We start from the raw sequence: 144,179 nt of genomic DNA on the forward strand, positions 1-144,179 counted from the left end.
ATGTTCTACAGCAAGTGACATTTAAATATTATACATAAATACATCACACTGCTTTCCCTCTTTGAATATGTACAGTCATTAGAGATTCAGTCTGTTCATTATCCTCTTTAATGGATCAATCACAACAGCATATTTTTCCTCTGACGTTGTATTGTTTCTTTGACCTGTAGAACATGCAACTTCTTGGACCATTTCACAAGTGTTCTGTGACTCTTCAACAGAACTGGATGCAAAATGCGTTAACATTAGAAACAAATTAATCATTGTATGTCCCTTTGCAATCTTCAGGTACATCACTTAATGTGATCATCCAATCAATAGGGACTACTCCTACTTCTGATGTGCAATGAATATTTTTGAAACTGTGAATTTAGGTTACTTTGCCAAGATCCCATTGTTGAGTCTTGTACTTGCCATTGATCTGATGACTGACTCATCTAGTCAAAATTCATTTTTTCCCTCAAATCATTGCTTTTTTAATCTTTTTGCCTCATCAACTCTCCCGTGGAAAAGTTGCACCGTTTAATGACAATCAGGTGAATCATTATGAACACAAATATATTTGCAGAGGTAGATGGCTTTTCCAACAGGGTTGGTAGAAAACAGATAACATTTTAGTTTATTGATCAAAATTCAATCATATGATCATACTGTGGTACCACAACCTGCCTTCTTTGCACCCTGGCTATTTGCTGTTGCTAAAATTCATGTTTCAAGATTGCCAGTAGCAGTTTATAATCTGTTACAGGATCAAAAGGTTTTCCCAGCTCGAACTAATGGAATTTCTTCACATTGAAGTACCTTTTCTTTTCAGTTTGCAGTTACATTTGCTTTTGTTAAGGTAATGCCAAATAAATGCTACATTATGGATGGTAACTGCCTTTTGCTCCGAGGCATCATATGCTACCTCAGAGGTTCTTTACATTTCATAGTAAACCAATAGAGATTTACTACTTTAATCCACTATCAGTAAAAATGTGCAAGATGTAGTGTTGACGCTTAAAGGGATTTTATTGTCTGTTTAGTGTCTTCAGTGTCTGAGAGATGCAGCATGGAAACAGGCCCACAGTGTCCATGCGTACCATTGAGCACCCATTGTCACACTTGACCTACCCTCACCCATTTTTCTCACCTCCAGATTCTACCACTTATTTACTTATTAGATGCAATTTAGAATGACCAATTAACTTACCACACAAAATGCCGGAGAAACTCAGCAGGTCAGGCAGCATCCATGGAGAACATGGATATGTAACATTTGGATTTGGTACCCTTCTTCAGATTTGGCAAATTAACTTAATGGTAAACTAACTTACCATCCTGTTCATCTTTTAGGTCTTGGGAGGAACACTCAGAAAAAAACCCTCTGTAAACACAGGGAGAATGTGGAAACTGTTTATGGACAGCAATGAAGATAATGTTTGAACCCGGTTTGCTGGAACTGCAAGACAAAAGTTCTATTAGCCGAGTCACTTCTTGAATTCAATTGTTAGGAAATCTTACTGCAACTGGTGTACAGTTTTGGTCTATTTACCTAAAAATAGATGTGTTTGCCATAGAGAAAATAAAGTGAAGATTCACTAGGTCAGTTTCAAAGATGCCGGGTTTGCCATATTAACAGATTGAAGCAGACTAGCACTGCTCCTGTTTATAAGAATGAAAGAAACATATAATTCTTACAGCACTTGACAGACTTGATGCAGAGAGGATGATTTCCTGGCTCAGAAGTCTAGAACTAAGGCTTAGAGCCTCAAAAGACCCAGAGGATGTGAAGTGGGGAGACATTTCTTAATTTCTTAGTTAAGAAATAAATACAAAGTCATTAGAGATTCAGTCTGTTTATTATCCTCCTTAATGAGAAGTGTGAAAGTTAGATTTTCGGTTTTTGGAATGTTCACTGCAGCGTGTGCATGAGATGCCATTATGATGTCATTTTCGGTTTTCAGAATCTTCACGGCAGCTTGTGTGCATGAGATCCCATTGTGATTGGACGACTGTGAGATGCCATTGTGATGTCATCACTGGAAGCTGTCAGAAAATTCTCAAAGCAGAGTCACAGTTATTCTTCTCAAAGTTGTTTTTTTTTTAATTTAATCATCAATAACATGAGAAATATAGCATCAAATCTAAAGGGAACCTGATTATGGCGTGGACAGGAAAAATGCAAGAATGTGGAAAAATTTCAGACCTACCACATGGTGTTTTGACAAAGATACAAAAAAATCCACACACATACACACACACCTACATACATAGAAGATGGGAGTTTTATAAGTATACTAGACCAAGTGGGACCCGTTGGGCCCCGCAAGTAAAATCCTGGAATTTATGGAGGTAATCAATCAACCCCATGTTGGGAGGGGGGGTGATCACCCCCCCTTCACACACCCCCACGAGGGAAGTTCTGGAATTTTTTATTGTAAATGAAACCTCTCTCCTAAACCAGCTGACTGGCACAACGTGGAAAAGGGATTTATTAAAGATTAAAATGTAAATAACTTAAAATATAACAACAATTTAAATGTTAAAAATTAGATTTATTCAGTTCAGTTCTTTCTTGTTGTGTCTCTTGCTCCCCTCTGTTTTGTGTTCTTTCTCGTTATTCCTTGAAATATTTAGTAAATTCTTGTTACGTCTCTTGTTCCCATCTGTCTCTTTGCATCTTTCCTTGACCATGCTGCAACTCATTCGCTCCCTCCTCTTGGCATCATGTAAGAAAGAGGTAGATATTCATCAGGAAGTAAATATTTATAAACTTCTAAATACAATTTTATCTATTAATGAACTCTGAAGCATTAGATCAAAATGGCGATCTATTTGTTTGAAATATAATAAATCACAATATAATTGGTCCTTTTTTACCTGCCAGTTTCTGTTCTGGCTTTTTGTTGATCGTCGACGTTCAGTTCTTTCTTGTTGCGTTTCTTGCTCCCCTCTGTTTTGTGTTCTTTCTCATTGGTCCTTGACATGTTCAGTTATTTCTTGGTGTGTCTCTTGTTTCCTTGTGCTACTCACTGCTACCGTTGGCATCAATGACTGCAGCTTATGTAAATGATCCCATTGTGATTGGTGGACTGTGAGATGCTTTGTGACATCATCAGTGGAAGCTGCTGGAGGAGTGTCTCTGGGAAGCAGTTGGTTTTGTTCAAATTTTGCTTTTTTTAAAAACTTTAATCATCAATAAATTGTGAAATATAGTATAAAATCTGAAGAGAACCTGATTATGGCGATGACTGGAAAAATGTGAGTAAGATTCCGTAAAAATTTCAGCGCTACCACGTAACGTTTTCGCGAAGATACAAAAACACATACACACATACAGAGACACACACACACATATATACACATACAAGATGAGATTTTTATAAGTATACTAGACTATGTGCTCCCCCAACGCAATATTCCAGCACTCGCCCGTTCCCCCAACGCAACCCGTTCCCCCAACACAAGGGGGGGGGGGTGGTGGGGGGGGGGGGGGGGGGAAAGTGATAACTTCATGGCTTTGCAATTTTGGTTCCTCTCTTGCTCAGAGCAAATTTCAGAACTATGTGCGTTGAAGTCTCTATGGTTTCTGAGCTGTTGTCAAGAATATGAAGTCGGAGAATTACCTTGAATAACTTTATCAGCAGCTGGTCTGTAAGTGGGATTGAATTCCTTTACCACGGTGTTGAGAGTTGGCCGTATTACTTTCAAAGCATATTTGGTCCGCGATGGCAAGTGTGTGGGAGGAAGGGAGGGAGGGGCGGTGAGGAGGGCGCGCCGTGCTGTGGGATGGAGGAAGGAAGGGGTGTTGAGGATGGAGCGCCGTGTTGTTGGAGGGAGGAGGGGCGATGAGGAGGGGCGGTGAGGATGGAGCACCGACCCGAGCAAGGCCACATCTTCAGTGCGACTGGGCCAGGCAAAGGGTGGTGTGTTCCAGAACATTCCAGTGGGGTGCAGGGCGCCAACCCCCACCTACCCACCCCCCAACTCCTTGCAAGGAATCAGTGGTTTATGAAGTTAAAACCGTTGGGGAGGTGGAGAGGGCGGCGAACCCCTCCCCTTGCGGGGACATTGTGACGTCACTTGAAGAATCTGTGAGTGTTTAGAAAGGCCGTTTTAGTTTTTTTTTTAAACTTTCATGATTAATAACTTTTGAAATATAGCATGAAATGTGAAGGGAACTTGTTTATTGTGTCGACCAAGTTAATGTGAGTAATAATCTGTAAACATTTCAACTCTAGCGCGTAGCGTTTTGATGAAAGTAGAAAAACACCAACAAAAACACACATGCATACGTGCACGTATACATACATACAAGATGAGACTTTCATAGTTATATAGATAGATAGATATTGGGAGCAAAAGAGTAGTATGGAGTGTAAGTTAACGCAAGAACTAAGGAGATAATTTGAACATGACGAAAGATTAAATGAGCGCGGTCCAACATAACTATTTCACATCGCTCTTCACGAAGGAGCAGGCAGGGGTGTGATGATATTCTAGAGCATATCAATATTAAGAGAGATGTGTGTCTTTAAAAAACATGAAGATGGATAAGTCCCCATGGCCTTAGTAGAATCTCTCTCAGGAGACTGAAGGTGGCAATAGATTACTGGGATCTTGACATGGGATTTCTGTAGCCTCTTTAGCCACGGGCATGGTCCCAGAAGACTGGAGAATAGCCATTGTTGCTCCTCGGTTTGAGAAGTGTAACAGGGACAAACAAGGAATCAATTATGCAGAACAACTCCTTGATTACAGGGGCTGTTGTTGACTGTATTCCTTCATTTGTACTCTGAATCTCAAAGTAATTGTCAGTAGATAAAGGAATATTAAATTAATGAGTGTATACCAATCAACAAAATACTTAAATGAAAATTGAACATTCAATAAAAATTCTGTTTCTTGCTGAGCAACAATTAAGCTTGAAATTAATATTTCTCAGCTGTGCTGTTTATTGTTAATTAACCTCCATTAACTCTTTCAACCCTGCCTCCCTGTTGGTTAGAAGCAACAGCAAAAAAACGAAGGTTCCAGTTTTGAAAGCTCCTGAAGCTCACAAGAGCTCTTGTGGAGAAATTGGAAAAGCAACTAATTGGCTTTGATGTCAAAGAAACTTAACAACAAAAGGCAAGCAACCTCTATGGTGTGGATCTTTTCTGTCCTGGCTTTTGTTGTTCAAGGTGATCCCTAACATCTAGTGGTATTAATATCATCAAACAAGCTGAGCAATTTATAGCACTGAAGAATTCTCATAGATCTCTTAACTTTTAATATTCCTAAAGATTCGAACATAGATACAAAATTAAGGCAAATTGAGAAATTGCATGAACAAACCTCAGAGCACAATTAATTAGTTTAATCAGTGGTGCAGCTTGCAATTACAGCTGGCCCACTCCTACTCCTATTTGTGTTCTGGGATTGGTAGACTAACTAATGGGGTACAGCAATTATCGGTGCTTGAGCCCCTTCTATTCATGATCTATATCAATGACCTGGTTAAGGACACAAGATGCATATTTCCAAGTTTGCTGAAAATGCTCAATTATGTGGTACTGTCAACATGGCAGAGCGTGGAAAGAGGCTTCATGGGATATGTCAAGTCAACTTTATTTGTCACTTGTACATACAAGATGTACAGTGAAATGAAAGTGACAATGCCTGTGAGGTTGTGCATAACAACAGAACAGCACAACAGAACAGAATCAGTATTTTCATTTACAAAAAAGACACAACAGTAAAATTAGTACCTGGTGAGATTAGAGTTTATAGTCCTGATGGCCTGTGGGAAGAAACTCCGTCTCACCCTCTCTGTTTTCGTAGCGTGACAGCGGAGGCACTTGCCTGACCGTAGCAGCTGGAACAGTCCGTTGCTGGGGTGGTGGGCTGGAGTGGCTGTTGGGGTGGAGATGGGAAAGCTGACTGAATAGACAAGAACAAGGAAGATGGATTTATGAATACTAAGGGCATCAAAGGATAGTTTGAAAATGCTTGAAAGTTATGCTGCGATATAAAAATCAGCCACGATCATGGTTAATACTGGAGCAGCTTTGAGAGCTAGAAGGTTTACTCATACTCTTAATGTTTTTATATTCTTTGTTAAATGCACATTCTGACTTGGCTTTTGGTCACTTGTTCTTAACATTTCCCGAAGGAGATTCATCAAATATTGTTTGCTGACTCACCTATGATATACCTTGATGTTGTGTACTTACATTTCCAGTTCTGAAGAAGGATTATTTATCTCGAAAATAACTCTGTTTTTCTCACCACCTGCTGTATATATCATGTTTCCTCTTTTTATTTTGTAATTGTATGTGCCTTACCAAAAATATAAAACAATCTTCCAACACTTTAGTTGCAATATCAAGATAAGTTTACAAAGCCAATCTTCAAGTGCAGATTGGAAAATGGGGCACACATGAATAAACGGATCAAAAAGAATGTTAGAAACCATGGAGGCAAATATCAGGTAGGGACACCTTGGAGGGAGTGGGTGCATCATATATTTTCTGCCATGTTATAAAAACACACTTGAACGGGAAATAATTTATCTTCTCATACAGCACCACAATTTTAGAGAACCTAATGAAATGAATGACAGTAACTGTCTAGGTTTTCACTATAATAAGTGAGGCATGGCTTGGATTCATCCTGTTATAAGAACCAGCTGTTACTGTGCTGCAACCTTACAAAAAAAAACCTGAAACAGCCAGAATATAAAGGTGCTGAACCATTCACTGCTTTTGAGTGGTTTGGTTTCCAAGAACTTGCAGGCTGATTTGAAAGCAAAGTTTAAAAAAAGGAAAGGAAGCTTGCTGATAATTTAGCTGTTTTCCAGCTGACACCTGTCTGCAAAGCAGATGGCTTTTTAAAAAGAATAATCCATTTTAGTAAGTCACAGGATACTCAGGTAGGCCCTACTCCCGAAAGACTGGATTAGTGAGCTGCTGCAGCTTTCAGCTACCCTTTGTTTGACAGACTTCTGTTTGCTTTTGTTTGATTTTAGTACAGAAGTAAAGATGTCTTGCTATAGCTGTGCAGCGCCTTGGTGAGACGCCCATCTGGAGTTTGTAGTGCAGATTTAGCCTCCTTATCTGAGGAAGGATATTCATGCCATGGAGGGAGTGCAATTAGAGTTTTTTTGGACTGATTCCTGACATGGCACGACTTGCTATTAGAGACTGAATCAGTTAGGCTTGTATTTAGTGGAGTATAGAAGGATGAAAGGGTATCTCATAGAAACAAACAAAATGTTTACAGGACATGATCGATTATTTACAGGGATGGTGTTCCTGATGGCTAGAATGCCCAGTATAGGAGCCACAGCCTTGGGGTATTGGTCTTGCAAAAATCTTGCAGGAAGATAAACATATTTTTGGGATTTATCAATTTTAAGCTCATTACTTCTTAATTCCATGCATAATATTGATTTCAAATTTTTAGATTTTAAGTTTTTAATGCACTGTCTCAAGCTAATGGCATAATTGCAAAATAAATGTATATATATTGCTAATCTGGGGGTGAGCTATGCATACAATGATAGGACAAAAAAAAAGGGTTTGTCATGTTGGGGAGAAAAAACAGCAAAAGAACTTGACATCCGGTCGTTCAAATATGAAATAGTCTGTTATGAATAGGATCTGTTGTCTTATGTTCCAGCGCCTTCTATATAAAGTTATTGAAGCTTGTAAATTGTAATATGGCTCATCCAGTTCTATGAGTCAGCATAGTGTATCCACACATCCCCAAATGGACCCTACCACCATGCTGACCATAACCCCAGCCAATCTTCCATTACCACATATCAAAAACAATCTTTGACAATCCAATCACAACTCCAATCGGACGCCCAGAAACCAAATGCCCACCTTCATTAATAGCTACCTTTCTTCATTAGAGTGAATGGAGAGAAAGTCTTTGCGCATTGCAAACATGCAAGGCCTCTTTTCATAAAACTATCGTGGGCATCGAGTTTTGCATCAATGGACTCTCACTTTGGCACCTCCATACCTGTTCAACATGCCTTCTCATGAAAGGGTTTCAAGCAACGAGTCTATGGCCATTAATTTCAATTAATCTTTGCAACTTTTACTATCTCCACACCCATAGCATATTATTCTTTCTTTCTTACTTTGGTGAGTATCTCTCTTATTTATAGGTTTATCTAAGTTATTCACCTCAACTATTCCACTTGGTAGCAACTTCTAGATTCCTACCATTCCTGGATTCCCTTAATCATGCATTTGTACACTGTAGTGGCTCAATTGTAATCATGTATTACCTTTCCACTGACTGGTTTGCACTCAACAAAAGCTATTCACTGTACCTTGGTACACGTGACAATAAATTAAACTCAAACTCAAACCTGTATTTATGATCCTTTCTTCCAAACTTTCCATGATAAATGTCACTGTCCTTGGTGCTAACTGGAAATATTTCCACAATGCATAACTTGATACTCTACTGACCCCTGGAGGTTTGCAATAAAATGTCCAATCAAATTGAATAGTGTTCATAATGATCTGATTAAATCACAAAGTAGTGCTACTTTCATTCTTTTCATTATACTTTCCGATGAGCTCCAGTAAAGTATCAATTAAATCACTTGATCACAATTTTGTCTACCTTTAATTGATCACAAGGTATATTACAGAACCTTTTCTGGCAGGAGTGTGCCAAATAAAAAATATTCGCTCAGTCTGCCTGAACGTACCTGATCTCCCCGGTGCTAAACACTTTAATTCTCCTTCACATTCCCACAAAGACCTTTCTGTCCTAGGTCTCCTCCATTGTCAGAGTGAGGCTAAACACAAATTGGAGGAATATTACTGAACCTGAAACATTACTTTGTTTTTCCAACCACACTGTCCAATCTACTGATATTTTCTGTCAGGCTAACATCTGCCAATTCAGCAGTTAATTCAGGTATCTCTGTTCTCTGCAATTATTATTTTTTCTAATAATTTGTTATTCGACCCATTTAATATGGTACTGAATCTGTTATTGACACGTTGTGCAATTTTGTCAGTAACATCGAACTACAATTTGAAAGGTCTTGTGTACTTCCTGCATTGTCAAATCACGCTGGACACCTCCATATGCTACAAATCATCAGCCAATCCAAGAGACCTGTTAGTTGTTTAAACAATTTAAATATTACAATAATTATTACTTCACAATATTTACATACTTCCTCATTTGCATTTTATTTACTGTTGGAATTTTGCTTTTGACTCAATTCAACACAGTTTCGACCTTCTTTCAAATTTTAGTACATTAAACAAATGAATTGAATGGGAGCAATGAATTCCCTTGTATTATGGGGAAATTTTTCCCTTGGTGCTTCCAAGAGACCATCTACAATCAAGTGAACAATTTACAATACAGCCATTCCCCATAGATACTTTATGAAAGCTAACCAAAGTCAAATCAGAACGTTTCCCTCGCTCAGCATAACATAAGAATTACAGCTTGAGCAGAATCCACAAGCTTTAACTCTGCCCCCACAAGCTGGGTTTATCTTAAGCTCATTTCCATATTGGCCAGTGGTACCAGAACTGCACACAATACTCCAAATGTGGCCTAACCAAAGTTACTTTGCTGCATCTTGACTTCCCGACACTCATATCAATGCCCTGACCAATACAATACACCATTTATTGTCATTTGAACCTCAAATTAGCTTCAAACGAAATTTGGAGGCAAGCATACCAGATGACCTCCACTACTTGTGTTGCTACTTTCAGGACTTGGACTTGGACCCTAAGATCCCTTTGTATATTAATTCAGTGATGGGTCCTGTCATTAATTGTATACTTTCCCCTTGCGTTATCTGCTGAGATTTCAGAAAAGGGTTTGATCATGGTTTTTTGGGTTCTGTAGCCAGAACACTGCAGAAAGTAAATAGGCATTTCCTTCAGTGTTAACTTCAGCGTTTCTAAAACTAAAATCCTACATAATCCAAGTTCCAGGAACAAGTTTCTGGGAATTTAATGAAAATGGTTACAAACTTATGCTATGCCTGCCCTCTGGTGGCAATTACTAGCGTTGTTACAATACCTACCATCAGCGGTGCTACAGATCTGCCACTGCCTGTGCGTGCAATTCCGTAGACTTTGGAGTGGGGGGGCAGCATTAAAATGCAGGTTTGTATTAGTTGTCGGAGAGGGATTTCCTCGGGCTGCTAGCTGATGAAGAAAAATAGTTCGGGATTCCGTTCCTGGTTTTTTTTTTTTTTAAATGCTGGACGATTTAATCGCTGGATTTAAGTTAAACGCGACATCTAATGCCTTCAACCCCTTCAACATCACGGATCACAATATAAGGACAAAACAAAAGGTATGTCGTTTATTTAACATATTATCTTGCTTTTTGGTGTGGCTTCATTTTAATCTTATGATGTGAAAAATGTTATTTAGGCCCCATTTAGGCACTGTCTTGCCTGCCGATATGGGCTTAAAATTTATGGCAACAGCAACATTCCAATAGATCACATTCCAGAAACATCCACTCTCAAGATAATCAAATTCTTTTTTTTTTTTTTGCACAATCATGTCATATGAACATCTAATTCATCTATATTTTGTGTTATTGTCTATCCATGATCAACATTTTCATACTAAATATACACAGTACAGTTTTAGTCAGATATATTGTGCAAAAAACAATGATTTTGATTATCTTGAGAGTGGATGTTTCTGGATTAATTTATGGGAATTCATTATTCCATTTGGCATAGAAGTTCATGACAAAATGAGATTTAAAAATCATGTAATTTTGTGAATTCTGATGTGAATAGGATCAGTTTTTTTTTAATTATTTATTTGTATTTATTAGAAGCAGTGCACAAAAATATAAGCAGCGGCATATGACATAATACAGTTATTGTACAGCTTCAATTTTAATTTTTAGCAAAAGTTAAGAGAAAAGAAGAGAGAAAAAGTGGATGTGCAAAAATAGAACCCCTAGACTACCAAATTGATGTAGCCAAAGAGTGAGTAAATAAAAGAAATGACGTAGAGAGATAAAAAGACAAAAACAGAAAGAAAAAATTAGATTTCACTCCAAAATTGGTTTGCATCATACTATCCTTGTAATAAATCAATGAATGGTGTCCATGTCTTCGAAAAATGCTCTGGTTTTTCTGCTAAGACAAGTCTAATATTTTCTAAATGTAGCGTCTCAGACATGTTTGTAATCCACATTTTAAGAGTAGGGGCAGATGTATGTTTCCAAATTTTGAGTATTAGTTTTTTCGCCGTTTATCAGACCATAATTGAGGAAACATCTTTGAAATATTGATAGCTCAGAGCAGGCTTCTGACGTTCGTAGAATAATCAGTTCCGTGTCGGGGTCCAATTTTGTTTTTAATGTTTTTGAAAGAATTTCAAAAAAATTTCTCCAACTGTTATGTAATTTTATGCAAGAGGCGAAGGAATGGGTTATAGTTGCTTCTTGAAGGAAACATTTGTCACAAATAGGAGATACATTTGGAAAGATCTTATTCAGTTTCGACTTTGAATAGTAGAGTCTATGCAGTATTTTAAATTGAATTAACGTATGTCTACCGTTAATCGAACAATTGTGTATATATAAAAGGTTTTCTTCCCATCCGTCTTTTACAATTTTTAGGCCTAGTTCCTCTTTCCAGTCTCTTCTAATTGCTTCTGACAATGGGATTTCTATATTTAGAAGGTTATTATACATATATGATGTTAAGTTGTTTGACTCTGAATTTCTATTCATACGTTCGTCTATATATCTGGCAGCAAAGTTTGGTAGTCTTTTGTATATGTTTTCAGATAGTCTCGAATATGAAGATATCTGAACTATTGATTACCTTTCAGGTGATATTTCGACTGTAATTCCTGAAGTGAGAGAAGAGTTCCCATCTCGTAGAGATCTCCACGTTTTTTGATTCCTAGTCTTTCCCAATATGTAAACATTTTATCTATAATAGATGGCTTGAACAAAGGGTTATTGGCTATTGCTGAAAGAAGAGATACATTTGTTAGTTTAAAAGTTGATTTTACTTGTCTCCAGATTCGTAGAGTGTTTTGTAGTAAATACCTACTATGTTCTGTGTGCTGAAGCAAAGCAAGAATTTTATTGTCCTATCAGGGACACATGACAATAAACTCACTTGAACTCGAATAATCGGATTTTTATCATATAGTGTGTTCTTCAAATTTGTTGGGGAGAGAAGAATCGCGCCTATATTAAAAGGCGAGCAATCTTCTCTCTCCATTATTAACCAGTCTACCTGTTGGCATGAGTTGTCCAGCCAGTAAATTGCATTTTTACATTTGTTGCCCAGTAATAGTATAAGAAGTTGGGGAGAGCCAATTCGCCCGTTTCTTTGGGTTTACATAGATGCCATTTATGAATTCTATGCGTTTTATAATCCCAGATAAAGTTTGTAATCAGAGAATCAAGATTTTTGAAAAAAAATTTAGGAAGATATATCGGTATTGATTGAAATAAATGCAGAATTTGTGGGAGGAAGATCATCCTTATAGCATTTATTCTGCCTATTAAAGACAACGGGAATGTTTTCCAAAATTGAATAAGAGCGTTTAATTTAGTAACTAAAGGCGGGAAGTTTGCATTGAATAGTTATATTTTCTGGTTACCGGAACACCCAGATATTTGAATTATTCCGTAGCAATTCTGAAAGGGAATTTTAGAAGGTGTGTCGACTCATCAGGTTATATTGACATAATTTCACTTTTGTTCCAGTTTATTCTATACCCTGAAAAGGAGCCGAATTCCTCTATAAGATTTAATATATTTGGAATACTAACTTGAGAATTGGTGATATATAATAATACATCATCCTCACCCTTGGTCAGATACTCCGCCACTTCAACCTGGACTTCCACTGTTACGCCGATGACACCCAGATCTACCTTGGCACCAAATCCCCCCCCAACCCCCCCCTCTCCCCTACCAACTCCTGTTTGTCAGCTATAAAAACCTGGATCAACATAACTTCCTCAAACTCAACAGCAATAAGACAGAATTCCCCCTCATAGGCTCCAAAGCCACACTCAGCAAAATCAATAACCCCACTCTCACCATCGACGGCACCACTGTCTCCCCATCTCCCAAGGCCCGCAACCTTGGCGTGATCTTTGATTCCACCCTCTCCCTTGAGCCTCACATCCGCTATGTCATTAAAACCTCCTTCTTTCATCTCCGCAACATCGCCAAACTCAGACCCTCTCTCACACCGCCCGCTGCTGAAAGACTCATCCATGCCTTTATCTCCCCCCGACTGGACTATTGCAACTCACTTCTCCTTGGCATCAGCTCCACCTACATCAACCGACTCCAACTGGTCCAGAACGCAGCCGCCCGACTCATCACCCACACCAAATCCTGGCATCACATCACTCCAGTCTTCAAACAACTTCACTGGCTTCCCATCTCCCACCGGATCACCAACAAAATCCTGATCCTCACCTACAAAGCCCTCCACCATCTGCCCCCCCCCCATATCTCACTGACCTCCTCTCCCCCTACCAACCCTCACGGTCCCTCAGATCCACATCAGCCGGTCTCCTCTCCATCCACAAGTCCAACCTCCGCAGTTTTGGGGACAGATCCTTCTCCAGGGCAGCTCCCAGGCTCTGGAACTCCCTCCCCCAACTGATCCACAATTCCGTGTCCCTCACCATCTTCCAGTCCCGCCTCAAGACCCATCTCTTCACCTCTGCCTATCCTTAGCCCCACGTCCCCCTCCCTTTTCATCTGTGCATTAAGTGCCTCATATTGTGTTTTGAATTGTATTCTGTCTTTACTTTGTGTACTAGTCATGTGTCTACTATTTATGTTATTCCACTTACATGTTTTTCCTCTACCTGCTAAATTTTTGTAAGGTGTCCTTGAGACTCTTGAAAGGCGCCCATAAATAAAATGTATTATTATTATTATTATCATCTGCATATAATGATATTCTATTATTGGAGTATTTAGAATTATAGCCGTGAATGTTCGGATGTACTCCTATACTTTCCGCTAGAGGTTCAATCGCAAAGGCAAATAACAGGGGGGATAATGCACATCCCTGTCTATTGCCCCTGGATAACTGGAATTTAGGAGAGATTATATGGTTAGTCAGTATTCTGGCAGTCGGCTTATCATATAACAGTTTTATCCATGAGATAAAATTTTCTCCCATCTGAAATTTTTGTAGTACTGTGAAAAGATATTTCCATTCTACTTGATCAAATGCTTTTTCCGCATCTAATGAAATAATTGATGTCTTCTTCTTTAGTTCTGTGTGAGTACATTATGTTAAAAAGGTGTCTCAAATTATTAAACAAATGTCTCTTGGGTATGAACCCCGTTTGATCCGAGTGTATTAATTTATTAACGTATTTACTTAATCTTCTTGCCAAAGTTTTCGGTAATATTTTCTGATCTTTATTTAACAGGGCGATTGCTCTGTATGATCCCGGGTCTTCTAGATCTTTATCTTTTTTGGGTCTAAGTGGGATAGTTGATTCGGCTAGTGTTTGTGGTAATGTCTGTTCTTTAAATGCGTATGTATAAAGGTTGTATAAACGCGGGGAAATTACCTCATAAAATCTTTTATAAAATTTGTTACTAAACCCGTCTGGTCCTGGTGTTTTGCCGTTCTTCAGTGAATTGATTGTCTCTTCGATTTCTTTTATTGAAATGTGTGTTCCTAATTCCTCTTGTTCCAGTGGATTAAGTGCTGGAAGTTTACAGTTATCAAGAAAGTTTGTAATTTTTCTCCTTTCTGGTGATGTATATAAATTTTGATAGAATTGGGCAAATCTTTCATTAATGTCTTTTGGAAGCGTTAACAATTCATCTTTATCTGATTTGATTTTTAGAATAGTATGGGCCTTTTCAACTTTTCTCAACTAGCGTGCTAAAAGTTTGTGTGGTTTGTCGCCGAATTCAAATATTTCCTGTTTTGTTATTTGAAATAATCTGATAACTCTTGCTGATAGAATTTGATTTAGCTTAAATTTTAATATTGCTATTTTGTTGTGTTTATCTATAGTCGGATCTATCGTGTTTTCTAAGTCAAGTTGTCTGATCTGTTCTTCTAATTGCAATTGTTCCGTCCTATTCTTTTATATTTTGATATGCTTGATATGAAATGATAGAACCTCTAATAAAAGCCTTAAAAGATTTCCATAATAACGAGGGCGAAATACCTGGGGTATCATTAGTCTCAAAAAAAGAGTTCCATCTGTTGTTTTAAATATTTACAACAATCCGGATTATTTAGTATTTGAGGGTTAAACCTCCAGAACGATTTTTTATTAAACATTCCTTCTAGTTTTAAGGAGAAGGTTAGCGGAGAATGATCGGAAATAGTACTATTATGGTATTTGGGATTAATTGTGAAAGGTATTAATTTAGTTTCCACTAGAAAATAGTCAATACATGTATAGGTGTTATGTACTGATGAGTAAAAGGAGTATTCTCTTCCGGATGGGTTTGCAATCCTCCATACGTCTGTTATATTTGTATTTCTTATATACGTATTTTATTTAAGAGTTCACTGGATTTTGATTTTGTATTATATCTCTTTTGTTGAGCGGATTTATTGAGGTATTGATCCAAAACGCAATTGAAATCTCCCCCAATTATCAGGTTTTGCTGGGTGGAATCTTAAATCATATTCAAGATTTTTTTTTTTTAATTGTGGGTTGTCAAAGTTAGGAGCATAAATATTTACCATAGTAAGTGGGGTAGAATAAATCTCCCCAGAGACTATGACATACCTCCCATCTTTGTCTGCAATGGTGTTTTTTGTTTAAATGGTATGCCCTTACGGATTATAATTGCAGTGCAAGATTTGGTGAGATAGGAGTGATATATTTGACCGATCCAATTGGTCTTCAGCCTGGTCTGAGCTTGAGCTTTAAGATGCGTTTCCTGTAAAAAATATTGTCAGCATTAATTGATTTTAATTGGGCAAGAATCTTACCCCTTTTAATTGGCTCATTAGCGCCCCTAATATTCCAGCTACAAAAAGTAATTCCTCTAGTTTCCTTCAGAGGGTCGTCTTGCATTATAGCTTACATGGGTTCCCTTGTTTCAGATGGTGCAACACAATAACTCAACCTTCTGGTGTTGGGTGGGTGCTCCCAATTTCAGAACTCTGATGGTATAACCCAAAGAAAGGTGCCCTATAGAGAAAAAGCGAAAAAGGTGCTAATAACATAAAAGATACAAAAAAGCAGTATTTGAGTATACTGTGTGAAACCACCAACTGGTGGGAAAATTCGTGTGATCTTCCGTAGGTGTAAATCTCATTTAGCCTCGCCCCTTACAAACTAATCTTATAAAAAAAGAAAAAACAGGCCAGAACTGGATATTATATGCACAGAAAAAACAACAGAACATGTACTGTAAGTAGTTAATCTAATAGCTTGGACTAAGTAGGTATTTACTATTTAAATGCTGTAGTTAAATTAAAAGGAAAAGTTTTTTGCTTCTTAATAATCAGCGCTCTCGCTTAACTTTTTTTTTCCTGGTGCCAGTCGGGCAACCTTGGCAGCTTCTTAGGTTGCCAAATGACGGTTTAGGTGGTCATTTAACATGGCTTGCATGACGCGTGCTCGGACGAAGTGCGTAGTTACCAGTCGGAATTATGCTCAATGAAGCATTCACATATTATTTCTGCTTCAAATAAAGTCACAAACTAACATATTCACCAATCAAGACATGATATATACCACAATGACATGCAGCAAAATTATAATACAGTATCTCAACTCTTTTAACACATTGCAATTAATGCAATTTTTATTATTTCTTTCCATTTCCAAAAAATGTGGTTGGATTATTCAGCGTATGATCAACCTGTGTCAATAAATCCTGGACCTTGATAACATATAAGCTTAACCATGCACACTACAGATTGATGCAAGCATGTTTTCTGCGAAGGACCGAAAATTATCATGACATGGTCGTAGCATGGGTCGTTATTGCTATTGGTACAGAAACACTCTCGCTTCACACATAATTTATCCACAACAAAATATACAGGTTGCAAGGAATTTTCTAAAGGCATTTTATGATAATAGCTGTTAAAACTGACTATACCCATCTGACAGGTTAAACATTACACTAACTACCAAGACATGGCCAAAGGACATAAATGCAGCAAATGTTCTTTTGGTAATATATTTAAAGGTGTCAAGACGCCACATTACCGGACATTCAGATTAGATGTATGTGTTGTGAACAGCAATGAAGATACCCAGTTTGTAAGCAACAATTTTTTTTAAATTGTTGATAAACTCTTTTTCCATCATTCCCACTTCAGAATTAACATTAAAATTTAAACTGAAATATCTCCTGACCAAATTTGTGATGTATATGACTGACTGTAGAAGTAAAACCTGGATAAATCCAACATATAGTTGTGAATGTTGCTCATTAAATAACAACAGTACTGATACTCCATATTAAGAGCATTGATTTGCCATTAAAATGAATTCGGCAATAACTTGTCAACGGTAGCAGTGACAATCGAACACTGCGGTTGTAGTGTTTCACGTGTTCACAATTTAATTAACACATAATAACATTGGGAATTAAAACATATTTGATTGCATTCCGTTATCAAACTTAGTAAATTTTGGCTCTGGAGACATTTCCAACACAACGGCTATATTTAAGAGGGAGTTAGATAAGGGGATCAGGGGGTATGGAGAGAAGGCAGGTACGGGATACTGAGTTGGATGATCAGCCATGATCATATTGAATGGCGGTGCAGGCTCGAAGGGCCGAATGGCCTACTCCTGCACCTAATTTCTATGTTTCTACCTAATTTCTATGTTTTCTAATAGGGGGGGGGGGGGGGGGGGGGGGGTGGGGGGTGTGGGGGGGGGGGGGAGGGGGGAGGTTGTGTGTGGGGGGGGGGGGGCTTAAGAAGGCAATCGGTGCGGATTGGATGGATTAAGGCAGGGGAATTAGTGCGTGTTGGTTGGTGTAGGTAAAATTGTGAGGGGAGAGCGTGGGGATGACAATGGGAAGCCCTCTTCTGCTGTCTGAAGCACCTGCACCGCTCGGCCCCGCACCTTCGTGTTGGCTGGCGGAGGAGGGGAGATCACAACTGCCTCCCGCACCTGGCAGTGGACAGGGACGGCCAAAGCAGCAGGGCGATGATGCCGGTGTTGGCCAAGGTGTGCTGAACGTCCTTCCTTCCTCCCCACGTCCTCTACCCCTCCCCCTCCCCCCCCCCCTCTCTCTCTCTCCCTCTCCCTCTTTTACTTGTACTCCCCCCCCCCCCCCCCCCCCCCCCCCCCCCATCCTGGGACCCTTCCTCTCCATCCCGCACTGATCCCCATTCCCGCCTCCATTCAGTTCTCACTGACATCCCCTCCCATCAACACCCCTGTGCTCCCCTCCCCATCAACACCCCCCCCCCCCCCCCCCCCACCCCCCCCCCCCTATTCATCCTGCACTGATATCCCTATCCACCTCGCATTGGTTCTCCAGCCACTCCCCATCCATCCTACACTGGTCCCCCAATTCATCCTGTACTTACCCCGCTTCCCATCCATCCTGCACTGCACCCTCCATTCATCCTGTACTGATCCCCCCCCCCCCATCCATCCTGTACTGATCCCCACCCCTCATCCATCCTGTACTGATCCCCCCATCCATCTTGTAGTGATCCCCCCCATCCATCCTTGTAGTGATCCCCCCATCCATCATACCCCCCATTCATCCCGTACTGATCCCCCCCCCCCCCCCCCCATCAACCCCAACTGACACCCCCCACGCTCTCTCCTTACAATTTTGCCTACTCCAACCAACACGCTCTAATTCCCCTGCCTCAATCAATCCATCCCGCACCGATTGCCTTCTCAACACCCCCCCCCCCCCCCCCCCCCCCCCGCCATCAATCCATCCCGCACTGAATCACCGACCCCCCCGACCCTACTGTGCTGGAAATGTCTTCAGAGCGGACATTGACTATGTTTGATAACAGAATGCAATCAAATGTGTTTTAATTCCCAATGTTATTATTTGTTGTAATCCATAAAGATGGATTCATTAAATTGTGAACGCGTGAAACATTAAAACCGCAATGTTCGATTGTCACTGCTACCATTGACACGTGATTACAGAATTCATTTTAACAGCAAATCAACGCTCTTAATATGGAGTATCAATAATATGGAGTATCAATACTATATAACTCAACAGCAATAAGACAGAATTCCTCCTCATAGGCTCCAAAGCCACACTCAGCAAAATCAATAACCCCACTCTCACCATCGACGGCACCACTGTCTCCCCATCTCCCAAGGCCCGCAACTTTGGCGTGATCTTTGATTCCACCCTCTCTCTTGAGCCTCACATCCGCTATGTCATTAAAACCTCCTTCTTTCATCTCCGCAACATCGCCAAACTCAGACCCTCTCTCACGCCGCCCGCTGCTGAAAGACTCATCCATGCCTTCATCTCCTCCCGACTGGACTATTGCAACTCACTTCTTTTTGGCATCAGCTCCACCTACATCAACCGACTCCAACTGGTCCAGAACGCAGCCGCCCAACTCATCACCCACACCAAATCCTGGCATCACATCACTCCAGTCCTCAAACAACTTCACTGGCTTCCCATCTCCCACCGGATCACCTACAAAATCCTTATCCTCACCTACAAAGCCCTCCACTATCTGCCCCCCCCCATATCTCACTGACCTCCTCTCCCCCTACCAACCCTCACGGTCCCTCAGATCCACATCAGCCGGTCTCCTCTCCATCCACGTCCAACCTCCGCAGTTTTGGGGACAGAGCCTTCTCCAGGGCAGCTCCCAGGCTCTGGAACTCCTTCCCCCAACTGATCCGCAATTCCGTGTCCCTCACCATCTTCCAGTCCCGCCTCAAGACCCATCTCTTCACCTCTGCCTATCCTTAGCCCCACGTCCCCCTCCCTTTTCATCTGTGCATTAATTGCCTCATACTGTGTTTTGTATTGAATTCTGTACTTACTTTGTGTACTAGTCATGTCTCTACTATTTATTTCATTCCCCTTACATGTTTTTCCTCTACCTGCTAAATTTTTGTAAGGTGTCCTTGAGACTCTTGAAAGGCGCCCATAAATAAATTGTATTATTATTATTATTTAATGAGCACCATTCACAACTATACGTCGGATTTATCCAGGTTTTACTTTTACAGTTGGTCATATACATCACAAATTTGGTCAGGAGATATTTCAGTTGAAATTTTAACGGTAATTCTGAAGTGGGAATAATGGAAACAGCATTTATCAATAATTAAAAATCTGGTGCGTACAAGCTGGGTATCTTCATTGCTGTTTACAACACATACATCTAATCAGAATGTCCGGTAATATGGCGTTTTGACACCTTTGAACATATTGCCAAACAAACATTTGCTGCTGTTATGTCCTTTGGCCATCGCCTGTCAGTTAGTGTAATGTTTAACCTGTCAGATGGGTATAGGCGGTTTTAACAGCTATTATCATAAGATGCCTTTAGAAATTTCCTTGCAACCTGTACATTTTGTTGTGGATAAATTATGTGGGAAGCGAGAGTGTTTATGTGCCAATAGCAATAACGACCCCTGCTATGGCCATGTCATGATAATTTTCAACCCTTCACAGAAAACATGCTTGCATCATTCTGTAGTGTGCATGGTTAAGCATATATGTTACCATGGTCCAGGATTTATTGACACAGGTTGATCATATGCTGAATAATCCGACCACATTTTTGTTTGGAAGTTTAAAGAAATAATAGAAATTGCATTCAATGCAACGTGTAAAAAGAGTTGAGACACTGTATTATAACTTTCCTGCATGTCATTGTGGTATATAATACGTCTTGATTGGTGAATATGTTTAGTTTGTGACTTTATTTGAAGCAGAAATAATATGTGAATGTTTCATTGAGCATAATTTCAACTGGTAACTAGGCACTTCGACCGAGCACATTATCGCACGCTTCATGCAAGCCGTCTTAAATGACTACCTAAATTGTCATTTGGCAACCTAAAAAGCTGCCAAGGTTGCCCGACAGACAACAGAGAAAAAAAGTTAAGTGAGAGCCCTGGAAAAGATTAACATCCATGTCCAGGAAGTATTTGAAAGGACTAATGAAGTGTTGGCCTCTATTGCTGGAAGAATAGAGCATTGAAGTAGAGGGCTTATGATGCAGCTTTACAGGGCACTTGAGATACTGCCACATTGTAAAGATATTTGTTCTTCATATTTCTAGAAATACTTCCAATTGTATGAATAGCTTGGGCTTCTGATTACAGTATTGAAGTTAACATGAATGAGAGGTGATCTTATTGAAACATAAAACCTCTGAGGATGGAAAGTGAGAGGATGTGCCCTAGTGGCAGAGGTATATGGGACTAAGAGTATAAACTTCAGAAATAAAGCTTCCTTTATTTCAAATGGGAATGAGGAGGAATTTGTTCTCTTTTAATGGTTCAGAATCTTCAAAATTCCCTACACTGAAGAGCTGTGGAGGCAGTATTTGAATTATTTGAAGGTAAAAGTTGAGAGATATTTGAACCAAGCAGATTTTGTCTTTGAACGGATGAAGATGAATTTACAACACAATAAATAAAACTGATTAAAAATGCAAGAGTTAATAGCCAGCAGAAAATCTTAAATGTACTGTTAATCAAGAGCATCATTTTAAAAATAAACAACATTAACTGGGAACTCAATTATAAACTAAACCTCTGGAAGGAGAATGTTTCTGACATTCTGTACCAAATAAGTGTAATTCAACTATTTTGTGACTTGTCGTTTTTTGAAATATTTATCAAGAAATAAATCAATAACTTACTCTCCAGTTACTTTCACTACACATACAGTTGAACATTACCACCCAGATATCTAATATATCTAATTCCAAGCATACACTGTCTGATCGTCTTAAAGAAAGAATGCTGTCCAAGGATGTATCTCTGTTCCTTTCCCTCTCTTCCTGATCTACACAGGTCCTCTCTCACACACACACATCCTTCTTTCACAAAAATCCTCAAAATCTCAATCATGCAGTTTCTTTCCCCTCTCACACCCACTCCATCTATCGATCACCCACACTCCTCCCACTGCATCTCGCCTCCCAATATTCCCATCTGCCCACACTGCCATATTAGATTCTATGTTTCATCTTCCTTTCCCATCACAACCAATCACCGGCAGAACTTTGGCGCTTCCATCTATCGCCTCCCAGTTTGTCACTTTTTCCACTTCCCTCAGCCACTTAACTCCATCTGACAATCAATCCCTCACCTGGATCCAGCTACTGCCTCAGCTACTTTTCAGTTCTTGCCTCACCCCTTTCCGTCACCTCCTACATACCAACCATCTTCCCTCTAATCATTCAGGCGAGATGAAGGTTTCCAACCTGAAACATTGACTGTCCCATAAATGCTGTCTGAACTGCCTAGAACCTCCAGCAACTTGTTTTTTGATCCAGATTCCAGCACATGCAATCTCTCGTATCTTCAGGTTTGATCACATTCCGAAGTGACACAACAATTTAAAAATACAATATTGAATTTGTACTGGAGTATTACTTAAAATAAAACGTGTCTGGAACATAAAGAAATAAGATACAACCTGGATAGTCAATGGTTACGGGGGGGAATGGGAGTGAGAGGGTATAATAGATTAACCATATTAGAATGAAGTAGATTCGTTGGGCTGAATGGCCTAATTCTGCTCCCATGTTTTATGGATATATTAAAAAACACTAAAACAATCCAAACTGGCAATGGCCTCTGCTATCGTGATGAGAGATTGTTATCATTCACACCAGGCAGTGAATTTGCAACCTGTTTCCCAGGAGGGCTCTAATGATCCTATGACACTGATTTTAAGAAAGGCAAAGGAGTTTTCCCAAGTGGCCTAACAGGGCTCGAAATTAGCGGTTGCCTGGTTGCCAATGGCAACCCACAGTCCCGCCGGGCAACCTAAACGCCATGCCATTTTGCCCGGCTTCGCAAGCACCCGGGACACCTATGTCACTCTCTGTCTCTGCCCGCTATCTGTGTCCACGTCTCGTGTCCCCACCCGCTGTCCGTGTCACGGGTTTCTGCCCGCTCCTCGTCTGCCGGCACGGCCGGCCGCCTTACACATGTGCACAACCATGGCCAGCACCAAAGATCCTATAACGAAGATCTTTGGCCAGCACATCATCGGCCGTGGTTGTGCGCATGTGCCACCCTGCACATGCGCACTGCCACTGCAACTGGTCGGCGTCGGCCACTTTCTCCCTCCTTTTGCACGGTGGGAGATCTCGAGGCGGAGACCGTGGGCTGAGGGAGAGCTGGGAAGCAGAGGAGAAAGCAGGGACTACCTGAAATTGGAGGTCAATTTTCATACCGCTGGGGTGTAAACTGCCCAAGCAAAATATGAGGTGCTGCTCCTCCAATTTAGGGTGGGCCTCACTCTGGCCATGGAGGAGGCCCAGGACAGAAAAGTCGGATTCAGAATGGGAGGGGGAATTGAAGTGCTGGGCCACTGGGAGATCAGGTTGGTTATTGCAGATCGAGCAGAGGTATTGGGCAAAGCGATCGCCATGCCTATGCTTGGTCTCACTGATGTAGAGCAGCTGACACCTAGAGCAGCGGATGCAATAGATGATGTTGGAGGAGGTGCACGTGAACCTCTGCCGCACCAGGAAAGACGGCGTGGGTCCTTGAATGGAGTCAAGGGGGGAGGTAAAGCGACAAGTGTAGCATTTCCTGCGGTTGCAAGGAAAAGTGCCAGGAGAGGGAGTGGTTTGGATGGGAAGGGACAAAATGACCAGGGAGTTATGGAAGGAGCGGTCTATGCGGAAAGCCTACAGGGGAGGAGATGGGAAGATGTGGCCAGTGGTGGGATCCCGTTGGTAGACAAAGCTGGAGAAAATCAGTAGGTGAGGCAGCATCTATGGAGCGAAGGAATAGGTGACGTTTCGGGTCGAGACCCTTCTTCAGACTGATGTCGGGGGGGTCGGGAAAAAGAAAGGAAGAAGCGGAGACAGTAGGCTGTGGGAGCACTGGGAATGGGAGGGGAAGGAGGGAGAAAGCAAGGACTACCTGAAATTGGAGAAGCCAATGTTCATACCGCTGGGGGGTAAACTACCCAAGCAAAATATGAGGTGCTGTTCCTCCAATTTGCGGTGGGCCTCACTCTGGCCATGGAGGAGGCCCAGGACAGAAAGGTCGGTTTCGGAATGGGAGCGGGAGTTGAAGTGCTGAGCCACCGGGAGATCAGGTTGGTTACTGCGAACTGAGTGTAGGTACACAAATAAGCTGGAGAAACTCAGCGGGTGCAGCAGCATCTATGGAGCGAAGGAAATAGGCAACGTTTCGGCCCGAAACGTTGCCCATTTCCTTCGCTCCATAGATGCTACTGCACCCGCTGAGTTTCTCCAGCTTTTTTGTGTACCTTTGATTCTCCAGCATCTGCAGTTCCTTCTTAAAAACTGAGTGTAGGTGTTGTGCAAAGCGATCGGCAAGCCTGCACTTGGTCTCACTGAGGTTGATCATACGCTGAATAATCCAACCAGAATTTTGTTTGGAAGTTGAAATAAATAATAGAAATTGCATTCATTGCAACATGTAAAAGGAGATTTGATACTGTATAGTAATTTTGCTATAGAGTTGAGATACTGTATTATAACTTTCCTGCATGTCATTGTGGTATATATCACGTCTTGATTGGTGAATATGTTTAGTTTGTGACTTTATTTGAAGCAGAAATAATACATGAATGCTTCATTGACCATAATTCTGACTGGTAACTACGCACTTCGTCCAAGCACATTATCGCGCGTGTTATGCAAGCCATTTTAAATGACCACCTAAACTGTCATTTGGCAATCTAAAAAGCTGCCTAGGAGAGGCCTACCTAACTAAAATGTATTAATTGGTGTACTGAAACTGGTTATCACACTGCTTTTAGTGGAGAAAAAGCACCGAGTTGTCCTCTTACAATCCAAAAGAGAGAAAAGCTGCAACACCAAACCCGAAAATGTTATTGAGGAGTCGATTTTAGTGAAATAAAAGTGGCGCCAAAAAGTCTCCATCAAATCATTGCCAAACTGTTTTAAGTCATTTTTCATAATATCTTGTTTAAACTATTTTGCTTAAGTCCACCCTCCGCCACCTCCAGTTTAAATTTCATTTGGAATATTTTGGAGGGTCAAGAACCAAGAGAACCAAGAAGAAGAGTTTGTGCGCAAATTGGGTACAACAACCCACATTTAAGAAAGTGCTGAATCTTGGCGAGGCACTTTAGGTCAACCCAGGCGTCACGGCCAGCGTTATACAAAAACAAAAAATAGTTTTTCATTTGTTTCCTCAGCACAAAGCTCACAATCAATCATCTGCTGGTAAACCCAGAAGTCGTTCATAGAGTGATACAGTATGGAAACAGGCCCTTCGGCCCAACTTGTCTACACCGGCCAACATCAGTCCCAGCTACACTGGTCCCACCTGCCCGCGTTTGGTCCTCCAAACCCGTCCTCTGGCCATGTACCAACTGTCTAACTGTTTCTTAAATGTTGGGATAGTCCCTGCCTCAACTACCTCCTTCCTCTGGCAGCTTGTTCCAAGCAACTTCATCGCAAACTCGCTCCTCCCCATATTCCAGCAAAGGCGGCAGTGACCAAAAATCCGATCTTTGGCAAACGACAACGCCGCCGCCGCCGCCACTGTACTTTACGCCATTAGTGATGTCGTATCGGGCGTCGCAAGGGGGAAAATGTCTGACGTGACTGGTCGCCAATAGGACGCAGCCAAGGGCGGGCGGGATATCGGCGACATGGATAGCCGCTTGATCCAATCAACGAGTGGGGGTTGGGCTCAAACCCGCCGACGGTGCGCGCGTAGGCGGCTGAGCGCGGGGTTGACTTTGTTTGATTTTAACGGATTTTTTTTCGCCTCTCTTCCCTGCTGGGGGGAATTTTTTTTTTTCCTCTCTCGTCCTCTTCCTCAGCTCGGGTCCCCGGAGAGACGCAAGGAGCCGCTCGACACACTCACCCCGTACGATTACGGGGCTCGGAGAGAGTAAGTGTGCCTTTATCGAAATAGAAAATAAAACCGGCAAAGGGGGCCGGGAAACAGGCCGCGGCCATGCGGCATTGGGCCTGCGATGGCATAAGCCAGATAAGGCCCTGTTTGGAGTGGGCTGATGTACCTGATGTAGAAAAGTGGTACAGTCGAAGTCAGTAAGAAAAGGGCGGTGATAGAACAAAGGCCAGGATTTCAGCGGGGAAGCCAACAGTGACGCCTGGGCTCTGAATAGCTCAAGGGAAACGGTTCAATAAATCCAGGCCGAGGATGTACTCCGTCGGAAGAGGCCCTTTTCAAATACGATACAGGGGCTAGAGATTTTTTTTTAAAAAAGGTCTTTGGCTACGGGATGTTGAGGCATCGGTACCTTCATCCCATCTGTTTGTTTTCAGTAGGAAGATATGGCGGAACGAGGCATTGCACCCGACAGAACAATGCGCCCATACCCGGGTCAGCTGCCTTTATAACCGACACTCAGCCTTTTATTGCACAAAGGGCTTTAAATTTTGCGTAATCAAAAGAAGACCGTCTGGATTTAGGAAATAATATTTTAATAATGGGCCCAAAATATATGCAATATATCTTCCTTAGTTTAATTAAAATTAACTCGCAATTCCCACAAATCATTCATTGGGAATTTTAGACTTGTTCGAGGTCGTTCAAGTGTGCCTACCTTTTCCAGCCCATAATTTATTCTCTACACACTGTCACTAACTCGCCGCCTTAATTTGTTTATAGTTGGTTCGGTTCCATTCTCATCCCTCCTTTTAGTTACAATTAACTAGATACAGAGTAATTGCATGAATGAGTTCATCAAGAAGCCCGTCTTTTCCAAGTAAAAGTAAATGAACAAACTGTTTCTTGTGCCTTTTAGATTTTCTATTGTTGCGACCCACATAAACGCTTCTCGTCTTTAGAACGGTCTGACAACAGGAGGACTTTCTTAAAATGTTCTTTGATGTTCTCTGCCCCAGAAGCCAGTGGCTGATTGAAATGCATTCAACCTTGGTAGATATTTAAGAATGCAAGGAGATTGGAGATATCGGGATAGTGCAGGGAAGAGCAGTCGAATCAGATGAAATTAGATAAATAGTTTTTTTTAACATTTTATGGTAGTGGTTGAGGGTGAAATATTGACTGGGTCTTCCGAGTGAGCCTCTCCTATACATTTGAACAGAAGATGAACATTTTGGCTGTTAGCAAATACTGTATGATAAATCAGTCAAAAACATTAGCTTTAAGTAAATGTTAATATTTTTGCTTATTTCTTTCCTTGTAAAGTTAATTTGGTTTAGGGATGACTGCTCCTGTTGTCTATTGTGTTTTAATTCATTTATCCTGAAGGATATTTTGAACGTCTGTATTTCAACGATATCCACTGTGTGGATAGCTGGCTTCCCCTTGGTTTGAATTTCCTGGTCAGAAAATAGTTAGGATTGATCAATGGAAAGATTTTTGTCATTTCCACTAAGAAAATGTTTTTGAGGATGGTTGCATGTCAGTTTAGTCTGGGTATACTGATTCCTATTCCATGAATGAAATAGGCTGGATGTAGAATTATTTGAGGCACAAATCTTTCGTTTTTGGTGTCCAGTTTAAGAATTTAAATATTTAAGCACTGACCGTGACAGGTAACATTATGCCATAGGTGTTACACTTTATTGACAGAACCAGAAATGTTTTTTTTTGGATCTTTCAATCCATATAATACAAACAGTTGAAACGGTTAACAAGTCGAGAGAATGAAGCTTGATTGGAAAATTTGTCTTTACCTGTTTGCTGCCACCGTGTCTGTCAAGTAAAATGGAATTTCCACAGAACCATTTTGAACTGTAAAATGGGAATTCAGGATATGGAGCGGCCAGTTAGTATTTATTGAGCACATGAATTTCAGTGCAAACATTTTCCATTTTTGTTGAAGAAATATTATACCTGCCAATTTGTTACAAAAATCAATACAAAATCAAAAACAATAGATCCATCAATATGAACAGTGCTGATGTCACTGCTCAATATGCCAATTTTAAAGCCCATGAATTGCATCTACATACCTGTATGAGGAGAAAACATTCATGCTTTACTTGAATCCCTGCTCTCTTCATCGGTACAATTAGTTTCAAATACAATGGTCCACATAAGTATTGTTTTTGCCACTTGGTTTGTGAAACCACATTAACCATTCACATTCATTACACTTACCCGTTGGCTGATATTTGGATTCAGTGGCCACTCAATGTATGTCCTGTTTCACAGAGAACACAGAAATGAATGTGGAAGCTCCATTTAATTAATCCTCCCTGGAAATTACTGCCTATCCTATTCCTGCTTCATTAATTGCAGAGATAAAATACTGTGGAACCCAGTGAGTCGGGCAGCATCTTTGGAGAATATGGATAGGCGACGTTTTGGGTCGGACTGATTGTGGTTGGGGGGGGACAGGAAAAAGCCAGAAAATTATAATTGGATACAGGGGTGAGGTGGAACATGGGTGCTCCTCCGGGTAGGTCACAAGGGAGAGAGGGGAGGGGGGAGGATTCACTGGTCATACCATTGGATTTTCAGCTACCCAAGTGTCTATTTTGTAAACCAACAACTGCAGTTCCTAGTATCTAAATAATTGCAGAATTGTTTCTGTCATGAAGTTTCAAATGGCATTTGGACTGATAATGGATAGGAAGAGTTTATGGTATATGAGACTAGCCCAGAATAACAATTTAGTCAGCATAGCCATGTTGGGCAGAAGGGCCTATTTCCATGCTGCATAATTTCTTGTCAGCAATCCAAAACATATTTTGTATCTAATCCCACAGTTCTGCAGTAGTAAGTTAATTTGACGCAGTATTCAAGATTATTTCCCTGTATATTTTCAATACGAAATGTTTGATGTCCAAATTTGTCTGTGGATCACTATTGGAGTTGATAGTGTACTGCTCAGAACCTGAAACCGTACAGATAAAAATACAGGACAAAGTTAAAAAAAAATCTTTCCACATATGGGTGCAGTCTGGTGTATACAGTGGCTTTTACATGGCTACATTTGGAGGAGATATCAAGCTGAACTTGTTGATGCTGTCAGTTCTCCATTGCTATTTTTATTACCACAAATTTTAAGGCACCAGAGAGTGCAATTATTATTCACTTGTTTTTTTTTCAATCCAAGAGCACAAAGGAGTACACTCAATCATGCAGCGAGTAAAATGTTTAATGCTGATAAATGTGAGGTGCTACACCTTGGCAGGACAAATCAAAATAGGACGTACATGGTAAATGGTAGGGAATTGAAGAATACAGTTGAACAGAGGGATCTGGGTATAACCGTGCATAGTTCCTTGAAGGTGGAATCTCATATAGATAGGGTGGTAAAGAAAGCTTTTGGTATGCTAGCCTTTATAAATCAGAGCATTGAGTATAGAAGCTGGGATGTAATGTTAAAATTGTACAAGGCATTGGTGAGACCAAATCTGGAGTATGGTGTACAATTTTGGTCGCCAAATTATAGGAAGGATGTCAACAAAATAGAGAGAGTACAGAGGAGATTTACTAGAATGTTGCCTGGGTTTCAACAACTAAGTTACAGAGATTGAATAAGTTAGGTCTTTATTCTCTGGAGCGCAGAAGGTTAAGGGGGGACCTGATAGAGGTCTTTAAAATGATGAGAGGGATAGACAGAGTTGATGTGGACAAGCTTTTCCCTTTGAGAATAGGGAAGATTCAAACAAGAGGACATGACTTCAGAATTAAGGGACAGAAGTTTAGGGGTAATATGAGGGGGGGAACTTCTTTACGCAGAGAGTGGTGGCGGTGTGGAATGAGCTCCCAGTGGAAGTGGTGGAGGCAGGTTCATTGGTATCATTTAAAAATAAATTGGATAGGCATATGGATGAGAAGGGAATGGAGGGTTATGGTACGAGTGCAGGCAGGTGGGACTAAGGGGAAAAAAATTTGTTCGGCATGGACTTGTAGGGCCGAGATGGCCTGTTTCCGTGCTGTAATTGTTATATGGTTATATGGTTAAAAGTTGAGGATGATCCCATCTGTCTTATTATCCCACCAATTCCACTTTCTTCAGAGTCCACCAAATTACTTTCTTTCATGTATTTATCCAGTTCCGTTTTTAAGGCAGTAATTCTCTTGCTACTATTCTCAACAATAAATTATAAATCATAATAAAAAATTCTGTTGGTGACATTGTCCATGAACCTCATGCTCAGAATCATAATCTGTTAAACTGGCCCTTGAAACATCTTATAATGGGGCTTTTTTCTTTGTATTTTATCCAAATGATTCATGACCCTACAACCATCTAACACATTTCTTACCACAATTGAGCACACCACTATTGTGGCAAAAAATAGTTTTGTACAGATTCAATATAACTTTGTACTCTGTCTCTATGAATCCCAGGGCCATTTATGTTACTAATCAGGCACTCAATATCATGTGAAGATAAACACAAAATGTTGGAGGAACTCAGGAACAGGTAGCCATTCGTTCTGTCCAGAGATGCTGCCTGTTCCGCTGACTTACTCCAGCATTTTGTGTCTATCTTCGGTGTAAACCAGCATCTGCAGTTCCTTCCTACTCACTTAATATCTTCTGGTACTTTCAAGAATGTATGCCATCTTGGACCTAGATGCTTCTGCAAACCTTCAAAAGTCTGCTATTTAATCTATGATGTTTATTAATCTTTCTGCCAAAATGTTCATTTTCATATTTGGTTGTATTAAATTTAATTCAACCAGCTTGTCTGACTCCTCTTTTCCAAACTGTGATGGATGTATATACTTTAATCTTTTCACAGGTGAGCTATTTTGTGAAATGTCAAACGGCCACTCCTGCTACAGTAACGGTTACCAAGCAGGGCTTGATCTCATGGCTGAAGACTGCAAAGATCATGGAGATGACAATGCTAGAACTAACTTAATTGTCAACTATCTGCCTCAGAACATGACGCAGGATGAGCTACGGAGCCTTTTCGGTAGCATAGGTGAGGTGGAGTCTGCCAAACTCATTCGTGACAAGGTTGCAGGTAAGGGTCTTCTGGGTAAAAGTTCTGCAAACTTTGTATTTTTATTCTTGGATTTATATGCAAATGTTTGTTTTGCTACTGAATATGTCATTTTTTTTCCAAACTACTGTTAAACTCAAGTTTGCTTCTGCAGAATTGCATTGGGCAATTTACTCCTCACTAAGTAAAAAGTAACATTATTTGGGAAAGTACTGCTGCCAGCAGAGCAATATTGTATTTGGGGTATTACCGCAAGTTTGTTTTCTTGCAGATTGCATTTGTGAATGATGAATTATGCAGTTTGGGGTGATGTTTTGACTGACAAAACATTTATTCCTTGTATTGAGAGGATTCTGCTTTGTGGAATTTGGGGACCGAGCCATTAAAATAAAAGGGTAGAAAAGCTTTTGCCATAGTCTATCTTAACAAGTAAACTGTATTTAGAAGAATGACAAAAATGTATTACTCATCCGTAACTTTGGACGCTGTAAATTGTTCAATTTTGTTAATCATCAAGGCAAGCTGTATTTATCATAAAATATGCCCGTTATAGACAATAGGTGCAGGCGTAGGCCATTCGGCCCTTTGGGCCAGCACCGCCATTCAATGTGATCATGGCTGATCATCCCCAATCAGTACCCCGTTCCTACCTTCTCCCCATATCCCCTGACGCCGCTATTTTTAAGACCTCTATCTAGCTCTCTCTTGAAAGTATCCAGAGAACCGGCCTCCGTCGCCCTCTGAGGCAGAGAATTCCAGAGACTCACAACTCTGTGTGAAAAAGTGTTTCCTCGTCTCCATTCGAAATGGCTTACCCCTTATTCTTAAACTGGCGCCTGGTTCTGGACTCCCCCAACATCGGGAACATGTTTCTTGCCTCAAGCGTGTCCAAACCCTTAACAATCGTATATGTTTCAATAAGATTCCCTCTCATCCTTCTAAACTCCAGAGTGTACAAGCCTAGCCGCTCCATTCTTTCAGCGTATGACAGTCCCGCCATCCCGGAAATTAACCTTGTAAACCTACGCTGCATTCCTTCAATAGCAAGAACGTCCTTCCTCAAATTAGGGGACCAAAACTGCACACAATACTCCAGGTGTGGTCTCACTAGGGCTCTGTACAACTGCAGAAGGACCTCTTTGCTCCTATATTCGATTCCTCTTGTTATAAAGGCCAACATGCCATTCGCTTTCTTCACTGCCTGCTGTACCTGCAAGCTTACTTTCATAGACTGATGAACAAGGACCTGGTGATCACACCACCTGGAAATTTAGATTATTTTCATGCAAGCTCAAAGTAGCAACTTTAGAATTAAAAATAGGAGTATGACATCTGGAACCATAAGTCTGCTCTACCATTCATAAGGGCCATGGCTTGTCTCCTATCTCAGCTCCATTTTCCTGCGCTATTTCCAACTGCCTTAATATCCAAAAAGATATATTGTTTTATTGGACACCGTGATCAATCTCTGATTTGAATTGTCTCAATGTCTGAGTATATTCAAGGTAGAGAATTCCAACAACTCGTCGTTAAACCTGAATAAATATCAGTCCTAAACAGCCGGCCTCTTATTCTGGTTGTTCTACATTTTCAGTCAGGCAAAATGATCTTCGTGCATCCACTCTGTTGAGGCCTATAAGAACTTTTTAAAGTGTTGATGAGATCATTTCCAATTCTTCTAGGGTGTACAGTTTTACAGGCCAAGTCTCAATGTCTCTAATAATGTATCCATTGACTATAGCCATCTCCCAGAATTTGGGTCGAACATCATTGGGTCCATGAGATTTGATCACCCCTATTTGTCATTGTTTAAAATTTTATTAATACTGATATCCGTTGGCTCCTCACACTTGCTAGTTTCTAGCATCTCCAGAATTGTTTGCAGCTATTTTGTCTTCTACCCTTCTACCCATTTGTTTAATTTGTCTGCTATTTCCTTATTTTCCTTTGTAAATTCTGCCAAGGACCCACATTTGTCCCCCTCCTACTATTTCATAACAGGAGAAGCATATAGGTAGTTGCATTGTTACATAAGCTATAAATATAATCCTGACTGTAAACTAAAATTGAGATTGATAAATGTAATTCAAACAATACTAAGGTGCTTATATTTTACATCTAGCGTGTGGAATACTCAGTAGATTTCTGCTGGTTTGGTAACAAATGATATTTATAGGTTCATAAATGAAAATAGTTTTTGATTTTCATTTTTCTTTGTAAATTTCCAGGAAAGCAACATTTTCTAAAATATATAATTATAGACCAGATTGAATATGAGAACATAAAGTTCGTCTTTTATTTTATTTTCATCTCTTGGACAGTTTCTCATTTTGCTTAATTTGGGAACTATACGATGGTTATTAGCAAGTCTCAGTAAAGATGGTCTTCAATAACCCAATGTCACTGAATGAGAGATCTCTCCCGGTTGCAGTTAAGTTTCCAAATGATTAACTTATTTTACTGCAAAACATTTGATTCGGTATTTTTTTTTAAGAATTTCTTGTTGCATCATTTAAGATGGTTGCTTGTTAACCATGACCTTCACATATAAAGTAGCGGGTCAACATTAGTAGCTGTTTCATGGTATAAACAAAGATACTTATGTTAATAGTAGAAATTGAACAGTAAGTCATGACCTCTTAGAAAACTGCTGTTCTTTTGTAAATGTTCCTTTTATGGCCAAATAAAAATAATACAATAGAATTTGCAATATTCATGATTTGTAGACTGAGGTTTATAATTTGCCTAAATTTTCAGATGTGTTGCTAATTGAGGTGTTTTGCATTTGTAACTTACGCAAGCACGTCGCAAACACAGTTGGGCATTTGGATTTTAACAGAAATCGTAGGCATGCTTCTCCACCCATATTTTCTCAGTAAACATCGTTCTTGAATGCTGTTTGTAATAGATACCATATCTCTGAATACATCTTTAAAATATGCTTTATACATGTATGAGCAAGATATTACAATGATATTCACCACTAATCCAGAAAAACAAAACTGTTGTACAGAGTAATCATTGAGGAAAAAAGTTTGTGCTGTTTGCTGCACTAGATTACTTTTACAGTAAGTGCAACCAACCAAAAAACATGTTTTGAGCCCCTATGTGCAGATGTGAAGTTATCCATTGCACATCTATTTCTGGTATAGTATAGAAAGGCACTTTTTTTCTAATAGCAGATAATTAGTTTTATGATGGGTGTTTAAATGTATTTTGTTTCAGTGCAGCTGCATATTTTGATCCATTTTGTGCAGCATGATTATAGTTTATTGTGCTTAATTCTTGTGTTAGCCAATATATTTGCTCTTAATTCAGAAATACCTGGATTTGTGAGATCTTCATCCCGGTACGAGGAAAGGATGTTTCTATTGCCAGCCAATAACACAGACCTATTTCTTCCCCCCACTGCCATCTTCACTAAAGCACAGCAAAAAAAAAAAAACAGAATCACCAAATAATGCTTGTATTTGATTCTTCGTGGTCTTTTTTTACCCAACTCTACCATACCTCACTTCTCCTAAAGATCTTTTTGTTATCCAGCTATAAAAGATAAATACATTAAGGGTGGAGCTCGAATGGTATGTATCTATCAATGTGAAGATATCGCATAATATTTTGATTATTCTCTGCAAACCACATTTTTAAATGATAATTCTAGTGGTATACGGGTAAATCAAGTTCTATGTTAGTGGTACATGATGATGATTTCCTCTCCTTTTTTTGTAGCATACAGGTTCTCCCCAGGTTAGGGCAAGGTTTCATTCTGCAGAATTGTTTGGAACCCAAATAGGTTCCTGGCAATATAGTAGTTAAGCAGGGCGTCAAACTCAGCCATTCAGATATGCTGCAAACCAAGTTCCATCTGGCAGAGGATACCTAAAGCCCAACAATAGAGGCAAATCCATCCCACTGGTCTCTCAAACACTCATTCACATGAATGGGTTGAGCATTAGTCACCTGGGGTGGAAATGTATGCAACAATTCCTTTCTAGCAAATTTCATAAGGCAGCACAACTGATACCAAATCAAAAACATATAGGCAATTATTATCAAAGGTGAATAACACTCCTTTCATCTGTGATGCATTATGTTAGCTCTCAACACCTTATCCTTACAAGCCACCCAGTTCTTGCTCATCTTTAAACAATTCACATTTGAACCATTTATGGAGCAGATGTTCTTTTGATTTGTTCATAGGTAAATGTACGATGTGGGTGATACAGAGCCAAACAGACAGGTAGGACCCATCCCTGTTTTCTGATGAATTAGCTGCCTTTCATTGGGGCTCCAGTGGGGAACGACAATTGGGTTTCTGGTTTCCTTGCATGGGGAAGGAAAAGTAACCAATTCAGTAACTCTACATGTATAGAGTAAAATCATGAATAAAGATCAGGATAGAATGTCTTGTCAACTTACATACTTTCTCCCATGGTTGCTATCCCCTACCTCCAAGCCATGCCCAATGATTATCTGAATGAAACTGAGGTATTTGATCTGTTGCAACATTCCACGCTGCTTATCTAACTGCTGGCAGGAGCTGTCCAACATCTGCTGCAAATGTTTCAATTGCAAGGAATTCCATAATTTTTCGAGACTTTTTCATTCAATCTATACTATACCACCTCCCAAATAGAGAAAAGAAATATAGCTTTTAGGCAATGTGTATCATGAATAATCAGCAATGAACAAATTTAATTTTTTGATACCTGTATGTTTGTATTTAACAGAACAGCATTTGCCGCATATTTAAATTGCAATGCAACTTTGCGTTTTTAAACCCATAATTTTACTTTTGTAAAGTAAATGTGTACCTAAGCGTAAGCATGTTTGTATATGGATATTTATCTTCTGCACAAATTGGCTATGCATTTGTGTATTTAAAACGCTAATATTTTTAATTATTCCAAACTAATGTGTAGACGTAGAATAATTAGGAAACAAGGCAAAATAGGCAGATTTCTGGTTCAATTTTACATTGGGAGAGAACAATCTACTAATTTTGTTTAAAGTGGACAGGTTTACAGAAATTTACCTGTGCCTCTTCCTTTATTCCTTTTTGTGTTCGGTGATCGGGAAGGGTATATAAAGTGTCAACATCTATATTGCTCCTAACCGATGAACAAATATTTCTGTGTTCTTTAAGTGGCAGCAATATTTTCTTTATTCAGTGGTCATTTTTTCCCTTATGATCCCATTTGAGTCTGCCTTAATGAAACTGAGTTTGGGTCACATTTTATTTCAGTAGTTGGCCAACAATAGGAATGGTATGTATCTATCACTGTCAATTAGCTTCTCATCGAAGCAATCCTTAATATCCAAGTGAAAATGATGCTGAGATTATTTCACTAGAAGTTAAATATTTACCAATAGTCTGGGACAAAGACCCATCATTTATTTATTTACTTCTGTACTCCACAATTTGAAATTTGTAATAGAAAAAATTGCGCGTGGTTAAAGTGCACATTGTCAGATGTTAATAAAGTATTTAAAATTTTAATAAATATATGGTGACACAATTTTTAATAAACCAAAACATTTTGGTATCACCATGTAGAAATTACAGCAGTAATGATACATAGTCTCCCCATTTCAGGGCACCATAATGTTTGGGACACAGCGATGTCATGTAAACGAAAGTCATGTTTAATATTTTGTTGCATATCCTTTGCATGCAATGACTGCTTGAAGTCTGCGATTAATGTTCATCACCAGTTGCAGGGTGTCTTCTCTGGTGATGCTCTGCCAGGCCTGTATTGCAGCCATCTTTAGCTTATGCTTGTTTTGAGGGCTAGCCTCCTTCAGTTTTCTCTTCACCAAAAAAAAGCATGCTCAATTGGGTTTGGATCGGGTGATTGACTTGGCCACTCAAGAATTGACAATTTTTTAGCTTTGAAAAACTCCTTTGTTGCTTTAGCAGTATGTTTGGGATCATTGTCTTGCTGTTGAATGAACCGCCAGCCAATGAGTGAGGGATTTGTTTGAACTTGAGCAGATAGGATGTGTCTATACACTTCAGAATTCATTATTCTACTACCATCAGCAGTTGTATCATCAGTGAAGATAAGTGAGCAGCCTTCAGCAGCCATACATGCCCAGGCCATAACACCCCCACCACTGTGTTTCACAGATGAGGTGGTATGAAGAAGAAGAAGAAGAAGAAGATGCTTTGGATCTTGGGCAGTTCCTTCTCTCCTCCATATTTTGCTCTTGCCATCATTATGGTGTAAGTTAATCTTCCTCTCATCTGTCCACAAGACTTTTTTCCGGAACTGTGGTTGCTCTTTTATGTACTTCTTCGCAAACTAACCTGACCATCCTATTTTAGCGGCTAACCAGTGGTTTGCATCTTGCAGTGTAGCCTCTGTATTTCTGTTCATGAAGTCTTCTGCGGACAGCGGTCATTGACAAATCCTCACCTGACTCCTGAAGAGTGTTTCTGATCTGTCGGACAGGTGTTTGGGGATTTTTCTTCATTATGGAGAGAATTCTTCTGTCATCAGCTGTTGGGCTGCCAGTCCCTTTGCGATTAGTAAGCTCACCAGTGCTCTCTTTCTTCTTAATGATGTTGCAAACAGTTGATTTTGGTAAGCCTAAGGTTTGGATGATGTATCTAAGTTTTATTCTTGTTTTTCAGTCTCATAATGGCTTATTTGACTTTCATTGGCACAACTTTGGTCCTCATGTTGATAAACACCAATACAAGTTTCCAAAGGTGATGGAAAGATTAGGTGCTGAGAGCTCTCTTATACCATTAAGGAGGCAATTAAACACACCTGAGCAATTACAAACACCTGTGTCCCAAACATTGTGGTGTCCTGAAATGGGGGGGGTCTATGTATAAACACACTGTAATTTCTACATGGTGAAACCAAAATGTATAAATATGGCCTTTAATAAAATCTGACTGTGCACTTTAACCACATGTGATTTTTTTTCTATTACAAATCTCAAATTGTGTAGTACAGAGGCAAATAAATAAATGATGGGTCTTTCCCCAAACATTATGGAGGGCACTGTAAGAGACAGAAGGAAGCCATTCAGGCCTTCATGCCTGCATTGCCATTCAGTAAGATTATGGCTGTTTTTTTTTAATTTACCTCGCTGCCACTTTCTTGCACTTGTCCCATGTTGCAAAATTCCACTCGTATCCAAAAATATTTGAAAAATGTACTTTCCAACTCAACAAGAGTATAGGCTTGATTTCTCTGTACAAGATGTCCTCTTTCTTGAGTAAACGTGGTTTCCAATAGCTTTGATATCAATCCCTCACTTGCATATCCTCGTAGTTTTGCTCTCACTCCTCCTCCCCCACATTGGAACAAGAATATATTTCCTCTGGTCCTTGCCTTTCACCCCACCAGGCACACCATGCAACACACCCTTCAGCATGATCCCACCATCAATCACACCTTCAAAGCCCACCTTTTTCTGACAGAGACCAATCCCTCCGCAGCTGTTTGGTTCACACATCTTTTCTCACCCAATCCACCTCCTGCAGGTAGTTTCACCTGCAACCACAGGCGATGTAACGCCTGTCCCTATACCTCTTCCCTCGCATTCATACATGAATCTCAGCAGTCTTTCAAGGTGCAACGGAGGTTCACGACGTGCATCTCCTCTAACCTCATCTACTGCATTCGGTGTTCCTCCTTTACAATGGTGAGACCAAGCATAGACTCAGCGACCATTTGGCCGAACATATGTACCCAGTCCGCGAAGACCTGCTTGATCTCCCGGTTGCTAACCATTTTAGCTCCCAACCCCATGTTCCACTGAACACCACTCAGCCCGTCTTAACCTACCTGATCTCCCGGTGTCTCAGCACTTCAACTCCCCCTCCCATTCCTAATCTGACTTTTCTGTCCTGGGCCTTCTCCATTGTCAGAGTGAGGCCCAGTGCAAATTGGAGGTACAGCACCACATTTGGCTAGTTTACACCGCAGTGGTGTGAACATTGACTTCTCTAACTTCAGATGGCCCTTGCTTTCTTTCTCCATCTCCTTCCCAGTTTTCCCATTAGTCTTACTGTCTCCGACTACATTCGATCTTTGTCCTACCCCCTCCCCCGATATCAGTCTGAAGAAGGGTCTCGACCCGAAACGCGCCCATTCCTTCTCTCAAGAGATGCTACCTCACCAGCTGAGTTACTCCAGCATTTTGCCTCTACACAGACTAACCTTTCTGTCCTGGGCTACCTCCATTGCCAGATTGAGGCTACAAAAATTGGAGCAACAGAAGTCGTATTCCTCTTGGATAGCTTACAACCAAACAGTATGCATATTCAATTTTAGATAACTCACTTACAAACAAGAATTCTACCACTCCCCCCCCCCCCCCCCCCCCCCCCCCCCCCCCATTCCCTGTGCCACCCCCTGGACTCGGGGCCCATTTTCCCCATTTCCCAATATTCTAGATGTAATAACATGTGGGGTTTATATAAATGCAGAAAGATCTCTTTAGTGCTCAAAGGCTAGTTTACCATTTGCCTTTCATGCTCCCACATCCATGTTAGCATCACTTTATTCGTATACAAGATCAACTAAGCCTGAAAATGCTTTTTTATTTTTAATTTTTCGCACCCAATGAATAACCTCACATTTTCTATATTATATTCGTTCTCCCACCTCCTCACCCATTCACAGCTTATCTGTATTGCTCTAAAGCCTCCCTGCATACTCCTCGTAATCTACACTGATACAAATTTTGTATTATCAGCGAACTTCGAAATATTACAATTTGTCCACTCACTAGCCATCAACATCTCAAGCCTGGGTGCTTCGCCTGCTGCTGTACTCTGATGATACCACTATTGTTGGCTGAATCACAGGTGTTGGTGAGTCAGCGTACAGGAAAGAATATAACATCTGTGATTGGTGTCACAACAATAACTAGTTCAATGTTAACATAACTTGCAACTAATTAACTTCTGGAAGGAGAGATCGGGAGACTGCGTTCCATTTTTAATTGGTGAGTTGGTGAAAGATAGAAATTTTTGGGCATTGATGTGTTGGGTGACTTGTCCTGGGCTTAGCTCATAGCTGTAATCACAGAGAAGGCATGCTTGCTCCTCTACTTTCTAAGAAGATTAAAGCGATTCGGTCTGTTACTGAATACTTGAACAAAATTCTGCAGATGTACTGCAGAAAATATCTGACTGATTGCATCAAGGGCTGGTGCAGCACTTCAAAGCAAAAGACTCGGATGTCTCTCCACCATTCAAATCATCTGCATGAGCCACTACTTCAAAAGGTGGCATCCATCATCGAGGATCCCCACCATTATGCTCTTACCCTCTTGTCACTGCTACTATTGAACAGGAGTAACAGAAGCCGGAAGTCCCACATTGTCTCATTCATGACTAGCTTTTGTCGTACAAATTTGCATAATCCTTTTTTTCTAATTGTGTTGGCGCCAATTTTTATGGTTTAAAATCGTGTATATATTGTAAACTTAAATCTCATCCATTGTTTGCACACTGTTCCTTTTAAAGTGGTTTGCGAATTAATACTCAAAATAGTATAGTTTGTTTAGATGCAAGTGTCCAGGTTTCAGACTAAATTGCACTAAATTTGTGACATTCTATCAAATCGCTTCCCTGAAGGTACTTAATCTATCAACATCAATTACCCCTATCTCTTTGTACAATACAATCATTCTACGATGTACAGGAATGATGAGTTCCTGGGAAATGTTTTTCTAACAAAATGGCTAAAATCCATTGAATATTATGGTACAGTTTATCTAAATGGGTCGAATCGGACAGGTGCTTAATTATGGCACAATATAGATTTATAAATTGGAGATAGGAACCACTCAAGAATCATTAGTGAAACTAGATCTAAAATAACCAATTCCATTATTGTTCCTCAACACAGTCCTGATCATGGAAAGCATCTTCTATGCAGTATGTCTGATGTCTGTATGTCGATGAAAGCTCTGTGATTGTTGCCAGCATCAATAATTATTTTGTACTCTGCTCCTGTATTTTCCAATGCTGTTCACAGCGCTGTGGAGAACACCTGGCTATTGCTTCTCTCCTTTTTACTTTGCAATGTCTTTTTTTTCTCACATTCTTCTTGCACTCGCTCTTTCTCATGCTCTCTTCCCTCCATCTCCACCCCCTCCCCACGCCCACCCTGCTCTTCGCCATTTGCTCATCCTTCCTGTAGTGCATGCTCTACCCACAAAGGCTCCAGGAAATTAATGCGATAGAAATTCTTATTTAGTGATATGAATGTATTTTGGTCGTTCATATTTGTATGAATGAACAAATGTATGTTTGTCTGAAGGACATTCCCGACCCAAAACTTCACTTATCCACATGCTTCAGAGATGCTGCCTGACCCGCTGTTACTCCAGTACTTTGTCTTATTTTGTAAATGAACACATGCATTTCCTTGTTTCTACTCTCTAATGTACTTTTATGTTCTCACAGTGTTGTCATTGTACTGTAAATGTACATTGCAAGTGATGGAATGGACAGTGTCACTTCTATACTTGGTTGGGTTTATAGTGCAGTTTCAGTTTGAAATGAAGATGGATTGTGAGTTACGGGCCTTGTTTTATTCAATCAGTATAATTCTTGAGGTGGAATTTGGTGCCATTGATCGTTTTTCAGTTGTAATATATTGCTGATTTTGCTTGCAATTTTTATGCTGGAAAAGGAATATAAAATTCCAAAGGAAACTGATCATAGGATTGACTGGCTTTATCTAGAAATTCTAGTGTTGCAAGAGAGAGCTACTGCATTCTGTCAGCCTTTCCTTGGAACATGCCTCAACTCCTGGGTGTTATTCAGGTGATGTATTTTTGGCAAGTGTTAACAAAGTAGGATGGTGGGTTTGAGGAAATTTTAGACTCTAGGGTTTTCATTTCTGCACATGTTCAAGTGAGCAATTATTTTCACATAATGCAGCTGATAAAACGCTGTTCTAAGTAAATTAATTTAAATGGAATACGAAGAGATAATAACACTAAGGAAATGTTAACTTGGATGCTGCTTACCATACACTTTGTTTAAAATAGGACACAGCCTGGGATATGGTTTTGTGAATTACGTGGACGCTAAAGATGCAGAGAGAGCTATTAATACACTCAATGGTCTGAGGCTGCAATCAAAAACTATTAAGGTAAGATCTTAATATAATCTTACATGTGATATTTTCAAAAGAGTTCGATTTTGCTCTTAGGGCTAAAGGAATCAAGGCATATGGGGGGGAAAGCAGGAACAGTGTACTGATCTTGGATGATCAGCCATGATCATATTTTATGGCTGTGCTGGCTCGAATGGCCTACTCCTGCACCTATTTTCCATGTTTCTTGATATTATTTATGCCTGACCATATATCTGAACTATTTACTGAGGCAGTAGCTACCAAAACAAGGAAAATAATCTGTATTTTCCAGGGGTTCATTGTACATCTTCATTGCTTCCCTATTTCCTTATGATGTAATGAAGGCCATTCTATCCCTCAAGTCTTTACCAGCTCAGAGTATTTCTGTTCCCTTTTTTCACCTGTAGCCTATTCACTACCATATACCCATTAACAGCCTTTCAGATTCTCTCCTCAGCCTTCTACACTTTGGTTAATTTACAGTAGCTAATTAACTTAACTATCACATCTAAAAAATGTGCATTGCATCATGAACACTCAGGGTCTAAGGGAGAATTTGCAAACTCTGCTTGATAAGCTCTTATTTCTTGACTCAGTAGGATGACCCCATGGGTGTTTATGCCATAAATGATATTGAATGTACTGAAGAATCCAAATGCTGGTAGTTATAGCTGATTGCTGGATATGCTGCCCTGGACCCAGCATCTTTTTTTTGATTATAAGATTCCAAGTCTTGGATATTCCTTCAGGTATACCAGCTTTTCTTCCCTTGAGAGATGTGGAATTCAATCCATGAAAGTCTAGTGCTTTGGTTAACTAGCTCCTTGGCACCCTAGTCATTCTCATCAAACCTGTTCTGGTGTTAACTGAAGAAGACAAGAGTCTTCCTCACGGGTACTAATTAGGGATAGACTGAAGAGCTTTCTATGCAGTGTATTTTAGAGCTATGTCCTTTCCAAAGCCAATATGCTCATTATTACAGCGTTGTGGATTCGTTTTTGTGCCACTTGATAGCAATATCGGTGAACTCTTCCATCAGTTTTTGCTGACGACCGAGAGTAGACTGATGAGCGATAATTAACAAAATTGGATTTGTCCAATTACTTGTTGACAGGACATACCTGGGCAATTTTCCACATTGTCTGGTAGATGGCAGTGTTGTAGCTGTACTGCAACAGCTTGGCCAAGGCCGCAGTAAGTCTGGACAAGAAGTCTTCAGTACTGTAAGGGGAATTTTGTTAGGGCCCATAGCCTTTGCTGTATCCAAAGCCTTTAGCAGTTTCCTGATATCAAGTGTGAATTGAATTGGCTAAAGACTGCTGAGAACCACTGTGGGAGGCCAAGATGGAACATCGACATGGCAGTTCTGATTGAGGATACTTGCAAATGCTTCAGCTTTCATTTTTGCACTGGTGTGCTAGACATACCCATCGTTGAGAATGGGGTGTTTGTGGAGCTGCCTCCTGGGAGTTGTTTAATTATTCACACCAGGATGTGCAGAACGGTAGAGCTTAGACCTGACCCATTGGTTGTGGGATCACTTTGCTTTCTACTGCATGCTATTTGGCATGCATGCACTCCTTGAAGCTTCACCAGGTCGGTCCCTCTATCTGAGGTATGCCTAGTGCTCGTCCTGACATGCCCACTTGGTCTCTTCATTGAACCAGGGCTGATCACCTGGTTTGACAGTGTTGATACAGCATGGAATATGAGGTTGCAGATTGTGGGTAGTTCTGCTGCTGCTGATTGCTCGCTGTACCTTATGAATACCCAGTCCTAAGCTATTGGGTCTGGGTTTGTAGACTGCCCCATTTAGCATGGTAGTAGTGACGCACAACGTGAAGTTGGGATTCTGTCTCCATAGGACTTTGTGGTGGTCATTCCCACCAATACTGTCATGGATAGATACATCTTTAACAGATAGATTGGTGAAAATCAGAACAAGTACTTGAGTTGTACTATTTTGTTACTGCAGTTATTGTAAGTAACTGTTAACTTTGGCAATGGATATGATTTTTTTTAAATATATATGTATATCCTTTTGAAAGGTTTCATATGCCCGGCCAAGCTCCGATAGCATCAAAGATGCAAACCTATATGTGAGTGGACTGCCAAAGACAATGACTCAGAAGGATTTAGAGCAGCTATTTGGACGTTATGGTCGCATCATTACATCCCGTGTCCTTGTTGACCAAGTCACGGGTGGGTGACTTTTATATTTCTTTTAAAGATAAAAGGATTATTTCTACATGTACTTTTTGGTCATATTTATAACTTCCATATAGTGAGGTTCCAAAACTTCATAAAGTAGATGGTTTGTTAAAATTCACAAAATCTGAAATTGGAACCCAACAAGACCCTTGTGCAATATGTACAGCGCTTGGGCAAGGGGCAGCATACAGTCTGCTCAAAGAAAATACCATTTAAAAAAAAATAGGCTGCCTGTCTTCATTTAAAGTCATCCTAATTTAGACTTCTTTTGATTGGATATCCTTGTACTCCAAATTCCATAGCTGCAGGGCTGTTGAAAAGGGCTAAATTGGACATAAATACCTAATAACACCACTCGTGAGACAGGAAGAGGAGGAGTGGTTACTCTCCTACCCGGCAAGCTATCAAATAAACCATAACCCACCAGCCATCATCTGTTTATACAGATATTATGGAAAGGTAATTCAATTGGGGAATGTTACTAGTTAAGTTAATTTGCATTCGTAAATTGAATTAATAGGGCTAGTAATTTGTGTCTTTGACTTTTAAACTGTTGATTTCATTATCTCTATGACCTCTGATCTTTTGATAAATGCTGTGCTTATTTATTTCCAAGATCATGTGTGGATATTTTTTCAATAATCTCAATGCCACTTTGAAACTAATACAGTAAACCCACTCAATAAAGGTCCTCTATATAGTAGATTATGGTTATAGCAGACCAAGGTTCTGGTTGCATCCCTCGCAACCCCCCCCCCCCCCCCCCACATTGCATGCTTCCAGTTGCGGAAATAGAGAGAGTGAGTAGCATGAAGGCGACGTGAGTACCAGATCCGTCCGTGTGTGGGGCCAGGGGCTCTGCTCTGCGACTCCCTGGCGTGTGAATTCCAGCTTGTTTAACACCCCATCCTCTCCTTCCACCCCCAATGCTCCGTTTCTTCCCTCCCAATCTCGAGTTAAACTTTACTTCCCTCACTCGGTTGTAGCAAACATTTAGCAATAAATGGACTCTATCCTCGTCCAACCCCAGTGATCCTTTATTGCAAGGGTTTTCTGTGTAACGATGATGTATACCAGAACACATCAATGCACTGTATTGATAAACTGCACCTGAAGGATTGCTGGCACCCTAATCACTATATTGATCAATTTGATGGTGATTGTCCGTTTTCAGGTATGTCCAGGGGAGTGGCTTTTATTCGTTTTGACAGGAAATCTGAAGCTGATGAGGCTATTAACAATTTGAATGGGCACAAACCACCAGGTGCTGTTGAGCCAATTACAGTAAAACTTGCAGCCAATCCTAACCAGAAAACAAATGCATCCTTGCTGGCACAGCTGTACCATTCACCAGCAAGGCGGTTTCCAGGACCATTGCATCATCAGGCACAGAGATTTAGGTATGTTATTGTTACTCTTGCTCTATTTGGGGGGATGGGGTTAATGGGAATGAAGCAAAGAATACCTTGAATGATTGCTTGTCTCTTGTGGACTTAAACTATCTTTACTTTAGATGTTCTTGTGCAATGCTAACAATCTTATGTGGCCAAATGTGTGTATTTGCTTTTCAATGAGCACCAATTTGGAACTTGACTAACTTAAATAATTTATCGGATTTGAGTTCAGTTTACAGATATTGTTATAGTTAGTTCTGTGTACACTTATAGAAACCCGACAGCAATAGTGGGTATGGTTGAGCCATCTTGGATTAATTAGTAGTGCCGCTTTAGGCCAAATGTAATTGTTCGCAGCTATCCGATGGATCTAGTCCTTTCTGATTTAGATGGAGCCATTACTTCAGCACCTCTGCAGACCTTTGCAGTTCGGAGACCATGACATGTTTACTATTTTCCTTTATTTCCTGTTTCTTTTAATCTTTGTATTGTCTCTGCAACTATGGAGGAAATAATGTGATGAGTGTGGGACTTGCTAAAGAATTTTCAAAAAAATGTTGTATACTTCAGTCAAATAGCAATTTCTGAGCTTAATTTTATTTTTATGAGGATCTTGTTAAAGGGCAGCATTGTTGGATTAATTGATCTCCAAGATCCTCTAATGATTGTTTTAGGTAATGCTGGATAGTTTGGTTAAGTCCCACCAGCAGATTTCTCTCACATTTTGTAAGACCCAGACTGAATATGGACTTTGATTTCAAAACACTTTGGTTATGAGGTTAGGGAGAAACAAATTCATTGAGTTATTGATCTTCCATTGAGGTATTATCTTTGCAGATTAATACCTCGTTGGCCCAGCAAGGGTGGTTAAATCTTGATTTGACTAAAATATTTATGACCCGACATGGGAAAAGAGAATTGGTAGAGACTTGTTTTGGGGCCACCTTAGTGGGTGGCAGTCTGAAGGTGGCTTTTTTTTCTGGTGAGAAGGTGTAATTATTCACAGTTGGGAAGTGGCCTAAAATCGAAGTGGACTGGAACAACGTTGCATATGGTTTAGATTTTAAAATATTCACAAATGTGCTAAGTTTTCCACAATTTGCATTGTCATTTTTAGTTGCTTCCCACGTTTAAAAATCCCATTGTATTTTTCCCAGTGAAATGTCTGTCTAGTTATTTTATTACATTTATTCTATTTATTTCAAAGAAAATTGCATAAAAGGGTATTTGTTAGGAAACATTTTAATTGATGTTATGAGGTGGGGTTTTTTTTGTTTTGTTTAGTTGAAATAAAATGGCAGATTTATGTCATAGGAGCAGAATTAGGCCATTCACCCCTTCAAGTCTACTCTGCCATTCAATCATGGCTGATCTATCTTTCCCTCTCCACCCCATTCTCCTATTGTCTCCCCATAACCTTTGACACCTTTACTAATCAATAATCTGTCAATCTCTGCTTAAAACATACCCTTTTACTTGGCCTCCACAGTTGTCTGTGGCAATAATTCCACAATTTCACCACCCCCTGACTAAATGATCTCCCGTCTAAAGGTACACCCTTTATTCTGAGGCTGTGCCCTCTGGTCTTAGATTCTCCCGCTAGTGGAAACATCCTCTCCTAATCCACTTTATCCAAGCGTTTTACTGTTCGGTTTAAATGAGATCCTCCCTCATCCTTCTAAACTCCATAGAGCACAGCCAAGTGCCGTCAAACACTCATCATACATTAACCCAACCATCCCTGGGATTATTCTCTTCTGGACCCTCTCCAATGCCAGCACATTCCTCCTCAGATATGAGACCCACAAATGCTCGCAATATTCCACATGCGGTCATACCAGCGCCTTATAGAGCCTCATTATTAACATCCCTATTTTTATATTCTAGTCCTCTTGAAATAAATGCTCTCTTTGCATTTGCCTGCCTTACTATCGATTCAATTTGCAAATTAACCTTTTAGAAATCCTGTACCAGCACTCCCAAGTTTCTTAACAGTCCAATTTCTGAATCTTCTCCCCATTTAGAAAATAGTCTAAGCTTTATTCCTACTACCAACGTGCATGACCTCACACTTAGATACGCTGTATTCCATCTGCCACCTCTTTGCTCATTCTCCCAACCTGTCCAAGTACTTCTGCTGACTCCTTGCCCCTCCACCTATCTTCGTATCATCTGCATACTTGACCGCAAAGCCTTCATTTCCATCATCCATATCATTGATATGCAACATGAAGAATAGCGACCCCAACACCGACCCCTGCAGAACAACGCTAGTCACTGGCAACCAACCAGAATAGGCCCCCTTTATTTCCACTCTTTGACTTCTGCCATTCAGCCAACCTTCTATCCATGCTAGTATCTTCCCTCTAATACCATGAGCTCTCATCTTTAGCAGCCTCACGTATGGCACTGTATCAAAGGCCTCTGAAAATCCAGGTAAACAACTTCCACTGACTCTCCATTGTCAGTCCTGCTATTTACTTCATATGTTCATGTGATAGGAGCAGAATTGAACCATTTGAGCCTAAATCTACGCTGCCATTAAATCATGGCTTATCTATCCCTCAACCCCATTCTCCTGCCTACCCATAACCCCTGACACATCTACTAATTAAGTATCTATCTATTTCTGCCTTAAACATATCCATTGTCTTGGCCTCCACAGCCTTATGTGGCAATGAATTCCACAGATTCATCACCCTCTGACAAAATAAATTCCTCTTCATCTTCTTCCCAAAGGAATGTTCTTTAATTCTGAGGCTATTACCTCTGGTCCTAGACTCTCCCACAAAAGAAAACATCCTCTCCACATCCACTTTATCCAGGCCTTTCACTATTCACTTTCTCAGGCAAGATCTCCCCTTCATAAAGCTATGCTAACTTCGGCCTATCTTATGTGCTTCTAAGTACTCGGGCGTCTTATCCTTAATAATGGACTCTAAAATCTAAAATTGTAGTTGGGCTAACCAGCCTATAGTTTCCCCTCTTCTGCCTCACTCCCTTCTTGAACAGCAGAGTAAGATTTGCAATTTTCTAGTCCTCTGGGATCACTCCTGATTCTAGTGATTCTTGAAAGATTACTACTAATGACTCCACGATCTTTAAAGCTATCTCTTTCAGAACCATGGAGTATAGTCCATCTGATCCTGGCGACTTATTCACCTTCACGCCTTTCAGCTTCCCAAGCACGTTCTCGTTAGTAATAGTCACTCCACTCGCTTCTGCCTCCTGAATTTTAGGCACGTTATGGGTATCTTCCGCTGGAAAGACTGACACAAACGTATACAATTCATCTACCATTTCTCTATTCCCCATTACTACTTCTCCAGCATAATTTTCAAGTAGTCCAATGTCCATTCATAAGTCTGAGCTGCAAATTGTACGTATTTTCCGTATTTTGTACAGAGATGAGATTAGAACACGTGTACGATTTTGTGTTAAATATGAAGAAGGGTCTCGACCAGAAATGTCCCCCAGAGTCGCTGCCTGTCCCGCTCCAGGTTTAAACAGAGCGCTGTCAGTTTAACACGTGGGAATTTAAACGAAGAGCTGTCGGCTACAGCGTTATGGATTCAAAAAATAGCGCTACCAGCTGGAGCGCTATGGGCTTTACACATTGCGCTATGGCCATAGACTGTTCAGGAAAATTCTCGTATAACAATGAGTCTTTGGAATTCTCTTTCCAGATGGTAGTTGAGCCTTTGATTATTCTTTAGCCTAGTGGTGAAAGGTTACCAGTGGGGATTGCAGTTACATTGGGATTGGCCTTGATTTTACAGAACGGTGGGTGGGCTCAAGGGGGAGAGGGAGGTAGGGAATAAGAGAGGGAGGGAGAAAAAAAAAAGGAAGGAGAGGGAGGATTGGAGGGAAAGACGGGGGGGGGGGGGGGGAGGGGGAGGGAGGGAGGGAGGAGAAGAGGGGGGGAGAGAAGAGGGAGGGGGGAGAGAGAGAGAGGGGGGAGCGAGGGAGGCTTCCAAAATGGCTTCTACATCATCATCATCTGGTGCTAAAAGCAGGAAGCAGCCATTCAGACAGCAGTATACAAAGAGATGGTAATGAATGCACTGTCAAGTAAGAAATGCACTGTCAAGTAAGAAGACATGTCAATTGGTTGCAAAGTTATACATTCTTGTACTCTTACATGGGTATGACTGCACATAAAAATAACATTTTTTCAGCAAAATGGCACCGCGTAGAAGTGCTGATTTCCTCAGCAAAATACTGATTTTCAGGTACTAGAATACTGAAATGCTCTGACAAAACTTGGCATCTCTGACAAGTACTAGGAGCAGAATAAGGCCATTCAACCCATCAAGACTACTCTGCCATTCAATCATGGCTGATCTATCTTTCCCTCTCAACCCCATTTTCCTGGCTTTGCCTCATAACCCCTAACACCCTTACTAATCAAGAAGGTGAGCCTATCTTTTCTTGGCTATCGTTTACTCTTTATATATCTGAAAATAAATTTGCTATCCTCTTATATTATTGGTTAGCTTACCATATTTTCTCCCTGATTTGCCTTTTTATTTACCTTCTGTTGGTCTTTAAAATATTCTCATCCTCCAGCTTCCCAGTGATCCTTGCAATATTACATGCATCTTCTTTTAGTTTTATGCTGTCTTTGACTTCCCTCGTCACCACGGTCACCTCATTCTCCCTTTGGAATCTTTCATTCTCTTTTGAATGAAAAGATCCTGCATTTTCTGAATTGCCCCCAGAAACTACTGCCATTGTTGCTCCAGTCATTCCTGCGAGGGTCCTTTTTGAATCAATTTTAATCAGCTCCCCCCTCATGCCTCTGTGGTTACCTTTATCCAATAGTAATACTGACACATCTGATTTCATCTTCTCACTCTCAAACTGCAGGTTGAATTTTATCATATAATGCTCACTACCTCCTAGTGGTTCCTTTATCTTAAGTTCCCTAATCAAATCCGGTTTGTAACACAAAGCCAAATCCAGAATTGCATTTTCCCTAGAAGGCTCAACTACAACCATCTCTTAGGCACTCTACAAATTCCTTCTCTTGGGATCCAGTACCAACGTGATTTTCCCAGTCACCCTGCATATTGAAATCCCCCATACCCACTGTAAAATTGCCTTTCTTACGTGCCGATTGTATCTCCTGATGTAATTTGTACCCAACATCCTGACTAGGATTTTGGATACAAATTAGGCCTGTATGTAACTCCCATCAAGGTCTATTTACACTTGCAGTTTCTTATCTCTACCCACAAGGATTCCACATCTTCTGATCCTATGTCGTCCCTTACTAAGGACTGAATTTCATTTCTTACCAGCATAGCCACCCCAGCCCCTCTGCACACCTGCCTCTCTTTTCAATAGGATGTGTAATCTTTTATACCTAGCATGTGGTAAACGTTGCAGCACCAATTCGAATCAAGGTGACATACTTGAACCAGGTCAGTTTACTTTGGTGATAATACTTTCAAATTCCAGTGGGTTCATAATACGTTGTTATTAGGAGCAATTATGTACATGTAGAATGTAATAGACATGAGATTACTTGATTTTGCTTGGCTGTACTAATTGTAGAAGTGAAGGATATTAAATTGTTGGATAATAGTATTGGATTATAACTCTTATGGGTACAGTTGAGGTGTGCTAACTTGTGCATTTGTACAAACATGGTATGGATCTACTCCGATCAAGCATCTTAAAATTATTAGCTTCCACGTTGTCTTATGACCCGAGTTTTTTGGTGTCCTTTTGATTTTTTGAGGTGGTGTGAATTTTTACTAATTTCGATTTGTTTTTATTACTTTGAAGCTTTTGGCACCAACTTCTTGAGTTAATTTTCTTTGTTTTTTGTTAGGTTTTCGCCGATGAGTGTTGACAATATGAGTAGTTTGTCGGGTGTGAACGTTGGTGGTCACAATCCTTCTGGCTGGTGCATCTTCATCTACAACCTAGGCCAAGACGCAGATGAGGGAATCCTGTGGCAGATGTTTGGCCCGTTCGGAGCTGTGACCAATGTCAAAGTTATACGCGACTTCAACACCAACAAGTGTAAAGGGTTCGGATTTGTAACAATGACAAACTATGAGGAGGCTGCCATGGCCATTGCTAGCTTAAATGGTTATCGCCTCGGAGACAAAATCCTTCAGGTCTCCTTCAAAACCAGCAAATCTCACAAGGCATAATTTAAAGCTTAAGCGCATTTGTAAGCATTTGATTAGAAATACACTGCTGAAAGGTGAATAAGTCCACTTGTGTAAAGCAACTCTTATTGTTGTGACAGACGTGTTTTGTCTACCATTACCATAGAATAAGTGAAAAGGATTTTTTTATATTACTATTACTCTGGGATGCAATTAACAAGAAATGTTCAAATGTTTGATACCTTACCTTCCATATTACTTTTTTTCCACACACCCAATTAGGAGGAGAAATATTGAACTAATACCTTAGTTCTGTAGATTTTGAAGTAGATGACTTTAATTTGCAATAGCCTCTTTTTAGTATGTTTTGTAACTAGGAGTTCGTGATCGAATCCCTTGGTTGTAGGCAATTACATAATTCTACAACCTTTTTAGCATAGCTTCATATATTAGTGAACCTTTCTGAATTTAAATATGCCTGATTTCTTTCGTTAAAGTTAATCTGTTGAGAATTATTCATTTACACACTTGAACCATGTCTGTAGCTAATATTTTTCTGTACATGATATAAATTGTACCTTTGCTGTCCTCCAATTTCTCAAGAAAAACAGTGTGAAGAGTGAAAATTGCATTTGATTTGTTTTGCAGTATATAGTGCAAGAATGGAGTGTGGTAGCTTTAACCTATTTTGCCAAATTTCAAGGTGGAAGAACATGATTGGGAAGTTGTGTTTGAGAAGATTAAATGTTCCCGTAGGTTCCTGGAGATTCAAACCTTTGAACGTTTAGGTTTGTTGCACCCCATCTAGTGAACTCCATTGCATTTCTTTATTAACTTTTTTGTTTTTGCATAATTGACATGCTAAGCTGGGATAATGCGTCAGAATAGAAAGTACTTAAATGTTTTTCCATGCAGGTTAGCTGTCAACACAAAGCTTTGTTAAAATAGATTTAAAGAATAATCTAAAAGTTTTATCAAACTGCCTTTGAATTTTGTTAATGTTCTGTTATATAATTTCTTTTCATTTTGTTTCCTTTGTTTTGTTTGACTATTGATTTTACTTTTGCATTTATGATCATTAAATTTGTTTTGTTTTGCTCCAATTTTGTTTTGTTTTGGGGTTTTTTTTTTCTGTTTTAAAATTAATTTGCTGTTTAGTGCTTCAATTTTATTTTACAATTTATGGTAGGGTTTTAGGGACCAGTGTGCCATCAGGCACCTGATCTTTAGGTATCCTGCCAAAGATTTTTACACCTTGTACTGAAGTGGGCTTCACAGAGCATCTATTTTTATAAACAATCTTTTTACAGGGGTGCTAGCAGGGGATTTTGAATGGAAAGTTTTGTATGCCAACCAGTAAACTTTTAAATAAGCTTCAACAGGTAGATTGCTGTAGCCGGCTTTTAAATCTTGTTAGAATTAAATGCAGACATAAATCCACTGGTCCTGTTTAAGTAAGGGCAGGCTGGAAAGATAGACTTGTTGCTTAGGCTTACCATATTATTCAGGATAGTGCTAAGTGATTTGGGGAAGCTAAACTATGTTAATGTACAAATGAGCCTGATTTCAAACTTGTGGCATAAGGAGCTGACACTAAACGTAGCAATACATTAAATATTTTTGTGCCAAATGCAGTGCTGCATTTAAATATGAGACAAGGTTTTGAGAGTGTCTCAATTAGCATGTCTCAAAATAGTTTGTATACTTCAGTTACTTTTCTCATTCCCCAGCTTCCACGATTTTTAGGAAGAAGTAGTGGAGGAAATAGTGATAAAAACATGCAGTTCAATTTTCATATGTAAATATTGGACTGTAGCAACTTGCTGGAATGTTATTGTGATTGCATCTGAGGGGAATAAGACCATCCGATTAGCGGTGACTGATTTAAGGTTTTTGTATGTATCATTCTAGGCCTCTTCCTCCTAATTTTGCTGCTTTAAGTATTTAGAAGAAATTTACTTTTATTAGGATAAGAAGATAATTATAGCACTTAGAATTTGCTTTACATTGAGGTAGAAAATAGGACTTTACTCAATTTGAATAGAACTTGAAGTACTATGTACCTGAAATAATTTGGAAAAGCATGTTGAGGTAAAATAGCAAAGTATTCATTTATTTTGACTTCCACCACAAATTGTTGGCTTAAATTTGGTTTAAGGCTGATTATTCATCCGAGCAAACTGTTTTATTATTCAACCAAGTTAAATATCTTCAATTTATTTAACTACATTCAGCATTTGTAAGACAACTCTGAAATGAGAATCTATCTGACAGCTTGGGTGCTTAATGGTGAGATGAAGTTTATATTATAGGAAGTATGGTTTATGGTTGGGTGATTATAATACTCAGCAATATACATCTCTACCAAGAGGTCTGTCTGTATTTGACAAATGTTCCTTTTGGTATTTTGTGTATGATTAAAATGATAAAACTTTTGATAACAGAATTTTTTTAGTGGAATACTAGGCCAAATTTTCTACAATCATAAGCTGATAAATCCATGCTTATAAGTGAATAGTCAATTAATTTATATGTTGGTTTGGTGGCATATTTTTCCAGCTAAAGGGTATTGTGCAATTATTGTTCGACATATCATGGTCAGTGCTCCTTGAACTCCCATCTGACACACTTTAGAACACATTACTGCTTGGAGGTAAAACTAAATAAATTCAAACTTGCGTACATCTTCTATAATTCACATTTCCCTCTTTCTTTACTGACCAACCTCCAGTTAATAGAAATTAGTTTCTGCTTAATACCATTAGCTTAAATGGTGTGATGTGTGATAACCAATCACTTTGCACTTTTGTTTGAAATAACTAATCACAACAAAATCAAAGCCAGTAAATATCAGAGATGTCACCCTCTGGTCTTCACTGTCTTGCTTTATGCCTGTGTGCTGTTGAGTGGTGAAGCCTTAATGCTGTATCCAAAATTAATTGTGATATCCAAAGTATTTGCTCTGTCCAAAGCAAAAGCTAAGTGAAGAACTAGACCATGGGGTCGCATCCACTGATAATGCTTCACTATAGATCTTTTGTCTTTCAAAGGTATCATTCTTGTTTTGCTTACAGTTCATGAATTCTATTAATTTGTGGAAACTGCACAGATTTTCCCAAGTGCTCAGTTGTCCACAAATGGTTTATTGCAAAATAACAGTAGACATTTAATTCCTTCAAATTTAGAAATAGTGACATTTTTTAAACCTCGATAGTTTTCAAATGGTTACATTTCCAAAGCAGCTGAACAACCATGTTGAATGGGATAAGTTCATCAATAAGATTTCTATAATTAATTCCATCCCCTCTTATTCTTTGCCCAATTGCCCCAGCATTATCTCTCTCAATGTTTCCTCTTAAAATCACCACAAAATATCTACCATACTGCACCTTGTCAAAAAGTACAATGAAACCTGTAATATAGAGAAACTGTAGTTTCTTGCAAGTTTACAGTGTCAAAAGAATATGCATGATTCTGAAATAGATTTGACCTGTTTTTAAAAACTCTTAAAACAAAATGCAATTCCTGGTTTCATTCTCAGCATAGTTTGTGATTTTGCTGATTCTTCAGATAGTCCCATTCACTACATTTTGAAGAGCGACAGTTGACAATTACTATTTCTCTACTTTGTATCCATATGACTGCAAAGCCCCCATTTTTAGAGTTCTGTTGCTTGACAGGTTGTAATTTGATGTAGATGTAACTTCTTGGATTGTAATGATAATGAAAACACCTGTACAATTATAATTTCATTTGGTGAGAGCCAAACATTACAGCCTGGTTTACAAATTGGATAGTACACACTCGGCTGTCTAGACAGTTTTATAGCTTCGGATAATTGGATTTCATGTGGTTATTTCTACGTAGAAAATAGTAGTTATGAAGCTCTTATTTTATAACAAATCAGCCACTATTCACTTATAGGTGAGTAATGGCTATTTAAGCAAGTGGCTGAAGAGCTTGACAACATCATAATGTCTAACTCTTTTGGGAAAGTAGTTAGTTAAAAATAAATAAGAGAGAAATGGTGTTAATTTGTACCCAGTTATTCGGTAGATTTTTCTTGCTATATTTGGCCATTACTTTGTGTTTTGCACGAGTAGTTTAAATTGTCACCTTGTTAAGAATCCAGTCTTTCTGTTGAAAACTTTCATTATTTAACATTTTAAGTAAATGTATTTATATCCAAGTAATCTTGAGTATAGTTAGTAACGATTTTTTATTTATTGGATTTCTGTTGACTTATTAACCCGATCACTATTATTTTCAGACTTTGAGAATGGGTGGGATCGTTGGGTTGGAGGAGAGGAGAGAGGGATCATTCATATCCTATATCCATTCCAAGTACTCAATGAAAATTCTTTCTGGCTTAAAACTAAAGTAGGTGTTCGCCACTGATTTTTTTTTTTTTTGCTTTTAATATACTTTATTGTGGTTGAATTTTAGCGTGGGGAAACAGATTCAGGAGTATCAGGCCTGACCTGTAAATGTTGGAAAGTTATTTTTTTACAAAGGATCAGTGTTAGATCTTCCATCTGAAATTAAGCAGCTGAAATTGAGACAGGACCAGTGGATATTAAAACCCTCCAATAGCTGAAATGCAGGCAATGCCAATGGATCTTTGTATTCTTCCTTTATCTCAAAGAAAATGAAAGGCAATGTTTTATGTTCAAACTAAAGGCAATAAAGGCTTCACATGCTCATCACACATATTGGGAGTTAAAATGGGACCAAATGTTAATTAGCACCTCTTCAGGAAAGAATGCACCTTCAGCTAATGCTATCAGATAACACGTGAAGTTGCTTGAATATTAAAGTAGATTGACAACTATACAGGGCATTTCCTTTATTTTAGTTGCATCATTTTTTTTATTTTGTATATTTGTATATTCATTCATAGTATTATCTACAGAATATTTTTGATGCTGTCTCAACTAGTTTTTGTTTTTTTGCATTGTGCTTAATGGGAACTAGATTAATTTGTAGTGTAGAATGCTGACGTCATCTTGACATACTTGAATTCAATACTCTGGTATCAACAAAAATGTAGCAATCTGTTTGTTTGATGCTTTTATTAATTTCTGCGTGTAAAATTTATGCACACTATAAATTCAAACTCCATGACCTGCAGAAGATACAGGCAAATAAATGCTGCAAAAACCAAGCTTTTATGATCCTTGTATCTCCAACCAGAGGAAATGGTTTATATTAATTGTTAAAGTCATCTGTTTTTTCCTTGTAGGTTAATTTTGAACTGTCTTTAGGATAATCCCTCAGTTAAATTTCAACTATATCTCATTGTATAAAGAGGTATCAAACAGCACTTTAAAAGTGTAGCCCTTAACAGCTTTAATTATGTTTTTCCCCTTTAAATTACAAAAAATAAACACAGATGTTCAGCCATGCTTAGTTACAGTTAGGCAAAGTTGATTTAATTGCCATATCATAACCAATTCAAATCTTTGACATTTCTGGCAAAGTTGTCTAATGTTCAGTACTGGACAACTACTTTTGATTTGCTATTATACATAAAATTGCCACACAAAAAATGGAGATGGTGTAGTGTAACTAATTGGATAAGGGGGTGTATTTGCAGTGGATTTTACAGCTGAAACACTAGATATCAAACATGGCCAAGACTTCATAGGGTGAAATGCATTTTGGGCCAAGCTGCCTGACCTCTGTAAAATGAAAATGTGGTTTACAAATTAGACATTGAGTTGCACTAATGCCTCCATTCTAGATTGTAGCTGTGCTTAGAATTGTTTATTTTGTAGAAGCAAAACATTGTTTAAATTAACTTTTTTAGTAAGAGACATGATGGAGTAATTTGAACATTTAAGTACAAAATAAAAAGCCCAGCCCACTTCTATAGTTTTGATTGAATTCAGAATTCAATCAAACTTTAGTCTTGTTAAAATTAACAGTGACACACATACCTCATGTGTGGCACAGTATCACAAGTTCTAGTGCATGCATTGGCATGTATAATGAGAAAGATGACATGGGGATTTGAATCTTTCAGGTTGTAGCCTGATTCAAATGCATGTAAGCCCAACAGTTTTCAATTTGGCTGTAAGCATTTTATAGCCTCTGTACATGGCGCTCATTTGAGTATTTATTTTCTTCCACTTATCCTAAGGTCTGAGGGGTAAAATACATTTGTAAATCTCCAAAAATGTTGAGGTATAATAAATGATCTGTTATGCCTTGAACCAATGTTCTGCAGTTGGTGATATAATTATATAATTTAGTGCCCTAATAAACATGATATGTCAAAGTTCTAGCTACCAGAGATGAAAGTATGTTGTATCTAATAATGTTACTAACTTGAATATTTAGCACCACAACTACTAAAAAGTGAAACCATTCCAGAGTGAAACTGCAAGAAGCACAAGAGTTGGAAATGTTCCAGGATTGGAAAAGTGGTACAAAGCAGATTGGATGTTTGTGTGGTTATCCTGAGTAACAGCCATAGGTTTTGAGATTGAGTAAAAAAGAATGGGCAGGTGTAATATATTTTAAAGTTGTATGTTACACTTTTTTTTCCCCCCAGAGTTAAATAATGCATGGCAGCTAGTAGGAGTTATTTTTACTAATGCAGTACAAGGTATAGTTCCTGGCAAGACTGATGTGCCTGGGCTTGATGTGTACTGAGTTCGTGGATGTAAATGTTTAAATACTGTTGCTTTATTTTAGTTTGCTACAAAGCCAGACGAAGGCTGTTTTAAGTTATTAAACATTTTGTACTTAATTTATTTTCTCACCAATATTAAATTATGTTTGATTCTGTTTTAAAAGACGTCTGACTGAACTCTTGATTTGCTTTTTTACAGTGTTCATGGGTTTTATTTTCAGGTTTTCAAGCCGAATTAAACTGTATCCATGATTATCTTGAGTTGCCTAAAAGGATTAAACTAAACAGTTAAAAATAGTATTTGAAAATATTTTTCAGTTCTTCTTCCTACTCCACACATTGATATGAACTTCAATATCAGCATAGTGTATTTATGTACAAAATGATGGCAGCATCACTTGCTAATATTTGCACTATTGTCATTATATTTTGATGTTTTACTCAGATTTTCTCAGATCAGCTTTGGGCCATGACACATTTGCATCTAAATATTCCCACAAAAAGCACTGCTGTTTCTTCCGTTCATTTATTTAATAAAAAGCGATAGTCTTAAAACAAACAATTACTTCTTAAATAACAATTAAGCTTGTTTAGTATGATAAATTCATTTGCCCCTAAGCACCAAGGAGAATCCTAAACTTTGGATGATCTAACATGCTACTTTCTCCATCAGGACTGTTTTGTTCTCAAAATTGACCTATTATGGTGGCTTTTAGTCATATTGTGGCTGTTGGATTCTGAAATATAATACAAACGTTCATCTGAAATAATTAGGACAGTTTTATCACAAATAACAGGTCGAAATGTAGCACCAACTTTGTTTTTACGCAATCCATTGCTATCAGTTGTGAATTCATGGACGACCACATACCTCCGCTTTTTTTTCCTCCTTTTTTCGGCAGCCTTTTTTTAAACTGTTATGTGATTTAACTATGGAAAAATACAGCAACCGTTTCCAACCTATCTCGACATTGGATGAAACTGCTGTATATTGTCCACTATGTTAATGGGTAAATATGCACTTATCCTTTATAGATTTGCAAGAGCGAAATAAACATCACTTAGATCTACCAAACAATGGTGTTCTGCAGGCTAATTAATGCACCACAATTATGTGTCCTGTTGAACTTAATACTGCATTTTCAACTTCTGCCACATGCTTTCATGCCTACATTTTTAGTTTGAGTCATTTGCAGTAAATTTGAAGTGTCTGTATAGATTACCTATAAAGAATATTCACTGACCAATCAATCAGTGCCTCAATATCTAAAGATTGGAATAAATTTGCAGGCAACCTGCAGAAATTTCTTAACTTTGAAGAGAAATGGGACATACTAATAAACTCCTTTATTTTGTGTTTTTTTTTAATGTGGCTAATAAGCTTAATTTACATGCTCAGAATTGGCCTTTGGCTCTTTTTTCTCGTGTTTTCATAAAGCATTTGTAATGAAAAGTGCAGTTATGTAGCTGGATGCCATCGACAGTGCGCAAGGGTAAATCTTGAATAAATTGCTAACATTTTTGCTGATGAGGTTGGGAGTATGCAGAGCAAGGAATTCAATCATAATTAATGCAGCTTTTAAGAAATTTAGCACAAATTGTTCTACTATTTAACATTAATGTACTGTCAGCATTTAATCACTGCTCATTTTATACAGAGTGCTTCTGAACTGGATAAATCTTTGTGTCTCTGAGCCAGATATTAACAAATTGAGTCATTATTCGCCTTGGGCAACTGCATTCAGCAGAGGATAAAACTATACTAATACTGATGCTATGTTTGTTTCAGGAACAGTTAAGCTAATATTTCTATTATTGTAAAAGTGTTGCAATGTTGAATTACTGGACAAGTTTACCTCATTCCAACTGCTCTGCTATCAGTGCGACGTATGATAAATAATGTGCAGAAGTCTATTTGGAATTAACATGGAGGAAGTTCCTTAGATTGTTTCTGTTGTATATTAATCATGCGTCCATGTTGAATGTCACCAGCACCATTTAGGTTGTGCTACTGAACAATTATCCACCAAAGGTCAAATTTTACAAGTTGTATAATTGGTTGAGACTCTTGGCAGCTTTAAGAATTACTTTTCATCCAGAATCTAGATTTTATTTGCTCCCTTTGATTGAAAATGCTGAGGCAAGGCCTAGTGTTTACTAAATGATTATGCACCATTGATTTTGCAATGATCAGGTTATTAAATGGGAAACTAACAATATCCATCATTAAGGTAGATTTATTTGTAAATTGACAATATCTAAGATTTAGGTCGATTTGTACAACGGGCAAGCCTTTTGCTTAAATTCCTATTCACTCAACTTTGCCTGCTATGGTGGTTAAGTGTTATACATTTGTGTCTGGTGGCAATCTCATCATTACACCAAGATTTTATATAATTTATTACGAAGCATATTACAATTAGAGAATGTCTAACAGCTGACAGGAGATAGTAGTCTGACGTTTACTACCATTGGTATTGAATGCTTTGATGATAGATTCAAGATAGTTTATTGTCATGCGTCCCAGATAGGACAATTAAATTCTTGCTTTGCTTCAGCACAGTATATAGTAGGCATAAATACAGAACATATCAGTGTGTCCATATACCATTGAGGTGTGGGTCCTAGATGATGCTGCCAACCTCTTTGGGGCAGCGACTGCGATAGATCCCCTCGATGGTAGGGAGGTCAGAGCCTATGATGGGCTGGGCGGTGTTTACAACTTTTTGTAGTCTTTTCCGCTCCTGGGCGCTCAAGTTGCTGAACCAAGCCACGATGCAACCGGTCAGCATGCTCTCTGCTACCTTGTATATCCCAGAATCAAATAAAAATGTAGTTTTGTGGATATATAAAAATTCAATTTTATAGCAGGCCTTTCCTATGCTTGTACCATTCTAAACGTCTCAAATGTACTGGCCTCTGTCTTCTCTCACAGCTCACTCTACATACACACTATCACCGTGAGTGGAAAAACTTGCTCTGCATTTCCCCTTTAAATCTTTTCCCTCCTAGCTTAAACTTGTCATTCTGTTTTAGACTCCAGGGGATTAAGATTGTAACTACCCTATCAATGCCCGTCTTAAATGTATAAACCCCAATAAGATTTCACCTAGGAAAACAGTCCCACCTTATCTAATCTCTATAACCCAAGCCCTCCAGTCCTGGCATCATTCCTATGTATCTTTTTTGCACTCTTCACCGCCCTATCTATCTATGCCTTCACATTCAGGGAATAAGATCTCAATCCAAGGTCTCGCTGTTCAGTAACACTCCCCATGGTTCTGCCATTCATGTGTATGCCCTGGCCTTGTTTAACTTACAGGAAAATGTCACTGCATCTGACTGGTTTAATTTCTCTCGGCCATTCCCTTGCCCATTTTCCCAGCTAATCCCGATTCTATTGGATAATTGTGTTTGAATTTATTTCCCATTATTCTCAAGCATTCTTACTCGTGTTGGAAGTAAATATGGTAATTTGTTTGCGCCAACAAGGTCTCACAATCAAGATGTGACATAACCTCGATTTGGTGGTGATGATTCCAAAAATAATATCAAATCCCTGTTCTTAAGATTCTGCCATGGGTTAATAATAGACATGGAATTGTGGAAGAGAGGTGGAAATAAGATGCCTTTTGTGTACCTCATCTCCAAAAAATTGAAATGTTCAAGGTGTAGTAAATATATAGTTCAAGGTGTCTAAGATATAGTAATCCTACTTCAAGTATATTTTTGTGGAACAAATATAAAATTAAACTCCACGTTTTCCATAATGTGCATAATGCAAATTGTTAAAATAGTGTGCAGATTTGGAATGTAGCTATAATTGAGGCAAGTATGTTTTTAAAAACACAAGCTCTTCAAACTGAATCTTCACCCAATCATGTTGTACTTTGGATGCTGGATTGATGAGATAAGAGCCACATATCATCTTTAGGCTGCAATTTGGGTATCTGTGTCATATTTATAGGCGGACAGTGGTGCAGCGGTAGTATTGCTGGCTCACAGCACCAAAGACCCAGGTATGACTAGAGTAAACTACTGAAGGATAGCAATAGATAATGTATTGAGGCCAATCAAAATCCAGTTTTGTAATTTCCATAAAATTGGATTACTTCAGAGGGTCCAAAGCAGGCTGCAACTTGAAATCAGTTCTTGTTGTCTTGGCAACCATATTCTAATTGGAACAAAAAGCAGGAAATGTGGGAAGCAAAGAACTATGACCCAGATTACGGTGAATGGCTGATGTTTTGCTTTCATATGTAAGGTTGCACAATATTTTTCTGGTTTGATCAATTTAGATATTGTACCTAAAGGATTGTAAAAGGCAGTTATTAATGTTGCCTCATTATTGGATAAATTAGATTAAAATTGAAGTGCAATTGTGGCCAAGTAGAGGCATATCTTTAATATATTTTACCCTGAAGGCTCGTCGAAGGAAAGGGTTATCAAGATATGACATCATATTCTGTTGGACTTTTAAGTGGTGAGCGTAAATTGGAGAACTGCAGCCCATTTGTTGAAGAGGCATTTGTTCATCTCTATTGCTGAGACTTCACAAATGAGCTGAGGACATACGTTGATCTCAATGGTCTAAATCTTTTTTTCCCAATTGCAGGAGTAATGTTTATTCCCATTATCTCTGCTCCCATCTGTCTAGCCCTTGAGAAGTCTGCCCAAAACTAGCATAGCACATTGTGTTTTATATTCCAGTAATGAAATAAAATGCACAAGTGGAAAATGATTTTACTTTTAAGTTGTCACTTTGGATTGTATGTCAACTGTGCAGAAGTGGTTTGTATTTGTGTTATTAGGAACATTACTGTACATGTCTTTTATAAGAAGTTACTGTTTTTATGACCAATTTTCATGAAAATGCATATTGCTGTACAGTCCAGTAGAAAAACAGCAGGTCTGAAGTATGTAGACTGGAATAAATACTCTTTGAAATAACATCCAGGCTCTTTTTTAATAACCTTTCATCTAGCCTCTGTCTCAGATCATCTTTATTTTGTACCTCTTTCTGATAAATAGCCCTAAACATTTGGAAACCTTTTTCATTGAACACTGAAGTTGGATTCCATTGGTGGCTTCAGCCCAGTGTGGAAGGATAACATCCAGAAGAGCATTCATGTTCCCACTTATAAAATAGGTTCTGCAATCAAATCACAGCTTAGCTGCAATGGTGTGTTTTTCTTACTGAACATCAAAAATTGCTGCACATGTTCTTATAGAAGCTGGATAATTGGGACCTTTGGGGCAAAAAGTAGGTTAAACCTTTACCAAGGAAATTCTATGCAAGATGATATAACTGATAGTTGAAATTAATTAATCAGCCTAGGTTAATGTTTACACAATGACATGATGCGAACATCTAGTATTTTGCACCTTAATTTGGTGAATATAATGATCACAAGGATATGTAAATTTAAGTATGACGGTTGAGATTGATTCTGAATTGTTTTTATGAAATAGCTTTAATAGCCCTACAATGAACCCTTGTACTTGACCGATACTTGTCAAATTTAAACAGATCCTTGTCTTAAAATCTCTTTAGTCTAAACCCCATCCCTTCTCTCCAGCACTTTGGCACTTCTGCCCTGAGTGAGGCCAAGTACCTGTATATGTATTCCCTATTTCTAGTCCACCAGAAATGGCAGCATAGCTTTTAGTGATACCTGACCTAAAATTTGCTCAGTCAGCAGCAGATTATAATTGAATATTCCGTTTGGGGAACGGGTTGCGTTTGGGGAACGGGCCTCCCGTGTGACAGGGACCCAACGGGTCCCACTTGCTCTAGTTTCCATTAAATCTCTGGAACTGTTGGGGCATAATGCAACAGGAATCGTAGAAGGGAAGCAAATGCCGCCCCTTACGTAATCATCACACTGATCTTTCCACTGTTTTCTCTGCTGATCAAACTTCCATTTTGGGACATGGGCACTTAATACTTTACACTCACCCAAATGGGTGTCCATCATGAGCCATGGCGGCATGTCACAGTTGCATTGTAGTTAAACCTTGATTTTTGAATATATAATGTACGCTTGAATGTTTTTGGTATTTATCAGGAAAAATGGGCTCTCACCCCACCCCCACCCCCCTAGCCTATACCATTCCCGTATTCATAGTCCAGGTTATTCTAAAACATTAATCAATTGTTGTGTTAATACGTTACAGGGCATGAGTTTTGCTCTGGTATCCTGCAATTTGCATTCAATTCAATTTAACCAAAACCTTGGGAGGGTTTCAATTTTGCCAGCTAACAGTTTCACCTGTGCTTCAATAAGAATTAAATGCCAGGTTCTCAGATGTTCATAGTGAAGCCATCTGTTAAATTGCAGTTTTTTTGAAGAACAAAGGTAGTCCACTAACTCAAATTTGATTTCCTTTCTATAGATCGCTGCTTACAAGTTTAGCAAACTTTTGGTCCTTTTGCATGTAGATAGATTTTCCATATTGTAACTTGGTAATTTTGCTATCTCTAGTCCAATTGCATAGATTGTCTGAAAATAATGAATTACTCTATGATCATTATACTATTTTAAACGGTGGGGAGGACTATGGCATGTCTCAGCCTTTTTTATAATCAAATGAGAAAATTTAAAATTTGGGAGAAATGGCTTAATGGAATTTTAAAAAATTAGGGACGACACTAGAGTGCCAGAGACCCGGGTTTGCTCCAGACTATGGGTGCTTGGCTGTACAGAGTTTTATGTTCTTCCTGTGACCTGCGTGGGTTTTCTCCGGGTGCTCCCGTTTCCTCTTACACTCCAAAGATGTACAGGTTTGTAGGTTAATTATCACTAGTGTGTAGGATAGTGTTAGTGTGTGGGGATCACTGCACTGGTCAGCTGGACTCAGTGGGCCAATGGGCCCGTTTCCACACTGTACCTCTAAACTAAACTAATGAATGAATTTTATTTCCAAGATCATTGCGTCTTCAACATTGCCACTGCACAAATTGATGCTTTTAGAGAACTTTGATTAAGTCCTGCTTCAATGTAATGTTGATGTTTTGCATTGTTCACTTAATTGTTACAAATATGCAGAATGTTCTTTTTTTTTTACAAAAGCTATTGGATTCGGATATGATGCAGTCATCAACACCTTGTGCTCAAATTCCAGGGGAAATTTCCTGAGAAATGAAGAACGAATTAGACTCATCTAGGTAAAACTGGAAAACTTATCTTCAGCTTATATTTTATTTTTTTTGTCTCCAGTTTCCCCCAAAAGTATTTAACAGCTCAATTGAAAGATTAGAGAATCCACACTTATTTTCTAAAGTTAAAACCACGGAAATAAAAGTGCTTTCTAATGTTCATGGAATTGGTTCTGGATTATTTCCTATTCCAATCATTCTCTTTCAAAAAAGTTGCTCAGAAATGAAATCCTTGGGTAACTCAGTGTCTCAATATGTTGCCACTGCATTATCGTCAATGGCTGCAATTATTCAGCCTTTCCACTTGTTTTGTAGCAATGTTACAATATTTTGAGATTCTTAAAAATCAAGTCTGCAATTTATCCCACCAGATAAAGCATAAAAAGTTCAATTTGACACCTAATTCACTTTCATATCTTCAGTATTAAAAACGTTATGGCCATTTTCAGACTCGGAAATTAGAATCTTGTTCCCTATTGCTTTTCCATTGACTTGACTCAAAAGCTGTGATCGAGGACAGTCAAAAGCCCATAAATTTCTTAAAAATTAAGAGAACTGAATGAAATTTTCAGTTATTATAGATTGAAGCATTCTGAAACAAATATGAAACAATCTTACTTGGATGACCTGAAATTAAAGCATATAATTAGTTAGTTACCTAATTGTAGCTAATTACAAAATTCAATTACTAGATCTAAACATCTATCCATGTCTTAAGAAAAGGTTAACATTTTTAAATAGCCAAGTGTCCAAATAACATTCACACAAGGATTCACAATATAACATGATTTTTAAATCTCATTGTCATGAATTTATAGGCCAAATGGAAGGAATTTATTGTTTAATTCCCATAAATTAATGGGCATTTTAATCATCTTGCGAGTGGGTTTTTGTGGAACGCGATCGATTGGAATGTTGTGAAATTGAATTTGAACCTCATATCGGCAGGAAAAACACTGCCGGCTCGTATGGGGCCAAAATCACATTATCGCCAAGGAAATTTTGATTAAAGTCATCCTAAGAAGCAAGTTTATATGTAAAATACACGACTTACCTTGTGTTTTGTCCCTTATGTGAGATCCGTCCTGTTGACGGTGTTAGAAGTAGCTTTTTATTTTACTCCAGAGATTAAATTGTCCCGCGATTAAAAAAAAACAAAAAACTTCCAAGATCGAAAGTCGGGTCGATTATTCTTTAGCAGCTTAACAGCCTGAGGAAGTTCGACTCCGACAGGCAGGGGCAAAGGGCATTTTAATCCCCCCCCCCCCCTCCTCAAAGGCGCCAAAGTCGCGCATACGGCCAGTGGCAGAACTGCAGCGCCGCTGAAGGTGAGTATTGTAACATGGCTATGGTGTGGTTCGAATTCCATATTTTGCTGCTTCTGTGTATCGGCTCCCAAGATCATACAGTGAAATCAAGTTCCTGTAACTCAGACTCACTTCAGAGACTTAGAAAATGATACGGCTTGACTGTTTAAATAGCTTCCTTGAATTTGAAACAATAAATTACAGGATTTTTTTGTAGAGGGAGATATGAAATTAGGCCTTTCTCATTTTTTGTATGTTACTTTTCATAAAAGAAGAACTGTAACCTTGTTCATTCTGTAGTTAAATCGGGGAATTTACCTTTTGTAGAAATTTTAATTTAACCAAAGTGTCCACTAATCCTCTATTAGCAAAAAAAAGATAAGCGTCCAGAGGCTACCTTAACTTCCTTTCTGTTCTATAATCCTAATGTATAATTGTAGCATTCCATGATTTGTGTCGCATCAAATTTGTTAAACATTTAATCATCAGTATCATTTAATAAAGACACATCAATTACAAGCATTACAGCTTGATATTGGAAATCTTTGTTTCACCAACAACAGAATTGCAATCCCCACTTCCAGCTCTTTTGAATTGTTTAACAATAAATTGGTAATGATATTCAAGTCTAATTTTAAACAATTGCACTATGGGTAACTAACTTCTTCAAAACTTTGCCAGTGCATGAACTTTTTCCCAAAAGTATTTAACTAATAGTTATATTAAAGTTTTCTTGCATTGGTTTCACCCCTCTCATTCCTGAACCTGCTTCTCAATGCTTGGGTACTGATTATTGATGTTATCAAAGAACTTGCCAATGTGGCCATTATTAATTTATAGGAGGCAGGGGTGTCAGCAAGGGTACAGCTGATGTAGCATGTCTTTATCCTAGTGTTCACTTTTCAGAAAATAGATGGTCTTTCTGCTCCCAGTTCAGAGTCACTAAAGTATCTCGGGACACTCCTGCATTGCATCTGCCAAATTTCTAATTCATAGGTTTGGAATTATGCTAATCCACCCTTTTCTACGGGTAACTCACTTTACGGTAATTTGGGTAATGGAAAATTCACAAATCACTAACGAAGAAACTGGTACAGAATAAAATCTCACTCTCAACGAGAACCTTTTTTTTTCAACTCCCATTAATGCAAACGCAGATGATGTGGTTCGCATTATGGAAAACTGATATGGGTTTTTCATGGAATGCAATCCCTGCAACGTGGAGGCTGTCTATATAAAAATTGTGAAAGTATCACTTCACTCTGCTCCAACACCCCTATGTTTCAGTAGTTTGCTGGCTAGATTGCAAATGATAGCGAAGCAGAAGCAAGAATCAATCAGACTTTTTGTAGATATTGGTACAAGTAAAAGACACCCAGATTTCATTCACAGTTTCCTTTACAAAATAATGTTCTTATTCTCGCCTTATACAAAAACAGAAAATTATGGAAATGGTTGGGTAGCACCTGCAGAGAAAGACACAGAGCAATTCAAGTTGAGGAAGAAAGGTTTTGTGACCGAAGATGTTGACTATCTCTTTCTACAGATCCTTAAAGAACTCGTCTGAGTGTTTCCAGCATTTTCTGTTTTTCTTTTAGATTTCAATAGACACTAGGTGCAGGAGTAGGCCATTCAGCCCTTCGAGCCAGTGGCCAATTCAATCTGCTCATGGCTGATCATCCCCAATCAGTACCCCGTTCCTGCCTTCTCCCCATATCTTTAAGAGCCCTATCTACCTCTCTTGAAAGCATCCAGAGAACCTGCCTCCACCGCCCTCTGAGGTGGAGAATTCGACAGACTCACAACTCTCTGTGAGAAAAAGTGTTTCTCGTCTCCGTTCTAAATGGCTTGCCCATTATTCTTAAACTGGCCCCTAGTTCTGCTCCCCCAACATGGGGAACATGTTTCCTGCCTCCAACGTGTCCAAACCCTTAACAATCTTGTATGTTTCAATAAGATACCCTCTCATCCTTCTAAACTCCAGAGTGTACAAGCCCAGCCGCTCCATTCTCTCAGCATACGACAGTCCCGCCATCCCGGGAATTAACCTTGTTAACCTACGCTGCACTCCCTCAATAGCAAGAATGTACTTCCTCAAATTAGGGGCCAAAACTGCACACAATACTCCAGGTGTGATCTCACTAGGGCTCTGTACAACTGCAGAAGGACCTCTTTGCTCCTATACTCGATGACTTGTTATAGAGGCCAACATGCCGTTTGCTTTCCTCACTACCCGCTGTACCTGCATGCTTACTTCCATAGACTGATGAACAAGGACCCCCAGATCCCGTTGTACTTCCCCTTTTCCCAACTTGACACCATTTAGATAGTAATCTGCCTTCCTGTTTTTGTGACCAAAGTGGGTAACCTCACATTTATCCACATTAAACTTCATCTGCCATGCATCTGCTCACTCCCTCAACTTGTCCAAGTCGCCCTTTATTCTCACAGTTCACACTGCCACCCAGCTTTGTGTTATCTGCAAATTTGCCAATGTTACTTTGAATCCCTTCATTCAAATCATTGATGTATATTGTAAATAGCTGTGGTCCCATCACCGAGCCTTGCGGTACCCCACTAGTCTGCCATTCTGAAAGGGATCCGTTAATCCCTACTCTTTGTTTCCTGTCTGCCAACCAATTTTCTATCCATGTCAGCACTCTACCATGTGCCCTAATTTTGCCCACTAATCTCCTATGTGGGACCTTATCAAATGTTTTCCGAAAGTCCATGTACACTACATCCGCTCGCTCTCCCTTGTCCATTTTCCTAGTTGCACCTTCAAAAAATTCCAGATTATTCAAGCATGATTTCCCCTTCGTAAATCCATGCTGACTCAGACCGATCCTGTTACTGCTATCCAAATGTGCGGCTATTTCATCTTTTATAATTGACTCCAGCATCTTCCCTACCACCGATGTCAGGCTAACTGGTCTATAATTCCCTATTTTCTCTCTCCTGCCTTTCCTAGATCTACTGATTTTATTTTCAATTATTGCCATGGCCCAGTTACATGTATGGCGGATATCTTCAAAGTAGTGTTGGATGGGTTTGCAGAACCTTTTTAAATTTGGAAATGGGCATTTTCAAACTGACTGCGGAGGAGCTATACCTAAGAATTCCACTAAATTCCTGCTAAATAGCTCAATGAATTCATATAAGCAAAAAACCTGGGAGAAGCTGACACATCTGAAGTACAGATATGTTTTTTTAAATAAGGGTTGTCTGACATTTCAGAATTTAGGTCCACTGCTTAAGAATTAGTACACTGTTTAAATTTTAACCACTGACTGCTTCTGATGGATGGAATGGTTTAATTTGTCTTTCTATTTGGCTTTTTAAATTTTGTTGCATAAATAGTTAGCGCTGGTGGCATTATCAGTGGAGCTGATGCAAAGGATTAACAATCTGATGTGAACTACACCACTTATTTGGCAAAAACTTCCTGGCTTGATTGTGGACCCCTTGTTACAGGTAAGAATACACTTTTCAAGAATTTGTATGTTTGTGTTCATTTTCATTGTTTACAAATGAGTTAGTATGTCTAAGCATTTCCACTGACAGTCCTTCCATCTTGTGTGTGGCACCTCTATTTTTTAAAAAAGGCCTGTGCCCCTTGGTTCAATTGGGAAATAATTCCTAATATTACACAAACCATGAAAAGCAAGAAATATACCGATGACTAAGTGGTAATGCCATAACAATGGATTCTGGCCATTGGCCAACGGGGGAAGAACAATCTAATGAATGTCGCAATTCATAATCATTATTAAAGTAGGTTATGTAGTGGACGTGGATCAAAGAGTTTTGAAAATGCACCAGTGAAAAGAATGAGGAAAGGTCCAGTTAAGAAAGGAATTGGGAGAAGGGACTTGTGAAATGGGGACTCTGGTTGAGGGCACTAGCAAGTAATTGGCGTAATTTAAATGCAACCCTCTGATACCTCAGCTGACTGCATATTGTTGATGTGTAAACCAGAGCAGCAAGCAACAACAAGCTTTTTATTTCACGTTGCCAAATTTGTTTTATAAACTTTAATAAAAGAACTGAAAATTAAAGTTTTTTCGGTAGACTAAAGAGAAACTATTGAAAGAACAAACCTTGCAAAGCTGAGGTAGTGGAAGACTGAATGATGATGTGTAACATAGACATTGGTGTGATCTGTAATCCATTGCTGAGGCCATTTGCAGAGCAAGTTATGGTCAGCCATTTTATCATAGACCAAGGAGCAAACCTAGTCCTTTCTATTCTCCATGATGCGTTGTATTCATCTCTCTTCTATCGATATTTAATTCCAATAGGAGTTGCCCAACAGGAAATAAGTTAGTGTTCTGTGCAATTTCAGTCAAGGGAAAGTCTCGCATCATAAAAATCCCTCCCAACACCACAGCAGAGGTCAAATTTATAGGCTATAAAATTATATTTATGTTTTAATATTTTTAAGCATGAGACGTGGACCTGGTAATATTTAGTATCAGGTGAGGTGCTATTAACTTATGCTTGTGTCCTTAATAAAAGTTCTCATTTCTTGTCCTTAGTTCATTTCCCCACAATGAAGAAATATTTAAGAGTCAAACATGTTGACATAAAGACCATTCAGATGAGGATGGAAACATTGCATCCCTGAGAGACATAATGAACCTGGTGGGATTTCAAAATAGTTGCACAATGAGACATTCCAAAATGAGAATTCTTAATAATTAGGAAGTGAAATCAGGGTAATGCAGGAAATTGTGGGCCAGTGAACCTCGCATCAGTACTGTGTAAGCTATTGGAGATAGTGCTTAGGGATGGTATTTAATTGTGCTTCGAAGACAATCGGTTAATTATTGACAGCATTGTCCAGAGTAGGTGTGTCTTGCAAACTTGATTGAGATTTTTTGAGGAGGTAAAGAAGGTGATTGAGGGTAGGGCTGTGGATGTTGTCGACGTGGACTTTGGTAAGGCATTCGTCAAGGTCTGTCATTGTCTGATCCAGTAGATCGAGGTACAGTGACTGGATTTGCAACTTGCTTCCACTTTGAAGTAGTGGGGAAAATGTGCCATTCTGGCAAGAGGCTGTGACCAGTGGTGTTCCACATGGATCTGTGCCGGGCCCTCTGCTGCGATATATATATAAATTACTTGGACAAAAAAGTGGATAGTAAGTTTGTTGATGACACAAAAATAGGTGGAGTTGCGGATAGTGAAGGAAGCTGTAAAAAATACAGTGGGATATAGATCTGTTACAGGCAGAGAAATGGCAGATGGAGTTTATCTGGGGAAATGTGAGATGGTGCGTTTTGAGAGATGAAATATAAATGGAACATATACAGTTAACAGGACACTTAACATTTTGATGTACAGAAGGATATAGGGGTGCAAGTCCGTAGCTCCCTGGCGGCCTCCAACTGGGACCGACCTCGAGGCTCCAGAGGCAGAGACAGCCAGGACTTACCAACGCGAGGCTGGCCGACTTCGGGGCTGTTGCGGCGGCGGCGACCAGATTTCGGGGCTTTGGCGACGGCGACACGACTTCGGAGCCTCGGAGGCATGGCCGCGGGCTCAGTGAACGATAACGTCGGGAGCTCGCAGGTCACAGGTTGGACTGGAGGGTGGCAGCTTTGGCGTCTTCGACCACCCCAGGCCGCGGAGATTGTACCGGCCCGTTTGCGGAGCTCGGATTCAGCCGTGGGACTTGCCATCACCAGGTGGGGTCACAACATCGGAAGTTTGGATCGCCTCAATGCAGAGGGAGAACAAGGAGGGAAGAGACATGGACTTTAAAACTTTTGCCTTCCATCACAGTGAGGAGGGTTTGGTGGACTCACTGGTGGATGTTAAATCTGTGTTTATTGTGTGTTTTGTTAGTTTATTCTATGTTATGACTCCAAGGCACGAAATTTTGTTCATACTGAAAAGTCTGAATGACAATAAAGATACTTGACTTGATATAGGGGTGCAAGTCCATAGCTCCCTTAAAGTAGTGACACAAATAGATTGTGGTAAAGAACGCTTATGGAACGCATGCCTTCATCAGTCAGGGCATTGAATGGAAACATTCAATCAATGCTTCCTCACTTGCCTGACCTCCACCAAGGATCAAAGCCTGCTCGCCTCCAGACCGGTCTCTTCGCTGACTATCCTCGACAGTCACACTCGTGACCGACCTCAGGCCGGATGCTTCACTGCAGGATCACACATGAGGTCAAAACCTGCAACGCCTTCACTGCTAGAAGATGTAGCGACCATGCTCACTGTGCCTCCGACCACTTACAGGTGAGGGGTGCACTGAAGCTGCTATTGCTTGACCCCTCCACATCCCTGATCGCTCACAGCACAGGCCTACAGACTACAAAATTCACCGCATTCCTGGCCGGGCCAAACGAACCGCCACCACCGGCCCTCACAGCCTCCCCAACCTCTCCCAGACTGGGACTAACAACACCAACCAGGGCATCCCCACCTGCTCCCAGGTTTGAGCCTACCAACACCGACCTTCACTACATCCCCAATTATTCCCTGGTTGGACCTACTGACTACTTTCGCAACATTCGGCTTGTACTCGCTAGAATTTAGAAGATTGAGGGGGGACCTTATAGAAACGTACAAAATTCTTAAGGGGTTGGACAGGCTAGATGCAGGAAGATTGTTCCCGATGTTGGGGAAGTCCAGAACAAGGGGTCACAGTTTAAGGATAAGGGGGAAATCTTTTAGGACCGAGATGAGAAAAACATTTTACACACAGTGGTGAATCTCTGGAATTCTCTGTCACAGAAGGTTGTTGAGGCCAGTTCATTGGCTATATTTAAGAGGGAGTTAGATGTGGCCCTTGTGGCTAATGGGATCAGGGGGTATGGAGAGAAGGCAGGTACAGGATACTGAGTTGGATGATCAGCCATGATCATATTGAATGGCGGTGCAGGCTCGAAGGGCCGAATGGCCTACTCCTACACCTATTTTCTATGTTTCTATTCCCGCACTCCCCCAGGCCAGGCCTACCAACGCCGACCTTCACTACATCCCCACAGGCGAACACCAGAAAATCATCTCCCAGAAGGTTTCCAATCTCACCTCCTTTGACGATTGCCCCCCCACAACATCAAACCTTATAGTTCCCTAGCTCTGCAGTCCCTGCTTCTATCTTCCCAAAATCCACAAACCGGACTGCCTTGGTATCCCCATTGCCTCTGCCCCACAGAACCTATCCCCCTCTTGTCCATCTCTCCTGACCTATCTGAGACACCTCAAACACCCTTCAACTCTTCAATGACTTTCAAGTTTCAGGAGCTCAGGTCTCATCTTTACCATGGACAACCACTGACTTTACACCTCCATCCCCACCAGGAATGTGACACGGTCCTCCAGTTTGTCCTTGAATGGAGACCCAAATCAATATCCACCTGGCGGAATTTGTCCTCACCCTCAACGACTTTTCTTGACTTCTCTCACTTTCTTCAATTTAAAGGTCTAGCCATGGGCACTCGCATGAGCCCCAGCTATGCCTGCCTTTTTTGTTGGTTATATCAAGCAATCCTTGTTTCCAATTAGGCACCATCCCCCAACTCATTCTCTGCTACGTCAATAACTACATCAGGGCTGCTTCCTGTACCTGCATTAACTTGTTGATTGCATTAAGTTTACCACTAACATCTACCCTGCCCTCATTCATTTGGACCATATCTGACACCTCTCTCCTTTCGTGATCTCTTTATCTCCCTCATAGCAGACTATTGAATGACGTCTACTACTGTATAAACCCACTGACTCCCAGGATTATCTGATCTACACGTCTTCTAACCCTGCCTACTCCCAATTTCCCTATCCGCCACATCTGCTCCCAAGATGAGATTTTCCATTCTAGGTCATCAGAGATGTACTCTTTCTTTAATAAATGTGGTTTCCCCCCCCTGCTGTCAAAGATGGATCCCTCACCTGTGTCTCCTCTGTGCACTAGTTCTCCTCTCACTGCAACTCCACCCAGATGGAACTAAGATAGAGTTACCCAGGTCTGCAACTTTCACCCCACCAGACTTCACCCCTGGCACATCATTCTCTGAAGGTGGACACAAAATGCTGGTGTAAGTCAGAGGGACAGGCAGCATCTCTGGAGAGAAGGAATGGATGATGTTTCTGGTTGAGACCGTTCTTCAGACTGATGTCAGGGGTGTGTGTGGAGGAATGGGAATGGATGAGACATCATTCTCTGACATTTCCATCTCCAATGTGATCCCACCACCATTCATGCCTTCCCAACCCCACCCCTTTCCGTCTTCCACAGAGACTACTCTGCAACTCTGGTTCACTCATCTCCAGCCCAAACCATCCCTTGTCTGGTACTTTCCTCTACAATTACAGGAGATTTGTCACCTGTCACTATACCTCCGTCCTCACTTCCATTTAGGGATCCCAGCGGTCCTTCGAGGTGAGACAAAGATTCATGAGCACCTCCTACTGGATCTGGTGCTCCAGGGGTAGCCTCCTGTACATCGGTAATACCAAGAAAAGACCCTGCGTCCATTTTGCCGAACTTTTGCACTTAACCCATCAACACTATTGGATGTCCTGGTTGCTAAGCATTTTTACTCCTCTACCCATTCCCATACTAACCTTCCTATTCTGGGCCTTCTTCATTGCCAGGCTTGGGTTGCCTGCAACCCAATGGTATGAACATTGAATTTTCAAATTTTAAGTAAATAGCAACCACCCCCCCCCCCCCCCCCCCCCCCCCCCCCCACACCACACACACACACACACACACACACATATACACACGCTCGCCCGCCCCCGCCCCTGTAGCCCACCTGGACTCGCACCTATTTTTCGCCTCCCCATCCACCTACATTCCTTCCACTAGCTCCACCATTTGCAACTCTTCAATCCTCTTGTCTCACACCTTCTGTCTTTTCATCTCTGACCTTTGTCCAATATCTGCCCCCACTCCCCCATCCAGGCTCTACCCTGCCCCTTCCAGCTTTCATTCTCCCCTCTCACCCCACCACAAACACTGAAGAAAGCTCCTGACCCAAAACGTCACCCGTCTACAGTATGTTCTCCAGAGATGCTATCTGAGTCACTGTGTTACTCCAGCACATTGTGTCATTATTTTTGCAAACCAGCATCTGGGGTTCCTTGTGTTAAAGTGCAGCCCCACAACAACTTTGTTTAGGCTGAATTTGAAATATTGCATGCATTTCTTATTGTCCCTTTACAGGTACGGATGTGAAGGCTTTGGAGGGGATTCAGAAAATGTTTATCAGGATGCTGCTTAGATTAAAGAGTATTAGCTGTGAGAGATGCTGGACCAGGGGTGGGGAACCTGCGGCCTTAATGCCGCATGCGACCTTCTACCCCATTAAGAGCGGCCTTTTGAATGAATCCAAATTTTGTAGAACAAATCCTTTTATTTTTATTAATATTTTTATCTTAAAATGAACGTATTATACAGGGGACTCACAGGAGTCCAGCCAAAATCTAAGCAGACACAAGTGTGTGCATGAGATGTGTTTTAATCGATAAGATACAGCTCCCTACTCCTCAAATGGTCATGGGTGTTGCCCGACCTTAAATACCCCTAAGGGTCAACCCCGTGACCTGCGCCTCCCACACCGAGACACATAACTCCTCCCTCCAGAGCCGAGGGTTCACTCTGCCCGTGGCCTACCACCAGGTGCCGCCACATTACCCCCCCAGAACCAGAGGCACCGAAACGGACGGGACGCCGAATGAGACGGCCAGATCGCGTAGATACGTCCCCTCGCACAGGGGAATTGCCCGGACCGGAATAATTCAAGGGGACCCGGGGCGACGGGCGCCCGCGACAGGGAGGTTGAGCCACCTGTACTGGCTCGCTCAGGTCCAGATGGGCTGTTTTTAAACGAGCCACGGATACAGTTTCCTGCTGGTCTCCCAAGTCCAAGACGAATTTCGTGTGCCCATGCTGCAGCACCCGAAAGTGACCTTCAAAAGGGCGTTGCAAGGGTGGCCTGTGGGCGTCACGGCGCAGAAAGACATACGGACAGTCCACCAGTGCCGGTGGCACATGGGATGGGGCCACCCCATCATGAGACGTCGGGACGGAAGCCAGGGCTCCAACCCTCTCCCGCAAGTGCGCCAACACATATGACGGCGGTTACCGGGACCCGTAATCGGCCTGGACAAACTCCCCGGGGACAGTGAGCGGAGCGCCATACACAGTTCCACCGAGGGTGATGACAAATCCTCCTTGGGGGCAGTCCGAATCCCCAACAGAACCCATGGCAACTCGTCCATCCAGTCAGGGCCCGCGAGGCAAGTTTTCAGGGCGTCCTTCAGACGGCAGTGGAACCGCTCCACCAACCCATTGGACTGGGGATGGTACGCTGTCGAATGGTTGAGCTGCGTCCCCAGCAGGCGGGCCATCGCGGAAGTGAACTGGGCTCCCCGGTTTGATGTGATGTCTAGAGGAACCCCGAAGCGGGCCACCCAATTAGCCACGAGTGCACGACTGGGCGGAAGTGTCCATTAGCGGGATGGCCTCCGGCCACCGCGTAAAACCAAGTCTTTGTCTGTCCCCCACCGTCAGCAGGTGCGAAACATCCCGGGACTGAGGCAGTGGCCCCACGATGTGCACGTGGTTAAACCGCAGCGTGGCACCGCAACATTTTGAACCAGCGCCCGGACGTTTCGATGTACCTTAGATGTTTGGCACGGAATGCACGCTCCAGGCACAGGTCCGACTTGAGTCCGCAGCCTGTGCCATATAAACCTCGCGGCCACCATGGCAAACCTGGCTCAGATAGACGGTGAGCCAGCCCGTGAATGACATCGAACACGCGATGGTGCCAGGCCGCGGGAACATCAGGCAGCAGCTGGCCTGTGGACACGTCGCACAGGATGGAAGTACCCGAGGGACCCAACCGCATAACATAACGGAAGAATTTCGGGCCATAACAGAAAATTTTCTTTGCTACGAAGAGTTACTCGCTTTGGGCACTCTTACGGGCAGAACACAAGGAATAGATTTCTTCAACAACTTTCAAGATAAATGTCGTGAAGTTGGACTGGATTTGTTTAATTTAGTGAGTGTATGTACAGACAGTGCACCTCCCATGACAGGAAAGCGTGAAGGGTTTATTGCACAGATTAAAAAAAGGTATTACCAGATCCAGATGCTCTCATTTCTTTTCACTGTATCTTACATCAGCAAAATCTCTGTGCTAAATCTACTATTTGAAGTGACACTTTGCAACAAGTTATAAGTATTGTTCATGCAAATGGAACACGGCATCGTCAGTTTTGTAATATATGCTAAAGTTGCACGATGAGGCATTCAGTGTGGATTTGCTGTATCATTGTAAAGTGCGTTGGCTATCGCAGGGACAGGTGTTAGCAATTTTTTAAATCTTGGCGGGAACAGGTAGTTTAATTTCATGAGGAACAGAATCAGAAAGGTGGTTTCTATAGAAATACTGCATTTTTGTGTGATATCATGTCTAAGCAAAATGACTTGAATGTTTCTTTGCAAGGTAAAAGCTATCTTTTTTCAAAACTCTTATGAAATTTTGGATGCACATTTTCCCAGTTAACGAAGGTCATTGATGAGCAGGAGGATTCATGCGAATCATTTGAAGAATATGCAGCTGTTATAGACGTATTAATTAAAGAATACCATGAAAGGTTCACTGACTTTGAGAATCATGACATCACACTCAAATTAGCATTTCAACCTCACCTAGTTGATGTCTCCAAGGCTCCTAAAGAACTACAGATGGAATTGATTGAGCTCTCAGAAGATTACATTTTAAAGTCCTTATTTGATGCTAAGAAAGATCTGATTGAAATATGGAAAAATGCAATAGAATACCCACGTCTTCGGCAACATGCACGAAAAATGCTTTCTTGCTTTTCAATCACTTATTGCTGTGAGTCTACATTCTCCTACCTAATCCAAATCAATACGCTCTTAAGGTCACAAATGACGGATACCCACCTAGAAGATCAGTTGAAACTGCATACCTCCATGTTGCAACCAAATATTCAAATGCTTTCCCACAAAAAGCAGTCACAACAAAGTAATTAAAAGGTTAGATAACTTTAGAATTAACAAAATGTTTTCATTTTCTTGAGTACATAGTAGTTTGATTTTTACAAAATGTGCAGTTTGAAGTATATCTAATTGAAGTTTCTTGGATGCGGCCTTATTAGATTACAGCTTACTTAATGCGGTCTTCCAACATGAAAACATTCCCCATCCCTTGTGCTGGACAATGTTGAATTGTTTTCTCTGGAACATTAGGGGCTGATATAGAAACCTGATAGAACTGTTTAATTATGAAAGGTATAGATAACATAAACAGTCAGAATGTTTTTCCCAAGGTGAGAAAGTCAAATACTAGAGAGCATTGCTTTAAGATGAGAGGAGAAAGTTTAAAGGAGATGAGCAAGGTACACATTGAGAATGGTAGGTACTTGGAAAGCACTACCAGGGGATGTGTGGAAATAAGTACAATAGTGGCATTTAAGAAACTTTCGCATAGGCAGTTGAGTATATGGGGAATGGAGAGGTATGGAACGTGTACAAAGAAAGTGAGATTCGTTTAATCTGGTAGACAAAAAATGCTGGAGAAACTCAGCGGGTGAGGCAGCATCTATGGAGAGAGGAAATGGTGCTCCGGTTTCCTCCCACACTCCAAAGATGTACAGGTTTGTAGGTTAATTGGCTTGGTATAATTGTAACTTGCCGCTAGTGTGCGTAGAATAGTGTTAGTGTGAGGGGGTCGCTGGACGGCGCGGACTTGGTGGCCAAACAGCCTGTTTCCTCGCTGTACCTCTAAACTGAACTAATGGGGAAAGAATAGGTTACAGTAAAAATTACTGACGAAATGGAATTGGTCTGAGCGGGTGTTAACTTGATGCTTTAACTGGTCTCTTATGTCATGGAAATGCATGGAATGTAGAAATAAGGATAAATATTGGCTGGACATGATGTCTGTCTCTTTGAAAGGGTCACTCCTGTAAATCATAAATGGTTGCTCCTTTTTTTAATTTTCAACCTTTTCCTCACCTTTCACAAAGGTGACGCCTCTCCCATGTGCAACCATTACAGTATCTTCATCACGTTCTATTGCGAGATGTCAAGATGTGGCCACTCATCCATTGAGCGTGATTCATCCATGTTTCCCTTTCTATTAGTTGTGTGAAACAGGGATCCAGAGTTTTTGTTCCCCACCCCCCACCCATACTTGCCTCTCCCTGTGTATGCTCCATGTGTAGTGACACCAGGTGTAGCTCATGAACTACCACCAAATAAATCATTGGGCTCTGCGGAACTAATCCAGGACATTCCTGATCGATGTGCTGCGTATCATAGCAGCCTATGCAGCTGCAGCCCAGGCTTTTGGAGCCGTTTCAAAGAAACTTGGTTTTTATGCTGAAACCAACTGGAAAGAAATGAAAGGGATTTGTATTTGTTGACAAATCGGCTACATGAACATAGAACGTGAAAATGAAGTAGCTTCTTAGCTGAAAACTGTTGAAAAGCAATTGCACTCCTGAATTGGTGAATACTCCGACATCATAGAACGCCATACAATGAATAGGAAATACATGAATAAATGCTTCGTTTGAAGGTTTTCAAATGAACTCAAAATCTTGAATTGAGCATTTTCTGCAATGAGACAATTTTGCAATGCCTTGTTTTTGCCACAGTCAGATGTACAAAAATGTATCTCTTTAATCCTGTGATTGTGCTCGCATTCTCAAAGCTGTTCCATGTTCACTTACGCAGGTGTATACCTTCCCACTTCTGCAGGTGGCTGCTAAGAATGATGAAGTCTTCTTCACAGCATTGCACTATTGGGAAATGGATTTGCGTTGACTGAAAACACAAGCCATTTTACCAAGGGTCAAGGCTTACTGAGTTGCAGTTTGAACTAGAGGAAACGTTATGAAATGAGATTTCAATGTAAATGTGCAATCCTACAATTTATTTCCCAAATATATCTTGCGTGATCAAGTCTACATACAAAATCACAACCTGATTTCAGATCTTGCAGAAGAATTGGCTAGTTGCATTTTGTTTTTCACTTTAGAGCAGTGGACCACCTACAATTTACGAATTATTTTACATAGGCCGTCAATCAGTCAGTGGGGGAAAAGAACTCTCAAACTCAGTTTAGTGATCAGTTACTGAAGAACCTAAATCTCAAAACCACATGCCATGAATAAAGTATTTGATTTTCATTCTGTAAATTGTTATCGTGTGATCTGCTATAGTATATAAAATAAATTGGTTGCTGAATTGTAATGTAAGCATTTCATTTTTCTTCAAACGTCTGGTGTCGGCCATGTCTAGATATTTCTAGTTTCATCTTTTTTGTATGCTTGTTGGTGGAATTTGATACATAGAAGAGCGCGTCTGTATCTGAGGAGGCTTGCGTGGCCACAGAGATTGGGAGTCAGTTTAGCCTCGAGGGATGGTGGAGACAACAGTTTTTACCACATGACTTGACATGACACGGATGAAACAGTAAGAATTAAAAGTAACAATGTGTTGGAATAAGAAATACTTGATAAGAATCACTTCCTTGTTTGTACTCCTTCAATAAAGGACCAATTAATCAAGAAATAACAACTGGAAGATTTGTTTTTACTATCTGCGAGTAGCTATATCTCTTCTACATCCCAGAGTAGTAATGGCGATCAAAAGTTGGACATTGGAAAGTTAAGAAATAGCCATTACATCTGGAATTCATCCCATTTAAAACCTTTCCCACGTCCTTCCTCCCTCCCAGACATGCCAGAATGTAGTTTCATCCTTTAAAATAGCTTCCATCAAATAATATACATTTGTATGAAATGTAATGCCTTTCTCTAAACTAAACAGTATTCTTCTGCCTGTCGGCTCTCACTTGGTTAATAATACATTGTGTGAAGAAACAGGAGGTCTCGTTTTATTGAGCATTTCATTAGTATTTTAAAAGTTGTGCTTCTCCTTTCAGCTTTTCAAATAATGCTGAGACGCCAAGGGTTGTTAAAAAAAATACAAAGAAAATTTTTACTGAAATTTGTAGGGATAAGAGATGATGTAATTTAAATTAATTTGCAGATTTGGGTGGCACAGCGTTAGTTGCAGAGCTGCAACGGAACAAGAGAAGGCATGTTTCTTGGGGGGGGGGGAGCTGTCTCCTAAAAAACGCGGGGCAGAATGAGTGACAGGGCCTCGTTTCTTCCAGCTGACGGAGACCATGTCAAGACAGAAGCATTACAAATTTGACTTACACCTATTCCCTGGGGATCCGTTTTTTAAATTTTATTCGTGGTTCTCATTAACTCGAGGGCTTGTTTCCTCGCCCCACCTCACCCCGAGGGTGGGAGGGAGGTAAAAACTGAAGACGGACTGTGAGCCAGTAAAAGATTTTTGGTGGAAAGCTGACACGAAAGTTAAGGAAATGAATAACACACTCGTCGGCGGCACGGTGGCGCTGCGGTCGAGTTGGTGCATTACCGCGCCGGAGACCTAGGTTCGACCCTGTTACGGACAGACCCAGTCTGTCTGTCTGTACGGAGTTTGTACGCCCCCCCCCCCCCCCCCCCCCCCCCCCCTGACCGCGTGGGTTTTCTCCGGGTGCTCCGGTTTCCCCCTCACATCAGGTTTAAGGATTGAGGGTCAATTGGCTTCGGTAAAAATTGTAAATTGTCCCTAGAGCGCGTGTGGGATAGTATTACTGAGCGGGGATCACTGGTCGACACGGGGTCGGCGGTTGAAGAGCCCGTTTCCGCGCAGTATCTCTAAAATTCTAAACTCGAAGTGCTCGGTTATAAACTCCCCTGGAACAACCGGAAACTTCTTAAACGAGGCAGCCCAGGAGATGATTGGGCATTTATGCAAATATTTGATTTTACCCAGTGGTGATATTTCAAGTCGCGTTTATTGCTAGGTGCAAAAGTACGGGGAGGTAGGTACAGGGACGCCGAAACCCTCCCTTGCAGCAGCATCGCAGGCACAGGCTCACAAAACGAAATATCAAAAATGTGAAAATCAAGATATTAGACAATAGACAATAGGTGTAAGAGCAGGCCATTCGGTCCTTCGAGCCAGCACCGCCATTCAATATGATCATGGCTGAGCATCCACAATCAGTACCCCGTTCCTGCCTTCTCGCCATATCTCGTGACTCCGCTATCGCTAAGAGCTCATCTTGAAAGCATCCAGAGAGTTGCACTCCACTGCCTTCTGAGACGCAGAGTTCCACAGATTCACAACACTCTGGGTGAAAACGTTTTTCCTCATCTCCGTTCTAAATGGCCTATCCCTAATTCTAAAAATTGTGACCCCTGGTTCTGGATTCTCCCAACATCGGTTTCCTGCATCTGGCGTGTCCAATCCCTTAATAGATGGTATGTTTCTACACGAGTTATCGCCCGCTCCTTAGCGTAATTCTTGCGTCTGGGATGCATTCCCAGCCCTTTGCCGCGTTTGCTAAAATAAGGGCGCGTACCAGGAAAGGCTTCACGTCGCTCTGGTCCATGAGCAAATTGATACAAGACCTCTTTAAAAACTCACATTATAAAATGTCATAAATATATTCCCGCCATTGTTAACCAAACAGTTTAATAGTGTTGGAAATAGATACAACATGCTGGGAACTCCGTGGGTCAGGCAGCATCTCTCGAGAAAAGGGATAGGTGACATTTCGGGTCGAGAATCAGAGAGTCATGCAAGAGGGGGGTTAGATGTATAAAAGGGTACACACAACAAATGAATGGAAGGTTTGAGAAGCACAAATCAAAGCGGCACAGTGCTAGAGTTGTTGCCTTTCAGTACTTACAGCGCCAGAGACCCGGTTCGATCCTGATCACGGTGCTATCTGTACGGAGTTTGTATGTGCTCCTATGTGCTCCCCGTGGGTTTTCTCTGAGATCTTCAGTTTCCTTCCACACTCCAAAGACGTACAGGTTTGTTGGTCCCTAGTGTGTGTAAGATAGTGTTACTGTGCGGGGATCGATGGCCCGAGGGACCTCATTTCCGCGCCAGATCTCTAAACTAAACCGTGATCGAGGAAAGGTGGAGACCATGGTTTGTGGCCGTTGGCTGTGGAAAAGGGTGACCACGAAAAGATACAACAATAAAACTAGCAGGACGGCGAGAGAAGTATTGTTGAGGGCATAAACTGCAAATTAAGCACATAAATTAATTCAACACCGCTCTCCATTCAGCCTTGGAAAATAGTTCCAGATAGTCTACATCAACTGTTCAAAACACCAGCAAAAGTATTTTAAGGAAGGTGATAATTGCATCGCAAAGTCACCGCTCATGTGAACATAAAACGACATCATTAGTTACTCCAACAGACCAAAGAATAAACCAGCACTTTTCACCATAATAGTAGAAACTAATTAACAGCCAGTGCAAAATTAACAACACAGAACATTTATTGCATGGTAAAAAGCTGAAGCAAAATTCACAGAAATGTTGTGATAAAGCAGGAGAAGCAGTAAATTGTTCTTTCTCAGCTAAAAATGATACAGAATTAACGTTTCAGGTCGGGGTCGTAGAGTCTCGAACCTCACACGGCAATCGTTTCGCTTTCCACGTGCTTGCAGCATTTGCAGCATTGATTTGATATTTCTAGCATTTGTGGGGTTTTTTATTCTCATTAACTGTGGTAATAACATTCGACAGCAAGTAGCACCGAGTGAACAAGAGCGGGACCAAGTGTAATCAGCATTTCAATACAAAAATACCATTAGTCGGACGCAATGAAATAACCCAACCTGAGTGAACAATTGTTGTGTTTAGCTATCGCTAACCACATTAACGCTTAGAAATGGCAGAAAAAATCTCCCGGCAACTGGGCTGAAACTTATTACTGTTTGGCCTCCAGCGAACACGTAGCCTTAAATTGACAGAAGTTTTAACATCTTGCAGTAACCACATTTAGTAGCAGAAAGAAGGGTCAACACCAATGGACGAGAAAACACTTCACTAATAAATAGCAAATTATTAGATGCTAAATGATTTACACATAATTGATATCAGCGGAACCCGACGATAATCAGCGTTTCTGTGTTAACATTTAATCCATGTCCTCGTTAACAGCGAAAACTGAGAGGATAGGGGGAGGGGTAGTGGGAGTGTGTGGGTTAGTGAGTGTGTGTGTAGATAGATATTTAAAAAATCTAATCAGCAGCAAAATAAAACTGCTGGTTGAAATGGGCGAGGCAAGCAGTATCTGCGGTGAGAATTGAGGAAGCAATTCCTCCGATCCGGATACTGCATCAGGACCGAGTCGAAAGGATTTCCCAGACACTTGGTCCTGGTCCGAACATCCATCAGCTCGATCCAGAGAATCCAGTAATGGGGGGTGCAAATGGGACTTATGAGTGCTGGTTCAGGACTCCCAAAAAGTTAATTGGAAGTCGAATCGGTAGTAAGGAAAGCAAATTCAATGCTAGCATTTATATCAAGAGGACAGGAATACAAAAAAAAACACAGAGATGTAATGGTCAGGCCGCATTTGGAGTACTGTGAGCAAATCTGGACCCCATATCTGAGGATGGATCTGCAGGCTCTGGAGAGGGTCCAGAGGAGGTTTACAAAAATGATTCCAGGAATGAGTGGGTTAGCATATGTCGAGCGTTTGACAGCACTGGGCCTCTACTCGCTGGAGTTTTGAAGTTTGAGGGGGGACCTCATTGAAACGTAGAATAGTGAAAGGCTTTACTTGGATAGAGTGGATGTGGAGAGGATGTTTCCATTAGTAAGAGAGTCTAGAACTAGAGGTCATAGGCTCAGAATTAAAGGAAGTTTTAGGAAGGAGATGAGGAGAAATTTCTGAGGGTGAAAAATCAGAGGGTGGTGAATCTGTGGGATTCCTTCACAGAAGGCTACAGAGGCCAATTCAATTCATATTTTTAAGGCGAATATAGGCACATTCTTCATTAGAACTGGAGTGAAAGGTTGCGAGGAGAAGGCAGGAAAATGCGATTAGGAAAATGGGATTAAGAGGCAGAGGTCAGCCATAATTGAATGGCGTAGTGGACTCGATGGACCGAATGGCCTAATTCAACTCCTATAACATCTGCACTGATTTTAGATGATCAGCGATGATCACATTGAATGGCGGTGCTGGCTCAAAGGGCCCAATGGCCTCCTCCTGCACCTATTTTACTATGTTTCTATGAACTTGTGAACTTGAGTAATGGAGGACCCGCTGAGGATTTATTCCCGGTGAATGCTTAAACCAATGAACATAATTGCCATCCTTTATATCGATGCTACATTTCAATGTGGCCGTGTCTCCTGGATTCACCGACACGGTCGCAGGTTGAGTCAGAGTCTGACTCTCTCCAGCTGTAAAAGAGCAGGAATTCAACTTTAACCAATGACTCTTTAATGTGACCCCCAGAGACCACATCACACCCGCTGGCGGGGCAGACTTGCCGTCTGAATTTACAGCCCAGCCACTGCCAGAGTTCAGAAAAAGCACAGCGTCCGCATGGTTGCTGCCTTCAGCTCCCTGCCTCGCTCCAGCCAATGTGACAGAATGTGGACGCCGCTGCCGATGGAACCCACTCATAGAGCCTTTGACACAGGAAGGAAATCCGTGCAAATCAGGGCGGGTCACACTGAGCGACCAGAGCGCGGATCTGAAACCCTCCCATTTGCCATCAAACACGGTCGGGTTGAGGCGGTGACAATGTCAGCCACTGACTGATCTGGTAAACACAATCTGTTGAGCAGGTCGACACAATGGTCGTTTGTTTTCTGAGATTCCCCACCTTCTCCCTCCATTTTCCTGATTCAGTTGTTGCCACACTCCATGTCTCAGTCCGGAGATGCTCCTCGCACCGCCTTATCGATGTTTGCAGACACTTTCTAGATTGCTGGACCATTTCAGAGGGCCTTCGTGTGGGCCTGGAGATTGGACGCAGTCCGGAAGATGGAATGTGTCCTCCCCTCAAAGATTAATGAGCTCCCATCGAGTGTTTTGGTCTGTCCGACAGTATACACTGTTTACACTGTATACACTAAGACCAACTGTATATAACAGTATACACTGTATACACGAAGACCAACGTCCGACTGACATCATAGGTTTAGTTAATTAAACAACACCAAACTGACACTTTAGCCTGAATTTTCCATGTCAACCAAGATTCCTGCATTTCCCATTTTCCTGCATTTGGTCTATATCCCTTTACATATTTCCCACCCATGTACTTATCTAAATGCTTTTTCAAAGGTTGTAATTCGATCACCGCCACAATCTCCTCTTGCAGCTCGATTCATATACTCATCACTCTGTGTCTGGGAATATGTGACTACCCTTTATGTCCCCCCTTACATTGTTCACCTCTCACCTTAAAGCTATGACCTCTTGTATCAGACCCCACTATTCTGGGGGGGGGGGGGGGGGGGGGGGGTAGACTGTGACATCGATTTCCCTCAACTTGTATAAACTTTCATGTGATGTGGACTGTTGAGTTCGCATTGAAAAGTCAATCGATGGTTAAAGTTGAATTCCTGCTCTTTTACAGCTGGGGAGTGTCAGACGCGAACTCAACGTGTAGCCGTGTCGGTGACTGCAGGAGACACGGCTACGCTGGAATTTTGCATCGATATAAAGGATTGCCACGTTGTTAGCTGATACAAGCAGACACCGGGAACAAATGCGCAATGGATTGTCTCCGACCATCACACCTGCACTAGCACAAGCTGTGGGTCTGAGTTGAACAGCGGCCGTTTTTCCTTGCGGTTTAACAGCTCCCTCGTCGTTTACGAATTGCTCATAAACAAGGCGAAGGTGATTGTGACGGTTAAGTGTATGGGAAATCCCTCCAGCAATTACTAACCGCGAGAATGCGGTCAGCTGGCAACACGTACTTGAACCTTTATTAATTCCTGGCTAATTTCACAGAGAAAATGTTGATTTTCCAATCCAATTGAGTTATACGATTCACAACAAGCACATTTTTGAATTATTTGAGTCAATGTTGTTGTATTTAGCTATTTTTGGTACTGGTTTTTCATGACCAAGTCTCTCTTTTTCGTGAAACATTTTGATAATTCAAAAATGTGCTTGTTGTAAATATTGTGTTTCTGAGACAAACTTCTCTCCAGAGTTCGCGCTGAACTTCTCTCCTGAGTTCTCTCCAAGTGAACACGAGGACCCCCAGATTCCTAAAGTGGGGCCCGGTGTCACGGCGTGGACAGAACATTGGCGACTGGAGACAGCCCGGGGCTGTTGAGGCAGTGGAACTCACGTTTCACTATTGTATGGGGATCCCACAGCGGAATCTCCCCTTGAATTTCACGGAAACTCCAATCCTCCCGGTGACGATGAACTCTCCTGCAGACACCCGCCCAATAAAAGCCCCTCTCCAGTTCCCCAGTCCTTGCCTCCTCTCCCTTTGACCGCCGCTCCTTTGCGGGAACCGCTGCTCAGCGATTGCCGTCGCTGCACCGATTGAGGTCGGAGCTCCGGGTCTGGGGAGAATCGCACCTGCCCTCCCCCACAGTGAATGGGACCCGAATCCGTCGGCACCATCACAGGTCACAGAGAGGGGTACTGGAAAGAATGGGGACAGTGGACAGGGCAATTGGAAGGCAGTGATGATAAGATTATAACAAGACATTTAATGTTTGGGAACGATAATAAATAAAGTAAATTTAACAATTGCGGGAAATATTCAGGTGGTCAGGCCGCATCTGTGAAGAACTTTAAAACTGAACATTGCGGGCAATGACCTTTCACCAGAATTGACCAATTCAGAAACAAACTGCAATGGCGAGTTATTTGAAGGGTTGATAGTGATAATAAAATGACAATAAAACATTTGGTGTTTGTGTCGGATAATAAAAGAGGTAAATATTACGACGGTTGGGAGTATTCAGGTGGTCAGGCAGGATCGGCGGAGAGCGTTTAAGTAGAAGTTACATTGCGGGCCATTGAACAGAACAGATCACTTCTGTCACAAACTGGAAGGGCCGGTTATCTGAAATGGGAGAGTTCTAGACCTAAGATGGATCTAGACTGGATCGAAGCGTTAAAACCCGAATTTGTGTTGTGTGCTGGTGACTGGGTACATGAGTCTAGTGAGAGGGTGATCTGAGAGGGAGAGGGGATGAGACATTAAAGATTTTAAGACAGAGGTGAGAGAACTTTGTTTTGTTTTTTCTCGGAGGGTCGCACGCCTTTGAAATTCTCTTCTTGAAAAGACGGTTTATCAGAGGTAAATAACAACTTATTTCTACCTTTGCAATTGCCTCACCCTATGTCCAGTTGTTCTGTAAACCTTACCTTATCCCTCCATCTGAGGCCAGGTCCCACGGTGCGCGTCTCGAACGAGGGCAATGTGAGGTTCCATCGCACACTATCAGCATGTTGTGATCAGTTTAGTGCTACGAGTCATTCAAGTAGCCCTTAAGGAAATGTTAGTATATAAAAAGATCGTATACAGTGCATTCGGAAAGTATTCAGACCCCTACACTTTTTCTACATTTTGTTACGTTACAGCCTTATTCTAAAATGAATTAAATTCATTTGTTTAATCATCAATCAACACACAATACCTCATAATAAAACTCCAACCTCGCCCACCTTTTATTCCTTGGGCTGTGACTCTCGCCTCAGCTTGTCTCGCCACGCCTCCTCCTTTCTCTCCTCTCCTCTCCCCACCAACTCCGACGTTCCTCGGAATGAAAGATAGCAACTCACCCATCATTTGAAACGCGGGATTCCATTGGACATGTACCGAACGTCCAGTTCATCGAGGTACCGGGAAAAAATATTCTTCCAGGTGCAGTGTTGGGCTCTGCGCCGGACAGCAGAGGTGGTGGGGAGCAGGGGAAGGACGATGATTAACTGATGAGTAACAAAATGCCACTCACCCCTGTCACCAGCACACACCAAACAAAGGCTGCAGCCATATCTTCAGCAGCGGGCAGCTCCCATCCGTGAAGAAAAGCGAAAGATTCTTGTGAACCCATCCCCGTATCTTCAACCTGGCGATGCTAATTCTCAGGAGACACAGCTCTAGCAAACAGGGCCACCTAACCACCGTCTTTATTATTTTGCAACACGAGAGGTGATGTAAATACCGGCCACTCTACCATTCGGGTATCATCATCCTTCCACCAGACTCACCGCTCCCACTTTACTTCCTATATACTGACCACATTGCAATTCACACAGGTTTCCGTCGAAATATGTGTGCAAAATCTGAAAAAATGCTTCGTTTGTCCAGAAAAAAACGCAATTCAGTCATAGTCATCGTCATAGTGATACAGCGTGGAAACAGGTCCTTCTCGCCCACACTGGTCAACAATGTCCCAGCTACATTAGTCCCACTTGCCTGCGCTTGGTCCATATCCCTCCAAACCTGTCCTAACCATGTACCTGTCTAACTGTTTCTTAAACGATGGGATAGTCCCAGCCTTAACTACCTCCTCTGGCAGCTTGTTCCACACACCCACCACCCTTTGTCTAGCTTGAGAATTATGATACTAGAACCATGGAAACTGAAGGCCACATGATACTGGCAAAGAACGTGCTTGACCCGAGGCTCCCGATCAACCAGCATATGTCAATAACATTTTATAAGCCGAGGGTATTAATTGTCATGTGTGCAATCATGATATAGTATGGATTATTTATGCTGATATTCTCGTATCAGTATTGCCACTGTAAAACACCAAGCGCAATTTAGTAAGCACAATGCTCACAGCACCAGAAGAATAAATACTATCAAATAGTACACTCTCTCGATGTTATCCCCCGGGTGTTGGAATTTTGGCCAAAAACACTCAGTGGAAGAGATCTACCCTCGAGGCAGAGGATCGGAAGTGTGGCTGCCCTTCCCATGGGCGCCTTGTTTCGGTCCAACCCTTCAACTTTGGACTTGTCAACAATGTGGTTTCAAGACCCATTGACCCACGAACCAATATTTGGGCATCCGTCTGTGCCAGGGATACTTGTGACAAAAACTCTCGTCTGTGGCAGGGATGCTTGATTCTCACTCTACCCCTCCCTCTGTCCCCCATCCCGACGAACTTCAAACTCCTTCCTTGCCCACTTTTCTATCCGCTGGGCTGTGACTTACCGCTCCGGATGTCTACACACACCTCATTCCAATCCTCCCTTCTCCTCCCCCTTGCTCCACCCTTTTCCTGCAAATTCCGCTGTCCCTTTCAATTGAAGGCGGCAGGAATTCACCCATTATTTAAAATTCGGAACTTAATTACTATATGCCGACCGTTTATTGAGCTAACCCCGGGAATGAGTGCTCTTGCAGCTGCGGTGGCGGGTTCTGAGCCGGACTGCAGAGCTGATGGAGAGGGAAAATAATGATCGAGCAATGCAGTATAAAGGTGTCTAGTTCATAGAAGTGGAGAAAATGTAAACGAGAACAAGGCTTCGGCCCAAGAAAGCTGAAACTGAAACACAGAATCAGTGCATTTGGGGGCGAATACTCTACAAACAGAATGACGAGGCCCCGAACAGTGAACAGAGGATGACGAACGGTCACGTTGGCGCAGCGGTAGAGTTGCTGCCTTACAGCGAATTCAGCGCCGGAGACCCGGGTTCTATCCCGACCACGGGTGCTGTCTGTACGGAGTTTGGACGTTCTCCACGTGCCCTACGTGGGGTTTCTCCCACACTCTATAGACGTATATGGTTGTAGGTTAATTGGCTTGGTAAATGTATAAAATGGCCCTAATGGATGTAGGATAGTGTTAATGTGCGGGATCGCTGGCCGGCGCGGACTTGGTGGGTCGAAGTGCCTGTTTCCACGCTGTGTCTCCAAACTAAACTAAACTAAACTGATGAGTAGAACCAGGATGTTTAGGCACTAAAAAGACTGAAAAAGACTGAAATCACGCAGGCAAAAGGGCTAAATAAAATTACAAAAAAGGCACGGAAAGGCATGTATTTCCACCACCAAAATATGGTTGAAAATGATAATATAGTTATACTACATTAAACGACCAAAGTGGTTGCAGATATTTACTAGCATTTTTTTTTCAAATTATCTGGTATTAAATTATGCCGTCTGTCAGACAGAATATGCTTCAGTTGTGAAAAACCTATTTGTACCTCAGCTGAAGTCATGGTGCATACCCGAAACAAGCTACAGACTCTATATTCATGTCATTATCTTGTGCATTACAACTACCTTTGAGAACTTCAGATATTTTTTTGTATTTCTTCAAGATCTTTGTTAACTAAAATCACTCTCTCACATTTTCCTTGCATATCTTTACCTGCATCGCCAGGAACTTTACGAATATCGTCAGTTACTTTGTTGAATACCTGCAAGTTATTCACTAATGCTTTGCCACGTTTCTCAAGGGAAGTGATAGCTTGTGAGAAGTTTGCAAAATTGGAAGCAATAAACACAAGGTCGCGGTGGAGGATTTTTTTCCTGCATGATTTCACTGACGATCCTGACTGCAGCAGATTCTTCTTCTTCAAAACAGTTGATGATTTATTTGATCATTTCAAAATTTGCAGCATAGTGGAGTACAGCAGAGAGCCAAGTACCCCACCTAGGCAAAACGGGCTGAATCTTGGGTGCCATTTCCTTGAGCAACTGCACACGTGACGGCGCTTTAAGGAAGATTTTCTTGACATTAGAAACTAGGCGATCGACATTTGGAAATAGGCTACCTATGTGCTTGGCAATTCTATGAAGTCCTTGAGCTAATAATGTCAAATGCAACATTTTGGACAATGAAACTTTAAGAGTACGAGCACCTTTTTTTTCATGTATGGAGCTGCATCAGTCACAAACAGAAGAACATTCTCGTGTTTTATACCTTCTGGCCAAAGTACAGCAAGTGAAGATGTAAACAACTGAGCAATATTTGAGCTGTTTGACTTCTCCAATACCTCCGATGTCAACAAATACTCGTTTGATGGTTGACCTGCCTCCATTGTACCGATGACCGCATTGGCAACATATCTCCCCACAGCATCAGTTGTCTCGTCTATTGAGATCCATATTTTGTCGCATGCAACTTCATCTCTAATTTTCTGCACAACAATGTTGAAGTTGCTGTCAACATAATTTTTCCGTAATGATGACTGGCTTGGTATAGAAACATAGAAAATAGGTGCAGGAGTAGACCATTCGGTCCTTCGAGCCTGCACAGCCATTCAATATGATCGTGGCTGATCATCCAACTCAGTATCCCGTACCTGCCTTCTCTCCATACCCCCTGATCCCCTTAGCCACAAGGGCCACATCTAACTCCCTCTTAAATATAGCCAATGAACTGGCCTCAATTCCCTTCTGTGGCAGAGAATTCCAGAGATTCACCTCTCTGTGTGAAAAATGTCTTTCTCATCTCGGTCCTAAACGACTTCCCCCTTATGCTTAAACTGTGACCCCTTGTTCTGGACTTCCCCAACATCGGGAACAATCTTCCTGTATCTAGCCAGTCCAACCCTTTAAGAATTTTGTACGTTTCTATAAGATCCCACCTCAATCTTCTACTTTCTGGCGAGTACAAGCCGAGTCTATCCAGTCTTTCTTCATATGAAAGTCCTGACATCACAGGAATCAGTCTATGTTCCTCTGTGTATTTCTCTAAAAAAACCTCTGAGAAATTCTAGCATCAATGAATGCCTTGCACAGATCACTCGAAAAGTCAGATGTGCAACTGGAGCCTGCAGTAAATGTAGTGAGGAGACCAGCTTGGGTCTTTCACTTGGGCAGTGTACATCTCAGCGTATCAGCATTGACTTCTGTAATTTTAGATAGCCCTTGTCTTCTCCCTCCCCCTCCCCATCTCTCCTTCTAGTCCTACTGTTTCTGCCTTTTACTTTCTCCCCCCCCCCCCCTCCCCCCCCCCCCCCCCCCCCCCCCCCACATCAGGTTGAAGAAGGGTCTCGACCCGAAACGTCGCCTATTCCTTCTCTCCATAGATACTGCCTCACCCGCATTCTCCAGGACTTTTTTTTGTCTACCTTCGATTTTTCCAACATCTGTATTTCTTTCTTAAATAGATCTTGGAGAAGACTGAACCAGCAGGCAGCGGCATTGTTGCGAAAAATAAAGATGTTGGCCAGGTAGACTTGTTTGCTGGAGTTCTGTCTCCTGAGAATTAGCATCGCTACGTTGAAGATAAGGGCTATCTAAAATTCACAAGAATTTTCCGCTTGACCTGAGGGGACACAAACTCGCGAAATGCGTGCACGTGTAAAAACATATATACAAGGAGGGTATTGTCATGTGTGTAACCATGATATATGATGGATAATTTATGCAGACATTCCCTTCCCAACAGACTCGGTAAATCTCCAAGCACAGTTCAGTAAGCCCAATGTTCAGAGCAATAACAATTATCAAATCGTACACCAGCTCTATTTTATCTCCAGTGTGTTGATAAAAGCATTGGCCAAAATTTCACAATGGATGAAATCTAAACCCGAGGGCAGGAAGTGCGGCTGCCCCTTCCCATGGGGTGTCTTGCTTCGGTACAAACTTTCAACTTTGGACCCGGCTACAATGTGGTTTCATGGGCCCAGGAACCAATATTCGGCCTCGCGAGTGTTGACGATTGAGGTAGGAGGGTTGTGAGAAAGAGGGGAGGAGAAGATCATCCGTCTGAATCTCAGTCTATCCCTCCTCCCTCGGTCCCCGATCCCTACGGATTTCCAACTCCCTCCTTGCCCACCTTTCCATCCGCCGGGCTGTGACTTACTCCTCAGCTTGTCTCCCCACTCTTCCTCCTTCCCATCCTCCCTTCCCCTCTCAATTCTTCCATCCTTCTCCCGTCAATTCCGCCGCCGCGTTCAATAAGGCAGAAGGCACCCATTATTTAAAATGCGGAACGGAATTGATATATGCCGACCGCCCCCAGAGAGAAATACTCTCCCAGCTGCGGTGGTGGTGCTCTGTCTACTTCGTGGGAGTAGAGAAAATTTAAACGAGAACAAGTCGTCAGCTCAAGAAAGCTGAAACTGGAACTGAAACCGAGAAGCAGTGCGTTTGGGGGCGGGTGCATTGCAAAGGAAATGATGAAGGCCCGCTCACCCTGTCACATACCAGAGGCTGCAGCCTCGGCATCAGGTGACCCCCAACAACGGATTCAATTTAACTTCTGTGCTGCACCGTCTGTGTTCTACATGCTACGTAAACTCTTTCCATGTTTTTAATTATTCAGTCCCCCTCCACTTTACATTGCAGCCTCTAAACTGCAAACGATTATCCTGGCCATAACAGAGAGAGAAAGGGGATGTGTAACGTGAAGCTCAGGGAACATCATCTCACCTTCTGACTTAATTCAGTACTTAGCCTACATTGTAACCGCTTCAAATAACCAACCATTGTAGTTTGTGTCTGAATTGGTCAATTCTGGTGAAAGGTCATTGCCCGCAATGTAACTTCAGTTTTAAAGTTCTCCGCAGGTGCGGGCTGACCACCTGAATATTCCCAGCAATTGTTAAATGTACTTTATTTATTATCTTTCCCAAATATTAAATGTCTTGTTTTAATCTTATCATCACTGCCTTCCAATTACCCTGTCCCTATTCTTCCCAGCACCCCAGCAATGGAACTTCCCGCCGCTCCTCCCTGATACCCCATGTCCGAAGCTGCAGCAGAGAGACGAGTCTCCACCCTCCTCCCACCTAGAGTCAGAATGGGAAGAGATCCCAAGATAACGAGACACACACGTAAATCATTTCTGCATTGATCATCTTTATTGGTAGTTTGACGTCGTTACAGATGGTCAGTCTGATACTGATGAAGATTTACAAACACTTTTATTAATCAGATCTATGCCTGATGCCTGAGAAAACAATGTTGATCAGGCCAAGTTACTGACCACTTTAACCCGTGTCGCCTAACGGTGAAAGAAACAGAACAACAATCAACTCGAGTACAAATGTTTCAATAACACGGTGGAAACAGGAGAACGCGGATCGGAAACAGGTAATACAGAGAACAGCGGGCGCACACAGTGGGAGGAAGATGAGAGGCAGTGACCTCCCAGTAATCCGGGAGCAAACACGCCCGGAGCCGCGCTCACTTTAACAGCTGGATTGTGTGATTGTGGCGGATATTTTCGAGGCTGCTCCTTGCTGAACTGTGCAGGAGTACAACTTCCCACTGCTCCAGTCTGCGCCGAGCACCGCCAGATAGCTGCTGAGACTGAAGGTGTTGTCCGTGTCCCGCCTCACCGCGCTGGTTTGCACCTCACTGCTCGGCGGACTCCCGTCCACTGTCCAGCTGACGGCGGGGAAGCCCGCGGACAGTTTACTGACCAGGCAAACTAAGGTGCCCGCTCCTTTAGCGGACATCTCCTCGTCTGACGGCCCCAGCAGTTTCACTGAAGGATCTGGGAGCTGCGAAGCTGCAATGGGAACAATAGAAGACATGTTTCAGGGGACGGAAGAGCTCGGTCATCTCAGCGTTTGACAGTTGCAGCTTCCTCTAGTGGGGACCCGAGTCTCACTGAGGGACGGAGCGGTGCCCACGGAGGTCGCCCCATGGATGTCCACACTGGGGAACGAGAAATGTGAGGCCAAGTTCCTGTTTTAGGGCCCTGCTAATAACTCGCTGGTTCACTGCATCAGCCACTCGGTGACCCCTCGCCCTGGGACCAACTAGTGCCGGTGGGGAATCGACTCCAACTGGTGGGGCGACCCCGGGTCACTTCAATGTGCCCACTCACGGAGCCACTAGCTACACGTTCCTCCTCTTCCCTTCGCCCCACCCCATCCATCACTGATGTCCCCGCTGTGCCCCCCACAGCTGCCCGGAGAATAAACACATCTCAAACTCTGCACCGCCCCAGAGGGCGAGGACAGCTGAGCTTCACGGAGCTGCGACGGTGCCGAGGGATTCGGGTCCCATTCACTGTGGGGGGGGGGGGGGGGGGGGGGGGCAGGTGCGATTCTCCCCAGACCCGGAGCTGCGACCTCAGTCGCTGCAGAGACGGCAATCGCTGAGCGGCGGTGAAGGGGAGAGATGGCAGGAGAGAGGAGGCAAGGACTGGGGAACTGGGTGAGGGGCTTTTATTGGGCAGGAGAGTTCGTCGTCACCGGGAGGATTGGAGTTTCCGTGAAATTCCGGGGGAGATTCCGCTGTGGGATCCTCATGCAATAGTGAAACGTATAGTTCCACTGCCTCAACAACCCCGGGCTGTCTCCAGTCGCCAATGTCCTCTCCCCACTGTGACACCGGGCTCCACTTTAGGAAGCTGGGGCCCCTCACATTCAATTGGATCAAACCGGCACAAAGCGGATGAACTAACGGGAGTAACACCGCGCAAACTCAGAGATGAAGTTAGTCTCCGAAACACAATATTCACAAGCACATGCAGAGACAGAGCAACAACACCACACAAAGAAGTGATTAACCGAGAGTGTACCTTTGTGAAATATCAAACAAGCTTCACGAAATAGAGAATGTGGTCATTAAAATACAGTAACAATTCACTGAACACAACTATATTTATTGGAACTGGTGCTGGACACAGAACTTAAATGGATTGAAAAATAAAAATTCTCGATAAAATTAGCCAGGTAATAATAAAGGTTAAAGAATTAGTTGCCAACTGACCGTATTCTCGCGGTTAGTAATTGCGGGATGATTTCCCAGACACTTACCTGTAACAAAGAGCTTGGTCCCTGGGCCGAACATGCCCCACAGTGTGTGGTTCCGGCTTCAGCCCTGACAGTTATCCCGGGCCCTGGAATCAGACAGAAAACACGGGCAGACGCTCCAGTTTCCGCATGAAAGTCGACTTCACACATCCCGAGTGTCCCTGCCGGTGTGGGTTGGGGAAGGGATGAACTCACAGCCGCATCGCCAGGCTTGACATTAAACGGCATCGAATCCCGGCAGTGGGCGGTGGGACTCTGAAACTTCAAAAAAAAAGAAATATTGAAATTGGAAAATACTGTATAAAGGACAAAATTAAAGCGACTTTGTGAAGAATGAAAGATTAGAATGTTTTCATTGATTAAAAGATGTAAAGTGCATCATGTTTGTTGCCTCCAGTTTTTGTTTTACCTTCTCTCACTGTGTGTAAGTACTGCTCGCTGGAAACCACTTCATACAGTAATAGACGGCAGCGTCATTCACCTCCGCCTTGCTTATGATCAACTGGTAAACGGTGGCGGCGCCGTTGGCTTTCGAAGTGAAACGGTCGCTGCTAAACCCAGACCCATAGGTCGGGACGTTGTTTCCGTGATAATACCGGAGGATCCATTGAGGAGTTGTTCCCGGTATCTGTTTGTACCAATAAGAGTATCCGTTATCCTTTATTCCGACATTGCAGTCCAGCGTGGCCGTGTCCCCTGGATTCACCGACACGGTCGCAGGTTGGATTACGGTCTGACTCTCCCCAGCTGTAAAGTAGAAGGAATTCAATTTTAACTATTGACTCTTTAATGTGACCCCCCAGAGCCCACATCACACCCGCTGACTTGCAGCCCTGTACTTACAGCTCAGCCACAGTGCCAGGGACCAGATAAAGCACAGCGTTTGCATCGTTACTGCCCTCGGTTTCCTGCCTCACTCCAGCCGCTGTATCTGCGACAAGACTGTGGACGCCGCTGCCGATGGAACCCACTTATACCATTCACACAGGAAGCAAATGCGTGCAAATCAGGGCGGGTCACAGTGAGCGACCGGAGCGCGGATCTGAAACCCTCCCATTCGCCATCAGACACGGTCGGGTTGAGGCGGTGACACTGTCAGCCACTGGCTGGTCTGTTAAACACAACCCGTGAATGAGCAGATCGTCTGTTGTCTGATATTCCCCAGGTTCTCCCTCCATCCCCCTGAGTCAGTGGTTGCAACAATCCATTCCTCAGTCCAGCGATGCCTCTCACACCTGCAGTCACAACAGGGTGGGACAGTGCAGTCTTCCTGTCCCACATCAATAATCCAGACACAAGAGACTGTAGATGCTGGATTCTTGAGCAAAAATGAAACTCTCGCTAGATCTCAGCGGGTCCGACAGCGTCTATAGAGGGAAAACCCTCTTGACCAGAAACGTTGTCTGTCTTTGTCTATTCGCTCCACAGTCGCTGAATTCCTTCAGGAGTCCATTTTGTTACTCAATAATTTAGACATCGAGTTAAACCCATCCTTACTGATGATGTAGTGTATTCAATTCAATTTGAGGACACGACATTGGGTTGGTGGTAGGACGCAGGGGATGGTTTTGAAGGATTGTTTCCCAAATGGGAGTTCTGTGACTAGTGGTGTGGCACAGGGCTGGTACTGCTCCACTGCAGCTTGCCACATTAATTCATGATGATGGGGATTCTCCCTCCATTTCCCTGATTCAGTTGTTCCCGCACCTCATCTCTCAGTCCAGAGATGCCCCTTACACCTCCAGTCACAACAGTGTGCGACAGAGCAGGCTTCAGATACAATAGATTGAAGATACTGCCACATTAAATCATGATGGGGAGGAAAATAGGTGTCATTATTACTACGTTTCTGGAAGGCATCAAAATTGGTGGGAGAGTAGGCAGTGAGGAATGCTGTCTAACCTTACAACAGGATATTGATCAACTGGGAACGTGGCAATGTAATGGTAAATGGATTTTACTCATACAAGTGCAAAGTGATTCAGTTTGAAGCATCAAGCAGGCAAGGACATAATAATGAATGGCAGGACCCTGGGTAGTATTGCTGAAAATAAAACATTGGGGTAGATGTATATAGTTCCCCGAAGGTACCAACACGGGTTTACAAGATGGTGATGAAGGCTTGTGGCTTGCTGTTGCTTAAAAGATTTGGAAGGTTATGTCATGGTTGTACAAAATATTAGTTAGACTGCACGTGGAGTATTGCTGAGGCTCTATGAAGCACTGGTCATGTTGCATTTGGAGTACTGTGAGCAGATTTGGACCCCATATCTGAGCAAGGATGTGCTGGCAATGGAGAGAGTCCAGAGGAGGTTTACAAGAATGATTCCAGGATTGAGTGGGTTAGGATATGATGAAGTTTAGAGGTTTGAGGGCGGACCTCATTGAAACTTACAGAATAATGAAAGGCATAGAAAGAGTGGCTGTGGAAGATGTTTCCACTGGTGGGAGAGTCTAGGACCAGAGGTCGTAGCTTCAGAATTAAAAGGCGCTCTTTTAAAAAGGAGTTGAGGAGGAACTTCTTTAGTCAGAGGGTAGTTAATCTATGGAACTTACTGCCATAGAGGGCTGTGGGAGGCAAGTTAGAGGATATTTTTAAAGCAGAGATAGACAAGTTCTTGATTAGAACAGGTATCAAGGGTTATGGGGACAAGGCAGGAAAATGGAATTAGGTGCCAGAGATCAGCCATGATTGAATGGTGGAGTAGACTCAATGGGCCAAATGGCCTAATTTTACTATAACTTGTGAACTTGTATGCAGTTCCCATCGCTGTGCTGTGGGAAGGATGGGATTAAACCAGAGAGGATCCAAAGAAGATCCACAAAGATGTAACTTGGATTGGAGGGCTTGAGTTAAGAGGAAGATGTGGATAAGATGAGACTTTTTCCCATAAATGAAATAAACTCAGGGGTGACCTGATAGAGGTTTATAGCATTATTTAAGATAGATAGTAGTCACAGTGACACCACTTCCTCCATTTGTGGGAGAAAATCTACCATATGTACCTGGACTTTCTCTATCTCCAATCCCATCTGTGCCCTCTGCAGTGACCCAGCAACACTGCCATTGCCCGTGACAAACAATGGAAGACCCTCGCCCATCACATTCTCCAGGTATCTCTGGATGGACAGCAATTGTCAGTTCTGCCAGTGACAGCCACATTCAAAAGTGTGGAAATCAGAAGTTGACCAGTTTCTGTGTCTGAGGCAAAGCGTTGAGTAAATGTACTACTGGAAGCAGAGTCCCACTGAGTTTACACTAGTATTTGTCTTCAATAAAGACCCAGGAATTAAAGGGTTATCAGTCTGAAGAAGGGGTTTTGGCTCGAAACGTTGCCTATTTCCTTTGCTCCATAGATGCTGCTGCACCCGCTGAGTTTCTCCAGCATTTTTGTTTACTTCGATTTTCCAGCATCTGAAGTTCCTTCTTGAACACAGGAATTAAATAAGTTCATTGTGGGTAAGTAAGTCAATAGGTAATTGAATAGTGATGGTATATTGTGTGTATCCCATACAGTACGTGAATTTATACCGTACGTGTGTGGGTCGTATTTGTAAATCTACCCTTGGATATGGGGACTATGTTTAACCTGCTCCAGCGCTGAAATAACTGCCTATTTTATTTTACACACGCAATTAGATGTACTTACATATATATATTCATAGTTACGTTATTTTCTTAAGAGGAAAGATGTAGATCTGCTTTACTTATATGTTAACCAATACTAACACACAAATGCTACACACCACTATTATCTATAATCCAGTCCGGCTTGTTATCATACTGGCACCATTCATACTAACGCTCCTGACACAAGCTGCCAGTCGTGATGCAGACACAGTGATGCCAACATGCTGTGTAACTTTCTTATATGCCAATAAACTTGTTGGATCTTCACTTTGAGTATGTGTCAGTTGCTCTACAGATATCCACCTCATTCTTGAAAGTATTTAATATATATTGGCCTCCACTGCCTTCTGTGTAGAAAATCCCCAAGGATTCAACACACTCGGAGTGGAAAAATTCCTCCTGTTCTTGTACTAAAAGGCATCCTCTGAATCCTGAGGGCATGAGCCCTGGTTTTGGACTCTTCAGTAATTTGTGATATCTTCCTGGGAACAGGTCTGTTCAATCCTTCCAAACATTATTGTTATCTATGAGACCCACTCTTACTATCTTCTACTCTGGTGAATATAGGCCTAATCGACTCATTCTCTGCCCATACATCAGTCCTGCCAACACAGGAATCAGTTCAATAAACCATTGTCGCACTCCCTTAACGGCACCAACATCCTTCCTCAGATGAGGAGACCAAAACTGCACAAAATTCCAAATGGACTCTCACCAAAGCCTTGTCTAGTTGCAGCAGATTATCCATTACTGATGTACAATAATATCCAGGTCTTGCCTCCCCTTATCTATATTCAGATAATAATTCATTTTTCTGTTTATGAAACCAAAGTGAATAATCTCACATTTATCTACAGTGAACTACATCTCCCACACATTTGCCCACTTATCCCACTTGCCCAAATCACATTGGAGTTTGCTTGCATCCTCCCCACATATTCGCACACCCCACCCACAACCATAACCCCTGAAACACAGCAGTTGTGGAATCTAAATTCAGTTAATAAGTTGCATTTCGAAATAAGAAAACAAATCGGTTGACTCAGAATTCTAATGAAATGTGGTAAAAACTCACCTGATTTACTGATTCAGCATTCCCACGGGATCACCCTCATCCACTCCACTGGATACACACTCATGACCTCCAATTGAGCAGTCAAATATGACTTTTTTCACAAATCCATGCTGACCATGTTCAATAATGTAATTATTTTCTTGGTAACTTACAGTCATCACACGTGCTTGATTATACATTCCATTAACTGCTTATGTCAGGGTAATTGGTTGGCAATTCCCAGTTCACTTGCTTCATAAACAGTGAGGATGACTTGTAACAAAAGCTTCCTCCCAAACACTGAAAGTAGCTTGGCTGCCCAATCAATATAAGGTGACACTGTACTGAAGAAGATAGCCGACAAAACTGAGTAATCAGCAGGTAGTGATGAACGTACGTGACCACATCTGCACCACTCTACCTGTGGCAGATGCACCCATCCATGACAACATTGGTTGAACATGTGCACAGTCCTTGTGAAGGCAAAGTGTTATCTTCACACTAAGGACACCTTCCATCGTGATCTGTGGCTTTGGCAAACATGCTAACTTGAATAGATTCAGAACAAAGTAGACAGCTTGAAACTGGGTGTACTTGAGATGTCCTGGGCCATCGGCAGCAGAAATGTCCGCCAGAAAAATAACCTCATTGCCCAGCATATCCCTCACCTCACCATTACTATAAAGCCAGAGGAATAACACGCGTTCAGTGAGGAACGTGGATGCTCATGTTGGGACAAGTACCACACATACTTGAACAAGTGGTGTCAGCTTAGTGAAGCTGCAGCAGAGGATTGCTGGCACATTTAGCAATAAACTCAGTGTGGAATGGCATAACCTAACAACTAATGGACCAGATCAAAGCCCAAAAGTCAGCCATGCTGGGTCAGAAATGATGGAAGACAATTTAAACAGGTAACCGGTGAAAGAGGCTCCAAACACATCCCTGTCCTCAACCATTATGCAACCTACTCGGTGAGTGCTAAAGATAAGGTTGAAGCAGGCACTTAAACGGCAAGGCATAAAATACAGACCTAGCTTGGGTACATGGGATTGTGTAGATGGGCGCGAATGTGGGCATGGATGAGATGGGTGAAAGGGCCTGTTGCTGTTCTGTGCAAATCTTTGAATCTCTGGTCACTTGCCTGAGATCTCCAGATCAGATAGCAGGAGGTAGAGGAGCAGAAATGCAGACAAATCACAGACTGGTGTAAGAGGAACAGTTACTGCAATGGGATGTAATTCCCCCAATATTGATTGGGATTACTGAAGTATGAAGAGCTTAGATGGGGTGGAATTCATGACAAGCATCCAGCAGAGTATTTTTAGCCAATACATAGATGGTTAGACTAGTGCCTGTCTGTACTAGAACGTATTTTGGGAATGAGGTTCAGCAAGTAGTGCAAGCGTCAGTGAGGAACATTTTGAGGATAGGGATTGCAATTCCGCAAGATTCAAGGCAGTTGTGGAAAATGGTAAAACTACTCTGGAAGTTCATATCCAAAATTAGGGGAAGGCTGTTTCCATAGCATAAGCCAGGAGCTGGAGAAAGTTGGCAGGGAGCAGCAGCTTGTGGGTACCACAACAATCCAACCAGTCAAATTTTTTTTCAAAAGAGAGAGGGTGAGTGTTCAGGGAAAACATGTTCTCATTTGGATGGCAAGGTTAAAGGAATCCTAGATATCAAATGATATTGAGAGTTTGAAGAAAGGAAAGCAGTATATGGCTGGTACAAGTGACTGAAATGGGAGAGTCCCTTGAAGAGCATATATATTGGAGGAGTGAAGTTCAAAAATATATTTGTAGGGCATTGAAGGGCCTTGAAACATCACTGGGATATGACAACATAGATCTAGTGTGAACGGGTGACCAATAGTCAGTCGGCGTGGATGTGGTGGGCTGAAGTGCCCATATCCATCCATATCTTTTTTTTAAAGATGATGGAGAAACTGAAAGGATTTTATGAGGATTTTAGGTGCAAGAGGGCCTGTTCCTATGATGGACAATTCTATAATTCTGTAACTAGACCAGAGAGCTGAATTCCAATGGTGAGGAGAGAGTGAGTGGCCGTGACACCAAGGCAACATTTGACCAAGTGTGATATCAAGCTGTCCTGGTTACATTAAAGTCAATGTGCATCGAGATGAAAATACACCAAAGGATGGAATCAATAACATTCCTTCTTTCACAAAGTCAGAAGTGGTGTTGTACACTTGTGATTGCAGCTCCTCAGCAAATGAACGAGTCCATAACTACTGTATTGTAACTGTAATTTTTAATATAAAAATTTTTTTTTTTTAAATATTTAATATAATCTTTAAACATCTGCCTAAGAATACTACCTATTCATCCTTCACCATTTTGCCTTTATAGATATGTATATAGCGCCGCAGAATTGTGCACCTATCCCGCCCCCTCCCCCTTTTGTTTTGTTTTCTGTTTCTTGTTTTTTGTACTAAATTATATGTATGCACTGAGTACGAGCTGCTTTTAATCTCATTGTACATGTATAGTGACAATAAATGGCATATCTATCTATCTATCTATCTATCTATCTATCTATCTATCTATCTATCTATCTATCTATCTATCTATCTATCTATCTATCTATCTATCTATCTATCTATCTATCTATCTCTATCTATATCTATCTACATGCGGCATGACCAAGACAACATCCAGACATTGGCTGATATGTGGCAATGAGGCCACCATTTACCATCATTTAATATGGACCAGACATATGAATTGTACAGTAACGAGCAAACCAAAGGCTGGATCAGCCCTAGGTGAATGACTCGCCCTCTGACGGCACAGATCCTTTCACCATTTGCAAGGACAGAATACTCTCCACTTGTTGAGATGAGCACAGGTCCAATAACATTCCAGAAGCTCACCATTATCCAGGACAAAGCCACTCATCCACCATCTGGAATATTCATTCCCGCCAACATTGGACAGTCAGAACTTTTTTCCAGGATGGAAATATCAAACACTAGGGGCCATAACTTTAAGGTGAGTGGGGTAATGTTTACAGCAATATGCATGAGATGTATTTTATACACTTAATAATAATAATACTAAATTTTATTTATGGGCGCATTTCAAGAGTCTCAAGGACACCTTACAAAATTTAGTAACAGAATAAAAAACATGTAAGCAGAATGAAACAAAATAAAAAAATAACGACAAAAAAAAATAAAAATAATAAAGACATCAACAATACACAATTCAAAGAGAGAGCAGCGGCAGCTAATTGCGCCAGCGTTCACTCTCCCTTCCGGCAGCCATCTTGGAAACGGAACAAATTAAGAATCATTTAACATAGAAACATCCCCCCACAGTGGTTACCATTATGAGTGAAGGCACAATGTCCAGTCCCCAACCCCAGTTCACCTATAGTCGGGCCTATTGAGGCCACCACAGTTGCCTCTACGGAGGCCCGATGTTCCAGGACGTTCTCACCGGGTGATGTTGGTCTGGCATCGGGAGAGTCCTCATAGCGGTTTGGCACACCTGGAACGGCCACTTCCTTACCGGAGACCGCAGCTTCCGAAGCCGACAAGGCCGCGACGGTTGGAGCTCCACCTCTGGCGATCTCATCGAGAGATCTCAGGCTCCCGATGTTGAAACCAGCGGCGCCGCCCGCAGCTGGTCGCTCCGCAGACCCGCAGCTCCGCGATGTTTTCCTCGGGGCGGTCCAGCGCGGCGACCCAGGCAAGGCATCGTCCGCTCCGCTCCGCGATAGCGCTCCAGCACTGTGCCGCCACCAAAGCAGAAGGTGCTGGGCGGTCCCCGACAGGAAACGCCGCTCCAGGCCCGCTGGTAGGCCGCGAGGACGGGTCGAAACTGCAGCCCGGAGAAAAGCTGCCTCTCCAACCAGGTAGGGACCTAGAAAGTAGTTTCCCCATCCCCCCACATAAAAAAGTCTAGACTGCCTAAGATAAAATACAAAACTCACTAAAAATTAAAGAAAAGAGTGGGAAAAACGGACAGCTACTAGCTAGGCAGCCGTGCCCCAAGATGGCGGCCCCCACTTGGTGGTGAGTGCGTGGAACATGCTGCCTGGAATGGTGGTGGAGGCAAATATGATAGTGGCATTTAAGATAATTTTAGATAGGCACTTTCTGGAAGTGGAGAGATATGGATCATGTGCAGGCAGGTGACAGTTGGTGTTTGCAGCATGTTGGGTACAGACATGATTGGCTGAAGGGCCTCTTCTTGTGCTGTATGTTCTATGATCTGTTCTATGATCTGTGTTCTAATGTTCTATGATCTGTGTTCTATGTTCTACAGTGCTGATAGACTAATGCTGAATATTGTATTCCAATTTGCTATTAATAAAAAGCAGAATATTAAGACCATATATGCTACTCAAAGTTAATGTGGGTCTGCTAGAAATCAGGATATTAATCATGAATTGAACTAATTTTAATGCAGAAATTAGATTGGAGGAGGCAAGGTTGCAGAGAGTTGGTACTGTACCAATCAGTTTCCAGTATTTCAAATTGGCTTCATCAAGCTTGAGTAGGTTATGAATGGAGGAGGATTGTCATCTAATCCAGTGGGAAATAACTCCTTGGGATATTGGACAATATTCCCTTGTGTTAATACGAGGGAAACTAACATTTCTCATGCTCCATCATTGTAAATAATAAATGCTACTTCGTTCAGAGAAAGAAGTGTTTAAATCAGCTGCCGCCTGAGTGTGAAAATAACAAACATCTGTGGGCCGAGCAGGAAACGAGCTGTTATTTTAAGGAGAGGGGCTGTCCAGAACTGAAACAAGACGTTTAGATCTGCCTTTTATACCACTTTATCCAAATATCACAGTCTCTGTTCCACCCGCAACGTTGCTTTGAGCATCTATCAGGTACTTGACTATTTAAAGGGCCATTACCTCTGGTACTCTCTTTGAGCTATAACAGTCAGCACAAGAATTGCTTTAGATATTTTGCCATATTGGTTGCCTGATTAATTTCAACCCACTGACTTTTCAGTGAATTCTGGGGGGAGGAAAATGTAATTATTGCTGATGGCTTAGAGGGCTGAAAGTTAATTCATCCCCATTACATAGTCAACACCTGGTTTATTTTCCACTGTATTCAAAGGAATTGAGAAGTGATAGGAAAGAACTGCAGATGCTGGTTTAAATCTGGAGAGAAAGAATGGGAGAAAGGTCTCGACTCAAAATGTCACCCATTCTTTCTCTCCAGAGATGCTGCCTGGCCCACTGAGTTACTCCAGCATTTTGTGTCTACCTTCAAATTGAGAAATGAAGTGAGTTGTGCAACGGGGCTTGAATTCAATCCACATATTTAATCCACACAAAGTTAAACTGCCCTTGTGTGTCCTTCCATTCTCATGACCTTCCATTTATTATTATTTTTTGGTCAAATCTACCCTCCAAGTCTAAAATCTGTGAATCAGCCTGGTCTGTGCATCAGCAACATCAGTCTCACTGATCCAGTGACCACTCCTCCCTTGGGTCACCGCACAGTGAGTGTGGACATGCAAGTTCAAGTGAAACCAATTGGCCCAGAGCTGCCCTCCTCTCACACCCACCGCTCAGGAACACTGATGGTGAGCAGGTGGACAAATCCTAAGTGCGTCTGATCTGTAATCCTGGTCATCTCAAGGAAGATCTCATGGCATTAGACCGTGCACCTTCCTATTCAGCACACGCTCCCACCACAGTCAAAGCTATTTCACGCAGAGATAGTCAATTGCTCATGTCTGTATCTACATATAATGTTTATAAAGACACACAAGAAAAATGTCTCCCTAGGAATAAAGACAAAAGCTAAAATAAAGACAAAAGGCCACATCCCGTACCTTAAATTATAGCATTGGAACAGTGTATAATCTGTGCCAGGATAAGCAGCATAACAGGCACTTGAGAGCTGTGGAGCTGAAGGATAGGAGGGTGCCCATGAGACCACAAAACAGTCAAGTCTAAACCTTACGTTAATGTTATCTAACGTATGACCAAAACTAAAAGGCAACACAATTCAGTGATGTACTCAAAATTGGAGCACTCTGCCTTGTTATCTGCTGGAGAGTGAAATGGCTCAAGCACAGGTCTACAGATTTGACATCCATGACATATTCAGCAATCGCTTCACTTTTCATGGTTCTTCACGCTCAACAACAGCAACCTGCATTAAAAAATACCATTACAAAATTGGAAAAACGACAAGACCATTTTCCGGATTTTGACCCAGAGATTAACAATCACACCACGTGTTTGAAATTAAAGTAAATCACTTTGTGTTCAATGTGGGGCAGGTTCATAAAGCCATGTGGTATCCCAAGGGGTGAGTGTGTGGGCTGGAGAGGGTAAAAGTGAAGAGCTGCTGGCAGTAAGGGAAAAGTCATGTTGGAGTCAAAGCACAAACCTGGGGTAACGTTATAACTGGGGTAAGAGGGTCACATGAAGCAAGAGGCAAACAAACTCTCAAAGGGAAAGGGGTCACAGGCAAAATGATACTATCCCAGTGCAAAAAGGACTGAGACCTTGCGAAATATAACAATGTTTAATTTTGCTGTTCTCTGCTCAGGGAAAGATGAGGTAAATGTTATTTTGTCCCACAGAATTAGATGTGATTGATGGAGAAATGTTGTGCAATTTAATCAGAAACGGAATTACAAGACTCCTTACACTTGAGAATGATGTGAATGAATGATCTGTGAATTTGAAGTATTGCAGAAATTCGGGGATATTTGAAGTAAATTTAATTAATTCTCTCGATGTCCTGCAACACACATTGCCCCCGATTGCTGGGTGTGAGAGGAGGGCAGCACAATGCCAGTAGTTTCACTTGAACTTGTCTCTCCACACTCAATGTCCGGCTTCTCAGTATTGCAGAAATTTGGGAATATTTAAAGTCAATTTAATTTACACAAAGAGAATAAAATGTAGGAGAGAGAAAGAGAGAGAGGGGGAAAGCTAAAGGGTTGTTGATTTTAACTGTTCTGCACTGGGAGGAAGTTGCGGTATTTGTTATGTCCGCGGTTGGATGTGACTGAGAGAAAGATCTTGTGCAATTTAATCATAAATTTAAGTTGCAGGATCTCTTACATTTTAGGAGGCACTGTCACTGTGAAAATGCATTGTGTGAGGAAGAGAGCTGTCTCAGCTTCCACCCACTGATACCCTCTTCCTCTAGTCTTTGGAATGAGTGTTAAAGATGTATTTTACTGGAGATCTTTAAAATATTTTATCCTTTATTTATTCCTTAAGAATCCCAATAAAGGAAAACTAAAGGAGGGATTTGTTCTTTATTTCCCATTTTAAAAGGTTGTTTTTTCCTTCCCTCTCTTTTCTTTTTCTTCATTTATTATCTGAACATCTAAAGTATCTATCTTTATTTATATCTATCTATCTTCTATATAACATTAATACTCTGTGGCTGCTGGCTGGCTGTGTATCTGCCTGCCAGCCTTTGATTCGTTGCTACACCAACACCAGACCTACAAACACCCAGATTTTTTCCATTTCGGGAGAGATTTCACTTTTCATTCCAAGTATCCACTCCTCATTAAATTTCGCCATGTTTATGTAGGGAATGGCTGCGTTGGGGGAGCAGTCTGCACTTGGTCTAGTATATTACTAAATATCCTTGAATCCGAATTACTCCTTTGGGAAATAACTTGGGACAGTTGGGTGAAATCTCAAATATTGATTTCCAATTGCAAATACTTTATCCTCGAAAGGCTAGTCTTGATATTTACTATGCTTTTTGCATTTCTAACCATATTTCAGTTTTTCAAATGTGCGTGTGTTCAACTAAAAGCATAAATGTCTGGAACAAACACAACATTCAACATAGGCTGAAGAATGGTCTCAACCTGAAATGTCACCCATTGCTTTTCTCCAGAGATGCTGCCTGTCCCGTTGAGTTACTCCAGCATTTTGTGTCTATATTCAGCGTTCAACTGAAAAAGTGATTTTCTTCAATGCCCATGTAAGGCATTCAGAATTTGTATTCCACGGATCTGTTTCAGCTACAAAGACTTAAAAACTGCAGTTGCCAACAAATGACTCATCATCACTAAATAGAGCTCTGAAAATAATACGTTGGTTTTAATTTGGTTACAGGTTAAAACAGTTTTAGACTCTGGAATTCAATTATTTGGTCTGTGTTTTTAATCCCGAGTTTATGAAGATAGCAAGTTCCTGGGGGAAATCCAAACTGAGCATCAGTGAGTTGGTCACTTTAGAATGAGTGCCACTGTTGACAACAGCTTGCATCACTTTACAGATGATTGATTGGTACTTAGCCACATTAAATTTGTCCTTAGTTTTGTGGATTGGTCATAGCTTTGCATTTTTCTAGCTCAAAAGCTCAAGCTGCTTCATCTGAGCTGCCAAAATTAAAGAATGTTCCCCATACAATGTGCTTTGAAAGGATCTTCATATTATTTAAGGGGATTGAAGAAGGGATGGTGTCCTACCATACAATTTGATCATCCTGGGGTACTGAAGATGAAACAATTGGTGCACTTTGATGTATCATTGATTTGTGTAGCAAGAGTAGAAGGGGTAAAGGAGGTGGACTGGTTCTGCCAGGGTGGACTCAAACTCGATGCCGGTTATTCTGTCTGTGTAACAAAATAAAAACCGCTACCTTCACAAGGATCCCTGGAATGCCTCAATGCCAGTAACTACAAGTCAGCTCTTCCCCGAGTAATCAGCCTATGGAAGAAAAAGGAAAATCATGTCACCAACTCACACTGAGTATGCCAATGCAGGTAACAATTGAAGATAGGCACAAAGTGCTGGAGTCACAAAGTGGGTCAGGCAACATCTCTGGAGAAAAAAAGATGGGTGACGTTTCAGGTTGGGACCCTTCTTCAATCTGAGGCCAACTGGCCTCCCTCTTTCTTGTGAAATGTGAAAATATGGAATATTTAAAATATGCAGGAATTCAGCACAAATCCTTTCACCTCTGTCTGATATTATGTATCCGTTTTATATCTGCCTTGATATAAGTGCAACACATTACATAAGGTCAAATTATATTTTCCCATCTACATCCTCCAGCCTCACTTTCTAAATTCTGTTTGAGATTCATCCAAACTGCCCCAAACCATTAACTAAATTAATAATTAAGAATCAATTGTATTTGATCAGGATTTTCATTCCAAGAATTCAAGAAACACACATAGATTACCAAGTTAACCCGAAAAGCAAAATGGATTGTACAACTCAGGTTATTATTTCTTGCAAAACTATAGTCAGGATATCAAATCCATGCCCGGGTTTTCCTGCATTCGGGACCATTGTGAATAACTGTAAAACATTAAAAAAAATTAAATTCTACAATCTGTTAAATCTTTATCACTCATGGCAAAATGGAGGAAGAGAGAATGTGTGGGCAGAAGCTTAAAGAGTTCTCTCCTTAGTGCAGCTCAGTCACATTGTGGCATTGCCTCCTAAAATGTAAGAGGTCCTGCAATTTACTTTCCCATTAAATTACACAGAATCTTTCCCTCAGTCTCATCCAATTCTTTGAGTCATAAAAACAATACATTCAACTTCCTCCTTGTACAGAACAGCATTTTAAGTTCCTCTCTCTCTCTCTCTCTCTCTCTCTCTCTCTCTCTCTCTCTCTATCACACTCGCTCTCTCTCCCTCTTTCTTTCACTGTTTCTCACTTGCTATGTCTCTCGATCCCTTGTTCTTATTCCCTTTGTGCAAAGCAAACTGATTTCAAAAAATCCCATAACTCTGCAATGCTCTAATCTCACAGATCAGTCGCACACATCATTCTCAAGGGTCAAACGTGCAGGGAAACCTAAAACACAATAATTCACATTTCAAAAGAGAACTTCGAATGGACAGGCTTTAAAAAGAAAAGAATGATCGAAGATACTGATCATGCAAAATCTCACATATAAACACCCCACATCAGCCAGAACTCTAGTAGCCTCCAAGCATCCTCACTTTCTAATCTTCCAACCTGTTTCCTGGATCTGACTATTTGAAGACTGAATTAGGTCCTCGGTGCACTGGGAGAGGGTCAACCCCTTGGGATGTGAAAATTGAATAAACATTTGACTGTAGTGGGAGGGTGTACCGTCTAGGAAGGTGCACCAGCTTATTGGCAACAGTCTTGGCAATGCAAGGTCATCTTTCCCTAGATGTCCTGCAACACACAGCAGAACTCAGCCAGTATTTCCTAATTCCTGCTCACCCTCATTGCCCCCGATTGCTGGGTGTGAGAGGAGGGTGGACGATGCCATTAGTTTCACTTGAACTTGTCTCTCCACTCTCAATGTCCGGCTTCTCAATGGAAGAGAGGCCAATGGGGCAGTGGGACTGACGCTGTTGATGCACAGACCAGGCTGATTCACAGATTTCAAAAACAAAGCGATCAATTCATCAAAGAAAAATAATAAAATAACATCATGAGGACACAGATATACAGAGGATCAGTTGGATGGATGTAAAGTGGGTGACATTGAATTGATGCTGCATTCTGCATCGAACTACACAAATTTCTCTGATTTCAGTGGAAAGGAAACCAAACTTTTTCAATGTAATGGAGGTGAACTCGCTGTCATAATGTAAACCATCAACATGAATTAACATTTCATCCCAGAGAATTCAGAGAAAAATCTATGGAGTGAAGTTATTCAGGAAAACAACATGCCAGAATTTCTGAAGCAATTCTTGTTCTAACTGTCACAACTCAATGAGAGCGCCAGAGAATATGTCCCTTTAAACAGTCAAGTGCCTGATTAATATAGAAACATAGAAATTAGGTGCAGGAGTAAGCCATTCGGCCCTTCGAGCCTGCACCGCCATTCAATATGATCATGGCTGATCATCCAACTCAGTATCCCGTACCTGCCTTCTCTCCATACCCTCTGATCCCCTTGGCCACAAGGGCCACATCTAACTCCCTCTTAAATATAGCCAATGAACTGGCCTCAACTACTCTCTGTGGCAGAGAGTTCCAGAGATTCACCACTCTCTGTGTGAAAAAAGTTCTCCACATCTCGGTTTTAAAGGATTTCCCCCTTATCCTTAAGCTGTGACCCCTTGTCCTGGACTTCCCCAACATCAGGAACAATCTTCCTGCATCTAGCCTGTCCAACCCCTTAAGAATTTTGTAAGTTTCTATAAGATCTCCTCTCAATCTCCTAAATTCTAGAGAGTATAAACCAAGTCTATCCAATCTTTCTTCATAAGACAGTCCTGACATCCCAGGAATCAGTCTGGTGAACCGTCTCTGCACTCCCTCTATGGCAATAATGTCCTTCCTCAGATTTGGAGACCAGAACTCAATACTAATACTCAAAGTAACATCTATGATAGAAGAGAAACTAAGATATTTGGATAATATGGTAAAAAAGGCACAATCTAAACATCTTGCCTCAGTTCTGGGCAGCCCCGCTCCTTAAAATAACAGCTCGTTTCCTGCTGGGGCCGCAGATGTTTGTTATTTTCACACCCAGGGTGCAGCTGATATCAACTGTACCAGACCTCTTTCTTTAAACGACAAGCACATTTTCATTAAAAAAGTTGGAGCATTGAAAAGAATGCATCTTCCACATTTACACTGCTCAATAATGCTGGAATATCCCATGGAGTTCTCTCCCACTGGATCAAGTCACAGACCTCACTCATCACAATATAAACCATGTGCTGAAGCTGATCTGAAATAATGTAAACTGATTGGTGTAGTACTAACTCTCTGCAGCCGTGGCTCAATGAATACAATTTCTCTATTAAAATTAACACAGTTGACTTCAATATCCTGATTTTATTTGAATTAGATTTATCACACTGATCAATTGAATGCATGAGTAGAATATATGACCAACAAGGCACTACTGTTCATTGATAGCATATTAAAATTCAACTGACAACGGCATGAGTCCATCAGCTCTATTTATAAGGTAGACACAAAATGCTAGAGTAATTCAACGGGTGAAGCAGTGTCTCTGGAGAGAAGTTTCGGGTTGAGACCCTTCTTCAGATAGCTCTATTTATAATATCAGTTCTATGGAGTGAAACAGAATTATTCACAGATGAAAAATAGAAACAAACACACAAAGGTCCCGACACAAAATGTCACCTATCCATGTTCTCCAGAGATCTTGCTTGACCTATTGAGTTACTCCAGCACTTTGTGGGTTTTTTTGTAAACCAGCATCTGTAGAAAGGTCTCGACCCAAATCATCACCCATTCCTTCACTCCACAGATGCTGCCTGTCCCGCTGAGTTACTCCAGTGTCTATCTGCAGTTCCTTGTGTACTCAGTAACGTTGGCTGAACAAAAACTGAACAGTTAACTTCCATTTTCCATCGTCTCCATTTTTAACATTTTGCTGTGAGGATTCTGTTGTAAGGAGAAAATTTTAGACACTTTGTGTGGTTGACATCTACCAACAATGCGACTTAACTTGCATCATTGTTCTCGGGGTTAAAGGATTCTACACAAATGAGAGAGTCATGGCTTTGGAAGCACTGGATCTGACAAAGGAAGGTGTTTGCTGGAGCCACGAGCTGCCATTTCATCTCCGTGACTGGACAGGGCAGAAACAAAGCAGGACACTAGGAAATAACTGCCATTACTAATAACTACCTTACTAACCGCTCCAAGTCAGGAGATGCTCAACTGGAATAGAGCTGCTCGCATTGGTGTCACTGTCTCAGCATCAGAGTTCAACATTGGAGGGTAAGAATCACAGACTCGCAGAATGGTTACATCACGGAAAGGTGCCTTTCAGCTTGTTGACTCCAAACCACTCCTATGTAAGAGAAGTCCAGCATCCCAACCCCCAGTCCTCTCCCCACAGCCCTGCAGATTCAGATACTGTACATGTCCAATTCCTTTCTGAACATTGCATTGATGCTCCACTGGTATTGCATTATATCGTGCTCTCTGTTGCACTGCTGCAAGTAAAAATGTCATCATTCCATTTTGCGACATGTGACAATAAAAGTTCCTTCACTCTTCTTCTTCACAGTCACTCAGCACTCTCCAGATACATAAATGTTCTTAAAGTCACTTTTCCATTCCCTTTTATTCCATTCCCCCTGATTCTTTGCCCTCTACCGATGTAAACAGTCTCTTCCTTTCTACTCTGTCGATTCCTTATAAGCTTTTAAATACTACTGTGAGATTTCCATTATCTGAACAAGACAATCCACACAACCAAAGTCAATCACATTTTAGTTACATTTTAATTTCTCTGTCAAGCTTTATTTGTCCTATCTGCCCATGGGAAAGTGGTAGTGACCTGTCTTCTGGAATGTTTACATTCCTACTGGTGAAGGTGCTCCAAGAGTGTGGGTGGATAGGGAGATCCAGGATTTATACTCATTAACAATAAAGGTCTATCAATATAAATGTCCAATACAGGATGCTATTGAAGCTTAGAAGTGACCATACAACCGTGGTGGTACAACCATGCATCTTCTGCCATGTGTTCTTGGTAGACAGTTTTGGACGTGTTATCGTTGTAACCTGGGGAAGTAACATGAGAGCATTTGTAGATTGGACACTGTGCCGATATTGTACTCCAGTGTTAGAAGTAATAAATCTTCAGGGTGGTGGTTAAGCAGCCATCCAATGGCTTGTCTTGTCTATGCCTTGTCTGAAACAGTGTTAAACATTAGGAATGTTGTTGGAGATGTGTTCATCTCGCTGGATGAAGAGTATTCCAATCAAGAGCACTTGACTTGGACCTTGTAAATGGTGAAAGTTTCTGCGGTATCGGGAGTTAGATCAATCAATTCAACATATGCTGCATTTGGCCTTTCTGTTCGTGGAGAATTCACAACTGGTCTAGTTGAATTTATGCTCAAGCTGATCCTCAGGAAATTGATCATGGTGGGGAAGAGGCTCAGAGATAATGATGGCATTGAATGCCAAAGGTAGGTGGTTAGACTTACACTTGTTAGACATGGTCATGGTCTGGCATTTCTATATTGTGGACATTACTTGCCACTTATCTGCCCATGTTTCAACATTGCCTAGATACACTGCATGCTGAAAGGCATTAAAGTCCCCAAATAGAGAACACCTGCCACCTCACCACTATCATTTCTTTTCCCATGGTTTTTTGATATGTTCCAGCGGGACTTCCATTGAGCCAATCCCATTGTATAAGACAGAAGAAAAACTGCTCACTACCAATCTGTTAGACTGGCATCAATACCTACAATCAAGGGTGTGAGATCAGGCCTCCTAGGAAATAATTACATGATTAAGCAGAATCAACACAGATTTGTGAAAATCACACTTTACTGATCAATTGGATGTCTGAGGATGTATCTGGTAAAATAGATGAATATTATACCCTGGGATTGCTGAATAATTATGAACTCAATATGTATGAGTTCAACAGCCCAGAGCTCAACAGAAAACGCCAGTTTTGGCCGAACCAGTGTTTTCTCAAAGTTCCTATCATGACTTACTTACTGTTGCTCTGTCTCTGCTGATGAGGACCTGTGTCACCTTGACTTGTGCTTTTCATTAAAACATGCACATACACCTCTAGATAGCTCTGTTCTTGCACTGTTTTTATATTTGTACACTCTGCTTGGTATTGCACTTTCAGATTCCTTCTACCAAACAGTAACTCCCACCATTCTTCTTTGTTAATTTATATATTGGACAAAGTCAACATAAGTTGATAGAATGTGACTTTCAGCAGCGGCTGAACCAGATAAGTGGCTAAGAGATTATTATCTCAGTGCAGATAGGTTGGCAAAGTGGAGACCTGGATGTTGTTGTACGCCAGTTGCTGAAGGCAAGCAGTGAGGAGGCCAAGGAGGAGATTGTCCATCTCACCAAACCTTTGACTCTCAATCGTGAGCGATTGTTGAATACCCTCCTCAAGTTTGGCTCCCAATGAAATACATTTCCAGTTTATGTTTATTCTGCAAATTTTCTACAACAGAATCATTCGTTCTGAAAACCAGTGGTGAATGAAGGTGCCCAGCTGCACAAACATTTTTCTCAATGTTTCTTGCTGCATGTTGCATCAAATTGGGAGTGGAGATGATGGGAATCATCTGGGAATGGAAAGCTAATGGGAAATTGTTAAACCTCTGGTAACAGCAATCCAGACAGAAAGTTAGCCAAACCTTAGTAGTCAAACTCCTCATGGAGATGATGCTACTATGATGTGCCTTTCACCATTGCATTAAATGTGTCAGCACACATTTTGGGGGAAATAGTATTTGAAGACCAAGACTGTAGCACTGGCACAAACCCATGGTCTACCGGGGAACTGTAATTCCTGCTTCCTATCTGTTTCTGACAACTGAACTTGCTACACCAGGCATCACATGACACTGCAGAAGAACCGCCAACAGTATCTCCATGGAATCCATCAAATTCATTGTAGACACCAGTGATACAATGCCATTGTCCACTCCAAGATAAACATCACCCGTTCTGTGGCCCTAGTCATGTCTAGTTGCCTGTGTTGTGCAGGTTGATTTGTTCGCATACCCTTGTCCGTACTCTTGCAACACATAGACTATTATAAGTTCTGTCATGGGTAAGGCCACACGCAAACTGGAGGATCAGCTCCTCATATTGTAGTTTACAACCCGACAGTATGAAGTCAATTCAAATAATTTCCCCATCTAACCCTTCTCTCGTTTCTATGCCTCCTCTACCACCTGGGTATGCATCTAATTCTCCCTACATCTGCCCCACTCACCCTGCTCCACCCCTTCACTCATCTCCCATCCCCATGTCCCCATTTTCCTATTATCTGTCCCTCTTTCCCTTCCCCTCTGCCTCTTCCCTTCCATTTCACTCTCTCTGGCTTTATACGATAATGACGACACAATCTTTTAACTTCTGAACTTCTGACAAGGTCTCACATGGCAGCAAAACAGTAAAATGCAGTGGGACCCATGGGTTGTGGCTCCTCGTCTGACTGATGAAGTAGAGGACAATGAAAGCTGAAGAAGTGGGGTGGGGTTGGGAAAAATACTGATAAGTCTGTGTCAGATGAGTGGTTGTGATTGGCAGATGGGTGGACTAAGTGACAAAGGCTGGAGACTAAAAGGGCACAAAAGCTTGTCAGTTACGGAGCGCAGAGGAAGGATGAAATATAAACCTCCTCTATTGCATTTGGAGCTCCTTATGTGGCCTCCTTTACATCAGTGAGACCAAGCATTTTGTAGACAACCATTTTGCCAAATACTTGCACTCTGTCCACCAAGGTCTGCTGGATCTCCCAGTTCCTGTCCTTTTAACTCACCTTCCCTTTCCCATACTGATCTTTCAGACCAGGAGGACCATGGACCTGATTTATAGGCATGTTCAAAGCCGTTTGAAGTAATGCAACATCACCACTAACTCCAGGGACTCTATGGCCCATGAGCATTCAGGTCGAAATGGAGCATTCGGCTTTGAAACTTGTACTTGTTGAGGTCATGTGTCAGCAACACAGACAAACCTATCTGTGATGGAGGGAGTGGACCAGCTCACTAACTACACACCCTCATACTGAAGGGTCTGTGATTCCACGTTAACCTCATTGGCCAGTTCATGTGGAACAAAACTGGAATTCACCCTCCATCCCTAGGGATTGGCTAAGAAGATTCACACCACATTCACCCTTCCCTCATTCACCCTCCTCTCATTGCTCCCCTACCCTACCATGTATGGAGGAATATTTAGTCCTTCATTGCCCTTCATTAATTATACCCCATTGCCACTATATTACATGCTCTTTTTCATCTTCTTTACAATGCTACTTTCCTAAGTTCATTCTCTGCCAAACCATCTTAAACCTCTCCTCTTTCTCCAGCTACACTATCCATGATGTGGCTCCTTCTAGGTCTTTGAGGAAGAATCGTGCAGGCCTTGGATGTGCCCATTCTGCAACTGGATCCTCCACTTCCTGACCCACAGCAATCAGTAAGGATGTCTGACAACTCCTACTCCACGGTATTTCTCAACACTGTTGCCCTGCAAGGCATTGTTCTCAGACACTTATTGTGCTCCCAATACACTCTCAACTGTGTGGCCAAATTCTGCTTTAACTTTGTTTACCGTTTGCAGATGATATCACAGTGCCACAACAATCAGATGGAGTAAAGGAAGGGCAGAGAGAGCAGGGTGCCACACAGATGCCCTGACCCATCTGCCACTTCTTTGTCTCTCTAGTGGTTTCCCGCTCCCCCACTGCCAGCACTCACTTTAGGTGGAGGATGACCACCTCCTGAAACCTGCTGCACATGAAACAATCGGCCTTGGGATCAAGGTCCATTTGGGCATGGACTGTTGGTGCTCGAGCTCCAAACGCAGAGCTTGAGCTGATCTAACTGGCATCACTTCCTGTATCTGAGCTTCCAGGAATCAGGAAGCATTGTAAGTTCCCAGGCCCCACTGTTTGCCCATTTCTATGACTTAGAGATTCCCTCCCATGAGAGAGTCCCTCTCAATGAATAAAGAATTCAATCAAAACACTATGACTATTCAATGGACCTTTGCCCAACTTCAACCAAACAAACGTATTTAATTCCCTGGGTCTTTGTTGAAGACAATTGGTTGTGTAACTCACTGGGACCCTGTCTCCTGCTCTATGTTTACACAAAGTATTTCACTAGACCCTGGGACTGATCAAGCTTTAATTTTCCACATTCTTGGAATACGGATGCCACTGGCAAAGCCAGTTGTTGCCATTCCAGTGGTGCCTGGACACATTAATGGCTGAGGCCCTTCTATTGGTGGTTGTAGACAACTGACTGGGTTGCTGGGAAACTTCTGAGGCAGGCTGTGGGACTGGAAACATTCACAGGGAAGCATGGAAGTTAATGAGTCTTCTGGTGTTTCAGGTCATCAACAATTCATTGTGACTGAGACCATTTTCCATCCTCACGCTTAGATTGCATACGTAGGTTTAGGGATTCCTTAAATGATACAGCATTGAAACAGGTCATTTGGCACACGTTGTCCATTCCAACCAGGATGCCAATCACAAATAATCCAATTTCCCGGCATTTGACACACCTGTAAACCATTCCTATCCATGCACTCTAAATGCTTGCTCCTCTGACAGCTCATTCCATATACCCATCCCCTTTGTGTGAAAAACCTGACCCATAGCACATCTTCAAACGATGCCCTCTTGTATTAGACTGTGACTATCTACCTTATCTATACCCCGCACACTTTATAAGCTTCTAGAAAGGTCACCTCTAGCCTTCCTCCACTCAAGGGACTAAAGGTTCAAGCCTTTACAATCTCTCCTTATGAATCAAACCGTCCAAACTAAGCTTGTGCACCTGATCTGAACTGTTTCTAGATCCAACATATATTCTTTGAGCATGGCAGGAACTGAGCACAATATGCCAAGTGCAGCCTAAACAAGGGCCCCTCGGTCCTGCAACACTGTCTGAGTCAAATATATTTTTCCCATTCATTTTCCTACTTTCCCAGTTAAAGTTTGGTTGCAAACGTAGACAGTATTTTCCACGTGTCCACTATACCCCAATTCTTGCGTCATATACAGATTTAATAATCATGCCACCTTCATTCTCATCCAAATCATGAATATATGTGACAAGCAACATTGGCCCTAACACCAGTCCCTGTGGCACCACTGGTCACAGACGAACTTGAGAAACAATGCTCTACTATCACCCTCTCTGTCTTACCACCAAGCCAATGTTGGATTCTCAATTGTAGCGGTGGGTTTCAACTTAAAGTCTAAATTAGTACGAAAAAACAAACTGACTGAGGAATTCCGGGTTTAAAGAATCATCTGTGGAGGAAATTACACAGACCGCGTTTTGGGCCAAGATTGAAGTAGGGTCCCGACCGCACATCTCCAACCCCTCGTGCCTGAAGCCTGCACTGTCCCACCGTGTTGTGTATTGAGGTGCGAGGAGCATCTCTGGACTGAGGGATGAAGTGTTGCAACCACTGACTCGGGGGAATGGTTGGAGAAGGTGGGGGATATCAGACAACAAACGACCTGTTCATTCACGGGTTGTGTTTAACAGAGCAGTCAGTGGCTGACATTGTCACCGCATCAACCCGACCATGTCTGATGGCGTGTCTGATGGCGAATAGGAGGGTTTCAGATGTGACCCGCCCTGATTTGCACGGATTTCCGTCCTGTGGCAATGGCTCTATAAGTGGGTTCCATCGGCAGCGGCGTCCACAGTCTCACAAATACAGCGGCTGGAGTGAGGCAGGAAACTGAGAGCAGCAACCATGAAAACGCTGTGCTTTTTGTCGTCTCTGGTACTGTGGCTGGGCTGTAAGTACAGGTGGCAAATGTGCGGGCAGTGATGTGGGCTCTTGGGGGTTACATTAAATAGTTAAAATTGAATTCCTTCTACTTTACAGCCGGAGAGTGTCAGACTCTGACTCAACCTGCGACCGTGTCGGTGAATCCAGGGGTCACGGCCACGCTGGAATGCAACATCGGGACAGATGATAACCAATATGTTTATTGGTACAAGCAGACGTTGGGAACAACTCCTCAATGGGTTCTCCGGTATCATCAGTCAGAGGCCGCCCCGACCTATGGGTCTGGGTTCAGCAGCGACCGTTTCACATCGAAAGCCAACGGCGCCGGCACCGTTTACCAGTTGATCATAAGCAAGGCGGAGGTGAATGACGCTGCCGTCTATTACTGTATGAAGTGGGTTTCAGCGAGCAGTATTTACGCACAGTGAGAAAGGGTCGAACAAAAACTGGAGGCAACAAATATGATGCACTTTACATCTTTGAAACGATGAAAACATTCTAATCTTTCATTCTTCACAAAGTCGCTTTAATTTTATCCTTTATACAGTATTTCCCAATTTTAATATATCATTTTTTTTGAAGAATCGTTGTCCCACCGCCTACTGCCGGGATTCGATGCCGTTTAATGTCAAGCCTGGCGATGCGGCTGTGAGTTCATCCCTTCCCCACCCACACCGGCAGGGACACTCGGGATGTGTGAAGTCGACTTTCATGCAGAAACTGGAGCGTCTGCCCGTGTTTTCTGTCTGATTCCAGGGCCCGGGATAACTGTCAGGGCTGAAGCCGGAACCACACACTGTGGGGGGTGTTCGGCCCAGGGACCAAGCTCTTTGTTACAGGTAAGTGTCTGGGAAATCATCCCGCAATTACTAACCGCGAGAATACGGTCAGTTGGCAGCTAATATTTCAACCTTTATTATTATCTGGCTAATTTTATCGAGAATTTTTATTTTGCAATCCATTTGAGTTCAGTGTCCAGCACCAGTTCCAATAAATATAGTTGTGTTCAGTGAATTGTTACTGTATTTTAATGACCACATTCTCTACTTCGTGAAGCGTGTTTGTTATTTCAAAAAGGTGCACTTTAACCTTTATTATTTCCTGGCTAATTTCACAGAGAGGATGTTAATTTTTCAATTAATGTGAGTTCTGTGCCCAGCGCCAATTCAACTAAATGTTGTTGTGTTTAGATATTTTTGTCACTGTCTTTGATTGACCACACTTCTCTTTTTCGTGAAGTTTGTTTGATTCAAAAAGGTGCACTCTCCGTGAATCGGTTTTGAACCAAAAAATATTTAATCAATTATTTACAATAATATTTACAGTACGAAATCAATCAAAACAAAATCCACCGCCATAATTCAAGGCAAACAAATATACTAAATACTATACTATACAACTTTAGTACAATCCTTATTGAGAATGACTTCCACCCCACGCAGAGCCCAACATTCCCGGAAATCCCCCAGGGCGCCCGTGGACAGCGCGTAATCCCTCTCAAGTATCACCCGGGTGCGGCGGTAACCCCAGAAAAGGGGCAGGCTGCCGGCTCGGGCATTAATCATTCTCTTTGTGGTGCAGTTGCTCTGTCTCTGCATGTGCTTGTGAAAATTGTCTGCCTGAGACTAACTTCATCTCTGAGTTTGCGCGGTGTTACTCCCGTTAGTTTATCCGCTTTGTGCCGGTTTGATCCAAGTGAACTTGAGGGGTCCCAGCTGCCTAAAGTGGAGCCCGGTGTCACAGTGGGGAGAGGACATTGGCGACTGGAGACAGCCCGGGGTAGTTGAGGCAGTGGAACTATACGTTTCACTATTGCATGAGGATCCCACAGCGGAATCTCCCCCGGAATTTCACGGAACCTCTAATCCTCCCGGTGACGACGGAACTCTCCCGCAGACACCCGCCCAATAAAGGCACCTCTCCGTTCCCCAGTCCAACCCAGCGGCATGAACTAGGGCAAAGTCTCCGCGCATCCCACCTCTCCGCATCTCCTCCATCAAAAGTCGGATAATCAGCTCCACAGTTCGCAACGATATATCCCTCCCGGGATCTCACCGTCCCTCGCCAACAAACAGAGCCACCCTGTGTGCTGGTCTTTTCTTGCTTCCAGTTCATTCCCCGATACATTCAGCCTAAAGAAGGGCCCCGACCTGAAACCTCCTGTTCTAGCATTTTGTGTCCATCTTTCCTAAAACAGGAACTTGGCCTCACATCTCTAGTTCCCCGGAGTTGATCCATGCGACGACCTCCATGGGCACCGCTCCGTCCCTCAGTGAGACTCGGGTCCCCACTAGAGGAAGCTGCAACTGTCAAACGCTGAGATGACCGAGCTCTTCCGTCACCTGAAACATGTCTTCTCTTGTTCCAATTGCAGCTTCGCAGCTCCCAGACCCTTCAGTGAAACTGCTGGGGCCGTCAGACGAGGAGATGTCCGCTAAAGGAGCGGGCACCTTAGTTTGCCTGGTCAGTAAACTGTCCGCGGGCTTCCCCGCCGTCAGCTGGACAGTGGACGGGAGTCCGCCGAGCAGTGAGGTGCAAACCAGCGCGGTGAGGCGGGACACGGACAACACCTTCAGTCTCAGCAGCTACCTGGCGGTGCTCGGCGCAGACTGGAGCAGTGGGAAGTTGTACTCCTGCACAGTTCAGCAAGGAACAGCCTCGAAAATATCCGCCACAATCACACAATCCAGCTGTTAAAGTGAGTGAGCGCGGCTCCGGGCGTGTTTGCTCCCGGATTACCGGGAGATCACTGCCTCTCATCTTCCTCCCACTGTGTGCGCCCGCTGTTCTCTGTATTACCTGCTTCCGATCCGCTTTCTCCTGTTTCCACCGTGTTATTGAAACATTTGTACTCGTGTTTATTGTTGTTCTGTTTCTCCCACCTCTAGGCGACACGGGTTAAAGTGGTCAGTAACTTGGCTTCATCAGCAATTTCAACATGAATTGTTTTCTCTGGCAACAGGCATGGATCTGACTAATAGAAATAATATATGTTTGTAATTTTTCATCAGTATCAGACTGACGGTCTGCAACGACGTCAAACTACCAATAAAGATGATCAATGTTGGAATTATTTCCCTGTGTGTGTCGTTAACTTGGAATCTCTTCCCAATCTGACACTGGGTGGGAGGAGGGAGGAGACTCGTCTCTCTGTTCCGGTTCGTGTCCTTTGTTCCGTGAAGTGAGAGGAAAGCGCTCCTTCGCGGCAGCCTTGGACATGGGATATCAGGGAAGACCGGGTGGAAGTTCCATTGCTGGGATACTGTAAAGAATGACAAGTGAAGGGCTGGGGGTATTCAGGTGGTCAGACAGTATCGACAGAGAGCGTTTAAGTAGAAGTTACATTGCGGGCCATTGAACAGAACAGACCACTTCTGACACAAACTGGAAGGACTGGTTGTCTGAAATGGGAGAGTTGTAGACTGGATCGAAGCGTTGATACCCGAATTTGTGTTGGTGACCGGGTATAGGAGTCTAGGGACAGACTGGCCGGAGAGGGAGAGGGGAGGAGAAATGAGTGAGTCGTTCGCTGTGGGGTGGGGGTGTGGGGGGGGGGGGGGGGGGGGGGGGGGGGGGGGGTCCCAGTTGTCGAGGCTGTAGCGTCTGGTGTGGGCTGGTGGGTGACAGGGCGTGGGCGGGGATTGGTTTCTCATCAGTTCATCAACACTTCTCAGGTGCAGAATCCTCACCCTCCCTAACTTCTCCCCCTCCCCACCCGCCAGATCCCTCCGGCACCTCTACCTCCCCCCTCCCCAACCACATTGCACGTCGGTGGACGGGGTTAAGTCTAGGAATTCAAAGGTTTCAAATATATTTTATTGTCACGTGCACCAATTAAGGTACAGTGATAGTCGTATTACCATACAGCCATACTAAAAAGCAACAATACACACAACTACATAAAAGTTGACATAACATCCACCACAACGGATTTCCCACATTCGACTGAACTGTGAGTCCACCATCCATGAGTGACTGAACTGTGAGTCCAAGAATCTATTCGGCTCACAATGTCCATACTAGCCTTCTGGAAACCAGTCCCTTTGGCCCACAACACCATTCATCGCCAGCAAGCACCCCCACCCCCACTGGTCACCAATATTGGAATTGGTGGAGAGGTGCAATATTGCGTTTGGGGACTAGCCATCCCGTGGGAGAATGGGACCCAACCAGTCTTGGTCTCACGAGGGTTGCCCATGGAAGAAAGAGGACGGTGTGAAATGGGAGCGGGAACAACTGAATCTGAACCTGGCAGTCCTGGCAGCCGCCGTGACCCCAACACCAGACGCCGCTCCGCACGGGTCATTGTCTCCCCCACCGCCTGGCCCACGCCACCTTCACTCACCCCCCCCCCCACCCCCCCCCCCCCCCCCCCCGCTGGGCCCACGCCACCTCCCCATTGGGCCCATGCCACCCCCGCCGGGCCCACGCCTTACTTCCCCCCACCGCAGGCCCTCTCCTCTCCCCCCCAGCCGCGGGCCTCCCCCTCTCCCCACGATGCGGGCCCACTCCTTGGGTTTAGACTCTGTTGCATGCTGCGAGGGGCAAGAAGAGTGTTTAATTGTATATGCACCAAAAAACGCTACAATGAAATCATTACCTGCCGCAGAACAACAAGTCTGCAAGAACAGTATTCATAGATAATACAATATCCATTCATATAACAATGATCTATTCACAGCTAGATCTATTCATAGATAACACAATAAACAAAAAACAGTAATACCTTAATAAACATTATTTTGAGCGGCACAGTGGTGCAACGATAGAGTTGCACCCTCACAGCGCCAAAGACCCGGGTTTGATCCTGATTACGGGTGCTGTCTGTGTGGAGTTTGTACGTTGTCCCTGGGACCGCATGGATTTTATCCGAGTGCTCTGGTTTCCTCCCACACTCCAAAGACTTGTAGGTTAATTGTCTTCAGTAAGTTGTAAAATTGTCCCTAGTGTGTAGGATAGTGCTAGTGCATGGGGTGATCGCTGGTCGGCACGGACTCGGTGGGCCGAAGGGCCAGTTTCCGCCCTGTATCTCTAAAGTCTAAAAAGCCCCAAAGTCCTTAGTGTAACCAAGACGGTTCGTTGTTCTTAGTTTAGTTAGTGTTTGTAGTGTTCAAGAGGTCGATGGCTGTTGGGTAGGAGCTGAAGAAGGTCTCGACACAAAATGTCATTCCTTCTCTCCAGAGGTGCTGCCTGTCCCGCTGAGATACTCCAGCATTTTATGTCTACCTTCGAATTTTAAAAAACCCAGCATCTGCAGTTCTTTCCTACAGAGCTTATTTAGTTTAGTTTATACAACGAGGGATCAGGCCCTTCAGCCCACCAAGTCAGCACCGACCAGCGACCCCTGCACACTACCATTATCCCACACACACTAGGAACAATTTACAATTATACCAATCCAATTAACCTACGTCTTTGAAATGTAGGAGGAAATTGGGGGGAGAGAGGAGAGAGAGATGGGGGGGGGGGGGGGGGGAGAGGCCGGGGGAGAGAGGAGGGGGGAGAGGAGGGGGGAGAGAGGAGGTGGGGAGAGGGAGAGGGGGTGAGAGGAGGGCGGGAAGAAGAGAAGAGAGGGGAGAGGAGGGAGAGGAGAGGGAGAGGAGGGGGGAGAGGGGGCGGGGTATGTAGGAGGGGGGGGGGGGGGGTGGAGCGGGGGGGGGGGAAGAGAGGAGGGGGGAGAGGAGGGCGGGAAGAAGAGATGGGGAGAGGAGGGAGGGGGGAGGGGGAGAGGGGGGGGGAGGGGAGGGGTGGAGGGGTTATGAAGGGGAGGGAGGGGAGGGGGGGGGGGGGGGGAGGGGGGGGGGGAGGGGGGGGGGGAGCAGCGGGGGAGGAGGGCAGCGTGGAGTGAGCAGCGGAGAGCTGCATCATTCGCAGCATGAGCAAGACGACGCAGATCCATCGTGACGTTATCAGCGAAAGAGTCGTTTCAAAGTTTATTTCAAAGTTTTGTCGGAATCTTGAACATTTTCATTAATAACTCGAGAAATAAAGCATGAAATTTTCAGATAAGGAGATTTTGGGCTCCACAGAAAAAATCTCTACCGGAATATGTCAGAAATGTTACCGTTACCGCATCATGTTTTCGAGAAGATGTGATTATACACATACATAGAAACATAGAAAATAGGTGCAGGGGTAGGCCATTTGGCCCTTTGAGCTTGCACCGCCATTCAATATGATCATGGCTGATCATCCAACTCAGTATCCTGTACCTGCATTCTCTCCATACCCCCTGATCCCTTTAGCCACCAGAGCCACATCTAACTCCCTGTTAAATATAGCCAATGAACTGGCCTCAACTACCTTCTGTGGCAGAGAGTTCCAGAGATTCACCACTCTCTGTGTGAAAAATATTTTTCTCATCTTGGTCCTAAAGGATTTCCCCTTTATCCTTAAACTGTGACCCCTTGTCCTGGACTCCCCCAACATCGGGAACAATCTCCCTGCATCTAGCCTGTCCAACCCCTTAAGAATTTTGTAAGTTTCTATAAGATCCCCCCTCAATCTCCTAAATTCACACACACACACACATCCAAGATCAGAGTTTTATAAGTATAGAGATGTTATTTATTTTTTATATTATTAAATCAAAACCAAGAATTATAAATTCACATTTCAAAAGTGGTTTCATAATTCAGTAGTACTGATTTTCAGTATTCCATACTGATATTTGAGAATACAGGTACATGAGGTTGCATGCAAAATACTGATTATCAAAAATCCAGTTTCTGTGTAGTACATTCTGTAGATTGGCTATTTCATACTAGCCAATTATGGTGTTTGTTACTAGTAACTCTGCCTACTATGTACTTCATATTATCAAGAGCTTGCTTACGCTAGTTAGAATGAACAGCAGCTCGGAGATGTGATGATTGCAGATCCTTGCTGTATGTAGATTTAATAAATATGTGTTGTATCTTGATGTGGGTTCGAGTTGACTCATTACATGGTGTCAGAGAGTAAATCTTGCTCCGCGCATGAGCAAGACGACGCAACTCGTGTCGCCGTCCCAAGTCCTCTGAAACATCAGTGGTGGGGGATCAACGTGGAGGGAGCAGCGGGGAAGGGAAGAAGGATCTCCTGTGGCGTTCGTTGCTACATCTTTTAATGGATTGTCTAGATACTTTGTGCCCCAGTGTGTCATGGATTGAACATTACGGTCAATATGAACTCACAGAAATCCCCTCCATGAACCTCCCATTATCCAAGGACTGGATGGTGGCCTCTCCACAGAAAAAATCATCCTGGACCAGTCCAGTTTATTGTCCACCTACAAGGTATTTGCCAAAATGCATCCACACTATTGATGGAGGACAGGGGACAAGGGTGTTCATCTCCTCCTAAAGTCCAACACTAACTCCTTAGTAAAATGTGAGCTGCAGGTGATCGATGTGATCAACACATACTTGTGTGCTAGAAACCCCGAAAATAGGTATTTTAACTCACTAGTTCCATTTTCTCCCAATGGCCCATCGCCTTAGCTTGGGCATCTTGCCATGAAAATCTATCCCCAAATATCATCATCTCAAATTCCATCTCCATCTGTATTCTTTTCAGAATCAGTTTCCTGTGATCCTCCCTTCTCTTTGGGTAGGGTGTGATCCCTAGAATGATTACATCTCCAATGACTTACTACCACATCTAACTCCCTGTTATGGGTATAGCAATGGTTTCAGCCTCAACTTCCTTCTGTGGCAGATTCTTTTTTAGAGCAAAGACAAGTTGGAGCAAAACGTGAAGTTGTGGCCTTTATAGAGCTTTGGTTGTGAGGAAAGGATTAGCAGGTCAACAATGAAAAATGTACAAATGGTGATAGAGGGAGTGAAAGGAGGGGGAGGGGTTATTATGCTTTAGTCAATGGAATTGAGAACGTCATGGTGGCCACTCAAGAGAGGACATGGTTTGTCCATTAGGCAATATGGATAGAGCTCAAAAAATACTGCAATCACTCTAATGGTATTCTATATTAGCTTCTCAAATGGGCAGCAGTTGGAGGAACGAAACGTAAATAAATTGCGGAAATATGCAAAAGCAAAAAACAGGGTTGTCGTGGTTGGACTTAAAATCCTCAATATTGACCCAGGACTTAATACAAAAACACAAATTGCCAGTTCAGCAGAATCATAGCCTGTATTGTAAACCCCTATCTGCAGTTCTGAATTTGATAAGTTTCTCAAAAATGTCAGCATAAGAATAGAGCAGTAAAGGTATATGGTGTGCCCCCTTCATATCTCCTAAATTGTATGACATTGGTTAGACTGCATTTGGAATATCATCAGGTCTCTATCATTACAAGATGTGGAGACTTGAGAATACAGATATGTTTGCCATGTTATGCTATTTTTTATTTTTATTAAAAGTTTAGGCAAACCTGGAATGTATTGTCTGCATCATTTGTGGGAGAACCAACAGTAGATAAAATTATGAGGGCATTTCCGTGCAAATAAAACTTTTTCCCAAAAGTAGCTTAAAGTAAATCAAAACAAATAATTGTGGGAGTTTCTTTATGCAGTGTGTGGTGGGTGCCTGGAATGCATGCTGGGGTGGAGGAGGAAGCAAATTCAGTATTCCTTGTACTGTGGATATTATGGGGAATACAGGGATATGGTTGCATGCAAATACTGATTATCAAAAATCAGTTTCTGTGTAGTACATTGTGTAGATTGGCTATTTCATACTAGCCGTTCTATGGTGTTTGTTACTAGTAACTCTGCCTACTATGTACTTCATATTATCAAGAGCTTGCTTACGCTAGTTAGAATGAACAGCAGCTCGGAGATGTGATGATTGCAGATCCTTGCTGTATGTAGATTTAATAAATATGTGTTGTATCTTGATGTGTGTTCGAGTTGACTCATTACATGGTGTCAGAGAGTGAATCTTGCCCACTCCGCGCATGTTTATCGGGTTTTATTTTCTTCTGATTATTTTGTGTATTTTATATCTTAATCATGGCAAACTCATGTCGCCGTCCAAGTCCTCTGAAACCCCCCCCCCCGCGGGACCAGTGGTGGGGATCAACGTGGAGTGAGCAGCGGGGAGCTGCTCCCAGGGAAGAAGGATCTCCTGTGGCGTTCTGTGCTACATCTTGGTGGAACCAGTCAGTTGCTGAAGATACTCCTCAGGTTGCCCAGTGTGTCATGGATGGGGGTGAGCTGTACGGTCCAAGATGCTGCACAGTTTGAGAAGCATCCTCCCCTCCAAGACCACCTCCCATGAATACAACTCCACCCCCAGGATGGTGCCAGCCTTCCTGATGAGTGTCCGCGGCCTTCACCCTACAAAGTACAGCCGGCTCTGTCCCTTCCTGTACGGAGCCTCAGCTTTCCTGGACCAGTCCAGTTTATTGTCCAGGTACACTCCAAGGTATTTGTACTCCTTGGTAAACTGCACATCCACACCTATTGATGGAGACAGGGGACAAGGGTGTTCATCTCCTCCTAAAGTCCACCACTAACTCCTTAGTCTTGTCAATGTTGAGCTGCAGGTGATTCAGCTCACACCACTCAACACTTCCCTTGTGTGTCTCTTCTTTATTACCCCGATATCTGCTTTGGCGTCCCGTATTTTAACTCACTGGCAGTCCAACTAGCCTTTCTCCCACCACTGACTGCCATGCCTTCAGCCATCCAAATCCTGGGAATCTTTGAAATTCTCTCCCCAAAATATCCCTCCTCTCAACATCCATCTCCATCTGTATCTTTTCAGAATCCTTTTCTTTGATCCTCCAAAACCTCTTTGGGTGCCTTGGTGTTCAGTTAGACTGATTACATCTCCAACTGATTTACTCCACTTGAGGTAAGTCTGGTTTTATTGGGTAACAGTCTGGTTTCAGGCTCCTGATTTCCTTCTTCAGGAGGATTTTTTTTTTAAGAGGCAGATTTTAAAACAACCTTTGGGCGCAAAGACAAGTTGGAGCAAAACGTGGAATGATGAAGTTGTGGCCTTTATAGAGATTTGGTTGTGAGGACAGGATTAGCAGGTCAACAATCCAGAATTTCAATGTTACAAATGTGATAGAGGGAGGAAAAGGAGGGGGGGGGTTATTGCTTTACTAATCAATGAGAATTGAGAACGTCATGGTGGCACTCAAGAGAGGACATTTGGTTTGTCCATTAAGGCAATATGGATAGAGCTCAAAAATACGTAGGTGCAATCACTCTAATGGTATTCTATTATTAGCTTCTCAATGGGCAGCAGTTGGAGGAACAGAAACGTAGATAAATTGCGGAAATATGCAAAAGCAACAGGGTTGTCGTGGTTGGCGACTTTAACTTCCTCAATATTGACCAGGACTTAATACAAAAACACAAATTGCTCAGTAACTCAGCAGAAGTGACATTTCAGCAATTTGTGCCTATATTGTAAACCCGTATCTGCAGTTCCTGGTTAATGGTAATATGCATTCATATGCAGAGAAATCATAAGAGTCCACAGTTCTCTAAAAATGTCAGCACAAGTGAATAGAGCAGTAAAGGTATATGGTGTGCCTGCCTTCATTAGTTAAGGCATTGAGTCGGGAAATCATGACGCAGCATTGTATGACATTGGTTAGACTGCATTTGGAATATCATGTGCAGTTCTTTGCTTTATTACAAGATGTGGAGACTTGAGAATACAGATGATGTTTGCCAGAAAGCTGCTTGGTTCACAGGGTTTTAGGTCTAAAAGGTTAGGCAAACCTGGAATGTATTGTCTGCAACATCAGAGATTGAGTGGAGACCAACAGTAGATAAAATTATGAGGGGCATTGATAGTGCAAATATAAACTTTTTCCCCAAAGTAGCTTTAAAGTGAAAGGGGTAAATTTTAAATAATTGTGGGAGTTTCTTTATGCAGTGTGTGGTGGGTGCCTGGAATGCATGCCTGGGGTGGAGGAGGAAGCAAATACAATTGTGGCGCTTGTTAAGCTTTCGTGGATACATAGATATGCAGGGAATGGAGGGATATGGATCAGGTGCTTACAGAGATTAACTTTGCATCATGTTTGGTACAGACATTGTGTGTCCAAGATCCTGTTCCTATGCTGTTTGTTCTATGTTCCATATAGCACTACTAATTGAAACTAATGCACACTGCATCATTAATGGATAAATGAAACCATGGAATAAATCTGTGAATTGTTAACATCTTGGCGAGAGCAGAAACTGAGACATTTGACCAATGGGACATTCAGTGATGATAGCATCAAAAATGTCACAATGAAGATGAGTTTCACTGATCACGTATCAAATACGTGAAAGCATTTAATCTACTTGAACATACATTGGAGATGTAGTCAGTGTTTAACTCAATTAAGGTATTTTAATGTGATAGTTCCATTTGCCTGCATTTGACCCATATCCATCTAAACCGTTCCTATCCATGTACATCTATCCATGTATTTATATCTCAAGATCAAGTAGGACCAAGCTTTGGTTCTTTTTCAAAATGGATCAATTGATCTTCCTGGAGAATGCAGTTACAACCAGCTACCTTGCTCTGGCGTTACATGTTAAAACTCAGCCAGTTTTCACCACTCCAGCTTGCTATCAACATCCCTGATTGTTGGGTGCGAGAGGGCAGCACTGGGCTCAGTTCTAGAAATCGCAGTGAATTGAAAAGTATTAAATGTACCCCCACAGTACAAGAGGGTGGAATTATTAATCATTAGGCATTTAGCCTGACATCAATACTCAGGAAAATTTTGGAAGCTAATATTGAGCAATTAGAAACTTGGAAAACAAAATTCACAATCTGTTGTCAGATTTAACGGTATTATGAATGGAAACTTCAATTTTCTATGGGCAATAGGCTTACTAATGGATATGAAATCTGGAGCAGTGATTATGTTAACATGGAGAGGATTGGCAAGTAAAACGTTTGCTCCCAGTTGTGCAAACATCTACAAGTATCTCAGTGTATCCAAAACATCTGGTGTGGTCCAAGACATAATAATTCACCCTACCCTCTGTGAAATTAACTCAGCAGTCTTCCAGTGAGTCTTGAAGGGTCCCGAACCAAAATGTTGTCTGCCCATTTCCCTCCATAGATGTTGCCTAACCCGATATATCCAAGTTTTCCCCCCTCATGAAGTTTCAGTATCCAGTTGCTCATCCTGCCATCAGGCAAGGAGAGGTAGCATCAAAAGCCCGGTCTCTAAACAGCTTCACCACAGGCTACTGCTAAACAGTCCTTACTCTGACGGATTTGAATACTGGCACTGGCCACTCACATCAGCATATCAAGGTTTCATTGAATTTTAGTGTTTTTTTTAGAACTATGTTCCATCAGAGCAAAGAGGATGCATTGTGACTCATGTGGGTAATAGGAAGAACATGATGATCATTGCAACTACTATCTCGAGTGACATCACGTTCTGGCTCTCGTACCTTAGTGTTCTCCCTCCTGCCTTGTATTCTGTATGAGGACTTATTTAGCCTCACTTATTATGAGGCTAAATAAGTCCTCATACAGAATAGTTGAGAAGAACTACAAACTGCATTATCCTGCAGCATTCACTCAATTTACCAGGTTTGAGAAAATGGTTATGAATTATGATGCAATCTATAGGGTCATGTTCTGATATTTAATATCATGACTGACCTGAATGCAACCTCAACTCTACATTGTTCATACCCCAGGTAACCTTTCGCCCCCTTTATTTATTAAGAACCTACCCCTGCCATAAGAATATCCATTGTTTCCACTGGTCCTTGAGGTAGACACCCAATCCTCAGAAAAAAAATCACTTATTTTTAAACAGTGAATCCTAGTTTTAGATTATCCCAGGAAACTACCCCATAAAGACATCATCTGGGGCACCCCACCCAATCTGTGTGTAAGCCGAACCAGCCAATTCTGCCATACTCACCCGTTAACACAGAACTGTAGAAATACACGGCAAAGCCAGACATGTCTAACAAGAGATATCAGGCAGACCTGGAGTCACATCCACTGTCTATATTTATTTTAGAGATACAGCATGGAAACAGTCCCTTCAGCCCACGCCAACCTGTTCACAATAGTTCTATGTTGTCCACATTCACACCCGACACACCAGAAGCTTTGTGAGAAACCCGCACGTCTTTGTGATGTGGGAAGAAACCCACATGGTCACAGGGGGAACATGCAACTCTACACAGATTGAACAGCCTATCAGCTACACAACTGTGCTGTCCCCATGCATTAAAAGTTTGTAGAGAAGTTTCCTTATTTTCAGATTGAGGTTAGATACTATTAGTCAAAAAAAATAATGGGGAAGGCAAGGTAACTTTCCAAATGATAGCTTTATTTGTTACATTGGTACACCAACAGTTTATGCAGTGCTGGAAGACGCCATTGCAGCACGTCTGGGCTTTGGGGTAGTGCCTTCACGGAATCCATTTCTGCAAGCAAGAGGAAGAAAGTGGTTAGGACAGTGCAACACTTGGTGGCCAGGACTTAATTTGAATGTCAAAGGAGACCTCAGCTTCTCGTGCAAGTGTTGTAAAAACCTTAGTATTCTAAAAATTCCTCCACAAAAATAATTACCCAATGCCCTGCTCCTTTCTCTCCAAACTACAACACAACGTATACTCATCCACTAGGATCACAGATTAACAATTTAAAAACTTTCAATCCATCTCACTAAAATTCCCACGATTACCCGTTTCATTGATGCACCAGCCCTGTTATTCCCCCTTCCAAGTGCCCCGTTAAATGAGTACTAGCAGGCCAATTAACCGTGAAACTTACGATGCAACATTGAGGTTTGCAGGGGAATCTGTAACATTGGCATCTGCTAAGCTATTGATTTCAAATGCTGCCTGAGAATGGCGAAGATGAAATGCCTTTGCTACATATTATGCTCGATTTGTGTCTTGACCAGATGTCGATATTTTGATTAATATTGGACAATTTCCCATGCCATTTCTAAAACTTAGATCATGCAAGGTAAGTTGACAGAGGCAAATTAATACAGATCACAAAAATGTAACACAAGCCCATTTAAAAACTTATCTCTAGTTACACCGTACTGTTATTTGGTTCCTCTACCGCAATTTCGCACTGTGGGAGATTAATTCTGAATACCATAGATTGCTATTAATTTCCCTCAATATAATTTTAGATTTATTTAAACATAAATAATATCATCGTCTACTTCAGTGATGTTCTATGTAGGAAGGAACTGTAGATGCTGGTTTACACCAAAAATAGACAAAATGCTGGAGTAACTCATCGGGACAGGCAGCATCTCTGCAGAAGGAATGGTGACGTTTCGGGTCGAGACCCTTCTTCAGACTGAGATTCAGTTGGTGATGTTCTATGTGGACAGCAGAATACTTGGGTGGGTCACAGGAAGTTCTGGAATTGGCTGCCATCTCTGCTCGTTTAAATAAGCTGTAGACCAAGAACTTACTTGGTCACAGCAATTCGGTTAATGGAAAATTTCCCCTTACAGTATTCACAAAACATCACTCAAAAGTATGACACGGAATAAAATTTGCACTCACGGAATTTGTGGAAAAAGCATAACTTTTTCAAATTGCATTTCTCGATGTAATGACATGGCTTTGTAGTATGGAAAACTACAATATGGAGCTTTCCGAAGTACACACACTCCCATAACACTGGGCTTGCCTGTATTGGGTCACATGGCTGAACAGATATTCTGAAAGCCAGTCATCTACATGACAGCCAGAGGGAACACAAATAGTGTAGATAAATATACAGTGGCCCCACCATTAATCCCCGTGGAATATCATTAATCACTTTGCAATTGCTTAAGTTTAGGATCAGTTTTCTGGTCATAACTAACTTCCTATTCTTTGCAATTTGTTCCAAATTCACAATCTGACTTAAACCTCAAACCTATGCTGAACACAGTATTAATCTATCAAATTCGAGTTCTATTTCGTAAGTAGAAGTGAAATCCATTCTGGCAAGGAGTTTTACCCATTCTATGTTTGACGGCACAAAAAAATTATGTCTTCCAATAAATTGTTGTAAATTATTTCATGTATTACTGTCTAACTTTATTGCTTATACATCAATCGGGAACCCACCTGAATACATGCCAGGCATTAAATCTGTCCCTCTTGCCTAAAACATGAAAGTTTGCAAGCAGTGACTACAGGGCCACCAGACTTATGAGTCTGAAGGGTCTCGACCCAAAACGTCACCCATTCCTTCTCTCCAGAGAAGCTGCCTGTCCCGCTGAGTTTCTCCAGCTTGTTGTGTCTACCAGACTTATGAACATCCCTACACCAGGCATGATATTCACCACCAGTATAGGAAGTATTGGCTATGAGGGGGGCTCCAGGACCCCCCTGTACAGGGGGGAGTGCGGAACTGGACGGTTGGGCCCCAGGCGGGGAGTCTTGCGGTGGGACTTTTTACTTCCAGGGGGGGGGGGGGGGGGGGGGGGGGGGGACTCACAGAGACTCACAGCCAGCAGCAACTCTAGCCACCAGCCCCGTTCCAACTCCAGAGGAACCCGGGTTGCGGATGAGGGGGCGCAGCTCGGGCTGTGGGCGAACTGCCACTTGTGGCCGGAGACTTCAGGACCACCAGAAGCCGCTCCCCGATGGGCCGCTACGGCAACAAGTGGCAGTTCGCCCACAGCCCGAGCTGCGCCCCCCTCATCGGGACACCGACCCCCAGGCCCACTGCAAGCATGGAGATCCCAGATCAGCAACTCCATACCCAGCCCCGCTCCAACTCCAGAGGAACACGCAGGGGCAGAAGCTGATGGTGTGCAAGGTACGTCTTGTTCTTGGGGTGGCGCAGCTCGGACTGTGGGCGAACTGCCACTTGTCGCCGTAGCGGCCCATCGGGGAGCGGATTCCTCTGGAGTTGGAGGGGGAGGGGGGTATTGTGCTGTTTGATCGCCCCCTGCTATCCCAGGGACAGGGAGCCAGAGCGGCTTTTGAGAATGGTGGGCAATCGCTTCCAAAGTTCTGCCCACACAGTCAGTACACCTCTCCTACACTTGTCTCCCGCACTAAGATCATCTCGCAGAGAATGATCCCAGCCTAACCCTCCTTATTCTCTCCTATTCTGCAAGAAAAAACTACAACGAAGACTCAAACTCGCGATCGAGTAACTGCCGGGATCGAGGCACAAACTCGCGACCTTGTGGATATGAACCGAGCACTCTACCACTGAGCCAGCCGTTAAAATCTACGCTAAAAATCTTCCATTCCGAAAGCCGAAAAATTCCGAATTACGAAAAGTGTCTGGTCCCAAGGCTTTCGGATATAAGGTTGTGCACCTGTACCGCATCCTGCGCAAAGCCCCCGGCACTGCTGCACACCTTCTGTGACTGAGCTTCAGTCGGGATCGGGGTTGTCAATAGGCCAGGGACGAGTGAGTACGAGTATGAGCCACCGCCTTCAGGACAGAGCCAAGGCAATGGACCGTAGGTGCACCATGTTCGTGAGCGTCCGTAAATAAGGGCCAGTGCTCCGGGTGGTGTCTTCAAAGGGGCCGAATCTATGTGAACACGTGATTTGATGCCTGCCATCCGGGGTGGGATGGGGGCAGGATCCATGTGAACTCATGGTAGATGTGGCCCGCCATGCCACCCGGCCCCTATGCAGAACAAGGTTGCTGACCCCTGCATTAAAGTCACGTCCAATGTTCACACACATATTAGTTCCCACAAACGACAGAACCAATCTTCCCCCTCTCTTCACTTTTAGCAATTGTTCTTTCTTATTGATCCTATGCGCTTTTGATGCTACTTATTGCAATATTGTAGAGGTTTGGTTATCATATCAAGTAACTTTAGCGTATTTTCCAACATTCAGACAAAATCATCTGCTAAAACAGAATCTACTTGCTACCTGGGAAGTTGAGATAAAATAGGAATCCTTAATTACATTTCAATTTTTTACCTACACTCTCATCTGAAACATCTGACATCAATTCCTCCTGTACCATCAATAGTTTGATTTTATTGTCAGTCACAAAGCAGAAAACAAGGGCCTCCAGTACACCGAGTCCATGCTTGACCATCAGCCTCATATTTACATGAATCTTACACCAACTCACATTCTTATTCACCCCAAATTCCTATCAACTTCTTCAGATTCTACCACACGCCTACACATTGTCAATGTACAGTCGCCAAGAAACCTACCAACCCACTCATCTTTTATGTGGGAAGAAATTGGGAGCACCTGGAAGACCAATGCAGTCACAGGGAGTGTGTGAAAACTCCATATAGGCACCACAGTGGTCAAGATTGAACCCGGGTTATTGGAGCTGTGAGGCAGCTGCTTTCAGAGAAGAGCTCCACACCATACAATAAAAATTAAAACGTTTGACTACTTTACAAAGTATCAATTGTTTTGTCTGAAGGACAGAAGAAAAGGTAGATTGAATTCAATACAATATATGAGGAAATATATTTAAGAAATGGAAATGTGTAAAATAATGAACAGCATACAGCAGGATCTTAGATTTTACATCAAAAGATCACTAAAGGTGCCAATTAGGGAAGATGAAGAATCCACATGGGATTCTTACTAAAACTTTCATGGGATTCCCATCAGTTCAAACAGAGGCCGTCAAAATGGCAACTGTTTTTCTTTCCAGTTGCTGCCCGACTTGCTGAGATTTTCTTGTTTTTGTTCTGCATGTGATATCTGTCTTTGCTGACCAAGTGGATGTGTAATTACATGAAGTATCAGTCCGGCCACTGACAAGAGTATAATGCACCATGCTGATTACAAATCCATACAATGCACATGCCAAGAAAGGAGAGGAGCACAGGAGATTCACAAGGATGTTGCCATGTCAGACTTATAGTTATGGGACAATTCTGAATAGGTTGGATTTGTTTTCTTTGGAAGAAGGCCATGGGAAGATTTATTCCGTACTACTGAAGTGGGATAAGTCAAGACAAACAGGAAGGCCCATTCCTCCAGCCACAGAGTTCTATAACCAGAGGAGATATATTGAACATTTATCATAAAAAGATTTGGAAGAGAGAATCAGAAAATGTTTTCTCCAAGTGGTCATAGCCCGGAACGGAAAGAACAGCAAAACCAGAAACTTGCAACAACTTTAAGAATTGTGACCTCATTATAACATTCGTGTCGGAGAAAAACCTACATTAAGTGAAATAAACATTTAAACGTATGTTGCATTTTCAAACTAAATAGCATAGTGCACGCTGATTTCACTGTCCCTAATTGTGCCATTTGCCATAATCTACAGGACTATGAGCCACTAGCTAGTATGTGTGAATAGTCTAAATTGACCCCTCACCCCCAAAAAATGGACACAAGAGGCTGAATGGTGGTCTCAGGAAATTTAGGACAACACTCACTACATCTAATAGAAAGATGCAATTGACAATGTCAATAAAGGCAGTTTCCACTATATCCCGAGAGACTGGAATTTTAAATGGAAAGGCTAAAAAAATGTGACAACATTAAGTCGGGCTTTAAAGACAGAAAAAGCACGATGATGTAAACAATAACCACTGATAATTTCTCAAATCCAATCTACATTCACAACATTTCACTCAACAATTTGGTGCATGCTACCTCATCATTGTAGATTCATATTTTGTCCACTACCTCAAGTAAAAACATAAGCCACTGATGTTTTCTCCCATTTGGAAAATTTAATCTTGCACTGTTAAGTAAATGCTAATGATACCATGACATAACCCACGTTACACTATCAACACAACCAATTTTCCTTCATCTTACCTGAACCTCCGAAACACCACCTTCAGGTGCCTCATGCGACCTGTGCCTGTTGTGTTTCTCCTTTTGGCTTTTGCACTCCAGTTATCTACAAATATAAAGACGGGAATATAACTTAATGTCTCTTAAGCAATAAATGTCCAAACAAAATGCTGAATAAAAAGCAGTGCAACAGACTTGATTGACTATGCTGACTTTTACCATCTTTGAGCTCACTTCACTCAATACTTAGTAATCAAAAGATCAATAGGTGGCAGAGACAAGGAACTGCAGATGCCGGTTTACAAAAAAAGGGCAGTGCTGGAGTAACTCAGCGTGTCCGGCAGCATCCCTGGAGGAAAAAAAAGTTGTTTCTAGGGAAGTTACACAAAAATGTAGTATTCAATGTTCATAGTGGTGAATTGTAAGCTTCCTAAGCAGAATACGAGGTGCTGTTCCTCCAGTTTGCATGTGGCATCTCAGTCTAGCAATGATGTAGGCCGAGGACAGAAAGGTTAGTATAGGAAAGGGAATTGAAATGGTTAGTAACCAAGCGATCCAGCAGGCTTTGGCGGACAGAGCAGCAAAAGATTCGGGGAAACAGATGCCGAGTTTACGCCTGATCTCGCCGACGATAAAACAGCCAAATCGAGAAGTAGGTGAGGTTATAGAAGGTGCACAGAAATCTGTCTCACCCAGAAGGACTGCTGGCTTGTGGATGGATGAAGGAGGAGGTATAGGGTCAGGTGTTACTGCTACTGTTGTTGCAGCTTCTTCCCAACTCACTGTAGGGCCTGAAGAAGGGCCCCGACCTGAAACATCACCTATCCATGTTGCCATGAAATTCTGCCTGTCCCGCCAAGTTACTCCCGCACTTTGCGCCTTTTGTAAACTAGCATCTGTAGTTCCTTGTATCTCATGGACTTAATGGTAAGTTATTTGGCGAAAATTACCAGCATGGATTTGATAAGTCAAATGAAATTACCTCTCAACGCTACATGTATATAAGCAATAATATTAAACATTGTACCATTCAGAATGTCTCATGTGAGTTATAAACAATCATTCTCACCTTTTCTGCAGTCACAAATTATTATCAGTATTCAAATGTGTTAACTGACAAAGCTTCATCTAAAACATCAATCATCAGAATCAAAACCTTGCCAATATATCGGCAAACAAGTTGACCTCAGAGGACACAGAAGAGAAGCTAATCCTGGCCACAGGGATACTTACACTTTCTCTTTCTCTTGGCAGGGTAGGCACATTTACCACAGGTGGATTTCTGCAGGTGAAATGCTTTAGCTCCACACCGCCGGCAAAGAGTGTGTGTCTTGTTCCGCCTCTTACCAAATGACGATGTTCCCTTCGTCTAAAATAGAATTATAATAATGACAATGAAAAAAGCATGTAGACATTAGGTTTTAAAATTAGCACTTGAGTCACCCAATGTAAGAGATGGTTCTTTGGTTAACATACCTGTGCTCCAAGATTAACAGATTTGGTTGGGTATAAAAAAAAAGCACTTTTCTCAGTTCAAGCCAGTTTTCCAACAATATTTCCAAGCTGTTCCCAACTAACCACAAAAGGTGTTTTCATTTAGCTGTCATTTACTAGCTACCTAATGTGACCAAAATGCGGAATCTTCAACCGGAATTCGCAGGAAAGCAGAAGGCTCCTGCTTTAATGCCATATTCAGTACTTGCTATGCAGAGAACTCTAAAACTGCTTTAAATAGACTGATTTTCTGGCTCACAAGACCTACTCACCCTGTGTCATACCAAATGTAACTTCATCTTTTTAAAATTGTGCTGAGTTAACTAACCTTTGCGGTATCAACTAATGCAGTACTATTAGATACAACTATCACATTGATCAGTCTTGGAAGGGACAGAATGTGGATCGGTCATCCAACTCAACCCTATATTTTCCACTTTGGTAGCCTGTGGCAAATGAGATGTCTCCAGGACCCCATTTATACATGATGTGTATCAAGATAGGGCAGCTAGTATAGGTGCACCCTCACAGCACCAGAGACCTAGGTTCGATCCTGACCTTGGGTATTGTCTGTGTGGAGTTTGCAGGTTCTCCCCGCGACCGTGTGGGTTTTACTGGGTATCTCGCCTCTGAAATAATATATTTAAATATTTAATCAAATCATCTTTTTTGGTGCTAACTTAACAATACCATTTATATTCCAAGTCATTATTGATCCTCCTAACCAAACCATCCCCAGAATAGTTTGTCATAATCCTTTATACTATAACCAGTTCAAAGAATAAGAAAACATTGGAATTATTACAAAGATCCAGCATCACTGCAGAAACTGAGCTAATGCCTCAGAATCAATATTGACAGATTAAATATCGTTTCTTTCTCCACTGACCAAGGTGCTATACATATACAGCATTTTCTAATTTTATTTCTGAGCATTTGCAAACTTTCCTTTAATCAAAAATCTGTTGAAACTGAGAAACATAAATCTTTATCGTTCTCAAAAAATGCAAGTAGCATTAAGCTAAATTGTGGCTAGGAAGGCAGGAAGAATATGCAAGGATGGCGGTTTGGCCAACAATCCCTACATTTAAAGATTCTGCTGACAGTGTCCCGCATTATTCTCCCCGATACATCCATGGTGTCTATTCGTGCGAAAGCACCGCGGGGCATGGTGCAGTGGGTGTTAAGAGCTTAAGGTACAGGAGGCTTGGACCGAACCGAGCGCCAGCCACAGGTGTGGAGGAGAGGAGAGCAGAGCAGAGCCCGGGGCTCCGGGGCCTACATCTCACTCCCGGGTATCACTGGGATCCATCCGCCCCCACCCCACAATATCGGCGCTATAAATCAGCCCGAACGTGTGGAGAGCTGATGGAGACCAGCAGTTCGTGGCCGTGGACCGGCGGGGTGAGGATGGACGCAGATTGCCCGGCGCGCCGCCAACTCCGCGCCTCACTCACCATTTTCACAGCGCGCTCGAAAGACCGGAAATAAGCCTCCGACAACTACTTATACTCTGATATCGGAAGCGATTTGTTGCTGACCCTAGTCCCACCTTCAAATCCGTTGCTGAACAACTGATGGCAACTAATAGTTCCGACCTCAAGAAAACATACGCGGGCCTGCCTGCGAGTGGAAATATAACAGCAAGTTTGTAAACCTGCAGAACATTTTTTCTTAGTTGAAATACGGAACTGGAGAGAGCGAACTTCGAACTTCCCTCCCTCCCTCGCCTGCTTCCAAAACAAGGAGAGAGAGAGAGTCCATGTACTGCTTTGCCACCAAGGGGGACAATCCTGACATTGATCTCTTGACATAGAAACATAGAAAATAGGTGCAGGTGGAGGCCATTCGGCCCTTCGAGCCAGCACCGCCATTCACACAGAGAGTGGTGAATCTCTGGAACTCTCTGCCACAGAGGGTAGTTGAGGCCAGTTCATTGGCTATATTTAAGAGGGAGTTAGATGTGGCTAAGGGGATCAGGGGGTATGGAGAGAAGGCAGGTACGGGATACTGAGTTGGATGATCAGCCATGATCATATTGAATGGCGGTGCAGGCTCGAAGGGCCGAATGGCCTACTCCTGCACCTAATTTCTATGTTTCTATGTTCATTGTGATCATGGCTGATCGTCCCCGATTAATAACCCGTGACTGCCTTCTCCCCATATCCCTTGATTCCACTTAGCCCCTAGAGCTCTAACTAACTCTCTCTTAAATCCATCCAGTGATTTGGCCTCCACTGCCCTCTGTGACAGGGAATTCCACAAATTCACAACTCCGGGTGAAAACTTTTTTCTCAGTCTTAAATGACCTCCCCATTATTCTTAGACTGTGGCCCCTAGTTCTGGACTCGCCCAACATTGGGAACATTTTCCTGCATCCAGCTTGTCCAGTCCTTTTATAATTGTATATGTTTCTACAAGAATCCCCCTCATTCTTCTAAACGCCAGTGAATACAAGCCTAGTCTTTTCAATCTTTGCTCACATGACAGTCCTGCCATCCCAGG

The 144,179-nt window shown here is 42.1% G+C and overlaps 4 protein-coding genes and 2 long non-coding RNA genes across 8 annotated transcripts; 3 read left to right on the top strand and 3 right to left on the bottom strand.

Moving 5' to 3' along the window:
* Positions 1-1,210: 1,210 nt before the first annotated feature.
* Positions 1,211-25,742, bottom strand: LOC129711264 (uncharacterized). 3 transcript variants are annotated; one of them, XR_008725801.1, is made up of 4 exons: positions 25,560-25,742; positions 5,733-5,904; positions 2,863-3,124; positions 2,051-2,700 (listed from the first exon to the last, which is right to left on the bottom strand). It is a non-coding gene; the product is annotated as an uncharacterized LOC129711264 (long non-coding RNA). The 3 variants fall into 3 exon arrangements; XR_008725800.1 differs by lacking the exons at positions 2,051-2,700; positions 2,863-3,124 and adding an exon at positions 1,211-2,041; XR_008725802.1 differs by lacking the exons at positions 2,051-2,700; positions 2,863-3,124 and adding an exon at positions 1,212-2,041 and having other exon boundaries at positions 5,733-5,877.
* Positions 25,743-25,893: 151 nt separating this feature from the next.
* LOC129711263 (ELAV-like protein 1) lies at positions 25,894-53,003 on the top strand. The gene is made up of 6 exons (XM_055658787.1): positions 25,894-26,039; positions 30,847-31,074; positions 42,082-42,185; positions 44,219-44,372; positions 45,556-45,781; positions 51,615-53,003. Exons 2-6 carry the CDS (start codon positions 30,864-30,866, stop codon positions 51,940-51,942), a joined length of 1,023 nt encoding a protein of 340 aa, XP_055514762.1. The 5' UTR covers positions 25,894-26,039; positions 30,847-30,863; the 3' UTR covers positions 51,943-53,003.
* Positions 53,004-64,641: 11,638 nt separating this feature from the next.
* Positions 64,642-74,883, top strand: LOC129711265 (uncharacterized). The gene is made up of 3 exons (XR_008725803.1): positions 64,642-65,705; positions 70,364-70,477; positions 72,350-74,883. It is a non-coding gene; the product is annotated as an uncharacterized LOC129711265 (long non-coding RNA).
* A 20,771-nt stretch (positions 74,884-95,654) lies between these two features.
* LOC129710946 (immunoglobulin lambda-1 light chain-like) lies at positions 95,655-98,537 on the bottom strand. The gene is made up of 4 exons (XM_055658251.1): positions 98,428-98,537; positions 98,004-98,331; positions 97,588-97,643; positions 95,655-96,329 (listed from the first exon to the last, which is right to left on the bottom strand). The coding sequence occupies exons 1-4, from the start codon at positions 98,471-98,473 to the stop codon at positions 96,007-96,009; spliced, it is 753 nt and encodes a 250-aa protein (XP_055514226.1). The 5' UTR covers positions 98,474-98,537; the 3' UTR covers positions 95,655-96,006.
* Positions 98,538-121,407: 22,870 nt separating this feature from the next.
* On the top strand, positions 121,408-124,588 carry LOC129711267 (immunoglobulin lambda-1 light chain-like). Its single transcript, XM_055658788.1, has 4 exons — positions 121,408-121,522; positions 121,612-121,939; positions 122,299-122,354; positions 123,890-124,588. The coding sequence occupies exons 1-4, from the start codon at positions 121,477-121,479 to the stop codon at positions 124,210-124,212; spliced, it is 753 nt and encodes a 250-aa protein (XP_055514763.1). The 5' UTR covers positions 121,408-121,476; the 3' UTR covers positions 124,213-124,588.
* A 10,176-nt stretch (positions 124,589-134,764) lies between these two features.
* Positions 134,765-143,285, bottom strand: LOC129711268 (60S ribosomal protein L37). The gene is made up of 4 exons (XM_055658789.1): positions 143,132-143,285; positions 141,414-141,549; positions 140,202-140,286; positions 134,765-134,882 (listed from the first exon to the last, which is right to left on the bottom strand). Exons 1-4 carry the CDS (start codon positions 143,132-143,134, stop codon positions 134,813-134,815), a joined length of 294 nt encoding a protein of 97 aa, XP_055514764.1. The 5' UTR covers positions 143,135-143,285; the 3' UTR covers positions 134,765-134,812.
* Positions 143,286-144,179: the final 894 nt, after the last annotated feature.

The sequence above is a fragment of the Leucoraja erinacea genome, chromosome 29 (assembly GCF_028641065.1).
Source record: "Leucoraja erinacea ecotype New England chromosome 29, Leri_hhj_1, whole genome shotgun sequence".
NCBI classification, from domain to species: domain Eukaryota; kingdom Metazoa; phylum Chordata; class Chondrichthyes; order Rajiformes; family Rajidae; genus Leucoraja; species Leucoraja erinaceus.

Excerpts from the sequence above, each read along its gene's own strand:
- LOC129711263 (XM_055658787.1), top strand. The coding sequence starts at position 30,864 with ATGTCAAACGGCCACTCCTGCTACAGTAACGGTTACCAAGCAGGGCTT. Across the intron at positions 31,075-42,081 it reads CATTCGTGACAAGGTTGCAG|GACACAGCCTGGGATATGGT; the intron begins GTAAGGGTCTTC and ends TGTTTAAAATAG. Across the intron at positions 45,782-51,614 it reads CATCAGGCACAGAGATTTAG|GTTTTCGCCGATGAGTGTTG; the intron begins GTATGTTATTGT and ends GTTTTTTGTTAG.
- LOC129710946 (XM_055658251.1), bottom strand. The coding sequence starts at position 98,473 with ATGCAAACGCTGTGCTTTATCTGGTCCCTGGCACTGTGGCTGAGCT. Across the intron at positions 98,332-98,427 it reads CCTGGCACTGTGGCTGAGCT|CTGGGGAGAGTCAGACCGTA; the intron begins GTAAGTACAGGG and ends TCTACTTTACAG. Across the intron at positions 97,644-98,003 it reads GCGAGCAGTACTTACACACA|CCGGAACCACACACTGTGGG; the intron begins GTGAGAGAAGGT and ends TCAGGGCTGAAG.
- LOC129711267 (XM_055658788.1), top strand. The coding sequence starts at position 121,477 with ATGAAAACGCTGTGCTTTTTGTCGTCTCTGGTACTGTGGCTGGGCT. Across the intron at positions 121,523-121,611 it reads TCTGGTACTGTGGCTGGGCT|CCGGAGAGTGTCAGACTCTG; the intron begins GTAAGTACAGGT and ends TCTACTTTACAG. Across the intron at positions 122,355-123,889 it reads GACCAAGCTCTTTGTTACAG|CTTCGCAGCTCCCAGACCCT; the intron begins GTAAGTGTCTGG and ends TTCCAATTGCAG.
- LOC129711268 (XM_055658789.1), bottom strand. Across the intron at positions 140,287-141,413 it reads TGCCAAGAGAAAGAGAAAGT|ATAACTGGAGTGCAAAAGCC; the intron begins GTAAGTATCCCT and ends TTATATTTGTAG. Across the intron at positions 134,883-140,201 it reads GTGGTGTTTCGGAGGTTCAG|AAATGGATTCCGTGAAGGCA; the intron begins GTAAGATGAAGG and ends TCTTGCTTGCAG.